Below are 119,433 nucleotides of genomic sequence, written 5' to 3'. Positions count from 1 at the left end.
TAGGGTTCATAGCCTAACAATTAGAGCCAGGACTTTCAGAGGTGAAGTTAGGAAACACTTCTATACGCAAAGGGTGATAGAAGTTTGGAAATCTCTTCTACAAACAGCAGTTGACGTTAGCTCAATTGTTAACTTTAAATCTGAGATTGATAGATTTTTGTTAACCAAAGGTATTAAGAGATATGGGGCTAAGGCAGGTACATGGACTTAGGTCAGAGATCAGCCATGATCTCACTGAATGGCAGAATAGGCTCGAGGGGCTAAATTGCCTACTCCTGTTCCTATGTTTCTAAATATAGAATCATTTCTAGTCTTGATTCTTTTAAATTTCATGCTGTAAGTGCTGTGATTGCACAAGCTGGACAAAGCCACCTAATCTTCTTTGTGACATGTCTGGATTATGTCGTCCTTCTCCCCTCCCCACAATTAGTCCTCACAACACAAGCACTTAAAATCCTTCTTCCAGACTTTGTTGTAAAGGTTGAAGCTTCAATTGTACTGAGCAACAAACGCAAAAGCACAATTCTGTGTGCCAAATCCTGCCTAAATATTTAGCACAGGGAAATTTATTTCAATTGACTTTATTTGGATGTTTAAAAGAAGCTTCCATCCAGAAGTACATTTCAAGCAATAAAACATTTTTGTGCCATTTGCTCAAAACAAAGACATCAATAAAGTAAAAATTGGTATTTTATTTATTGTTTTTAAAGTGTTTTTTTTAAAATCAGTTGACATTCCAAATCCTCCTCTCAGAGTAAATGGTCAACAGAAATTTCCCATCATTAGAATCATCTGGTTGCATATATAAATTTATACATTGTACTGATCAAAAGGTGAACTTCTCTTTACAGATTTTAACATTCATCTCTTAATGAAACTAGAAAATAAAATATAAATATACTACCAGCATTATCCAGTAGTCATACAAGAGGCTCAATGAACATATTCTGAGGTGCAGTTTGACAGAAGAAAATACAAAAAACAGAATTAAAAAAAGTACAGACTTTCCACATTGACATTTAGGTTTACAAAAGGCCAATGCAATACAACAACACTCAACTCCATAGTTGTGTGTTTTTAAAGCAATGAAAATACAAAAAACTCAAAGTTAGTTTACCAATGTCTTTTAATGTTGATTGAGAAAGCATACTCCTGCATTTATGAGAAATTTCCATGGAGCTTAAAGCAGTGTTATTTTTATCAACCCAATTTTATGTTAATTAACACAATGAAAATCATGTATATTATGTGAAGTGAGTTATCACATGTTCTTTCACCACAGGGACCGCAAATCCATTCCAACAAACGATAACCAATTTTATAAAAGGATCAAAAATTCTTAAAAGAGATGAAAGTAAATCAATGAAGTCAACCCTTTCCTTGAACTGCTCATTAATCTCAGCAATCTCCTGTTCTGATCTTTCAATCCATGTAGGCTGAACAAAGTGTTAAATGTATTGCACAATCATACTCATCAACCCAAGAGTTTGACATTCACTGCCATTATAAAATTTCACTAGAAATGTTTTTGTATAATGTTTTTGTGCAGTGCCTCCCCTCCGAAAAAGTATAGATGAATCCAATAGGTACTCAAGTCACAAACAGCAGTTCATAGTACAACTTCATCATAAGTCATGCTATGAACTTTAAAAGGCTGGATTTTACAGCATGTTAATGCTTCAGTTAATTGATTTGTTTTCTTCAATAGAATTTTGCCACACCCCTCCACTCCTCACAATTAGTCACTTTTTATGCATGAAACTCAAGTAAGTTTGGGCAGGTGAAATGTTGGGAGATGGTGATAAGGAGGGGAGCAAAGAAAAAGAGAAGCACATAGATCTTGATCCTGGCCTTACCAGATTGTCCCCCTCCCCACACACACACACACACACACAATTACAGCAGGAGCCACTGAGTAACAAGCAGCAATGGTGCAGTGTCTGCCAATACGCTTGAGGCCTTCTGTGACTGGTGGGACCGGAAGGACTGGAGTGCATAGTAGACACTGGGAATAATATCAAAAGTTAATTTGCTTTTGTAATTGATCTATAAAAATGACATGGCTAGCCCCAGTGTAATCAATAGAGGAACAAATTTATACCTACCCCCCACAATCCACTTTTTCAAGGGGCATAACTTTTTTTAAAAAAGCAATGACCAGATTCACCTTATCTCAGTGAGTACTAAGGCAAATTGTAGCACCCTTAGCTCCGCATGGCTGAGATTAACCATCCCAGCAATTCAACCAGGGGCTCTCCTGGTCTGTATGGCTCAGATACTCACTAGACAATTTTACTGAGGCATTAAGAAAGCTAATACCTACTTCAGTAAAGACTATGCATAACACAGCCGCCTTCTCTCAATTCTAATCTAAAACAAATCTTAATAAAAAAAAACTGCTGGGCTTTTACAATCTCCATATCAAAGAATTCTGAGAGCAAAGAATTTTAAATAGATTGCTTTTTTGGTGAATATTTATGCTATCAAGGGATATTGATCCTGGGAAATTAAATGCTTGCCTATCACAGGGATCCTGAGTCAACATCAGAAGAGTCTAGATCGAGTACAGTGCTTTAGGTGCACAGTAAAACTCCCTATACTCTGCCCAGACTCTTCTGCCCACCCCACTGCCATTTCCATTTCCACACCTGCCAACCCCTGTGGCCTGTTAGATTGCCAATTTAATGCCAAATTAGGAACAGAGTTCAGACTGCCCAAACTCATTTCATGCACAGTTGTAGGTAACTGTCTCCGTAATTTTTTCATGTCCAGGTTGTAGTGAGGTCTGAAGAAAAAGGTTGGATGTATGCACACAATAAAGAGAACACTGTAATAGTAAAATACCAAAACTGTGGGCAGTCATGTTTGCCTCAGTAAAAATGTGATCCTAGCTATGGCCCTGATTTAGGACTCTTTCAACTAGCAGGGAGAAGTGATTTTCACCCAATCAATCTGTGCTGGTTTTCAAATCAGGTCCCAGAGGTGAAAAGGCATTGCAGCATCCTTGGCCCCGCCCTATTTCTAATCTACTGCTGCCCCACGGCGACATCATCTGAAAACATGATGTCAGATGCCACATTTACGCTGACGTCACCCAGCTCTACCTCACAACCATCTCCCGCCACTGTCTCTCATTTGTCACATTACTCATCAGACAGGCAAAGATTTCCTCCAACTAAACATTGGGAAGACCGAAACCATTGTCTTTGGTCCCCGCCACAAACTCCGTTCCCTAGTCACCATCCCTCTCCCTGGCCACTGTCTGAGGCTGAACCAGACCATTTGCAACCTTGGCGTCCAATTTGACCCAGAAATGAACTTCTGATCACATATCTGCTCCATCACCAAGACCGCCTACTTCCACCTCGTAACATCGCCCGTCTCCGCCCCAGCCTCAGCTCATCTACTGCTGAAACCCTCATCCAGGCCTTTGTAACCTCCAGTCTGGACTATTCCAATGCTCTCCTGGCTGTCCTCCCATCTTCCACCCTCCATAAACTTAAGCTCATCCAAAACTCTGCTGCCCATGTCCTAACTCACACTAAGTCCCGTTCTCCTATCACCACTTTGCTCGCTGACCTACATTGGCTCCCAGTCCGGGAACGCCTCGATTTTAAAATTCTCATCCTTGTTTTCAAATCCTTCCATGGCCTCGCCCCTCCCTACCTCCATAACCTCCTCCAACCCTACAACCCTCCGAGTTCTCTGCGCTCCTCCAATTCTTGCCTCTTGTGCAACCCAATTTTAATTGCTCCACCATTGACAGCCGTGCCTTCAGCTGCCTGGGCCCTAGGCTCTGGAATTCCTCCCTAAACCTCTCTGCCTCTCTCTCTTCCATTAAGACGCTTCATAAAATTTTCTGAAATTTGGAGGATGAATGATGTGGAAAAACAAACTGATCATATAAAAATCAAGCAAATCTTCAGATGCAGAGACACAAGCCCAAAAGATATATTTACAACATGTTCACTACATAAGATACAATGCGCATAAATATTTCCATTCATATCTCAGAATGAGGGCAATAAAGCCCAACAATGAAAAATGTAAATTATCTAACTACAATTAAGATATTTGCATACAAAAATGTGACAGTTGCCAGTTTAGCACAAGTACTGTTTTAATCAAAAATACCCGAGGTTTCAGAAGGGGACACCACAATCAGAATGAATCAAAGAGGGATAAATTAATTAAGTGTGAAGTATAAATGAGTGGAGATTAGTGAATTATTCATAAAAACAGAATCAACCTTGCAATGAATTTATTTACATTGTGTTTCACTTACGCAACAGCTTTAGGGAATGAGAACCTCATTAGGTTAAAGTTAAATAAGAACATGCTTTTCACAATTAAAAGAAACACTATTTCAAATCCCATTGCCAGATCTACACCAGGGCACAACAAATGCCATTCCAATTCTACTCAACACTTGTGGTAAGGCAGTGGCATAGTAAGATGTGAATCAATTACAGGCAATAGCACAATGCATAAGAATATTAAAATAACTGAAAAACATCTATACAAAATTCTTTAATCTTTGTCCTCACCATCCTAATTACTACAATAAAAAAAAGTGGCCCAAGAGCAAAAGGTAGCTCAGTTGCAAATAACTGCCTCCCTCTCCCTTTTCTGACCCAAATTTGGTTTACACTATCCTTTATGAATCTAATCTTAGCCTTTGCACTAAACCTTTGCTCCAAACATATCATACACTGTGAAATTACTGGTTGATGAATGCTGGAGGAGAACAAAGGATTCCTATTAAACCTGACTAGTCCAATATGAAATCAGCAACTTCTAAGCAGGTAAACAAATTTGAATTGTTGACATGTGGCTCAAATCAAAAACAGCTAGTAATACATACCAATTTGCATTTACAGTTGTAGTGCAAATCTGCCAATCAATTCCTTGCACTTTATACCACACGTGCTGAGGCTGTAGCAGAAAAACAGAATGGGTCATGGATAAACATTGAAACCATTTTGATCCCACTAGTGAGTTAAGAAGTGACTCTCAAACATTATGTTAAAAAAGGGACAGGCAGCAATGCAGCAGCTTTTATGATATCAGAACAAGCGATATTCTTAGTGTTTGAAGAAAAACAATTCTTTCAGCACTGCATTATCTACACCGATAGATAGATAGATATATAATAAAAAAGGTTTATTCAGATACTTGCAAATTAAGAAACTTTGCATTTAATAAGAACATGTAGGAAATAAGTTTGGCAGAGCATCCTGGGATGTGGGTAGCTTGAAAAGCTTTCAGAACTCAAAGGTTTAATGTTCAACACAAACAAAAAAACACGATACACAATATACAATGGCCACTGAAATTTTCATTGATAAAATGCAGATATTATCTTGATAAATATGAGGGACCGGATTTTGCTCTGAAAATAACGGCGAGCCTAACAGTGCTCACGTTATTTCTGTGCAAATGGCGGAGTAATTCTGGCGACTGCACATGCGCAGTTAAACGCAGAAATCTGAAAGTTCCTCTACCAGATGCCCTGCTCCTCTGCAAGCTTTGTGGGAAGGACATCTCGTCGGCTGCCTCACTGTTCAGATAAATGGAACAGTGTGAAGTTCCTCTACTGCCCTGATGGATACAAAGTAATCTCACCAAAAAAAGGTACGTCAAGTTTTTTAAGTAAGCACCCTGTTAACGTCGTGGTAAGTCTAATGACTGCCAAACAACCTCTCTGGTGCTGAAAATTAACTTTTACAAGTGTGGAGTCTCATTCCTTCAGATTTTAATTGTTGTTGGACATTTTTTTTTACTTTTTCTTTGTCTTTTCGATCTCTAAATTCAATATTTTTTACCCTCTCTTTATTTCACTTTCGGTACCTGATCTGACATTGAATTCACTATTCTTATCTACATTTTCTGGTTCTGACTCCGAGTGGCTTATTAACATGCTTCAATCTGATTGATTATAAGGGGATAGACAGTTGCTTGCCCCGTTCACACAGGTCCCAGATGCCCGGGAGAGGGCGCCGCGCTGGATTGAGGAACTTGCCATGTAAAAGCCAATGAAAAGTCGATGGGCAAGTGCAATCTACCATACGGCGGGCGCCATTCATTCACCACTCAGAGCAAACTCCTGCCAGAGGTGTCGATCTCAGTCATTAATACTCTCAACAGATCACCTTCCTGCATCAACATGGAGTGTACTAATATTCGAGTCAGCGTTGACAGTCAATAATGTCTCCTCCCCCCAAAAGCTAAGATCCTAGATAAAATTACAACTATTATAAAGTATAACTGATTTCAAGGCTGTAATTTAATTGCCAGGTTCAGCTAACCATCATAAACTACTTGAGGCATCTTCTTGTAATTCATGATGTCATCTGAACCCTGTTGATTAGACTTATTGCCTTGTACCCTGTATAGTAATTAGTCCAAGGATTCAACAATTTTCTATGGATGTGTGAAATAGTTGTTTATAGTGCCTCACATTTTTAAAAAAAAAACATATCCTCCATGTATTACTTTATAAAACTGACCATAAATTATCTAAAATATTTTTACAGTACCCTGGAACAAATCAAGTGTAAAATATATATAATTATCAAAATAAAGATTTGCAGTTTAGTAGCGATAAACAACTAATTTTCCAAAAAGCTCTCTAAAGATCAGGATTTCTATACAACAGGAAGAATGAACTGGAACAATATAGTGCCATGGATCAGGATTTCTATGTAAAGGGACTAGATTGGAACAGTGTTTTACATATCAGGATTGCTATACAACTGGAGTGAAGTATTGGAAATCTATACTTGGATTAGGTATGAGTTTCTCTATACTCATTTTTAGTTTGAAAGGCTTTGGAGCACGTCCAGTTTCAAAGACAGCAGCAGTGGACATTGCAGATTTTGAAATCTAATCAGGACACAAAGAAACAAAAGGGCTCAGCTACATATGTAACATGAATTCACAAAAGGAAAAAAAGACAAACCTGATTAAAACAGAAAGGTAAACACACTAAATCCCACAGCTCCAACAGTCAGCCACACTGGATGGGAGTACAGTCAGATAGGGCTGCCACATATAGTCACAATTCACCTTTTACACATGGCTCCGGTTCCTTGCGAGATTAGTGTTTTTACCCTATACTGTGTCAACATGGATAATCTGGTATTTGCTACACAAGTACATTAAATATATTTCTAAAATTAATATACCGCGTAACAAAGTGACCTACAGCTCTGGAGAAGTTTTTCTGTGCACATCAAGGCACACTTTTTTTTTGCAAACAGATTTAAAGCTGCACATCAGCCATCAACCTTGGTTAGCAGGTGCTGACTCTGATTATCACCATAAACGTGCATACATTCAGTGAAAATACTAACAAATTGAATAGTTTGACTCAGTTTCTCATAGCTAGCATTGCATTAATATCCCAAATCAGGTTGCGTAGTTGATCCATTATTTGCTTCAGCTGCTGGTTTTTCTGTTTAAGTTTCTGTGAAGAAGAAAATGGAAAACATTTAGGGAAATATCAGCTCTCAACAACTGGCTTCATGTCTTTCACTTTATTTTTGTTCATTCACATAATGTTTCATAGGAAAGCCTCATTCCCCACAAGCAATCTCATTTGCTGCAGGACACACCCTGGGAAATAATCAACGGAAAATAATTCCACACGATTGTCCCCTTGGGAACTTTTTGATTTAAAGGACTGTAAATCTATGCATGTTCGATGTGTGTTCTGGATCAAAGGCAGCATTTTCCCTGAAGAGTACAACAGGTCCCCTTTCAGTATTTTGTGTGTGTGTATGTGAGCGGGGGAAAGAGAGGCAGGGGGAGGAAATGTGAAACAAAAATGTTAAAGACTAAAATGTTTGATAACATTATTAGATCTGTCTTACATCTGCAACTTCATTATATCAAGTGTTAGTTTATTTTTAATCGTTTTCAAATGCCCATACCAAAGAGACCAAATATATTACACTAATACAATTCTCCAAAAAGCATAATTACAAACCGTTACCCAACTTGTTTCCCCTCCCTTTTTTCCTGTGGAGATTCTAGAAGGGTATCCATGGAATGCAATGGATTCCAGTGACACTACTTTCACCTTCGGCTGTAAAGTGGTATTAGGCTGCAGATGGTAATAATGTGGTATAGCTATAGTGAGATAGACAAAGGTTCTCAGAGCACCCGAGATTCATCTGTACATAACAACCAAAAGAAATGTAGGGTAAATAAATTGGTAGTCATTCTCTTTGTGCAAAAATCCCAGGATGTGCTAGAATGTATTTGATGGAATGAAGGTCGAGCTTGGGTACAATTATATTTTTAAATAAACCAAATGTTGGAACTTTATACACTTGTGAAGGACTGAATCCTTTTTTAACTAATTTTAAAATCTATTTTACGAAACTCCTCAGGGTTCTATCCATCTCCTGCTGCAGCTCCGCTGGGAGGTTGATGGACCTGTTACGCTGGGTAAGTGCTGTTTCCGGGAGTTTCCGTAGATCCTTGTCAGGTAAGCCGAGAATTCTCCCTCCTGGACCCGGAAGGAAGCCTGGCATTGCAGTGGCGGCCAATATGTCCAGTGAGGTGGGGTGTACCATCCTCCACAAGGGCGAAAGCAGGTCTTACCAGTGTGGTCCAGGCCAGGCAAGTAGTCTCGACCTCCCAAAACAAGGAGCAAATTTTTTAAAATGTCATGGATTGGCCCTCTTGCCAGAATCATGTTGAGGATCACCTATTCTCACTCTCACCCAAACTCCGCTGGCCAGGAGTTGCTGGCCAAGTCGTCTTATTTATCCCAGGTTTCTGAAGCCAACTGCAGCATACTGACTATCATAGTGGCCGAGATTGGTTAACTCTGCACCGATCAGGGATTGCATCAGAGACCTTACAGCTTGTACGGCTCACCGACTCGCTCAGAGTAACCTGAGGCAGTATTTCTTAGGTACTGAGAGGGAAAAGCTCTTCTCATAGAAGGGAGAACACAATATGTAAGATGGTTCTGTGCATGCCCAGTTTTTAACCCTCCTCATTCAAAAATGGTGATGTTTGGGTGAATGTACTTGTGGTGTGGTACTAAGCCACCAAGTCCAAGGTTAAATCAGTCAGGCAAGACAAGAGAATGGGATACAGAAAATGGACCTAGTACGTTTGGCTGGTCAGGAGGGAAAAGAGGGAGAAAAAAATTTGCCCACTATCTGGGCTCACATAACAAGTATAGCTACTTGAGCAAGGTATCAAAGGATTTTTGGCACTTTTGGAACCCTACTTTGATATGAGACTGCTTTAAGGGGAGGGAAAGAAAAATCTGATGAAACATTGGGCCAGTAAACTGCTCATGAAATAACAGAGAGGTTAACAGGGCTCAGCAGTATTTCAGGGCAAATGGAAGAGCAAGTTCCAGAGCGCGCACATGCGGAGTCCAACGTGGAAATCCATAAATTGCTCTACCATTTGCCCTACTTGTTTGAAAGCTTCACGTTCGAGATCTCCCCGGTTGAATGGATGGACCAGCGTGAACCTGCTGCACTGCCCAGCTGGAAGCGAACTAATCTCTCCATAAAAAAGGTACGCTGGTTTTTTTAGATCTAAACTAACGTTTAACGGCGTGGTAAGTATTAATGATTGCCAAACAACCTCTCTGGCACTGAAAATTCAATTTTAAAAATGTGGAGTCTCATTCCTCCCGATATTAATTGTTGTTGGGACATTTAAAAAAACTTAAATTTAAAATTGTTATTTTTTAAAAACTTATTCTTTCTGTCTCTTATCTTAGTCTTTTAATTTTTCCCTCTTTATTTTGCTTTCCCTATCTGATTTTATAGTGAATTTACTAATCTATCTGACACTTCCTGGTTCTGACTGCGCAGCTCGACACGGATGCTACAAGCTGATTGGTTGAGGGGACAGCGAGCTCCTTTCCCCTGTCTCACTGCTCAGGGAAGACTGGGAAAGGACCACTGCACTTCTTGTAGGTCTTCATTGAAGCAAGCTGGTGCCCAGAAGCTCACAAAAAGTTTGTGGGTGAGTTAGTTACTTACGAGTGGCAGGCGATATTCGTTCGCCACTTAGTGCAATTCCCGGGCCAATAAATTGGTGTCCAGGATGGAAAGATTGAAATTCTTGAATGATAGTGGTACAACTTAAATCCTTCCTCTTTTTCTGGGATAATGGCATAACAAACAATACATTATTTCATAATTTATTGTAAAGCTGACAATTTAATTAATACCTCCTCACACACATATTTATCCATTTGATTAACTGAAGCCATCTGCCAACAAAAGGGATCCCCATTGTACACATTTTTACTACGATTTTAAAATATGCAATTGTAAGTCTTCAGACTTTCATTGCCACTTGACCCTTTACCAGCAATGGTAGATCTATTTGCACAGTAATTAGCTTGGTTTAAGTACAAAGCTCACAAGCCATAGAACAGTGGCACAACATAATGGACATTGTAAAGCATACTGACAAAAGTGCAGGAAGAGAGAGAGAAAAAAAGATTATATACTATGAATCACTTACGAAAATCATGATGTTTGGCGTGTGTCTGTGATTAGCATTATTGAGATTTGTGGTTAGACACACACAGCAGGACATTTCTTGGTTTCAATAAGTTAAAGTGAGACATTACACCACAATTAGCAAGCAATGCGTTTTTTTTAAAAATGGAAAACCAGCATTCAGGGCTCTCCCAGTGATCAAATACCCGATGTGGTGCACCAAAGAAGCCAGGAAGGTCTCAAATTCAATTCTTCGTCTACACTAAGCTAGCTGTTCTCAGCCAGGCCATTAATCGGGCACCACAACTGTCCTGAGTGCCTCCAGGCTAGGAAGAGGGAAAACTAAATAAAATGAAAAAGTCAGCAGGTTTCCATCCCTGACTGCGATTCAGAGAATGCCAGTAAATTTGATAAAGGCAAAAGGGATATGTGGAATTGTACTAAATCATCACCTTTAGGTGATGAGTTCTCATCATTACTTAGCCTGTCAGAATTTGAGATTTAAATATCAATTACCATTTATATTCAGTTAATTTGGTTTGGTAGGCATGGCAATTTATATATTGAATGAGATTTAAAGTCCAGTGCAGAAACCAGCCCTTCTGTTGCTCCCCCCCCCCCTCCCCAACAGTTTATTACTCTCTTGGTTCTAGCACACTTTGGTCACTTATTTAATTCTCCTCGATTGCTGGTAGGCTCTCCACTTACAACATAACATTTTTACATCCATTCTCCCTTTCCATTTATTTATTTTCTCCATTCCCAATGAAGTGACCTGACTTCCACCACTGCTTTTCTTCAGCTAGCTATCAGAGTGGCGCAAAAGAACCCTGGGGTGACCTGCCCTGTGATTTTATCTCCCTGCAGGAAAGTATCTGGCTTCAGGCTTGGTACCGCCTTCAGATAGTATATCCAAGATTAGGAATTCACTGAAGCTACCCTTTGAATAAAATAAGTACCTGGACAGAAACAATTATGAAGATAATAAATAGAACCGACACTCTCGCATAAATCAGGAGTGGGCTAATATAGCTAGAGAGTGTGCTCGAGAACTTGTGACACCCAATTAAAATGAAGTAGGAGGTCCTTTAAATTCATCTATCTTTTTACAAATGTTAAAAACCACCTCCAGAAAAAGAAAAACTATACACCTTATAATAGCTCACATTAGTCAAACTGCCACAACATCTGCTGTTATTTTCTGATGTTTTACCCCAAAATAAAAGCCAAGGGCATTTCTTCAGGTAGATTTGAATCACTGCATCCATCTTATAAAGATAACACTCTCAGCCATTGTGCTGTTATCAGAATGTTCCTCTTCAGAGTTGAAACTATTTACTACTGGAGTGCTTCAGTCTCATGCATTAGTAAGGAAAGGGACTCACTCATGTCAGCTTCAAAACTTTTACAAGGCAGCAATAAACACTCTCCAGATCTCTGCATAAACTACTCTTATCAAGCTCTGGAATGCTGAGGAACTTTAAATCTCTAGACATCAAAAGTCTTTGACAGGAATGTTGTTTAAACTTCCACCTCTTGTGATTTGCAGCTGCATTACAGCTGGGAGAGGAGGGATGAGGCCAACACCCCAGAAGACCTATACCTGAAATCTAGTAGATCCCAAGGAATCTGAGCAACAATGACAATGGAAAACTGTGCAGATATCTTCTGTTGAAGATTGATGTTTTAGTACTCCTGCTAACGCAAAGATTTTTTAAAAATCTTAGCAAGATCAGTGTGAAGTAAAAGAATGTGTTAAATTCAGTCAATACTGTCTTGCTGGGGTTGGACTGGACAGACAGGTTTCAGAGTGTCTGCTGTACATTTCAGATAAATTTCCAGACACCGATAGGTTTATATATATATTTTTTTTAAATGCTCCAGCCTCCACTTCTATATCTTATGATGTACAAGGATCAATTTTTAAGGTTTAATTAAATTTCATTACCACTGAGTACAGCAGTAAAGATGCTACAACAGGCCTTGGTGTCCCTGGGTTATGAGTTGTAAGGGGGAGGGGAGAAAGAGAAAAGGAAGAGAATAGTTAGCCATGGCTCCTGTCCTGATTGCATTTGAAAACCAAAAATGTGAGGACAAAAATGAGGCTCAGCAATGATAGTCAAATAGGTTGACAGAATTGTCTAGGCTCTCACATGAGGAATGGCCCTTGGGCAATATACCAGAAGGCACCCATAGAATCCTATCCTCATACAAGTTACTACCTTCACGAGAGAAGGTGAGCACTTTGAAGGGGAAAAAAAAACAATTTATCTAATTGAGATTTCTATGGATAATCCTGCTGCTTTACTATAGATGAAGCAACCACTAATACGTATCATTTTTAATATTAGTTAAGTTTCTGGGATCACAAGTCAAAATATAGTTTGAAAATCTCAAAGCATTTTGATTCGTATACATTTTGAAAGTTATTAAGCATTTGCTGGAAGGACATGGACTAATTTTTGACAATTCAGACACGGCTCAAGTTATAAACATCCAGCAATGAAAACTCAGGTCCACCACTAAAATCCTCCAGCAGTGATGAACGGAAAGGCAAGCTTTTCATAAGATGAAGAAGGGTTCCTTGCATACCCCTAGTGCTGCTCGATAGTTTGTTTTAGATCTGTGGTACACACAATTTTTGAAAATAAAAGCTCCACAGGCTGGTTTACAAGTGTTATCAGTAAACTGCTTGGATCTGGATTCAGGACAGAAAAATGTAATGACTGCTTCAGCACAATTTATCCTTTTGGAAACTTTTGGTCAATGCTTTGCAATTCCTGGAATGTCATTAACTGAGAATGATGGATTACAACCGCTCAGTGACATGAACAGAGGCTTAACCTTCACATGTATTTGAAACAATTTAATAGCTGAACAGACTGGACAACTTTTTACAAATATCACTTGCACAAAATAAGGGAGCTTCAATTCACACTAAATTATATTTCTTTTTTTTTCCCAAAAATAAGGCAAACTGATGTCACTGTCCTGCTGAACCAAGCAGGTCATATCAATTAGGACTGAATAAATGAAATCAATCAAAAAATACTGCTCTCTATTACTATCATACACGAGCAGCAATCAAATTACCTTTTTATAGAACAATGAAATCTGACGTATTGCATATTATTAGCACTGTGCTCATCTTCAGGTTATTGTGGACCATGCATGTAATTCCAAAACTTGTGGTCTCAATTATCCACAAATTTCAATTACCTACCAGGGTATCAGCACCATTATGATAGATGCTGGAGGTTCTGAAATCTTGGGAAGGGAAAAAATGTTTGTGCCAGTTTTAGCCAGCAGATGTTGCAACATCTGTACCTATGAATTACCACAGGTGGACAGAAGAGTTGCCCAATATCAGATCAGTTCAGACAAATATAAACAGATTCAAAGGAGCCCAGCTGGTGTACTGTTTTGGTCATCCTACCCCAAAGGATATAGATGCATTACAATGGTTGCAAAGAGTGACTAGGTCATTTCAGGCCTTAGGGGAGTAAGTTATGAAGAAAGGCACTAACAACTAAACTTTTTGCTGGAGAAAAGACTAAGGGTAAACCGAATACTATTTGCTCTTTTTTAAAAAATGGAACATATAGATAAGGTCAAAATAAACAAGCAATTTAGATTGGATAAGGAACATGGGACTAGAGGCCACAAGTACAAAACCCACAAGCAAGGTTGAGATTAGCATAAAAAGTATCTCCCCCCACCCCCCCAACCAAACTCTGCACAGGTAACGGACAGGAGGATGGTTGATTTGGAGTTAAATGGTATCTTTGAAAGGGGACTTGACTAGAAAAGGAACTTAACTGTAATGGAGGGGGCGGGGTGAAGAGAAGAGAGAATAATAGAATAAATTATATAAGGATTCTGGATGGAGCTGCTTGATGTGCTGAGTGGCCTTTTCTCACTCTGAAGTTTCTTATGTTCTTGCATCAGATCTGGATTTTTCAACTTTGGAGCCTCTCTTTGCTCATTAGAGTCTAATGGGAATACTTTTTGATTAGAGCACTCGCTCATTAAAAAACAAAGTTTCTTTGAAGGTTTGGTAAAAACGTCAGTTTTATTATCTGCATGAAAACACTTGAACGGGGTCTATAATGCTGCGCCAGAATGTGTAGGCATGCTCCCCGTCAGTAATGTCACTGGAACAACTGAAATGGTAGGAGACCCAATTTGAGGATCTCAGTGAGCAGAATATAAAACATATCAAAAGAACATTTTATTTTTTTTCCATAGAACATTCAGTACTTTGAACAAAGACCTACCTTCCACTTTAAGCACAGTAATAAACTTTAACAGAAGTTAATTAGAAGGGGGCAGGTGGCACTGTGGGTTGACTACACTTTCTTTTCACTTCTGGAATCCAGCCCAGACTAATGGGATGAAATCTTCTCTCTCTCTCTGCAGGCTACAAGAATCAGCTTGACAATCTCACTGAAAGACTACAGCGTGCCTCAGGTGAGAAATGGTGCAGCAGGTTGCTCTTCTAAGATTGGTGCTAAGGTATACTGTTAAGGCAAAGTGGAGGAAGCTTTACTTCTACCACACCTGGCCTAGGGATTGCACAATGCAGATACTGGATGCCCACAGTGGAGAAATGTTCCATTTCCCACCATTCACCCTATCTTGAGCACCAAACTTCACCAGAAATCATTTTCCATTGATTTGTTCATAACCGCTTCAGTGAACATTAAACCACAGCATAAAACAGGCAAAAGAACAAAACTTACACAAACATATTTTAAGTAAAATGGTCAAGAAAAAAATGTTTCTGTACCTTATTAACCTCTACAATTTCCCGCCTCTCTTCACTTGCTAAGCGGAGTTGATTTGCCAAGCTACGATCCTCGTGCTTTGTACCATCATCTTCCACATAAGGAACAAGTTGCTATGGGCATATAACAATACTTTAATAAAATCACACTTTTTTTTTTAAGTGGCATGCAGTGCCTTCTGCTTGGTGAGCACTGCTTCTACTCGTCTGAGTTGCATGTTCAAATGCCATCTGGAGGAACTTCAGCACAGTCCTTCCTAACATGTAGCCTATCGCCACAATATTGCTAAGGAAGCTCCATCTTTCAGGTGATGCATTAAATGGAGGTCCTGTTTGCCTGTCCTAGAGGGCACTAACTGCAGATTAGTCCTGGTAAATATTCTCCTACCCAACCCAACAGGAACAATATGTTCAATTTTCCTGTATCACCTTAAATAAAGGAACATTTCTTGGTCATTTAAAGACAGATGAGAGCAGGTTTTAAGTTGCTGTTTACCTACTTTAAGGCACTGTCAAAAACAGACGGACAAAACCTTGAAGATGGGGTTTCTCTTTATCTCAGTTTTTAAAAAAATTCTAATTAGCAATTAGGTAGAGCAAGATCTATTCAGGTTTCTGTAGCATTACTCAACAGTTGGGACTATCATTGCTTTTGAATACAATTTACATATTATCTGTGCTGCAGTGGCTTCCTAAAGGGGCCAAAGAGTACACTGACCACCAGACAGACGGCTCCAGTTTAACCTGGTCTGTGATACACGTCAACATACTGAGGTACGATAGAGGGCTATTGTTCTTAAATCATGTTATTAGTGATTTTAGTACAGAGCCCTTTCTTGAAATGAAGGGATTTGCAGATAGGCCCCTTTTAACTAATTCCTTAATTCCAAGCTTTTTATTTTAATTCCTATTTTACCACAACATTACAATGATAGCAATTCCACTTATTTGCACTTCTGGGGCCCAATTGCCAGCGGCGGGGGGGGGGGGGGGGGGTCGTCTGGGTGCGTGGGTAACCCGCCCAGTAAAATCGGCAGGTTCCCCACGCGATCGTAAGTAAATTGAAGCCACTTACCTTGGCTTCCAGGTTTTGCGCTGGAAAGCTGCGCAGCGGGCGGACTGCACACCCGCATCACAGGCTGTCAGCTGGAGGAGCTCTATTTAAAGGGGCAGTCCTCCACTGACTGATGCTGCAGAAAGGAGCCAAAATTACAGCATGGAGCAGCCCAAAGGGGAAGGCTGATCCCAGGTTTCATGATGCCTCACTCCAGGTCCTACTGGATGGGGTGAGGAAGAGGGGGAGGACAGAGATCTTCTCCCCAGCGGATGGGAGGAAGTGTCCTGCCTCTGCCACCACGAAGGCCTGGCTCGAGTGTCAGAGGAGGTCACCTGCACCACCAATATATCGCCCACCTGCATACAGTGCAGGAGGCACTTCAATGACCCAAGTACACTTACTCATTCCCCTACACACCGTCTGCCACATCTCCTTCTGCACTGCCAACACTACTCTATCACATCACTCCTCACACCCACTCAAAGTTCATCCTCATCTTACCTGCACTTACTCACCTCGCCAGTGCTCATCCCACCACTACCACTCAACCCAATCCTCATACAATCTCATGGCTCTGTCTCATACTCACCCTCTGATGCATCTCCTTCATAGTCAGCCTCACCCAACCTGCCGCTACCTGCACGGCAGCCACAGGGCATGCATCACATATGTGCAGTAGGAAGCGTAAGGCAAACGTGTCATGAGCGTGAAGGGGATACACATGGGTGTTAGAGGGTTTGTCATGGTTTTTACTTATATTTGATTTCTTATATTTACATTGTCACCACTACTGCCACGTCTTGGCCATTCTTGACTGGCAATAATGCCCTTTTATGAGGTTCTCCATAAACACCCTGGATGATGCCACCCATTGGGTCGCCCTACAGTGGGTGTATGTGTAGTTGCATGACTACTTTGTGCAGGTGCCTGTGGCGCAGCACTGTGTTGTGTAGCTCCACGTGGCGGAGGTGGACTGCATGCCTGGCAAGGCTGGTGATGTTGGTCGTCCTCCAATGGAGTGATGAATGCAGCAATGGAACATCCCCCACCATCCTGACGGTGAGAGTGTGAGGGGGTCCACAAAGTAGGTAAATGTATTTGGACAGCAGAGTTTAGGGTATGATTTAATAATTTTGAGTGTAGAGACAACAGTGTGGCAGGCAAAACTTTGTCTGAGGTGACAGAGTGCCCTGCTACAAAGAATGAGGGTTTACCCTGCACCTGTTAAAATGGTCCTTTGCCGCTGCCACTGGCTGCTGGCTGCAACACGTCTGTTTAAACAGGGAGTGTTTCCCCCAGCATGGGAAACACGCTCTGGGTAGTCCAAAATCCAAATCCTCCAACTAATGAGGTCTGTAAATGATCTCAAGTACCCAGATAATGATCTTAAGTGGGATCCCACTGGCTTTGATTGTCGGTGGGAGTCCTGCATGCAGGGGCTGTGCGCGCACCGATTCGCGTCATTGGGGAACCCGGAAGTGGGCAGGTTGGAGCCGGGCTCCGGACCCGCTCCGGGAATCCCCAATTTTAGGAGCTCCCCCGCCACGAACGCACCCGCTCGGCCATCCTAAAATTGACCCCCTGGTCTTTGTTGTTGAGGCAATACTTTCACCAATATGTGTTAAAAAAAAGGTTGCAAACATGAAGAGTACTTCTGCGGGAAGGGGAAGAGGAGGTAAACATTACAATACCATTAATTACATGTTAAGTTGGTTTATTAGAAAACAAATACCCCACTAATTCCAAAATGAAGTTATCCTGCCTTTATAAAAGTTGGAGAGTGTATGAAAGTTGGTTACATGGTTAGGGATTTATAGATAAATCAGTTCACTGTACTGTACATATGTAAAAGGATGTTACTTAATAGATCCTTATATTTAAAAGCTACTTACTCTGCTTTTAGCTTTCGCTCGGTAACAGAGTGCTAGGAAGTGGAATTTCCATTAGCGCAAGGTTGGCAAATTGGGGATTAAAACAAAAAGTTTAGAATCTGAATCCATTAAAAGAGGCTTGTCTGTAAATTCCTTAATAAAAAGGGATCTATGTACTAAAATCAGCATTACATTGATTTAAGAACGTTTTACTATAGAAACTGGAAAAGCCGTAGGAGTCCATCCTTACTGGAGGAAATCATGAACAGCACCTAGCAGAATCTTAGTGTGTCAAATATGGTAACTGCCATATTTGTTTAAAAGAAATAAAACATACCCAAAACTCCCTTCACTGGTAGCACTGTAGCACCTCAGTTTTACATCTCCCAGCTCTTCACCTGTATTGCAGAGAAACTCCTATACTCCAACCAACTCTACTACCCAAATTGCTGTATGCTTTTCTATAAAATATGGATAGAAAGTCTGACTTTAAAATGGGGACTGAATTACCTCTATGACTCTGGTCCAATTATCCCTCACCTCTAACCCTGCTTCATCTGTATAAATCATTGGTTAAGTCACAGCTTGAGTAATGCGTACAGTTCTGGTCACCACATTACAGGAAAGATGTGATTGCACTAGAAAGGGTGCAGAGGAGATTTACAAGGATGTTGCCAGGACTGGAGAATTTTAGCTATAAGAAAAGATTGGATAGGCTGGGGTTGTTTTCTTTGGAACAAAGGAGGCTGAGGGAAAATTTAATTGAGGTGTATAAAATTATGAGGGGCCGAGGTAGAGTGGGCAGGGAGGACCTATTTCCCTTAGCAGAGGGGTCAGTGACCCGGGGGCATAGATTTAAAGTAATTGGTAGAAGGATTAGAGGGGAGCTGAGGAGAATTTTTTTCACCTAGAGGGTGGTGGGGGTCTGGAACTCACTGCCTGAAAGGGTGGTAGAGGCAGAAACCCTCAACTCATTTAAAAAGTACTTGAATGTGCACTTGTAGTGCCGTAACCTACAGGGCTACAACCAAGTGCTAGAAAGTGGGATTAAGCTGGATAGCTCTTTATTGGCTGGCATGGACACGATGGGCCGAACGGCCTCCTTCTGTGCCGCAATTTTCTATGATTCTTTTCTAAGATTCACCTACTCTTGATCTTGACTCCCATGTACAATGCCACAGGAGATTGACTAGTTTACAAATATATTTCTACAAAAAAATTCACAATGGAATGCTGCTTCAACATATACCTCGTTATCCCTATTTCCCTATTTCATTCTATTTTGTAATTTATTCTCTCCTGAGACACGCACCATTTAGCAGCTAAGGGGGCAACAAGCTACCCCCTCCGAGGCTTCTGCTCGTTTCACTATAAGCTGAGTTGGTTCACTCGCCCTGCTTTACACAGTTGGTGAAAGTACTTGTGCATATCTGTGTTTACTCATTAGCACTGCACATTAATACTCCAGTGCACTGAACCACACACTGTCCTGAATGTAACTTTCAGAGTGATGGAACTCATGGAATATACTGATATTACTTCAAATGGAGCCAAAGTATAAAGTGAACACAAGCATTTTTATAAGAAAAAGCAATTTCTCTTCGGCAGTAATTACTTTAAGAAATGTCAACCCAACTTTTAAGTCTGAAGATTTACTTTTGTTACACACTTAACTCTAATTGGATCTCAGGTCAGATCAAACATGTCTTATTCTACTGGTGCAGCAGCACACACCCAGAGAAACACAACATTCAAACAAAATGTCATTAATAGAATTAAATACCTTTTAAAAACATATATGCTAAAATCAGTTATAATTGCTTATAGGTTTCTTGAAGAGTGTGGAGCAGAACATGGCATCATGTCTATAATCAAACCCAAGAGGAGGACCGGACAGAGGTTAGGGATAACTCTTACTCAGGTGTCAGCTTTGGCTCAGTGTTTGTACTCTCGCCAGTCAGATGATTACGGGTTCAAGCCCCACTCCAGAGACTTGAAACACATAATCAAGGCCGACACCTCAGCGCCGCACTGGGAGAGCGCAACATTATTAGAGGTGCTGTCTTTCGGATGAGACACTAAACGGGGGTCCCGTCTGCCCTCTCAGGTGGACGTTAAAGATCCCATGGCACTATTCGAAGAAGAGCAGGGGAGTTCTCCCAGTGACCTGGCCAATATTTATCATTCAACCAACATCACTATAACAGATTATGTGGTCGTCACCTCATTGCTGTTAGCGTGACCTTGCTGTACGCAAATTGGCTGATTGTTTCCCTATATTACAATTATGACTACACTTCAAAAGTATTTCATTGGCTGTAAAGTGCTTTGGAATGCCATGAGGTCCTGAAAGGCGCTATAAATGCAAGCTCTTTATGCACAACACCTTCTATTTCAATGCACAGTAACTATGCTGTAATTATTTTAAAGCCTTTTGTTAATCAATTAATTGGTCCATATCTTCTTGAATATTAATAATCTCACTTATACTTGTCACTTGGCTACATTGTTTGGTGCGATCAACCAAATAATTTGGTGGAATAGCTTCCTTCAATTCATTCATGGACAGAGTGAACAGCAGGGACCAAGGGCAGATTACGACAGAACTCCACTCACTGTCCTGCAGAGTTTTCCCCTCCATCATTTCTATTTCCTATTGCCAAGTTCGTTTTCAATCAAACTAGCTAATTTGGCATTCATTATACAAGCTTTAATAGACTCACGGGAGAACCTTTTCAAATAAATGATTTTCACTGGATAGCCTTTGTCAAATGGCTTTATTTCAGCTCCTCAAAGAAGTCCGGCAGATTAGTGAGACATAATTTACTGCTTTGAAATCCATACTGTCTACTACTTGGGGCCTCTGCTCACTTTAGAGGAATGTGGATAACATCCGTAAAATACGCTCCAGCTTTCACCATCATGGATGTTAAGTTAACTAGTCAATGGTCAATAATACCCAAGGTCGTCTCTCACTTGATATTTAAGTATCAGGATAACATTGTGTGGACTACTGCCCAGAAGGTATTGGCTGAAAAAGTAATACAGTAATGGTACCCTTTGTGCAACATTACAAGCCGGAATTCACAACACATCGTTCAAAGCAATAGGCCAAGAGGTTTGTGAATAAACTATTGAAATTTAATTTAGTTCAGATGCTACAGACACTATTTCAGGGGGTGGGAGCAAGGAAATATTGAATCAGGGGTTGTTCCCCCTCCCATATATATACATTTTTGGCATGGTTTATGTCTCCCTTGGCTCCAAATCCTGGAATTGCCCAGGATGTGCCCAACTTTTTATATGTGGTTGCTCCTCCGTCAGTTGCCCTCTAAATAAAGCACAAACCAGTTCGAGATGCTTCTTACCTCCATTGGGACAGGATCTAGGCCTGCGCAGTTTTCATTGCATTTGTCATAGACTAGGCGCAACTTCCTAAAGAGCACAGACAGCTGGCGGAGGTGTTCTTGCAGTTTCCCCTGCCGGTCCTGGTGGGTGGCAGTGTGATATGACACACCATTTGGCAACTGAAATGCAGATAGCATAACTAGGTTGAGACTTTTATCTTAAAGATAAATAATTATCACACCAGTGTGAAATAACTGCAGCTGTAGGCAATCCACAAACAAATCCTTGAGAGTATCCAAAACAACACTGTTTGGAGTTACTGAATAAAATGGTTTTATCACAGCAGTCGTCATTAGGTGCTATAAAAGTTATTTAATGACTAAGATTTCTCTTAAGTTTGCTACTGACATCTGGGTTTAGTTCAGTTTAAGCACAATACACTTTAGTCATTAGGTTCCCAAAGTCAACATACAAAAACACCTTTTTACAGCAACAACAGGATGCTTTACATGGCTAAGCTATAGGAAGCAGGAAAACTAATGATGATCCAAGCATGGTGACATAATTATACCTTTTCCTGACATGTTTGACCTGCCAGACTTGATTCAGTATTTCAAAAGCAAAAAACTGTCTTATTTGACCCAGGAAAAGTGGGAACCATGGAGAGGAGAGAGGATAGAGATAAACAGGAAAACAAGACTCGATAAAGAGACAAGAAACAGGTAGTTTGCAGACACAGATTAAAATGGTGATTTTTTAAAGTAATGTTTTTGCAATACTGAAGTGTCAGAAAAATCCTTCCCCATCTCCAAAAACCCTGTCAGTTACATGCCTGACTTGAATGGACACTGTTACAGTATGATTCCTTTTGCCTTTAGACAAACAAAATGCCTTCTCCCATAAACACAGGTAAACAGCTACAGTAGGTGCCGATAAAAAACAATTGTAATAACTGTATTACTCCTCATTTCCCCCCTGGATTTTTTTGCCAATTATCTTAAATCTGTGTCCTCTGGTTACTGACCCTCCTGCCGGTGGAAACAGTTACTCCCCATCTACTCTATCAAAACCCCTCATAATTTTGAAAAGCTCTATCATATCCCCCTTTAACCTTCTCTGCACTAAGAACAATACCAGCTTCTACAGTCTCTCCACACAACTGAAGTCCCTCATCCTTGGTACCTTTCTGATGAATATCCTCTACACCCTTTCCAAGGCCTTGACATCCTTCCTTCCTAAAGTCTCCTCATTTTTCCTTCCAAAATGCATCACTTTACACTTCTCTGCATTAAATCTCATCTGCCACGTCTGCCCATTTCACCAGTCTGTTGATGTCCTCCTCGATTCTTGTCCTTGCTACTATTCTCCTCACTGTTTACTACATTTCCAAGCTTTGTGTCATCTGCAAACTTTGAAATTATGCCCTCTATACCCAAGTCCAGATCATTAATATATATCAAAAATAGCAATGGTCCCAATATCGACCCTTGGGGGACAACAGCAGTTCCCTCCAGCCTGAAAAACAACCGTTCAGAACTATTCTCTGCTTTCTGTCTTTTAGTCAATTTTGCATCCATGCTGCCACTGCCCCTTTAATCCCATGGGCTTCAATCTTGCTAACAAGTTTAGTATGTAGCACTTTATCAAATGTCTTCTGAAAGTCCACATACACAACATCAACTGCACTACCTTCATCAGCCCTCTCCGTTATTTCATTGAAGGACTCAATCAAGTTTGTCGTCATACACAAGTTGCCTTTAACAAATCCATGTTGGCTATCATCTATTAACCCATGTTCTTCCAAGTGACAATTAATTTTGTCCCAGATTATGGTCTCTCGAATTTTTTCCAACACTGACGTTAGGCTGACTGGCCTACAGTTATCTGGTTTATCTCTCTCCACTTTTTTGAACAGGGGTGTAATATTTGCAACCATCCAGTCCTCCGGCACCACTCCTGTATCCAAGGAGGATTGAAAGATTGTGGCCAAAGTCTCTGCTATTTCCACCCTTACTTCCCTCAGCAACCTAGGATGCATCCCATCTGGACCAGGTGACTTTTCTACTTTGAACGCTGCCATCTGTTTACGTACCTCCTCTTTACCTATTTCTATCTTAACCAATTTCACTACTGCCTCTTCCTTTACTGTAACATTGGCAGCATCCTCTTCTTTAGTGAAGATAGATTAAAAAACTCATTTGGTACCTCAGCCATGCCTTCTGCCTCTACAAGATTTCCTTTTGGTGCCTAATCGGCCCCACCCTTTCTCCGACTATCCTTTCACTCTTTATATGTTTATAAAATACTTTTGTGTTCCCTTTTATGTTACCCGCTAATTTTTTCACATACATTCTCTTTGCTTCTTTTATTTCCTTTTTCAGTTCTTCTCTGCACTTTCTATATTCTGTTTGATTCTCTACTGTATTATGATCCTGACATTTATCATAAGCCTCCTTTTTCTGTTTCATTTTAATCCCAATTTCTTTATAAGCCAGGCAGCCCTAGCTTTGGATGCCCTTCCTTTCCCCCTCATAGGAATGTGTCTAGTCTGTACCCGAACTATCTCCTCCTTGAAAGCCTCCCATTGCTCATTTACTGTTTTACCCGATAATCTTTCTTTCCATTCCACCTGGGCCAGATCCCTTTTAGACTCCCTGAAATTAGCCATCTTTCAGTTGAATTGCTTCACCGTTGATTGTTCTTTGTCCTTTTCCATAACTATTCTAAACCTAATGATATTTTGATCACTGTTTTCCAAATGCTCCCCCACTGAAACATGCTCCACTTGCCCCAGAACAAGATCCAGCACCACCGTCCTTCCTTGTTGGGCTGGAAACATAATTACAGTACAGCTTTAAAGTTCAATTTTCCCTTGGGAGTGCACTTCCAAACAAACCTTAAATGACACTATCCAGCACAATGGTATGAATAAATATTAATTCATCTGTTTACTACATGATGCTATTTAGTGCATTACACAAAATACAATTCAGAATTCTAATTTGATGGGACCTGCACCAACTCACATTGCCCTGAAGGAAAACTAAATTTGATCTCTAACCCACAGAAAAATAAAAACGATTCCCCCTGCAGAGGCTATAGGATAGGCTATAAGCTTCTGTTGTGTGAAATAAACATATAGTTCAAAGAATGCATAAGACTCTATAAGATAGTTAATCTTGTCTGCATCCTCAATACAGCGTATCATAGACTCATAGAAAGGTTCCAGCATAGAAGGAGGCCATTTGGCCCATCGAGTCGGCGCCAGCTCTATGCAAGACAATCCAGCTAGTCCCACTCCCCCGCCCTATCCCCATAGCCCTGCAAATTTTTGCCTTTCAAGTACTTATCCAGTTCCCTTTTGAAGGCCATGATTGAATCTGCCTCTATCACCCCCTCGAGCAGTGCATTCTAGATCCTAGCCACTCGCTGTGTAAAAAGTTGTTCCTCATGTCACCTTTGGTTCTTTTGCCAATCACCTTAAACCTACGTCTTCCGGTTTTTGACCCTTCCACCAATGGGAACAGCTTCACTCTATCTACTCTGTCTAGACCCTTCATGATTTTGAACACCTCCATCAAATCTCCTCGCAACCTTCTCAGTTCTAAGGAGAAAAACCCCAGCTTCTCCAGTCTAGCCATGTAACTAAAGTCCCTCATCCCCGGAATCATTCTAGTAAATCTCTTCTGCACCCTCTTTAAGGCCATCACATCTTTCCTAAAGTGCGGTGCCCAGAACGGGACACAATACTCTAGTTGTGGCCGAACCAGTGTTTTAGAAAGGTTCACCTTAACTTCCTTACTTTTCTACTCTATGCCTCTATTTATAAAGCCCAGGATCCCGTATGCTTTTTTAACTGCTTTCTCAACCTGCCCTGCCACCTTGAACGATTTGTGTACATATACCCCCATATTGCTCTGTTCCTTTACACCTTTTAGAATTGTGCCCGTTAGTTTATATTGCCTCTCCTCATTTTTCCTACCGAAATGTATCACCTCGTATTTTTCTGCATTAAATTTCATCTGCCACGTGTCCACACATTTCACCAGCCTGTCTATATCCTCTTGAAGTCTATCACTATCGTCCTCACTGTTCACTACCCTTCCAAGGGGACATGTGCCAAAATTGGGAGAGCTGTCCCACAGACTAGTTAAGCAACAGCCTGACATAGCCATACTCACAAAATCATACCTTTCAGCCAACATCCCAGACTCTTCCATTACCATCCCTGGGTATGTCCTGTCCCACCGGCAGGACAGACCAACAAGAGGTGGCAATACGGTGATCTCATGGCATCAGGTCAAACATGGGCAAGGAAACCTCCCGCTGATTACCACCTACCGCCCTTCCTCAGCTGATGAATCAGTCCTCCTCTATGTTGAGCACCACTTGGAGGAAGCACTGAGGGTAGCAAGGGCACAGAATGTACTCACCAAGAGTACCTCGGTAGCACCGCTACTGACCGAGCTGGCAGAGTCTTGAAAGACATAGCTGCCAGACGGGGCCTGTGGCAGGTGGTGAGTGAACAAACGCGAGGGAAAAACCTACTTGACCTCGTCCTCACCAATCTACCTGTCGCAGAAGCATATGTCCATGACAGTATTGGTAGGAGTGACCACCGCACAGTCCTCGTGGAGATGAAGGCCAGTCTTTGCACTGAGGACACCATCCAACGTGTTGTGTGGCACTATCACCGTGCTAAATGGGATAGATTCAGAACAGATCTCGCAGCTCAAAACTGGGCATCCATGAGGCGCTGTGGGTCACCAGCAGCAGCAGAATTGTATTCCAGCTCAATCTGTAACCTCATGGCCCGGCATATTCCTCACTCTACCATTACCAATAAGCCAGGGGATCAACCCTGGTTCAATGAGGAGTGTAGAAGAGCATGCCAGGAGCAGCACCAGGCATACCTAAAATGAGGTGCCAACCTGGTAAAGCTACAACTCAGGACAAAATGCATGCTAAACAGCAGAAGCAACATGCCATAGACAGAGCTAAGCGATTCCACAACCAACGGATCAGATCAAAGCTCTGCAGTCCTGCCACATCCAGTCGTGAATGGTGGTGGACAATTAAACAACTAACGGGAGGAGGAGGCTCTGTAAACATCCCCATCCTTAATGATGGCGGAGTCCAGCACGTGAGTGCAAAAGACAAGGCTGAAGCATTTGCAACCATCTTCAGCCAGAAGTGCCGAGTGGATGATCCATCTCGGCCTCCTCCCGATATCCCCACCATCACAGAAGCCAGTCTTCAGCCAATTCGATTTACTCCACGTGATATCAAGAAACGGCTGAGTGCACTGGATACAGCAAAGGCTATGGGCCCTGACAACATCCCAGCTGTAGTGCTGAAGAGTTGTGCTCCAGAACTAGCTGCGCCTCCAGCCAAGCTGTTCCAGTACAGCTACAACACTGGCATCTACCCGACAATGTGGAAAATTGTCCAGGTATGTCCTGTCCACAAAAAGCAGGACAAATCCAATCCAGCCAATTGCCGCCCCATCAGTCTACTCTCAATCATCAGGAAAGTGATGGAAGGTGTCGTCGACAGTGCTATCAAGCGGCACTTACTCACTAATAACCTGCTCACCGATGCTCAGTTTGGGTTCCGCCAGGACCACTCGGCTCCAGACCTCATTACAGCCTTGGTCCAAACATGGACAAAAGAGCTGAATTCCAGAGGTGAGGTGAGAGTGACTTGATATTAAGGCAGCATTTGACCGAGTGTGGCATCAAGGAGCCCTAGTAAAATTGAAGTCAATGGGAATCAGGGGAAAATTCTCCAATGGCTGGAGTCATATCTAGCACAAAGGAAGATGGTAGTTGTTGTTGGAGGCCAATCATCTCAGCCTCAGGGCATTGCTGCAGGAGTTCCTCAGGGCAGTGTCCTAGGCCCAACCATCTTCAGCTGCTTCATCAATGACCTTCCCTCCATCATAAGGTCAGAAATGGGGATGTTCGCTGATGATTGCACAGTGTTCAGTTCCATTCGCAACCCCTCAGATAATGAAGCAGTCCGAGCCCGCATGCAGCAAGACCTGGACAACATCCAGGCTTGGGCTCATAAGTGGCAAGTAACATTCACGCCAGATAAGTGCCAAGCAATGACCATCTCCAACAAGAGAGAGTCTAACCACCTCCCGATGACATTCAACGGCATTACCATCGCCGAATCCCCCACCATCAACATCCTGGGGGTCACCATTGACCAGAAACTTAACTGGACCAGCCATATAAATACTGTGGCTACAAGAGCAGGTCAGAGGCTGGGTATTCTGCGGCGAGTGACTCACCTCCTGACTCCCCAAAGCCTTTCCACCATCTACAAGGCACAAGTCAGGAGTGTGATGGAATACTCTCCACTTGCTTGGATGAGTGCAGCTCCAATAACACTCAAAAAGCTCGACACCATCGAGGACAAAGCAGCCCGCTTGATTGACACCCCATCCACCACCCTAAACATTCACTCCCTTCACCACCGGCGCACAGTGGCTGCAGTGTGTACCATCCACAGGATGCACTGCAGCAACTCGCCAAGGCTTCTTCGACAGCACCTCCCAAGCCCGTGACCTCTACCACCTAGAAGGACAAGAGCAGCAGGCACGTGGGAACAACACCACCTGCACGTTCCCCTCCAAGTCACACACCATCCCGACTTGGAAATATATCGCCGTTCCTTCATCGATGCTGGGTCAAAATCCTGGAACTCCCTCCCTAACAGCACTGTGGGAGAACAGTCACCACACGGACTGTAGCGGTTCAAGAAGGTGGCTCACCACCACCTTCTCAAGGGCCATTAGGGATGGGCAATAAATGCTGGCCTCGCCAGCGACGCCCACATCCCATGAATGAATAACTTTATCAAACGCCTTTTGAAAGTCCATATACACCACATCAACTGCATTGCCCTCATCGACCCTCTCTGTTACCTCATCAAAAAACTCTATCAGGTTAGTTAAACACGATTTGCCTTTAACAAATCCGTGCTGGTTTTCCCTAATCAATCCACACTCGTCCAAGTGACTGTTAATTCTGTCCAGGATTATTGTTTCGAAAAGTTTCCCTACCACCGAGGTTAAACTGACTGGCCTATAGTTGCTGGATTTATCCTTACACCCTTTTTTGAACAAGAGTCTAACATTTGCAATTCTCCAGTCCTCTGGCATCACCCCCGTATCTAAAGGATGTTTGGAAGATTATGGCCAATACCCCCGCAATTTCCACCCTTACTTCTCTCAGCAACCTAGGATGCATCCCATCCAGACCGGGTGACTTATCTACTTTAAGTACAGCTGGACTTATTTCTAGAGTAGAGTACCTCTATCAATTTTTAGCCCATCCAGTACCTTAACTATATCCTCCTTTACTGAGACTCTGGCAGCATCTTCTTCCTTGGTAAAGAAGTACTCAGCCAACCCCACTGCCTCCATGAGTAGATCTCCTTTATGGTCCCTAATCGGCTGCACCCCTCCTCTTATTGCCCGTTTACTGTTTACATGTCTGTAGAAGACTTTTGGATTCCGTTTTATGTTGGCCGCCAGTCTATTCTCATACTCTCTCTTTGCCCCTCTTATTTCCTTTTTCACTTCCCCTCTGAACTTTCTATATTCTGCCTGATTCTCACTTATTTTATCAACCTGACACCTGTCATACACCCCTTTTTTTCGTTTCATCTCACTCACTATCTCTTTTGTCATCCAGGTAGCTCTGGCTTCAGTTGCCCTACCTTTCTCCCTCATGGGAATTTACCTAGACTGTAGCCATGCATCCATCACCTCGAGAGGCTGTCCATTGTTCAATTACAGTTTTGCCTGCCAATCTTTGATTCCAATTTACCCGGGCCAGATCTGTTCTCATCCCACTGAAATTGGCCCTCCTCCAATTGAGTATTTTTATTTTAGAGTGGTCCTTTTCCATAGCTATTCTAAACTTTTTGATACTATGCTCCCTAAATGCTCCCCCACTGACACTTGCTCCACTTGGTGCACCTCATTCCCTAGAACCAAGTCCAGCAATGCCTCCTTCCTCGTTGGACCGGAAATGTAGTGGGTCAAGAAAGTTATCCTGAACACATTTTAAAAATTCCTCCCCCTCTTTGCCCCTTATATTATTATCCCAGTCTATATTAGGATAGTTGAAGTCCCCAGTTATCACTACTCTACAGCTTTTGCACCTCTCTCTAATTTCTCTGCAAATTTGCTCCTCTATATCCTTCCCACTAGTTGGTGGCCTATAGAATACACCAAGTGCAATAGCACCTCCATTGCTTCTTAACTCTAACCAAATAGATTCTGTCCTTAACCCCTCCAGGACATCCTCTCTCTCCAGCACTGCAATATTCTCCTTAATCAATACTACCACCCCCACCCGCCCCCCTCCTTTCTTTCCTTCCCTATCTTTCCTGAACACCTTGTATCTAGGAATATTTAGTACCCAATCCTGCCCTTTTTTGAGCCAGGTCTCTCATCACCATGACATCATATTCCCATGTGGCTATTTGCGCTTGCAGCTCACCAACCTTGTTTACCATGCTTCGTGCGTTTACACACATGCACTGCAAACCAGTCTTAGACTTTCTTGTACTCTCTCTTAGTCTGATCCCACTTAATACTGTACTATTTCTTGCTCTAGTGCTATCTTTCTTTCCCGATCCTTTGTGCCCCTTGTTTCTCCTTTCCAATGCTACATCCTGGTGCTTCTCACTCTGCCAAATCAGTTTAAGCCCCCCCCACAGCACTAGCAAACTTCCCCACGAGGACATTGGTCCCAGCTCCGTTGAGGTGCAACCCATCCGGCCTGTACAGATCCCACCCTCCCCAGAACTGATCCCAATGCCCCAGGAATCTAAAGCCCTCCCTCCTGCACCATCTCTTCAGCCATGCATCCATCTGCTCTATCCTCCTATTTCTATACTCACGAGCGCGTGGCACCGGGAGTAATCCGGAGATTACTACCTTTGAGGTCCTGCTTGTTAATCTCTTTCCTAACTCCTGAAAATCTGCCTGCAGGACTTCATCCCTCTTTCTACCTATGTCGTTGGTACCGATTTGGACCACGACCTCTGGCTATTCACCCTCCCCCTCCAGAATGTTCTGCAGCCGCTCAGTGACATTCTTGACCCTGGCACCAGGGAGGCAACATACCATCTTGGAATCACGTCTGCAGCTACAGAAACGCCTGTCTGCTCTCCTAACTATAGAATCCCCTATCACTATTGCTCTCCTGATCTTTCTATTTCCCTCCGTACAGCTGAGCCACCCATGGTGCTATGGTCTTGGCTCTGGCTGCACTCCACAGAGGAACCCTCTCCCTCACCAGTATTCAGAACTGAGAACTACACGGGGGACTCCTGCACTACATGCCTGGTCCTCCTTGTCTGTCTGGCGGTCACCCAGTCCCTCTGCCTGCACTCAAGCTGCGGGTTGACCACCTCCTGAAACGTGTTATCCATGTAACACTCAGCCTCGCGGATACACTGCAGTAACACCAGCTGCTGCTCAAGATCCGAAACCCAGAGCTCGAGCTCCTCCAGCTGACGACACTTCCTGCACCTGTGGATGTCCAGGACATGGGAAGCGTCCTGGAATTCCCACTTGGCACAGGATATGCATTCCACGGGACTAAGCTGCCCTGCCATGCCTCGATTTATTAGATTAACTAAACTTAACTGAAAATAAACTAAAGACTTAAAAACAAAAGTGTAGGAGGGGCCCTGCAGAATGCTAGCTCTCAGCATTAGAAGTTCCTTATCTCACACAGTGCAGGACTGTGAGTACTCAGTCCAGCTACAGATACTTTCTTGGCTAATGTCCCTAATTACCCTCCTTTAGGGAGTGTCACAAATTTCAAGTCTGCCCTAGATACTTACTTAGGTTCAGTTTCACCGGTCAATCCCGTAAGCAGACGCCGTATCCTTTACTACGCAATATCTAGTTATACAATAGCATGATATCAAGGCTATAACGATAAAATGCTACGTTGAGTGTACTGGATTCTGTGCCCTATGCGTGTTTCGCCTGTATTCTGGAAGGTGGACTGATAAGCACGCTAGTGATAAGAGGCTAATTGTAAACCAACAAACTGGTTTACTTTATATGAAATGTATGAGTGAACAGAATACTGTTTTCACAGTGAGTTTTACCTATTTTTCTGTTGATCAAACATAATAAATTACACAAACTTTACCTTTCATATGGGCCTAATTCACTTTGCCAGTCAGTATTGCTAGCTGAATGGCACACACTTAGAAAAAGAGTTTTCTGACTCTCTCACTGACTATTCCAAACTGACGTTTTGAGAGAGAGAGAGAGAGAGAGAGAGAGAGAGAGAGAGAGAGAGAGAGATAGATAGAACATGCTACAGTGAGCGAGAGCCAAAGGTTAACTTCTGCCCCAAGGATTGGTTTGACAAGCTGCCAATCTAAACTGACACCTCACAATAGAAACCGCCCCTCCTTGGTGCTGGTGCTACAGCAACCATTGTCTGACCAGCTAGGCCCCTTGCCCACACCTCTGAAAGGAAACCAATCTAACATTAGCGATCCAAATGCCTCTAGGGGGTGTTGGACAAACCTCAGTCTCAAATTAATCTGGCCTGCAAGGAACACAATTCTGTTAGTTCCTGTGCCTGGTAACCCAAGGTAATTGATCAAATCAAAATCCCAGAAAGCTTGGAGTTTACCCCTTGTGGACTGAACTTAACTTCACAGCAACATCACGTAAATTAACCCAAATCCCTTCTAGGCCAAATAGGCAAAACTCCCAAAATGTAACAGTATGATATTTACATTTAGTTTTGCATTATGTTTGAACTATCTGTATGGCAACATAACCCAAAAGGTACTCAGTGCTAACTGGCCCTGGAAGCTTCAGTCATACCTTCTAGACTGACAGTTACCTTCTTGAAGGGATTGGATGTGATCATCATTTGATTTACATTACATTTATTGCTAACATTCTCTGCCAATCAATGCTTGCATGAGCCTGGCACTGTGTGCATTTGCAGATGCCCCCCTCCGCCCCGTTTCAGTTGCCAGTTGATATTGTTGTCACCAAGGGGGTAATTTTAAGCTCCAAGAATGGGTGGGTTGGGGGCGGTAGGGCAGTGAAAATACTAACTTTCGGGAGCGGGACCGCATCCTGGCTCCAACGTGCCCACTTCCGGGTTTGACCCAGACGCCTTAGGATACACGCGCACAACAGAAACCCGGAAGTTTCGCCAGCACTTAAAGCCGCCGGGCCTACATTTAAAGGGCAATTTAGGCACTTAAAGCACTTAAGGGGATTAACTTTTTATGGATTGGACAGCAAAATCGGATTTAACTCAAATTGAGCGTGTCTCCCGTGGCTTCTAAAACACGCCATAGAAACGGAGGAGACTTGCAGCCAAACCTCATTTAGCCCTTTAAACCAGTGACTGACACATCTCAATAAAAGCTGAAGTTATGAAGCTGGGCACTCTGTTCTTTCAGACCAATCTTTGGCTGCGAGTTCTTTGTGCTTAGACTGAGATTTCTTTGTTGAAAGAGAATTCTTGTGTTCAGACAAAGTTACCTGCATTTTGGAGCCTCTCAAACTGACAAGATCATGATGGGGGGCATGATGGATCTATTCCACAGCACATCCGAGGAGGAGACACGTCATGATCCGAGTCAGGCACGTCGTGCAGTTCTGGGATTTGCAAGTGCACATGACAGAGGTGCACAACAAGGACCTGGAGAAGAGCAGAGAGGGGACCAACAGAGGGGCAGAGGTCGCAGGAGGCACTACCCATGTGAGGGGGTCTACAGGCAGAGGCTGAGCTGCCTGGACCTCTCCGAGGAGCAGTGCCTACGCAGGCTCGGATTGAGTCAGCAGGTGGTTGCAGACACCTGCAACGTTCTTCCTGCAGAGTTGCTCCCGGCTGGGCCTGGTAGCCACGCATTGCCCGTCACAATTAAAGTCACCATTGCCCTCAATTTCTTCGGATCCATCGGATTCTCTGGATCCTTCCAGGGCGCCACTGGTGACGTCTCTATCGTCTCCGACAGGTCATGGATACTTTATTTGCCAGGACATTCAACTACATCAACTTCCCCCACAATGACATCAGCCAGTCAGAGAGCAGTGGGTTTCAAAACCAGAGTCACATCACCACCAGGTCTGTCATTGAACAAGCCATAGGAATGCTCAAGATGCGCTTCAGGTGCCTGGATAGATCTGGGGGAGCCCTTCAGTACTCACCAGCGAGGGTGTGCAAAAAATCGTCGTTTGCACAATATCGCTCAGCAGAGAGGGTTACAGGTGGAGGGGGTTGAATGTGCACGTGAAGCATCCTCACCTGCCGGCAACACTGAAGGGGGGGGGGGGGGGGGGAGGGGGAAGAGGAGGAGGAGGAGGAAGAGGAGAATGATGATGGGGACACAACGCCAGAGCAGTTTCGCACATTGCTGCTCGTAATGCTAGGGATTCCCTCATCTCTAACAGGTTCTCATAATTATATCTGCAAATTGAAAACTTTGAACTGCTCAGGACACCTGGAACAACCACCATCCCACCACCCCCCCTCCATTTGCACAAAATAGTCCTTCACTCATGCATACTCCCATTGCTCACGCGGCCAATGGGTGGCATCATTGTTTTGCCATTCATGATGAAGCACATGAAAGGGCAAATTCACAAAAGGGACTCAATAATGGGCAAGATGTGGCAGTGGTGGTGAGAATGGGGCAGAAATTGCTCAAAAAGAACGGTGAGCTCAACAGCGCTCAGTGTTGTTAGCGGCGAAGTAGGGGAGCAAATTCCAGCATTCATAAATGCTGTGAATCTCGGAAATCCGGAACTTGCTCCTACTGGTTCGCTGGCGATGTGACAAATTTGACTTAAACGGTATATTGCTGGCTGCAATCAGGAAAATCATTGAAAAAACGCCAACTTGCTCATCTGCCCAGCTGGAAAGTAACTAATTAAGCCACAAAACAGGTACGTTTAAAAATACAGGTCTAAACTAAGTTTTAACAACTAAAAATTAACTCATTATTCCATATTTTAATAGTTTTTGGTCATTAAAATTTTTTTAAAGTTTTCTTTTTAACTTTTCCCTTCTGTCTGTTCCTTACCCTCTTTTTTTTGCTACCTATAACTGTTTTTACAAAGATTTTAATGTTGTACCTTTCATTTCCTGGTTTTAAAGTTGGAAGCCTGCAGAGACGGTGAATGCAGTTCGTTAAAAAAAATGCTGCAATCAGATTGGTTGAGGGGCGAGATCAATCCTCTCGGTTCTCCCAGGGTCCTAGCTTCGCTTAAACTGACACTGGGCTCTTCTCCACTTCCTATTCGAGGAAGTGCCCGAAGAAAAGTTAGTGGGTTAGTATAAATCTACGGAGCGGTGAGCACTGTTGGTTCGCTGCTCCGATCAATTTCTGCCCCTTTACATTTAATGTGACATAAATAAAACAAAAAATATAAATTAACAACATGACACTTAGTCAGACACCGTTGGTGAATTACAATTGCTTAGCCTTCCTCTTCCTACCGCTTATACGTGGTGCATCCTCTGTGGTTTCAGCAGAGTAGTGGCAGGTTACTCAGGTCCCTGCCCTGACTGCTAAGATGCTTTCGGACTACGACCTCTGGGTTTTGGAACCTGTGAGTCCCCGCCAAAGACTGCTCCATGTGCACCTGTGCAGGGGCAGATTCAGCCATTCGGAGAGGAGGCAGCATTGCGGGTACTGGTTTGGAGGTGGGGGGGGGGGGGGCAACGGGTGAGATGTGGGAGCACTTTGAGTGGAGTCCCCACTTCCATGTCCCCTTTTGCCATCATCCCGCCCCGGGGACAGCGACACATCACTCCTACCACACTGCTGGACAGCAGGCTGGTGAGCAGATGTGCCGCGTTCTAAGGCCACGGCTAAAGTATCTGTCTGCCTGTTTACAGCGGCAGACATGTTGCCATTCAAAGTCCGCACGGCTGTTGTCATGGCCTGAATAGACTCATTAAAGACCCGTGTTTGAAGCTCAATGGAGGATAGCACTCTCTCCATTGCAGACATTCCCGTACTTACCTGCACCACCACTCCAACCAGCGATGGAGTTGGACTCCTCCATCCTCTCCGCTATTGTGGAGAGTGTACGTGGCACATTATCCATTACCTCACAAAGGTGCAGCTGTACCTCTATCATTATCCTTCTCAACGATGGCCCCCAGGGTTCAGCATCTGTGTCCAGCTGAGCAGAGCTTGGAGAGAGTGCACCCTCTGACGCAGACTCTCCACAGCTGTCCCTGCCACTATTGTCTGCTCGTGCTCACTTGTGAGTAGTGAATCACCAGCTAACAACCCAACTAACTGGCTAACAGGACCCACCAAAGTGCCAGTATCTGTGCTGGTGCAAGGCTGCATGACATGTGACGATGCGCCCTCAGAAGGAATGAGATCCTTTGAGGAATCAGTTTCTTCCATCGCTGCTCCTTCCTCTTGAAGGTGTGAAGGCCCTGGGTGACAACAGAAACTGATATTAATTAGTCATCAGAAAAGTGACAATCTTTCCACTGACCATACTGAGGCCCACAACAGTTCAATCATTGATAAAATCAATTCATCATGTGTGTGAAAGATGTTAAAAGTTCTGTCACCAGCCATCTGTGGGTTGCCAGTCTCTCCATCTCTGACTGATAATCATGCAATGGGGTGACTGATCTCTATGGCCTCCTCCTCTGCATCTGTCAACTGGACTATTTGTGATGGTTCACCTCCAGTTCTGCTCCTCTCCCTTGCATTTTGTGCTCTCTTCTCCTACAAGGGGAGAAAGAACAGGCATGTGAGTGACTGAAGGTGACGCATCCCAATGGATGCATTGCTTTCGGTGAGGCTGACAATGAAACAGATGCATCAGAGGGCGACTATCAGACAGATGCATCTCTGCATCAGGATTGGGGTGAGTGGCAGTGGTGGGTGCGCAAATGGGGAGATGAAGAAGTGCACAGAAAGTGAAGTTAAGTTGGTGATGAAACTTAAGTGGGTGTGAGGAGTGATGTGATGGAATAGTCTTGCCAAGACAGACTGAGGGGGAGGGGCGGTGCATTTCACAGGATGTGGGTGAATCACCAAATGTACTCAGTTTTCCTGACCTGGTTAGGTCATTAAACCACTTCCTGCATTAAACCCAAGACCTGGGCACAGTGCTCCTGCTGCTCAGCCCTTCTGCCACCTCCAGCCATGCCTTCTTGTGACAGAAACAGGCTTCTTCCTCCCAACACTAAGCTAAATGACCTCCCTTCTGCTTCTCACTGCAGCCAGCAGTAAATCCAGGGAGACATCAGTAAATCCAGCCACTGCCTTTGCTCTCCTGGACTCCATTTCTCCTTTCTCCTTCAAAATCCATTCTTGGACTGGCCCTTTAAACAGTGGGCTTTAAATCGCATAATTTGGGTGCGCAGTAGGCCTGCTGCGCAGCTTGGAGACGCAAAACCCCGAAGCAAAGATAATTTTTTAAAATTCGTTTATGGGATGTGGGCGTTGCTGGCGAGGCTGGCATTTATTGCCCATCCCTAATTGCCCTTGAGAAGGTGGTGGTGAGTTGCCTTCTTGAACCGCTGCAGTCCGTCTGGTGAAGGTTCTCCAACAGAGTTGTTAGGAAGGGAGTTCCAGGATTTTGACCCAGTGACGATGAAGGAACGGCGATATATTTCCAAGTCGGGATGGTGTGTGACTTGGAGGGGAACGTGCGGGTGGCGTTGTTCCCATGTGCCTGCTGCCCTTGTCCTTCTAGGTGGTAGAGGTCGTGGGTTTGGGAGATGCCGTCGAAGAAGCTTTGGCGAGTTGCTGCAGTGCATCCTGTGGATGGTACACACTGCAGCCACTGTGCGCCGGTGGTGAAGGGAGTGAATGTTTAGGGTGGTGGATGGGGTGTCAATCAAGCGGGCTGCTTTGCCCTAGATGGTGTTGAGCTTCGAGTGTTGTTGGAGCTGCACTCATCCAGGCAAGTGGAGAGTATTCCATCACACTCCTGACTTGTGCCTTGTAGATGGTGGAAAGGCTTTAGGGAGTCAGGTGGTGAGTCACTCGCTGCAGAATACCCAGCCTCTGACCTGCTCTTGTAGCCACATTATATATGGCTGGTCCAGTTAAGTTTCTGGTCAATGGTGACTCCCTATATGTTGATGGTGGGGGATTCGGTGATGGTAATGCTGTTGAATGTCAAGGGGAGGTGGTTAGACTCTCTCTTGTTGGAGATGGTCATTGCCTGGCGCGAATGTTACTTGCCACTTATGAGCCCAAGCCTGGATGTTGTCCAGGTCTTGCTGCATGCGGGCTCGGACTGCTTCATTATCTGAGGGGTTGCGAATGGAACTGAACACTGTGCAATCATCAGCGAACATCCCCATTTCTGACCTTATGATGAAGGGAAGGTCATTGATGAAGCAGCTGAAGATGTTTGGGCCTAGGACACTGCCTTCAGGAACTCCTGCAGCAATGTCCTGGGGCTGAGACGATTGGCCTCCAACAACCACTACCATCTTCCTTTGTGCTAGGTACGACTCCAGCCACTGGAGAGTTTTCCCCGATTCCCTGCAATCGAGTTGCGATTGCAGATTTAAACGTGCACACTTGACTTCCGGGTTCCCCGCAAATCCATCCACCCACTGAGTTCCAGGCTCCAAGTTAAAATCCAGGCCTAAGTTCCCAGTTCTGACTGACGCCATTAAGTCTGTGGCACTGTACCATGCCAATGTTTTCTTGGCACTAATCTATACAGGTGATTGCTTAATGGTGTCTGACTGGACATAATTGCATTTTTTTTTAAGACTTACTGTGCTTAACAATGTTGGTCTGAATGAGTTGGGAACGTGATTCAACCATTCTTTTAAGGCAAATGCAGCATGTCATAGTGTCACATTTTAGTGATGAATATTCTATGCAATGATACAAATGTGCTATCCCAACTTGTATAGGCCTAGTTTTTTTTGATGCAAGCAAGTCAGTGGTCAATGCATACCATATGAATACAGCCCAGCTGTGGCACATGATGATTGTAAAATTCCTATTTTTCGGACTCTGCTCCCTTTGTTTGCTCATTTGCTTGTGCCTGCTCTATTTGCTCTCTCAATAATTTAAGGAATGAATGCCAATGGTGTAAACTATGCACTATTGGTCAATGATGTAAACAGCAAAATTGATCTCAGCTAGGACAATTGTTCTCTCTCTCGTTCCTTCCCTAATCTGCAAATAATCAGCCAGGATGCCCACTACTGACTGTTATCAGTAACCTCTGCTAAAAAGTCTATTGTGTGAGGTACAGCCATCCTGTGGTTGAATAGTCTGCCAAGACCTGCTGTCCAGGCTGACTCATGGAGAAGCCACTTGATTGAGGTACTGCAGGGCAGCTGGCACCTATAGAACCGCATCCTCAACATCCTGTCTTTGAGATACTGAAAACTGTGGCATAAGTGTGCAAAGGCCAAGTATCTTAACTGCCTTAAAAAAATTAGAAAGAAAGGGTGAGAGAAGGCAAGGAGGACAGACAGACAGACACGAAAGAGAAAGAGTTAGAAAGATGGCTTCAAAAATCATTAAAAACATTGTGGAACAGATTCAGCAGTGGATTAAAGCAAATATTAACATGCTGATGATGTGGTTGATAACATTATTCTATTCAAGCATGAATAGTTTGTTTAATGAGGTTGTTACAAATTCAGGTCTTGTCTTAGCTATCTACTCTGGTTCAGTGGCATCAGTCACTCCTGTAAACTGATCCTATGGCCTTTGAAATTCCTAGGGCTGAAGAGGGCATAAGTAGTAGTTATGCCCAGGGAGGGTCCTGGAAAATGAGCCTTTCATGGGCACAAAGGGAGGAATTTCCCAGGGAAGCCCTGGAACTCTTCCTGATATGCCCCATGGTGAGGGGTAGGGGAGGGATGGGGAGAGGGGACGGATGGAAGGTTCACCCATGGCTTCCCCGACCGCAATTCCAAGGTCCCGTTGAAATGTAGTGGCATCCCAATGAAGCCAGGATGGAGCCCATTTTCCATTTAACTGATTTCAGTTTACTGCAAATTAGCAGCATCCTTATTAGTGAATACTTCATTAAGCATTTGGATTATTTTCTCTTCATCTACAATTTCACCACCATTTCTATCCTGCAGAATTCTGACTTTCTCCTCTCTATATTATGGTTATGATAGATAACAGCAGAGAATGTTCAGTACAATATTATCTTTGCAGTCTAATATCCCTTTTAAATCTGTTTTAGCATATTCTTATACTGCGCTCAGTTTTCTATGACCATTTTTCTCTTTAGCCTTTGCACAAGTTGTTTCTCTTTTTTTAATTTCCATTTTAATTATCCTATGAATCCATTTTAAAGACTATATATTTAGTTTTACCTTTTCTTTTCTTGGGTATGTACTAATTTTGCATGTTCAATATTATTTAACTATATGCGTGTTATCAAAAGTTGTGTGTCTGTAGTTGTGTTTGTCACGCAATGAATATCAGTCAATTTTCTTAGGACTTCCCTGGTCCAATCTCTTTCATTGACAGAACAGTCAAGCAATGAAGACTTGAGGTCAATAAATCAATCAGCTGAGAGAGATCACAGACTACACACCAACAAGGAATTTTCAGTGCCATTTTTCCAGGTAGCCGCCACTGGACTATATCTGGCCTGTATTTTCCCTGCCTTCTCCCAGGTGCTTTTGCCCCCTGGGCACCATACCAGAGCCTGGATCGACCCTGGGCTCCATAATTAGGCTCAGGCCATAACCCTGCCTCTGGTAAGCGGTGGAGGCAGGGTCATTGAATATTTTTAAGGCTGAGTTAGATAGATTCCTGATTAACAAGGGAGTCAAAGGTTATAGTAGGTAGATGGGAAAGTAGGGTTGAGGTCACAATCAGATCAGCCATAATCTTATCAAATGGCAGAGCAGTCTCGAGGGGCCGAATGGCCTACTCCTGCTCTTAATTCGTATGTTTTAATGAATGGGGAATCTACCCATAATCTTGTATCATAAAACAAAGAATGTAATTTACATACTAACAAATTAAATTGCATGTGAACAAAATTCCAAGTTTCTTAGCAGTTAAGAACTACACTAAATCCACAGCACTAGGAAAAGTCAGCTGCACATAGAATCTAATCACAACAGTGAACTCAATTGGTGGCTGGTTAATCTCCCTTTATATTGCAGAACACTAACACTAGCGCAATGAACACCAAATTAGACAACTAAATACACAAACTGAAAATGTGAAAATATCACATTGAAAATGGATAAAGAAAAAGGGGTGCTAATAAGCGTTAGACGGGCAAGTAGCTGATATCAGTGGGATGATAAAGACCTTACACAGATCAATTGGTTGGAAAAATTGACATACATTGAAACAGCAGATAATCTAATTTTATGAAAAAGTCCTCCGTGACTTGTAATCTAATTTTACTGATGCAAAAGTGATCACGTGTGGTATCTAGCACAATTGTTTGCTGAAGGACCAAACTGGCATCTGGAATACACTTACTGTACTTAGTGAAAATCCAAAAAGATAAATTTTAAGTTACCAAGCAGCAAACAAAACAAGAAGACTGCTTACTGATGCACAAGGGATGCTCTCTGGATTCCCAGCAACGTTGTTTTCAATAGAAATCCTGACAGCGTGGAGATGAATGTTTTTAACGTTATTGAGGTGACATGTTCAGTGTCTGCAAATGAAAGATTATATAGGCAATTCCCAGGGTGCCCATTTCCAAAGGAATCCAGTGTGCAATCAAAGGAAATTATATGAAGTTTTGTTAAAACTGCGTAAAGCATTAATAGTTATTATTGAAGAAATCAGCCACAGAAGACTGGTGACAGAGGGTTACACATTTAAGCATAAATTTAGCTATAGTTTTAAGCCTCATAAATATAACTGATGTCAACTACTAGGCTATAGAAACAGCAAGGCCCCTCCATCATAAGGCATGTAAATAGAGCAGTGCCCAGGACAAAGGAGCCAGATAACTGATAAGCAAACACCCGCAGAGCAATGTCATGGCACAAGTGTCTTTTTTGATATAAAAAAGTCTTGGGGTTTCAGAAGTTATTTCTTTTTTAATATGTGAAAAAGCTCAGGAACCAAAATGAGTGGCTGGATACCAATTCCAGTGCCATGCTGCTTGACTGTTTATATTACTGCAGCAAGACCCTGGAATATTAACTGTCTAAAGCCCATCGACCTTGAGGAGGTTTTTGTGCCAGTCTCACCCCAGTAGTTTTATAAACAGTAGTTCTATAAACAGTAGTTCCTAATTTTATTCAAGCTGGAACCAATACATAATAATTAATAAAATTGCAATCACTAAAAGGACTCGAGAGAAACATCCACAACGCAGGAAGTGCACCTTAACATAAATGGAACCATTTCTGCAAAGGACTACAGGAAATGTGAATCAAATATACTAAAAATTACAGTATTTGCAAAATTGTTTGCTGTAGTTTGACACACCCTGGTGTCCAAATCTAAAACTACATATAACACTTTTTATAGACTTCTATAGCACACATTACCAGACCTTGCTCAATCCTAGTTAGCTGTACACCATCCTGTCAGCTCTTGGACTTGCGTTCCAATTCTGTGTGCGTATGCGTATAAAGGGTCCACATAAAATGAATTTGGGCATAAAATGCTCTGTAGTTTGGCATTAAAGGATAGATTTTGTGGATTCTCACATAATTAAAATTAATGAGCATAAAATCCTGCAGGGCTCACTGAGCGCAGTGCCCAAATTCCCAATATGCAGTATCTGTGGTCAAAACTCTGTGCTAGGGGTACAAATTCGTAAAAAGTGCCCTTCACTGTCACAAAACTGTCTGGTAACTAGTTGGTGACATGGAGATATGGGGGGCAGTAGAGGATGTTCATCTAAGGTGGAGTTAAAAGTAAAGGGAGCACAATATTTCGATTAATACATACTGTACTAATACTCAGCCCTTTAACTTGCGTGCATAAAATTCATCCGGGGGGGGGGGGGGGGGGGGGGAAGTGACTAAAATGTATGGTTTCTTTTTAATCAAAGCACATAAGCAAATAATGAGAAAAATGCAAGTGTTAATTTTAGATTGCAGTTTGAATCCAGGTATCTGAAAATTGAAAGTTCCCTTGCAGCCATTGTGCAGCATCTCAAACACCAAACACAAGGCAAAAGCAGGATCTGCTGTTGCAGCAATTCTGCACCCAAGGACCAGGAAAGCAGACAAGCCCAGACAACATTTGATTTATTAACTTTCCAGTTTTGGTTTCAGCAATACCACAGTCTGTAATTAATTAGCAAGTGATTGACAGTCAATGAAAACATTAACTGCAAGAGGATAAAAAAAAGGCTGTTAACTTCTGAATAATGGAATCAAACAGTTTTATGAGTTGACAACAGCACTTTACAGAGCAAGGGGACTTTTCATTTTTAGAAAAATGCAAACGAGTTTCACCGAGAACAGAACAAATCTCAGGCCAGAAGGGGATTTTTGGTCTTAAATGCTCGGGCGTTCCATTTGGAAGCATTTGACAACTGAAGGCGTCTAAAAGAATACACAGCTAGTAAATCCAGAGACACTGGCACATAGGTTTGATTACTTCCTTACTTGCAAACTGGGAAACAGACACTAGAGGGAGTTAAAATCACTTATGTCAGATCAACTAACTGTGAAAGTAAGTGGTATTGATGGTGTCAAATCAGAATGGCCACTTTAATACATAGTTAGTTCCATCATAAAGCCCAAAATTCTGTCCTCCTCCATTGCTGTTGCCATTTTAATAAAATCTCTAAGTTAGATCTGTCTACATTTAAAGGATATACCATCAATGAAGGCAGTTTTTTTTTAAAAAAGTAACTGCATAGATCACTAACAAGTGAACAATCCACGTGTCAGAATATCCACAATACTGTAATTGTTTAGATATAATACTTTGCAGTGAATCAAAGCTAGAAACTGTGGATCACAGAGACATGGTAAACAACATGCCTGATTTTGATCTAGATGTTTATCCACACATTTTTTACAAATCATTTGAATTACACTATTGAATTATGGAATTTACAGCACAGAAGGAGGCCATTATGCTGATGCTAGTTCTTCAGCTGAAGCTATCTAATCCTTTTAGATTCTTCTTTTTCAAATATTTATCCAGTTCCTTTTTAAGTGGTTATGGCTTCTACCTCAAAATTATTCTGTGTACAAATAACCCTGTGTGAAAAGATGTCTTCTAATTTCTCCTTTTATTCTTCGAGTGATAATCCCAAGTCTATGCTCATAGTTACAGATTTGTCAACAAGTGAAAACAATCTTTTGCTTTCATAACCTTTTAAAACCTCTTCAGATCCCCTTAATTGCTAGTTACAATATGAACATGAAATCACGCACATTGTATTTATTCTAATTACAAAGTCTTTAAAAATCTATATTTTCACAGTCTAACTTATGGTTGTAAGTTTGTACGAGCATCATTGCTTCAGTATTGTCCGCATTGCTCTGTAATCCACCCTGCAATTTAAACTGAGTGTATTCAAGGAGCAGCAGAAACCAAGGCGCACTATGGAACTGTCACTGCAATACAAATGTGCCATTTAGTTAATAGATGCCTATAGGTTACCTAGATTGTTTGATGATCAGGCAAACAGACCTGTTATTCAATCATTCCAAACACATTCCATGTCTGTCACTCTACTGTACAATTTTAAACATGCACGTTCTACACAGCTTTTGAAAATTATTTCACATCAGTATAGTGTACTCCGCTTGAACCTTAACATATCACAGAATATACAGGGCCAGAAATCGCACAGAGCAGCGAGGCAATGCTCACTGCAGCTCCTGCAAATTTAATTAACGAAAATACTTGCTGCCGGGTCTGTGGCGTCAAATTGCTTGAATTCAAACTTTAAACAAAACATGTGCCATCAACCCAGCGTGAGTTGCTGAGCGTCTGGAAACGTCTGTGAGGAGAATACATGCCCACAAAATCTGTCAGGAAGAGAAGTCATGCCCACAGATTCAGGCTGCACTACTCAAGCCAGCCAGCAGACTTCATTCATTTAAAGTTAGTATTCTGGATGTCATTGTAAATAAAAAATTTTGTTTTTTTTAAATAAAAAAACAAAGAAATAATTGAATTAAATTGAAGAGTCAGAAGGGAAAAATAATTTAAAAATTTTTTTTTTTAATGACCAAAAACTATTAAAATGAGTAATATGAGTCTCCACATTATTAAAAGTTAATTTTTGGTTGTTTGGTAGTCATTAAGGCTAACTTTTAAAATTTAGTTTAGATCTAGTATTTTTAAGTGTACCTGTTTTGTGGTGTAATTAGTTACTTTCCAGCTGGGCAAATAAGCAAGTTTTGCACTTTTTCCATGATTTCTCTGATTGCAGCATGTGATGTCCCTTTAATTCCAAGCTGTCAGTTCGCCACTAGGAGCAAGTTTACGATTTTCGCATTTTACTGCACATGTGCAAACGCGGGAGCTTGCTCCTTCAATTCACCACTAAAAACTGAGACACTGTTGAGATCCTCTGTTATTTCTGGAACGATTTTAGTCCCACAATCCCATGCCATTTACTCATGCCAAAGCTTCTTATTGGGTTTGGAAGGTGATTTTATTACAGAATTTGTGCTTCAACAGTAATAAAACCAATTTGGGAGTAATAGCCTTTTGAAACAAAGGGCACATGAGATTTCTATTCTTGTATTTACCTATGATGTGGAGATGCCGGTGATGGACTGGGGTTGACAAATGTAAAGAATCTTACAACACCAGGTTATCGTCCAACAATTTTATTTGAAAAAAATGAAAAAAAATTGAAAAAGAAATTTTATTTTTTCAAATAAAATTGTTGGACTATAACCTGGTGTTGTAAGATTCTTTGTATTTACCTAATTTGATGACAGTTTCAACATAGATACATGAATCTGTAAGGTCATACTGTTTACTACTTAATCGTGTTATAATGGACACTCCAAGCTTTCTGTAGTGTTTCAGGTCTCTGGTTCCATTCACAGCACCTGCAGTATCAGATCAATGCTGCAACACAAATAAAAGGCAGTCACTGACCTGCATGTTCCTTAGAAGCTGGAAGATCTCCATCGTTCTCGAGACGATGTCTTGCACAGTCTCTTGGCCGATGCGACAGAGGGAAGCTGTATTAACTTCGCGTCCAGCCTGGCCCTGGGGTCCAGAAAATGCTCCAGGCATCCCTGCAGCAGGCACAGGGGGTGTTGCCATGACTCTCTTTCTTCTGACACGTCAATGTTGTGAAAATGCTAGCAGGAAGGATTTTGCACAAATAAGACGACATGAATGTTTCGAAGGATGACAACTTGGTAAAGAAATGAAGATGGTTACATGAATGCATTGCACAAAATTTTCATATCAATTTGTTTAGTGATTGTTAAAGCATAAAAACTTCTTGATCCTGACAGTGGGATTACACCAAGGTTGTCACACACACTGACGATGCCATTAACCAACATAGCAACACTTAGGCAGTTTATAATGTTACCAGAGCCCTGAGAGTGTGCTGTTGCAAAACCCTCCCTTATTATCTATATACACATCCTATTTCATTCCCATTTTTTAACCACACATGGAAGCCATCTGGCTTCTGCCCGAGTGATCAAGGTCTCCGTTATCTGCCTCAATGAACAGCAAATGCATGTGTTTAGTGACACAAATGTTTGTCTGTTGCTGTGCGGTTTATAATGCAAGGATTTAAATATTTCAGATGATGAAAGAAAAGGGAATTTTACTGGGAAACAACCCTCTTTCATACAGCAGTTGCACAATGGGGTTACTATTTTTTAAAATAGTTATTTTTCTTAAATCCTCAAGGTAAAGGTCGTCACTGTTGAGGGGGGGGGGGGTGTGTGTAGGGGAGGTGTTGGGGAGAATGATAGACCATTTTTGGCACCTAGTGTCAGTATAAGTCAGATCAAAGCTGCTTTAACTCTGCCCCAACAATGTGCCTTAACTCCAATCTCAGGTAAAACTTTAATGTAACCTAAATTTTGTGAGATCATTCCATATTCATTTTATTTACACACACACATGCACTCTTACTGTCAAAGAGAGGAGCTTGTACTGTCATTGTAGACAGGATTCAAATCCACTTTTTTTCCCTAAAGGTGAAGGATTTTGGTCTAATCCACCACGTCATGCAGATCCTGATATATTGTACTGATGTGGAGATGCCGGTGATGGACTGGGGTTGACAAATGTAAGGAATCTTACAACACCAGGTTATAGTATAAAACAGTTGGACTATAACCTGGTGTTGTAAGATTCCTTACATTTGATATATTGTTATATATTTGATATAGTAGTTACAGTTTGGTTTTTAAAAATACAGTTTTCCCTTCCAAATGTTACATAGCAATTTCCATAAGCAAACTTCATGATCTGATCATTGTACATTTTTACTTGATCTGCTCTTTCAGAGGCTAACAATTACCACAATTACAGTAAGTTGCCTACTGGAAGTTACACGGACTCGCTGAATGTTTGCAGTCATGTAAGTAGATTGAATACCACCACACAGACTAGAGGTATGAACAGGCTAACCAAACTACATTTAAAAAGCACAAAGCAGCACAGGGACCTAGATTAAGAAGCCAGGCAGTACAACAATCAACTATAAATATACTTTGGCAAGGGGTTAATTAGTCTTCTGAATGTTCTGATGCAGAGTGAAAATAAATTAACAGTTTCTTTTGCTCGGCAAAGTTTCTGCAAGTACTGCTGTAGGCCAAGCCTTTTCCCCCAATCCCTCCTGCAGAATGATTCACTGATGACCACTTCCTCCCTGCTTCGGAGATGAACTCCGTGCAGTAGCCAAGGAACAGCTTTTCAAAAATAAATACAACATATATTTTTTTCTAAGCGTTTCAGTCAAGCTTTGACGATATTAATCATTATAAATACAACCGACAATGAGTTGTGTGATCAGCTGAAAAGTTTTAAAGTTACATCCAGACAAGTAACATTTAATTACAATCTCTTACTAAATTAATATGAATTCCAGTCTACAATATCAACACCAATTTCAGAAAAACTCAGCCACATTTAAACACTTCATGCCTGCAGGCAAAGAAATAGCATCACTGTGATGCCATTCAACAAACACAGCTGCCAACACCTGGATTCATCTATTTGCTTTTCAAACCAATGTTCCACATCACAAATAAAATAAAAATCTAACTGGGCTGAAGTTGCAGACATCTTGAATTTAAAAAGCTAGACACATTTTAAAAATAAGCATTATTTTAAATTTTTGTCAACAGTTAAAACACAATTCTCGACAGCAATCTGTTTAATTCTGGAACACAACAAATTTACCAAGAACACTTATTTAAATATTAAGTGCTACAACAGTTTGCAGTCTGACATAACTGAGTGAGAACAGATGTCTCATGATGATCTTGACTCCAACGGTTGCCAGGAGCACAGAAAACTTGAGCTGACATGCTAATGTGCAAGTTAGAAACTTGTCACAGGCCAATACACGGGCACAGTCTACAAAGACAGGGCTACATGGTTATTCAGTAAAACTGGAATGTCAAAAAAGCACATCACTGCAACATTCAGTGCACAAATGGCACCTTCATATACAGCCTGCGAAGCTGATTCACTGCAAGCACTCTTTTCAGGTTCACTGGTGTTTCCTCACATTGGATTTTACACATAGAAGTTTGGAATTGGTTACTGCTGAAATTATTACAGTTGTAAAAAAAAACTACATTCTTCCAATGTCATGGAGTTCATTTGTCAATGAACAGTTGGACTCTGGGGGCTGCTAATATGTATGCTTGTTCGGCAGCCTCCTCTCTGGTTTGACGTGTAATAATGAGTCAAAAACTGGACTGGTTGTATTTATGACTGGTCAGGTTAATTTTCCAAACCCGACCTTCTGACCATCTGACAAACTGGTCTTTAAAGGCTGGGTTCGGGCAATGAACATTGGAGATTGCAGAACAAAAAAAAACATTTAAGTAGAAAAAGTTTTTTTTTATTAACAGACAGGAAAGTTTAGACAGCATAAAAGTAGTGAAAAAGCCAGGCAGTGGATGAATAGGAAAGAACCATCAGCTCTTTAAATAGGAAGCGCAGAGGGTAAGTTTTGGCCGGGCTCAGAAGTAGCATGTGGAAGAATAATTAGGAGGTTTTTTTTAAAGTCATGAGATAACCCATCGTGTGGGGCACTATAGCATCTTCATTATCTTGTTTTATTACAGGAATACAAATTGTACTCATTGGACTAAGTGAATCCAATCATAACCATTCTCTGTATATTCATGTACTGTGAAATAAAGCAGCTAACGATTTGTATCTGGCCTCCTCTTACCAAAGAGTTTTCTTGGTCCGCCTTCAGAGATTGAAGCACAAGTGCAAAAGAAACGAGTATCCAGTTCAGATCACAAGGGGATACTATTGTTTACACCCCTGGGTCATGCCATTTGTAGAATTAGATTTTGAGCAATATATGCACACCCTAAACAAGACGTTCCGACTGCCTACTAGAGTGGAGTACCGATGCACTCGAGATATAATAAAAGGGAAGACCCTAAACTTGCAACAGTCACGTTCCACACATATCCCAATCACTTATGCCTCTAGCTCACCCCTCTACCAGTGAAACCCTGATACATCTTCATTATCTCAGGGATTGACTCTTCAAATGTTTTCCTTGCCGGCCTTCCCACCTCCATCCTTCACAAACATCAAATGCAGAACTCTGCAAGCAAGTTCTCTGCTGCACATCCAGTGTCTTTCCTCAGGTCCACTGCCTCCCTGTTGCCCAGAAAATCAACTTCAAGATCAATTTCCTGGTTTTCAAATCTCAAATATAGCCTCAGCTCACCCGAATTGAGCTTTCTTCTCCAACCATACATGTCAGGCAGCACCTTCTGTTCCTCTAACTCCAGATTACCCCTCACACCACTCTATAAGGGGCCAAATCTTTTAATTATGTCCCTGTCCTCTGGGATTCTCTTCCAAAACTACCTTGCCCTTTTATCTCTCTCATTGCCTTCAAAAGCCTGCTAAAAACTATCCCCTATTCCTTTACTTCTTGCTTGATGTCCATCTCTCCCCCGTAAAGTCCTCCATGAAATATTCTTTTATGTAAAGAACATTATATCAAAGCCAAAAACTAATACCAATCTTTATCTGTGTTTTAATTATAGCTGTCTTTCCACTGAAACAAACGACAGTATCTCCTCTCAGGTAAAAGGTCTTTAAATGTCAAAAAAACACAAGATAATTGCCTTTCGGCTGTTCACGCACCTGCTTCTAGTAATTCAAAGTGGCACTGGCAGAGGCCTGGAAGCAAGTCATTGCTCCGTCAGCTATAATTAATGTGCAGACTGGGAAATGAAACAACAGAGGGATTTCAGACCCTCAAAAGAAAAGGTGGGAGATAGCAGATGCCAAGTGCATACTTGTTTTGGATGTGCTGTGTATAGAGGAGACACAACAGGCATTCCTCAAGGGGTTTACCATTGCCTGAGAAACCAGGTCAGAAACACACAGCTGCAATTCCTTCAGGCCACCTACACTTAAAATGGTGGCATTGGCAACATAGCTTAATGTTCGTATAAACTGGTAGGGATTATAAGACCATTTTAGCCCTGGTACACATGCCATTCCACTTAAGATTATGGGTTGGTTACCTAATCCTGGGCCTCTGCTAATGCTGCTCCTCAGCCAGTAACTAAAGAGGTAAGAGGTGTGAGCTACCCCCCAGGTGAATTATTAAAAGGGGGGGGGGTAAGGAGTAAAATTCATCTTTTAACAAAAGAATGTCTGTATTCCCTGTGTTTAACAACTCACAAAACTGTGGGAACTTACAGCTTTGAAACAATTTTTATTACAGGGCCGTTAATTATGGAATTTCAACCCCAACAATTCTTCTCATAAGCAAATACCTGACCTCAGCTGCGTACCTTCCACATAATAAGTCAAGACAGGAAACTCACCTGCATGGAGTTAAACCCTTTCACGAGTCTATAATAGTGCAAGAAAAATAATCTTTCGTTTTTAATGTAGCACCAATTTTTTTTTTAAATCCAAACCTTTGGCTGGTTGATAGCAACAGAAGCACAAAGCTAACAAATCCCACCTAACCACACAGCTCCGTTACTTCATAATACTCTCAGAACACAATGTAACTTTTTAAAATAATTAATGTTGGTATCTGTATATAAATGTCACTACTACAGCTCTGGGAAAACAAGCCTTGAGTGCGAAACCCCCAGCATGAAGAAGCAGAGATGCTTCGTTCAAAAGCACCGGCCCGATGTTTAAACGTCACTCGCTTTAATACTCACAACTTAACCTCATGCCAGATAGCGTGAAGGACCCCAAACTGCGACTCATTTAAACCCACTTTAAAAGTGCAAGGAGCCCGCAGCTTGTACACAGCCCGACGCTGCAAAGACCCGGGGCAGCAGCGGCAGCGGCCTCGCGAGAGCTGTTTGATTGACAGGCGCGGAGGAGCGGCTCAGTACAGCGCCGCCTGGAGCGGAGGAACGAGGGAACTCTCTCTCCTTCACACAGATACACACACATAGGCACAGACAGACAGCTCGGGGGGGGAGATGCAACTTAGTGTGTCTCACATTGCAGGCAAAATGGAGAGAGAGAGTTGCAGCTCATGCACATCTGCCACGTTTACCTTCCAAGATCCAATTCTAGGAAGTTTATGTCTGGAGGGATGTTGGGAGTTGCACAACGGAACTCTTGTACAGTACGGAAATAAAAACTGCTGGAAACATTCAGCATCAGTGGAGAGAGAAACAAAAGTCAACTTTTCAGGCCGATCACTTTTTTCGACAGATCTGCTCCCAACACCTACAGCCCTAGGACGAGAGGGGACACAGGCAGATTCCAATTCAGAGTCATGCCAAGACAAGGTCGGCCACTCTCTGTGCTGAGGGAGGAGTTTAAACTTTTTTTTGGAACTGTTGCTCGGTGATGATGAAGGAAACTCGTGAAATATTGGATGCTTTCAGAATTCCAAAAGAGTTCACCATTCTCCATATTACAGACTATCAACATCAGAGGAATGTTAGGAGTGACATGTGTGACTGCCAGGTTTGGGTATAGCAAAACCCATTCAACTGGGTTTCCCTGCACGAATACATACAAGTGTGTAAAACACAGAGAACAATGCTAAGTTTAAAGCCTTTCAAGAAAAGACTAACATAGGATTGTACTACAGACCCCCAAATAGTCAACGGGAAATTGAGGAGCAAATATGTAAGGAGATTACAGACAGCTGCAAGAAAAATAGGGTGGTAATAGTAGGGGACTTTAACTTTCCCAACATTGACTGGGACAGCCATAGCATTAGGGGCTTGGATGGAGAGAAATTTGTTGAGTGTATTCAGGAGGAATTTCTCATTCAGTATGTGGATGGCCCGACTAGAGAGGGGGCAAAACTTGACCTCCTCTTGAGAAATAAGGAAGGGCAGGTGACAGAAGTGTTAGTGAGGGATCACTTTGGGACCAGTGATCATAATTCCATTAGTTTTAGGATAGCTATGGAGAATGATAGGTCTGGCCCAGAAGTTAAAATTCTAAATTGGGGAAAGGCCAATTTTGATGGTATTAGACAGGAACTTTCAGAAGTTGATTGGGAGAGTCTGTTGGCAGGCAAAGGGACGCCTGGTAAGTGGGAGGCCTTCAAAAGTGTGTTAACCAGGGTTCAGGGTAAGCACATTCCTTATAAAGTGAAGGGCAAGGCTGGTAGAAGTAGGGAACCTTGGATGACTCGGGTGATTGAGGCCCTAGTCAGAAAGAAGAAGGAGGCATATGACATGCATAGGCAGCTGGGATCAAGTGGATCCCTTGAAGAGTATAGAGATTGCTGGAGTAGAGTTAAGAGAGAAATCAGGAGGGCAAAAAGGGGATATGAGATTGCTTTGGCAGATAAGGCAAAGGAGAATCCAAAGAGCTTCTACAAATACATAAAGGGCAAAAGAGTAACTAGGGAGAGAGTAGGGCCACTTAAGGATCAACAAGGTCATCTATGTGCGGAACCACAAGAGATGGGTGAGATCCTAAATGACTATTTCGCATCGGTATTTACGGTTGAGAAAGGCATGGATGTTAGGGAACTTGGGGAAATAAACAGTGATGTCTTGAGGAGTGTACATATTACAGAGAGGGAGGTGCTGGAAGTCTTAACGCGCATCAAGGTAGATAAATCTCCGGGACCTGATGAAATGTATCCCAGGACGTTATGGGAGGTTAGGGAGGAAATTGCGGGTCCCCTAGCAGAGATATTTGAATCATCGACAGCTACAGGTGAGGTGCCTGAAGATTGGAGGGTAGCAAATGTTGTGCCTTTGTTTAAGAAGGGCGGCAGGGAAAAGCCTGGGAACTACAGACCGGTGAGCCTGACATCTGTAAGTTGTGGGTAAGTTGTTAGAGGGTATTCTGAGAGACAGGAGCTACAGCATTTGGAGAGGCAGGGACTAATTAGGAACAGTCAGCATGGTTTTGTGAGAGGAAAATCATGTCTCACAAATTTGATTGAGTTTTTTGAAGGGGTAACCAAGAAGATAGATGAGGGCTGTGCAGTAGACGTGGTCTACATGGACTTTAGCAAAGCCTTTGACAAGGTACCGCATGGTAGGTTGTTACATAAGGTTAAATCTCACGGGATCCAAGGTGAGGTAGCCAATTGGATACAAAATTGGATTGACGGCAGAAGACAGAGGGTGGTTGTAGAGGGTTGTTTTTCAAACTGGAGGCCTGTGACCAGCGGTGTGCCTCAGGGATCGGTGCTGGATCTGCTGTTATTTGTTATTTATATTAATGATTTGGATGAGAATTTAGGAGGCATGGTTAGTAAGTTTGCAGATGACACCAAGATTGGTGGCATTGTGGACAGTGAAGAAGGTTATCTAGGATTGCGACGGGATCTTGATAAATTGGGCCAGTGGGCCGATGAATGGCAGATGGAGTTTAATTTAGATAAATGTGAGGTGATGCATTTTGGTAGATCAAATCGGGCCAGGACCTACTCCGTTAATGGTAGGGCGTTGGGGAGAGTTATAGAACAAAGAGATCTAGGAGTACAGGTTCATAGCTCCTTGAAAGTGGAGTCACAGGTGGATAGGGTGGTGAAGAAGGCATTCAGCATGCTTGGTTTCATTGGTCAGAACATTGAATACAGGAGTTGGGATGTCTTGTTGAAGTTGTACAAGACATTAGTTAGGCCACACTTGGAATACTGTGTCCAGTTCTGGTCACCTATTATAGAAAGGATATTATTAAACTAGAAAGAGTGCAGAAAAGATTTACTAGGATGCTACCGGGACTTGATGGTTTGACTTATAGGGAGAGGTTGGATAGGCTGAGACTTTTTTCCCTGGTGAGTAGGAGGTTTCGGGGTGATCTTATAGAAGTCTATAAAATAATGAGGGGCATAGATAAGGTCGACAGTCAAAATCTTTTCCCAAAGGTAGGGGAGTCTATAACGAGGGGGCATAGATTTAAGGTGAGAGGGGAGAGATACAAAAGGGTCCAGAGGGGCAATTTTTTCACTCAAAGGGTGGTGAGTGTCTGGAACGAGCTGCCAGAGGCAGTAGTAGAGGCGGGTACAATTTTGTCTTTTAAAAAGCATTTGGACAGTTACATGGGTAAGATGGGTATCGAGGGATATGGGCCAAGTGCAGGCAATTGGGACTAGCTTAGTGGTATAAACTGGGCGACATGGACATGTTGGGCCGAAGGGCCTGTTTCCATGTTGTAAACTTCTATGATTCTATAACAACATAGAAGCATTGAATGTTGCAAGAAATAGGCCATTTGGTCCATTAAGTCTGTACAATATTTTTCTCCAAATGCAACACCTAGCTACATTCTCATATAAAGTGATAGGGACTATAAGAAGACTGTTTCAGCCCATGCAGACTTGCCTAATCTGACCAATCTGTAATCAGGAACATTTGGATTGAAGCCTATTAAGGGGTTGTTTAAACACACACAGGCTGTGTGGAAAAACATTAGAACATTAGATACACAAAGCCAACACACCCGGACGTCCTATCGTATCAGGCAACGGAACCCTGTGTGAGAACCTCTCTGGATACATCGAGGGCATCCTGAAACCCATCGTACAGGGAACCCATAGCTTCTGTCGCGACACTACAGACTTCCTACAAAAACTCAGTACCCACGGACCAGTTGAACCAGGAACACTTCTCACCACGATGGACGTCTCGGCACTCTACACCAGTATCCCCCACGATGACGGCATCGCTGCGACAGCATCAATACTCAACACCAACAACAGCCAATCTCCAGACGCCATCCTACAACTCATCCGCTTCATCCTGGATCACAATGTCTTCACCTTCGATAACCAGTTCTTTACCCAAACACACGGAACAGCCATGGGGACCAAATTTGCACCCCAATAGGCCAACATTTTCATGCACAAGTTCGAGCAGGACTTCTTCACTGCACAGGACCTCCAACCAACACTATACACCAGATACATCGACGACATTTTCTTTCTATGGACCCACGGCGAGGAATCACTAAAGAGACTACACGATAACATCAACAAGATCCATCCCACCATCAAGCTCACCATGGACTACTCCTCAGAATCAGTTTCTTTCTTGGACACACGAATCTCCATCAAAGACGGGCACCTCAGCACCTCACTCTACCGCAAGCCCACGGACAACCTCACGATGCGCCACTTTTCCAGCTTCCACCCTAACCACGTCAAAGAGGCCATCCCCTATGGACAGGCCCTGCGAATACACAGGGTCTGCTCAGACGAGGAGGAACGCGATGGACACCTACAGACGCTGAAAGACGCTCTAGTAAGAACGGGATATGACGCTCGACTCATCGATCGACAGTTCCGACAGGCCAAAGCGAAAAATCGCATAGACCTCCTCAGGAGACTAACACGGCACGCAACCAACAGAGTACCCTTTGTCGTCCAGTACTTCCCCGGAGCGGAGAAACTACGCCATGTTCTCCACAGCCTTCAACATGTCATCAATGACGACGAACACCTCGCTATGGCCATCCCCACACCTCCACTACTCGCCTTTAAACAGCCACCCAACCTCAAACAGACCATCGTTCGCAGCAAATTACCCAGCTTTCAGGAGAACAGCGTCCACGACACCACACAACCCTGCCACGGTAACCTCTGCAAGACATGCCAGATCATCGACACAGATACTACCATCACACAAGAGGACACCACCCACCAGGTGCATCGTTCATACTCCTGTGACTCGGCCAACGTTGTCTACCTCATACGTTGCAGGAAAGGATGCCCCAGAGCATGGTACATTGGCGAGACCATGCAGACGCTGCGACAACGGATGAACGGACACCGCGCAACAATCACCAAACAGGAGGGTTCCCTCCCAGTCGGGGAACACTTCAGCAGTCAAGGACATTCAGCCACCGACCTTCGGGTAAGCATACTCCAAGGCGGCCTTCGAGACACACGACAACGCAAAATCGTCGAGCAGAAATTGATAGCCAAGTTCCGCACCCATGAGGACGGCCTCAACCGGGATCTTGGGTTCATGTCACGCTACACGTTACCCCACCAGCGAACAAATGTTATCTGTTTTTAATATAACGGGTCAGTTGCTGTCTTTTCTATGTTTCTACCTCTCTATCTCTGTGTTTTTTTTTTGGTGATTTGTATATTCGGAGACCTTGTAGGTAACACCTGTCTGTCTGCACACTGATTGCCTTGGCAACGGGCAGTTGAAAAGACTGTCTGTAATCACCAAGCATTGTTCTGTGATTTATAAATGTGATTTCATTTCAAGGATTTCATTTCCACAACATTCACCTGAGGAAGGAGGAAGCCTCCGAAAGCTTGTGAATTTAAAATAAAATTGCTGGACTATAACTTGGTGTTGTAAAATTGTTTACAATTGTCAACCCCAGTCCATCACCGGCATCTCCACATCATAAAAAATAGGAGCAGGAGTAGGCCATCCGGCCTCTCGAGCCTGCTCCACCATTCAACAAGATCATGGCTGATCTTCTACCTCAACACTATTTTCCTGCACCATCCCCATATCCCTTGATGCCTTTAATATCCAGAAATCTATCGATCTCTGTTTTGAATGTACTCAGTGACTGAGCCTCCACAGCCCTCTGGGGTAGAGAATTCCAAAGATTCACCACCTTCTGAGTGAAGAAATTTCTCCATATAGAACCATAGAACCATAGAAAAGATACAACACAGAAGGGGGCCATTTGGCCCATCGTGTCTGCGCCAGCTCGAAGAATAACCAGGTGCATCTCAGTCCTAAATGGCCTACCCCTTATTCTGAGACTGTGACCCCTGATTCTACACTCCACAGCCAGGGGAAACATCCTCCCTGCATCTACCCTGTCAAGCCCTATAAGAATTTTGTATGTTTCAATGAGATTACCTCTCATTCTTCAAAACTCTAGAGAATACAGGCCTAGTCTACTCAATCTCTCCTCATACGACAATCCCGTCATCCCAGGAATCAGTCTGGTGAACCTTCGTTGCACTCCCTCTATGGCAACTATATCCTTTCTTAGGCAAGGAGACCAAAACTGTACACACTACTCCAGGTGCGGTCTCACCAAGGCCATATATTATTGCAGTAAGACATCTTTACTCCTGTACTCAAATCCTCTTGTAACAAAAGGTCATCATACCATTTGCCTTCCTAGTTGCTTGCTGCACCTGCATGTTAGCTTTCAGTGACTCATGTACAAGGACTCCTAGGTCCCTTTGAACATCAACATTTCCCAATCTCTTACTATTTAAAAAATACCCTGCATTTCTGTTTTTCCGACCAAAGTGGATAACTTCACATTTTTCCACATTATATTCCATCTGCCATGTTCTTACCCACTCACTTAGCCTGTCTATAACCCCTTTGCATCCTCTTCACAACCCACCTAGTTTTGTGTCATCAGCAAACTTGGAAATATTACATTTGGTCCCCTCATCCAAATCATTGATATAGATTGTGAATAGCTGGGGCCCAAGCACCGATCCCTGCAGTACCCCACTAGTCACAGTCTGCCAACCTGAAAAAGACCCGTTTATTCCTACTCTCTGTTTTCTGTCTGTTAACCAATTCGCAATCCATGCCAGTGTATTACCCCCAATTCCATGTGCTATAACTTTGTTCACCAACATGTGTGGGACCTTATCGAAAGCCTTCTGAAAATCCAAATACACCACTTCCACTGGTTCACCCTTATCTATTGTACTAGTTACATCCTCAAAGAACTCCAATAGGTTTGTCAAACATGATTTCTCTTTCATAAATCCATGTTGACTCTACCAAATCCTATTATTATTTTCTAGGTGTCCTGTTATCACATCCTTTATAATAGATTCTAGCCCTTTCCCTACTACTGATGTCAGGCTAACATGTCTGTAGTTCCCTGCTTTCTCTCTCCCTCCTTTCTTAAATAGTGGGGCTACATTTGCTACCCTCCAATCTGCAGGAACCATTCCAGAACCTATAGAATTTTGGAAGATGACAACCAATGCATCCACTATAGCCACCTCTTTCAAAACCCTGGGATGTAGATCATCAGGTCCTTGGGATTTATCGACTTTCAGTCCCATTAATTTCTCGAGTACTATTTTTTTACTAATACTAAATTCTTTCAGTTCCTCATTCTCGCCAGACCCTTGGTTCTCTAATATTTCTGGGAGGTTTTTTGTGTCTTCTTCTGTGAAGACAGACACAAAGTATTTGTTTAATTTCTCTGCCATATCCTTATTCCCCATTATAAATTCTCCCATCTCAGTCTGTAAGGGACCCACAAAAGTAGGAGTTCATTGTCACAAATTTTGTTGCAACAGTATTGAATTAAACACATCTCTTTCAAGCACACCATTTAAAAAGCCTAGGATATTAATAGTAAGGAGGTGTAGGCAAATAGCCCTAGTGATTGTTTTAGGTGCTGCCTATGGGAAGATTCAATGTCTATAGCCCCAGTTAAGGTATGGCACCAAGTTCGTGAAGTGAGTGAGAACTTAACATTTGAAACTCAATCCAAACTGATAAGATAAACTCTTTCTTCTGAGCTGACATTTTCAACCTAGTCCTTTTTGCTGAAAGTCCAAAGAAAATTAATTGACCAAATATTGACAAACTGATGTCCTTGTGAATTGATGATGTATTGTGTTGATTAATGAGGAGGGAGAACAGCTGAAAATATCCCATGTCAGTCTTGTAATAAAGGTACCATGTGCAAGTAATGCAATATGATTGTTGTGACACAGTGAAGTATTTGGATATATTGCACAGGTGCAGTTAAACGGTCTGCATTTTCTTAATTAAGCTAAATTAACTTTTCATTCACCCAAAAACCTGATACATGAAGTTTAGTTAGAGTAAGTATGATACTTTTGAATTAGAAGAGCTGCATTGTGGAAGAGTGGTAACAGATCACAAAGATTGAGCTACAACAGAAAAGCACAGAACAAAATTAAAGAATTAAAGGTGGGGAGGGAAGCGCACCGATGTTACTTAGAAATTGGAATTTTCTTATCTCTGTTTATTCAGTAGCTTATATGTCAATTATAAGACAGTTAGCTTTATGGTGGAGTCTACAATAACATCTTGTATATCTGGAGACTGTATCATAGCAACACCTGGAAGGGTGTAACACACAACCGTGACCTAGACTGGAGTATTGAAATCACTTTGCTGTACAATAGTAACACCTGGATCAGATTAACAGCGGTTTGTTTGCTTGTTCTTCCCTGCAACTGATGTGATGAATATCAATAATTTAGAATAACCTTGTCAGGTGGTTGTAGGCCTGTAAAATGAAGTATGAGGACAAGGTTATTCTTTCAGATGGTGTATCAAAGATAGAGAGAAACCTGCATTTGGGATCTGGTCTACAATTGCTTAGTTCAACAAATTACTTTCGTTGTTATTTTCTGTTTGCCCAGCTAAAAAGAAGAATGACTGTGATATCGCAATAGGGTTAACCTTCAGCAGAACATATTTTTCCTTACAGAAATAGTAAAGGTGAAGAATTTTCCAATTATATCCCTGTAAACACAGGTCACTTTCTTTTCTTGACGTGGCACCTATTGTAGTTTTGTGGAAAATACGATTTGTAATTGTCTTGTTTTTATATATTTTTTTTAAAACTGCAACTTGTGGGGCAGCTACAAAACACACTGTAGAAAATAATATTTTCACCTTTATTCACCACAGGAAGTTTAAAGCAAAGCTGCAGGTCAGGATTTTCCAACGAAGACCATAGGCTAGAAATTTTGGCCCCCAGCGATGTGTAGAACTCAGGCAGAGTTGTGGCAGGGGTATCTCAATTTGGGGCAGAATCTGGCTCCGCCAGGTTTCCGTCCCATTTAACTTACCCTGAAAATTTTGATCCGGGGGAAGCACATCTGCTCCCAGCCATGTGGGGGGAGGGTGTCTGGGGACATTCCTGGGATGCCTCACGTGTTCCATCCAGCTCGACCTTTTTCTGCCCAGGAGTTCCCACGTGTGCTGAGAGCAGGCATGGGTTATGCTGTGGGCCTATAAAAGGTCCAGAGATGTGATTCATTAAACGTAATCTATCCCAGACAACATGCTGTCCTTCCAGTCCCTACGAGGTCTGAGAGAATTTTTTAATATTTCCTTTTCAGTCTGATAAGTTGGCCGTGTGGTTGATAATGAAGAACAAAGCTGCAGACTGCAGGAAGATATCAAGATATCAGGTGAGCAGAAAAGTAGCAAATGGAATTCATTCCGGAGAAGTGTGAGATAATGCATTTGGGGAGGGCAAACAAAGCAAGGGAATACACAATAAATGGGAGGATGCTGAGAATTGTAGAGGAACAGAGGGACCTTGGAGTGCATGTCCACAGATCCCTGAATGTGGCAGGACAGGTAGATAAGGTGGTTAAGAAGGCATACGGGATACTTTCCTTTATTAGCCGAGGCATAGAATATAAGAGCAGGGAGGTAATGCTAGAACTGTATAAAACAATAGTTAGGCCACAGTTAAGAGTACTGCGTACAGTTCTGGTCACCACATTACAGGAAAGATGTGATTGCACTAGAGAGGGTACAGGGGAGATTTACAAGGATGTTGCCAGGACTGGAGAATTTTAGCTATGAGGAAAGATTGAGTAGACTGGGGTTGTTTTCTTTGGACCAGAGGAGGCTGAGGGGAGATTTAATTGAGGTGTATGAAATTATGAGGGGCCTAGATAGAGTGGACAGGAAGGACCTATTTCCCTTAGCAGAGAGGTCAGCAGGGGGCATAGATTTAAAGTGATTGGTAGAAGGAATATAGGGGAGCTGAGAAGAAATTTTTTCACCCAGAGGATGGTGGGGGTCTGGAACTCAATGCCTGAAAGGGTGGTAGAGGTAGAGGCAGAAACCCTCATCGCATTTAAAAAGTGCTTGGACATGCACTTGAAGCGCCGTAACCTACAAGGCTATGGTCCAAGAGCTGGAAAGTGGGATTAGGCTAGATTGCTCTTTTTCGGCCAGCACACACACGATGGGCCGAATGGCCTCCTTCTGTGCCATAAATTTCTATGATTCAATAATTCTATTCTTTAAGAACCTAGGGCTCCCCCCTCAGAGTGGCTGCATATCACTCTTGCATTTCCAACAACACAGTGAGGTAGGTGCCTCTGTTGTACCTTTCCAGGCGTGAGGCACCCTCTCCAATTATTCAAATGAGCCCGAACCTGTGATTTGGGATGGGGTCCTGGGGAGGCCAAAGTGGCAAGTGGAAGTCCCGTTTCACCACATTTCTTCCACCCTGAACAGTTTTGCGGAAGTTCTATGTATATGTCTCTTTAGGTTAATTAACAACTTTTTATTTGCCAAAAGCTATTTACATGACATTTAAATTGGGGAAATGAATCCTAAAAAAGGAACAAAATGTAGTTTTGGTATAACATCTAAGTGGTGTAAAATAGGCTGCAACAGACCAGATAAAGTGAGAAAGCACAGAAATAATTAATGACTGGAGTTGGAGAAACACACACAAATTGCCATAGGAGCAGAGAAAGTTGAAAGCACCAGTCCTCTCTCATATTTCCTGTTTGGTGATTAGAGAACAGCAGAAACAGTGACTACAGAGAAATCCATGAGTCAGCCTGTCACACCATGTTGACAAAAAGAGGAAGTGTGGGCAGTCAGAGAGAACAACTCTTGCTTTTAGTCAGTTGGGTATCTGACATGCTGTGAAATCCATCACTATGTTCAGGAGTTTCCAAATCAACCTACTAAGAAATTTACAGTCACCTGTTGGATTTCTGCTTGCCGCAATAGAGTACCAACTCTCTCCCCATAGGGCCACCTCATACAGGCCCAAAGGCTTAGGAACCCCCAAGAGTACACAGGGGTACTGCTGGAGTTAACCAGCTAAAACTGCAGAGCTTGCCAGTAAAGAGCTGATAAGCTTCCTGCTGCTTGTATTGGTTTGCAAGGCTATCTAGAAAGGAATGGGAAGAATCCTGGCCCCCAGTGAGACATCTAAGTTTCCATATTTCACCAGTAAACCAAGCTGCCTGGACAATTATTAAGAGTGCTCTGGAGTACTATGGACCCGGCTGGTTGAGGTGTCTGATTACCAAGTCTATCACTGGAGGATTAACTTGGCTCTGAGCTTCCACTGTGGGCTATGTCATCTTGGACCCCAAAAAAAACCCATTTATTTCCTGCCAAGGTGAATAGTCACTGATTGGTCATCAGATAAATGACAAATGTGGGTTTTAGCCCTCACAGCAATTATCAAGAGCTTCTCGTAAGCAGCGTGGTGAGCAGCACAACTCATCCTAGGATCTGTGACTATATTGCCACCAACCTCCTAACCACAGTATGGATATACACAATATATTGAACAATGGTTGATCAGTTGGAGGTGCAGAGTTTCAACAGCAGTTACTTGCCTCTATAATCCAATAATAGTAGGCACTCATCCTTGGATATATGATCATCTGTTCTTAAACTCCCATGGCACTATTCAAAGAAGAGCAAGGGAGTTCTCCCAGTATATTGGCCAATATTTCTTCCATAACCTACATCACTAAAACCGATTATCTGGTAATTTATCTCATTGCTGTTTGTGGGACTTTATTGAGTGCGAATTGGCTGTCCCGTTTCCCTATATTAGAACAGTGACTACACTTCAAAAATACTTCATTGACTGTGAAGTGTATGGGACATCCTGATGTTGTGAAGTGCACAACATAAATGCAAATGCAAGATCTTTCTTTTCATTACTCAGCCTTCCAGGTAATGCCTTCCAACAAATGTCATCCCAAGTTTCAGAGTTTCCTCAATGGTTATATAATGGACACTTGCTTTCAGTGTGGTGGAAGGACCTATAAAAGCCAGCTTACTTCATGCCAAGTCCAATGCCATTTACTAGAAATATTTTCACCAATTCCTTAATCCAGGTCCTCATGTGAGGAGCTTTAGCAAAATGAAGTGCCTGCTGTGAGGCAGACTCCCCTCTAGAGTACTCAGTGACAGATCAAGGTAGGCGGGAGCTTTCCCTCCCTGCAGCTGCTCCTATTTTTTTAACAAAAATCCACTTCATAGCTTGGTCCTAGACCTTGCACATGAGCCATGTACACCATTAAGATATGGATAATTCTAAAGAGTGGCGTGTTATCTCCTGAAACATATCCCTGCTCAGCAGACCAACAATGTAAGCAATGGCCAAGACACTGTGGTCCAACAGTGAGGTGCTTAGACCATCTGGTAGCTCCTATCCTTGGTTTTGCAGAACTTGACAGCAAAAAAGATTACAGTTTGCAATCCAAGCACAATTACCTCCTGTTGCCTGAGAGTTCTGAACTGTGAAGGAGAACTGTTTGGACATGCATGATCTAGGCCACAAACATGTATTGAGGTTTTGCTGTTGTTGAAGAAAGATGAGAAAGACAAAAGCACCCTCTACTCAGTCTCGGTGCAATCCCAGAGGACTATGTACAAGCAGAAGTTGCATCCATCAAGACCCCCAAGTACTGATATGAATTAACAGTCGGCATAGGTGACCCTTGAATATCAAACATTATAAGGTCCCCTCTTCAGCCATAGGAAGGCCATTATACTGCATTTAGGGGCACCACCATCATATCCTACTGGTGAGCCCATTGTTCAAGATGGTGGTACTAGGGGGGTGAATTTCTGAAGAGGTTCTCCCACTTGTCTACAAAACGTCATCTTTCCAGGGTTTCTGTATCTCTTCTGCTGACATTATTGCCTGCAATTCCTGTGCAATGTGGGAACTCCAGGACGCTTTATGTGTCACCCCACAGCTACAGAGAGTTCAGGAGGATAGTAAGTGGGTGGCCATCTAGCGAGGTAGGAAGAGGCAGGCAGTGCAGGAAACCTCCGGGAGTCTGGCACTCTCAAACTGGTATTCAGCACTGAATACCGGTGAGGATGACAACACCTCGGTGGAGTGCAGTCTAGAGAACATCCATGACACTGTGGGGCGAATGACTGCACAGGGGGCACAGCAAAGTGTAGTAATGCAGTGGTCATAGGGGATGCGATAGGGGGATAGACAGGTGTTTCAACAACCGCTGACGTGAGTCCCACATGGTGTGTTGCCTCCCTGGAGCCAGGGTAAAGGCCATCACTAAACAGGTGCAGAACATTTTGTGGGGGGAAGGGGAACAGCCAGAAGTCATGGTCCATGTTGGAACCAATGACATAGGTGGGAAAAGGGTTGAGGCCCTGCAGTCAGAGTTTCAGGAGCCAGGGGGGATGTTAAAGAGTAGGACCTCAAAGGTAGTAATCTCTGGATTACTCTCAGTGCCACATGCTAGTGAGTATAGGAGCAGTAAGATAAGACAGGGTAACTTGTGGCTGGAGAAATGGTGCAGGAGGGAGGGCTTCAGATTCCTGGGGCATTGGGACCAGTTCTGGGGCAGGAGGGATCTGTTCAAGATGGACGGGTTGCACCTCAACAGAGCTGGGACCAATGTCCTCGCAGGGAGGTTGCCAGTGCATTGGGGGAGGGTTTAAACTAATTTGGCTGGGTGAGGGGCACCAGGATGAAGCATTAGAGAGGAGATACAAAGTGCACAGAGGACTGGGAAAAACAAACAGCGTTAGGATAAATGTTAATCTATTCTCATATACTTTCTTTGTCCCTCTTATTTCCTTTTTCAGTTCTCCCCTGTACTTTTTGTATTCAGCTTGGGTCTCTTCTGAATTATAAACCCGACAGTTGTCATAAGCCTCCTTTTTCTGTTTCATTTTAATCTCTATATCGTCAGTCATCCAGAGAGCTCTAGCTCGGTGATGTCTTTTACCTGGGCACTGAAATAGGAGGGATCAGACAGGGGGGAAATGCGAGGTAGACTAAGATTGGTTTAGAGTGCATGTGCGTAAATGCACGGAGCATGGTAAATAAGGTTGGTGAGTTGTAGGCGCAAGTAGCCACATGGGACTATGATATAGTGGCAATAATGGAGACCTGGCTCAGACAAGGGAGGAATGGACACTTAATATTCCTGGCTAAATGTATACAGGAAAGATAGGGAAGAAAAAAAAGGAAGGGGGTGGTGACAGTATTGATACTATTATAGCACTGGAAAGGGATGATGTAGTTGAGGGTTCAAAGACAGAATCTATTTGGTTAGAATTAAGGAACAATAGAGGAGCTATTACGCTGCTGGGTGTTTACTATAAGGCTGCCAAATAGTGGGAAGGAGATAGAGGAGAAAATTTGCAGGCAAATTGCAGAAAGATGCAAGAACTTTAGAGTAGTGATAATGGGGGACTTCCATTATCGAAATATAGACTGGGATAGTAACAGTGTAAAGGGCAAAGAGGGGGAGGAATTCATGAAATATGTACAAGAGAACGTTGTTGATCAATATGTTTCCAGCCCAATGAGGAAGGAAGCAGTGCTGAATCTAGTTCTGGGGAATGAAATAGAGCATGTTACAGGGGGAGAACATTTGGGAGATAATGATTACAATATCATTAGGTTTAGAGTAGTTATGGAGAAGGGCAAGGAAAAATCAAATGTGAAAATACTCAAGGAGAGCTAATTTCAGTGAGTTGAAAAGGGATCTGGCCCAGGTGGATTGGAATCAAAGATTGGCAGATAAAACAGTAAATGAGCAATGGGAGGCCTTCAAAGAGGAGATAGTTCGGGTAGACTAGACACATTCCCACAAGGGGGAAAGGAAGGGCATCCAAAGCTAGAGTTCCCTGGATGACTAAAGATATAGAGATTAAAATGAAACAGAAAAAGGAGGCTTATGATAAATGTCGGGCTCATAATTCAGTAGAAAACCAAGCTGAATACAAAAAGTACAGGGGAGAACTGAAAAAGGAAATAAGCGGGCTAAAGAGAGTGTATGAGAATAGATTAGCAGGTAACATAAAAGGCAACCCAAAAGTCTTTCATAAATATGTAAAAGGGTAACCAAAGGAAGGGTGTGGCCGATAAGAGACCAAAAAGGAGATCTTCTTGTGGACGCAGAAGGCATGGCTGAGGTACTAAGTGAATACTTTGCACCTGTCTTCACTAAAGAACAGGAGGCTGCCAATGTAACAGTAAAGGAGGAAGTAGTAGAGAAATTGGATAGAACAAAAATAGATAAAGAGGAGGTAATAAAAAATTTGGCAGCGCTCAAAGTAGAAAAGTCACCCTTTCCAGATAGGATGCATCCTAGGTTGCTGAGGGAAGTAAGGGTGCAGGTAGCGGAGGCTGTGGCCATAATCTTCCAATCCTCCTTGGATATGGGGATGGTGCCAAAGGCCTGGAGGATTGCAAATGTTACATCTCCTTTCAAAAAAGGGGAGAAGGATAAACCCGACAATTACAGGCTGGTCAGCCTAACATTGGTGGTGGAGAAACTTTTTGAGACATTAATCCGGGATAAAATTAATTGGCACTTGGAAAAATATGAGTTAATAAATGAAAGCATGCATGGGTTTGTTAAAGGCAAATCGTGTTTGATTAACTTGATTGAGTTCTTTGATGAAGTAACAGAGAGGGTTGATGAGGGTAGGGTAGTTGATGTTGTGTATGTGGACTTTCAAAAGGCATCTGATAAAGTACCACATAATAGACTTGTTAGCAAAATTGAAGCCCATCGGATTAAAGGGGCAGTTGCTGCATGGATACAAAACTGGCCAAGGGACAGAAAGCAGAGAGTAGTGGTGAACGGTTGTTTTTCAGACTGGAGGGAAGTGTGCAGTGGTATCCCCAGGGTCAGTATTAGGACCACTGCTCTTTTTGATACATATTAATGACCTGGACTTGGGTATACAGGGCATAATTTCAAAGTTTGCAGATGACGCGAAACTCGGAAATGTAGTAAACAGTTAGGAGGATAGTAACAGACTTCAGGAGGACATAGATAGACTGGTGAAATAGACAGTCACATGGCAGATGAAATTTAGCACAGAAAAGTATGAAGTAATTCATTTTGGTAGGAAGAATGAGGAGAGGCAATATAAACTAATTGGTACAATTTTAAAGGGGGGTGTAGGAACAGAGAGACCTGAGAGTGTATGTACACAAGTCTTTGAAGGTGGCAGGACAAGTTGAGAAGGCTGTGAAAAGGAGTGTCGCAATATTTTTAGATAAGCCTGGAAGAGATGCTCTGAGGCTGCCCCATGTGATGCCATCTGCCACATCATTGATGAAGTCGCCGAATAGGATGACAACCTTGTGTCACTCCTCTTTTAAGAGCAATAGGTTCATTGAATCTCTCGTGGACTCTAACATAAATCTTGGAGGTGGAGAACACATCCCAGTACTCCCAAAGTTTCCAGCTTCAATGTGAGGGCTGTGTGAGATGCTAGGTGAAAAGCTTTACAAATATCGGTGAAAGCAATGTAAGTGTGATTTTCCTGAGCCGCACGATGTTCTGCGATTTAATGTACAGCCACAACCTGTCCTACACATTCCTCAAGAGAGCAAAAAGCTGCCCGTTCCTTTCTGATTGCTCCACTGTTTTCCAGATCACATGATGTGCGTGATAGCGAAAAACTGCCTTTAGAGGCACTAATATAAGTGGGATTTCTCGGCAGTTTTCAGGTTTACTGGAAACTTCCTTATGGATGGACATCAGAACTGTGCTCTGGAACACTGAGGGTATGCATGCTTAAACAGAATCCTATTGCCAGCCTCTGAAGGGCAGTTTCAAGGTGAGTTAGTGGTTCTTGGCACCATTTTCCAAGATCATTGGTGTTGCCTGCACCACCCCCGCCCCCCCACCTAGAACAGCTTTCAAGAACTGGGCATGACTATCAATCTACGCTGGTAGCCACACAGTGCAGTGCAGAGACCACATCCTCCCACTGAAGCGGTTCATTAAGACCTTCGTTCTGTGCGGCACACTTCACCTGTTTAACCAACCTTCGTGCAGATGGATCCTTACTATGGCCTGCTGGGTCTAATTCAAAAATGTTTTCTCCAGTTCCCGAGAATGCCCTCATGGGGCCATTGGGGAGCGTCAGAGGAGAAGAAACATTTGACCATGATTATTGGCAGACTTTAGCCAACAGAAAAACAATTTGAGAACATTTTGTACAATTGTTTGCCTTGATAGATGGACATAATCTAATAATCTTGCTTCATCTCCCTAATAATCTTTCTGGCCTCATGACATGTTGCATCATGACCTTTGCTGCAGTTCTTGATTGCTCCGAAGAGTTTTCAAGTATCGTTTTAAAGGATTTCTGCTTTTGCAACTTTCCTTCTCTTTGTAGTTATATTAACAGGACCCTATTTAGTGGATGAGTGACAAGCAGGCTCTAGTTTCAGTTTGTTTATGACTTCAGCTGCTGAGGCAAGGAAATCATTGGCTACATTATCTGCTATCAAGTTCACCATGTCGACAGTCACACAGACCCAGTCCCAGGTTTTGTGGTCACCGGTATTCTCCTTGAGTGTGGCTAAATGCCTGGACAGATTGCTCACAGTACAGAAGCCGTCGACTGCTCTCTCTTGGCCATGATCTGCTATCTCAGGGCCAGCATCCTGCCCACAACAGCTAAAAGCTGGCCTCTTGACAAAGAAGGTTATCAATGGTCCAAGGTTTTGTGACATTGACCAATACAATTGGAAAGCAAAGGATATGACAAGCTACTAACAGCTACATAGCGAGTTGCTGTGCCTCTTCGGTGAGGGGGGAGCTTTGGGCGCTTTCTCTGGCTAAATGTTGGGGGAAACTCATAGATCCCATGAATTTTTCCTAAGCAATGGTTTTCTGTGCACTGGACATTGTCTGCAGTTTACAGGGGTTCTGCGAGCTGCTGAATACTGTGCAGTAAAAGAAAAAAGTGGAATTCTGAATGGAAAAGATGTGTTGAGACTGTTAAATCCTTACACTAAAATCTAGACCCCACAATGGGCAAGATGGGTACTTGTACTGCATGGTTTGTTGCTGAACCATACAGACCAGCAAGGTCCCAGGTTTGAACCTTGGCCTGTGCCAATTTAGCCAATCTTGGGCAGTTGAAGAGTGTTACAATTAGTCTTGCTGTCCCAGGATAGAGAAGGAAAAACTGATCAAGGTTCCTACTAGTGATCTCTTTTGAGTGGTCCCTGCTGCAGTGTTGGATGAAGCACATGATTGCTGTGATAGCCCACAGTTGGTACTCACTGTCAATATTCACAAGCAAACAAAGCCAGTTGGATAAGTATTAGAAGGCTGCCATTGCTCGTATAACTGTACATTAGCATGAGTTACTGCTTTCAGAAGAAAGATAAGGGAAGACAATCAGAGGGAAATTGGAAGAGGGGATAAAGAGGGTCTGTTTTTATCTGAGATCCACAGTCTGATACTGTTGGCTCAGCACATTGGTGCAGCAATATATTCAAACACTAGATGGCATGAGAGGACAGTAGATAAAGAAAAGATAACGAACATAATCTTATATTCTTTGCTATCAAACCAGGCTAGATACAGTATAACTGTTCTAATTGTAATATTTGAATGCAAGAACAGATTTATGGTATGTGCTCTTTTCCCCTGATAAGAGAGATGGACGAGAACATGCTTGATCCAGAGAGAGAGAATTGAATTTGCTTATTCTAACTGTGTAATGTAAGTTGTCAGTGTTAACATCTCATTATACCCATGATTGAAACAATTATTCTCACTATTGTATGGTAATTGACTTCAGCAGATCTCAATGAGTAAACACGGGCTGAAGACATGATTACACACTCAAAGTCACTTGTGCCCTGAAAGACTTAGCGCAAGGGTTTCTTCCTCTGTGCATCTCTGATCAACATCCCACAAAATATTTTTTCTTTCAGCCACAGCACTAGGTACCTTTAAAAGACATTACTTGGTCCGGTTTGTGGAGGGATGCACTCAATACATAGCACCCAGAAGGAGTGTTTAATTTTCTGCTAGTAAGAGTGACATGAGGTATAATGATGTGGAGATGCCGGTGATGGACTGGGGTTGACAATTGTAAACAATTTTACAACACCAAGTTATAGTCCAGCAATTTTATTTTAAATTCACAAGCTTTCGGAGGCTTCCCCCTTCGTCAGGTGAACGATGTGAAAATGGTATAATGGTAGTGGAGAAGGCTGTGTGATTTAAATCCCCAGACAATCTACTGGTATTCTGGACTAGTGGTATGACTACAATTCTCTGGTGTGTTGAGGGGATTCTCTGGTGTTCAGTTGCAGTTTAGAGATGTCGAATTCTGGTTATTTGGAGGAAAAGGAGAACTCTAAGAATGCTATTTCCCTGTCTTTAGCACCAGTAAATCTAATGGAGACTTCGAATTCTGGTTATTTGGAGGAAAAGGAGAACTCTAAGAATGCTATTTCCCTGTCTTTAGCACCAGTAAATCTAATGGAGACTTCTGAGCTTATGGTGCAGCGTATTTTCAGCCAGAGCTTTGGGTTCAGAAGATCAGAAAGTGCACATGCTAGGTTTGTCCATTCTGTGCGTGCAAACAATGTCACAGCAGGGTTTCGTTGGCAGCAGCTGAACATGAGTACTGACTGTTAACTTTTTTTATTTGTTCTTGGGGTGTGGATGATACTGGTAAAGCCCCATTTTTTCCCATCCCTAGATACCCTTAGACGATGGTAATCGGCCTTCTCCTTGAAATGCTGCAGTTTTTGTGGTGGTGGTGTCCCACAGTGGTGTTAAGTAGGGAATTCCAGGACCCAGCAACAATGAAGGAACAGCAATACATGTCCAAGTAAGGATGGTGTGTGACTTGATGGGGAACTTAGAGGTGTACATTGCTGCTTGTGTCCTTTTTGGTGGTACAGGTTACATGGGAGGGAGGTGCTGTCAAAGCAACCGTGGTGATTTGCTGCAGGATATCGTGTAGATTGTACATACTGCAGGCACAGTGCACTGGTGGTGGTTGGGTGGATATTGAGTTCAGTGGACACAAATTAAACGAACTGCTGGAGAGTGTTGAATTTCTTGAGTGTTGTTATGGCTGCACCCATCTAGGCAAGTGGTGAATATTCCATCACATTCCTGACTTGAGCCTTGTAGATGATGGCGAGGCTTTGAGGGGTTAGCAGATAAGCCCCTCATTACAGAATACCCAGCCACAATCCTGCACTTGTAGCCATTGTGTTGATATGGTTGGTCCAGTTCAGCTTCTGATCAATGGTGACGCAAGGGATGCTGATGGTGGGTAACTCAGCACTGGTGGTGCCATTGAAGGTCATGGGGAGACAGCTGGGCTTTCTCTTGTTGGAGATAGTCATTACCTAGCACTTATATGGTGTGAATGTTACCTGCCACTTGTCATCCCAAGTCTGGATGTTATCCCGGTCATGTTGCAGGTTGATACTCAATGATGGCGGAGTCCAGCACGTGAGTGCAAAAGACAAGGCTGAAGCGTTTGCAACCATCTTCAGCCAGAAGTGCCGAGTGATTGACCCATCTCGGCCTCTTCCTGATATCCCCACCATCACAGAAGCCAGTCTTCAGCCAATTCGATTTGCTCCACGTGATATCAAGAAACGGCTGAGTGCACTGGATACAGCAAAGGCTATGGGCCCCGACAACATCCCAGCTGTAGTGCTGAAGAGTTGTGCTCCAGAACTAGCTGCGCCTCCAGCCCAGCTGTTCCAGTACAGCTACAACACTGGCATCTAGCCGACAATGTGGAAAATTGCCCAGGTATGTCCTGTCCACAAAAAGCAGGACAAATCCAATCCGGCCAATTACCGCCCCGTCAGTCTACTCTCGATCATCAGCAAAGTGATGGAAGGTGTCGTCGACAGTGCTATCAAGCGGCACTTACTCACCAATAACCTGCTCACCGATGCTCAGTTTGGGTTCCGCCGGGACCACTCGGCTCCAGACCTCATTACAGCCTTGGTCCAAACATGGACAAAAGAGCTGAATTCCAGAGGTGAGGTGAGAGTGACTGCCCTTGACATCAAGGCAGCATTTGACCGAGTGTGGCACCAAGGAGCCCTAGTAAAATTGAAGTCAATGGGAATCAGGGGGAAAACTCTCCAGTGGCTGGAGTCATACCTAGCACAAAGGAAGATGGTAGTGGTTGTTGGAGGCCAATCATCTCAGCCTGAGGACATTGCTGCAGGAGTTCCTCAGGGCAGTGTCCTAGGCCCAACCATCTTCAGCTGCTTCATCAATGACCTTCCCTCCATCATAAGGTCTGAAATGGGAATGTTCGCTGATGATTGCACAGTGTTCAGTTCCATTCGCAACCCTTCAAATAATGAAGCAGTCCGAGCCCGCATGCAGCAAGACCTGGACAACATCCAGGCTTGGGCTCATAAGTGGCAAGTAACATTCACGCCAGATAAGTGCCAGGCAATGACCAACCCCAACAAGAGAGAGTCTAACCACCTCCCCTTGACATTAAACGGCATTACCATCGCCGAATCCCCCACCATCAACATCCTGGGGGGTCACCATTGACCAGAAACTTAACTGGACCAGCCATATAAATAGTGTGGCTACGAGAGTAGGTGAGAGGCTGGGTATTCTGCGGCAAGTGACTCACCTCCTGACTCCCCAAAGCCTTTCCACCATCTACACAAGTCAGGAGTGTGATGGAATACTCTCCACTTGCTTGGATGAGTGCAGCTCCAACAACACTCAAGAAGCTCGACACCATCCAAGATAAAGCAGCCCGCTTGATTGACACCCCATCCACTGCCCTAAACATTCACTCCCTTCACCACCGGCGCACAGTGGCTGCAGTGTGTACCATGCACAGGATGCACTGCAGCAACTCACCAAGGCTTCTTCGACAGCACCTCCCAAACCCGCGACCTCTACCTCCTAGAAGGACAAGAGCAGCAGGCACATGGGAACAACACCACCTGCACGTTCCCCTCCAAGTCATACACCATCCCGACTTGGAAATATATCGCCGTTCCTTCATCGTCGCTGGGTCAAAATTCTGGAACTCCTTTTCTAACAGCACTGTGGGAGAACCGTCACCACATGGACTGCAGCGGTTCAAGAAGGCGGCTCACCACCACCTTCTCAAGGGCAATTAGGGATGGCAATAAATGCTGGCCTCGCCAGCGACGCCCACATCCCATGAACGAATAAAAAAAAATATGGGCTGCTTCATTATCAAACAAGATGTGAATGGAGCTGAACACCGTGGAATCATCAGCAAACAGCGCCACTCCTGACCTTACAATGGAGGGAAGATCACTAATAAAGCAGCTGACGATGGTTGAGCCGAGGACACTTCCCTGAAGAACTCCTGTAGTAAAGTCCTGGGGTTGTGATGACTGGCATCTGACAATCATGTGTCAGGTATGATTTAGTTTATAATTTTTAAAACAAAAAAAATACTTTTGTGTTTTGTCCATAAAACTTTAGATGTGAACTATCAGCAGTCCAATTGAGGGATTTCTGGGGTGGTTTAATGGGTCCCTTCTCTGGGGCATCCAATTTCCTGATGTCCATTTCCTGATGGGATTGGGGATGGGGAAGAGAGGCGATTGTATCTATATGGCATACCTTCTTTCCTAGCCATCCTTGAAATGAAAGGATAATTGACAAGTCTGGCATATAAAATTACCCTATAACTTGGCTAAATGTTCTGTTAATTGCACAATGTACTGCTGAATAAACTTTTATTAGGTTGTAAGCTTAGTGAACAGGGACTTTGCAGAATTTAGTAATTGTATGGAATTTCAATGTACATGTAAACATTCCATGTTGACTTCTTGGTGAGACTTGCTCAAGTTTGGTTACTTGGAGTAACAGTTTGACGGTGACACGAGTAGCACATTAAATGCTGTTGTTACGGCACGTTCAGTCTATTTTTGTTAATTCTGGATGACTTGCTTCTGTTGCCACTCTGCAAAGTGACTTTGAGCAAGCTGTTGTGAATAGTTTTAACTGCTCATTGGAGATGCATCTATGTCAAAGGCCTTTAGTTCTGTCTTCAGAGGTTTCAAACCCCTGTTAGGAGAATGAGAATCCACATTAATATTTCTGTTTTCACAGAAAAACAAACTGAATTGTGAATGTGATCCCAAAACACTAATAAAATTTGTAAAACCCAAAGTAATATAAAGGTATTTAACTTACTAAATCACCTTGAAGCAGTGGTGTTGGTCATAGACATTTATTCAGGGCTGTTTTTCAGATGTACTTCCCTTTCTGAGTTTTGTAGGTTGCCATGTATAATATCGAGCTACCAGGGGAGTCCTAAAATCTGTGTTTAAGTAGAGTAGCACTCCTGTTACTGCACTAGGGGCACCACTTTTTAAATCTGAATTGGCTGAACAGATTGTCGCTGTGTCTTCTTACAGCTCCACTCCATTAAATGGGCAGGGGCAGTTCAATAGATTGTGAAAGATAAGATAACGTGTCTGTCATTCCAGCTAATTTGGGGGGAGGTGGAATCTGATGAGTAAATGGTGCCCTAAGGCAACTGCAACCGAAAATAATTTTTTAAAAGTGTGCTCTCCAGAAGGATGAGGTTCCATTTTAGTTTCATTTAAGTAATAACAAGTATGATATATTTAAGCATTCTTAAATAATTTATTCTGTTTAAATTCCCAACCGTCCTGAATCCTTGCAGTGAAGAATTGCAGGGGTATCATGTGACATCCTCTGATTGAGCCAGGGGTGGGGGTGGGTGAGAGATGATCCTGTTGAAAACCCCATTTGCTTTCATTTAAAGGATAAAACACTGAGCTCCCCAGAGAGCATGTCTCACAGTTTCCTTTCACACACACCATCAATTTAAAACTCATCCAGGCCAGCACCATAAAACGTCACATTGGAATTTTCTTCAATCTGTAAAGAAATGCCTGCGAATAGTGTTCCAGAGAGAAACTCTTGTGATTAGCTCTTAAACATTGCAGTGCCCATGGAAAATTACCATGCAAAGAAGGATATAAATGGACTCATTATCACTGGCAGTTGTGTTTGGAAAAAATAAACATATGGCTTTGTCCAGAACTCTGACCACAACCATTTCTCCTGTGTTTAATTTTGAGCATGTTAAAATAATTAAAAACTACAAAAATGCTATAATTTTTTATAGTGTCACATGATCACAAAATAATTACAGATGAGGAAGGCCATTCGGCCCATCAGAGTTCATCATTCCAGAGATCCTAACACTCCCCCCACCCCCTCCACCCTGTAGCATTCAATTGTTTCTTATGTGATTCCATGGTCTTTGTCTCCACTGCTCTACCTGGAAGTTTATTCCACACATTGATTACTCTTTGTGTAAAGAAGAATTTCCTGATATTTATCCTAAAATAATCTTTTACTAATTTGAACCTATGTTCCCTGGTTCTGCTTCTGCAATTTCAAGTAGCATTCCAGTTTAGCTTTTTCCTTTAATGACAGTTCATATTTCACATAAGAGTAGATTTTATGAACTAGGGCTCCTGGCATAGAACCTCAAGAGATGGGAGCTGCAGATTGGGAATTTGGGCGTGCAGGTCAGCACATCGCAGCCAATTTTCCATCCTGACTTCCAAATTTCTGCTATGTGCTCCTGTCGCACAAAGTTCTGTAGCAGGAGCACTAAACCTATCCCTATATTTTGATGCACATTTAAATAAGTGTTTATGCTGGTGGACTCAAAATACCATTTCAGCAAAATTATTGGGAAGAGGAGAAGAATAGTAGAAATCTGAATTTCTTTCTCCCAAAAGGCTGTGGATGCTGGGACCGTTGGAGCTTTCAAGACTGAGATTGATAGATTTTCGTTAGGTAAAGTTATCAAGGGATATGGAGCTAAGGCCGATAAATGGAGTTGAGGTACAGATCAGCCATAATCTAATTGAATGGCGAGCAGGCTCGAGGGGCTGAATGGCCTTCTCCTGTTCCTAGAAGAGGAAGGACAATTACAATTAAGTGAAACCATGCTAACAGTAAAATAATATACTCTACCAGTGCTAAAGCTCTATTTAAACTAGGCATTTCCACCAACAGACAAAGCTAATGCAATTCAGAGGATCTTTTTAATATCTGATAGGTTCCCTATATAAAATGAATGGCCCTAAATTTGTATGGGGGTCTCCCAATCTCCTGCTGCAACCTTGGTGGGAGATTGGCGGAATCTCGGGAGAAACTGGCCATTTACACCATCTCTCTGGGTGTTCCGCTGATCTCCCACCGAGGTTACGGCAGGAAGTCAGGAGGGCCCCTATGAAAATTCAGGGCAATATACTTACATATGAGTATATGGAAGCATCATGTATTAACAATGATGATTAGCTCCCCTGATGCCTCATTGCCTAATGCAGCTCAAACTTGAGCCATACAGATGAGAAGATTTCAAGTTTCATTCTTGGTGCGTCCTGAGTGGCTGATTTCAGCAGCAATGGTCTTGCAATTGACCTCAGCGCCCTAGGTTCCTGTTCACTATCCAATAACCCTTGCTGGAAGGTGCACATGTGTGATCAGGACAGGCTCAGCTGCAATGGAACATAGGAACACAGGAGCAGGAGTAGGCCATTTAGCCCCTCGAGCCTGTTCCGCTGTTCAATGAGATCATTGCTGATCTGTGACCTAACTCCATATATCCACCTTAGCCCATAATACATTTGATTAACAAAAATCTATCAATCTCAGATCTAAAATTAACAATTGAGCTAGCATCAATTGCTGTTTGCGGAAGAGAGTTCCAAACTTCTACCACCCTTTGCATGTAGAAGTGTTTCCTAACTTCACTCCTGAAAGTCTTGGCTTTAATTTTTAGGCTATGTCCCCTGGTTCTAGACTCCCCAACCGGTAGAAATAGTTTCTCTCTATCTACAGTTTCTCTCTATTAGTTCCCCTTAATATCTTGAAAACTTTGATCAAATCACCCCTTAATCTTCTAAATTCCAGGGAATACAAACCTAGTTTATGTAATCTCTCCTCGTAAGTTAGCCCTTGGAGTCCAGGTATCATTCTAGTAAATCTAAGCTGCACTCCCTCCAAGGCCAATATATCCTTCCTAAGGTGCGGTGCCCAGAACTGAACACAGTACTCCAGGTGTGGTCTAAACAGGGCTTTGTATAGCTGTAGCATAACTTCTACCCCCTTGTATTCTAGTCCTCTGGATACAAAGACCAGCATTCCATTAGCCTGTTTGATTATTTTCTGTACCTGTCCATGTCATTTTAATGATCTGTGTACATGGGCCCCTAAGTCTCTTTGGACCTCCACTGTCTCGAGCTTTTCACCATTTAGAAAGTACTCTGATCTATCCTTTTTAGGTCCAAAGTGGATGACCTCACACTTGCCTACAATGAAATCCATTTACCACAGTTTTGCCCATTCACTTAATCTATTAATATCTCTCTATAATTTTATGCTTCCATATACACGGCTTACAATGCTGCCTATTTTTGTGTCATCGGCAAACTTGGATATGTGGCTCTCTATCCCATCATCTAAGTTGTTAATAAATACAGTGAATAGTTGAAGCCCCAACACGGATCCCTGTGGGACATCACTAGTCACATCCTGCCAATTTGAGTACCTGGCCATTATCCCTACTGTCTGTCTCCTGCCGCTCAGCCAATTTCTTAACCAGGTCAATAATTTACCCTCAATTCCATGAGCTTCAACTTTAGCTAACAGTCCCTTATGAGGGATTTTATTGAATGCCTTCTGAAAGTTTATATAAACATCCATAGACATTCCCCTGTCCACTACTTTAATCACCTCTTCAAAAAAATCAATCAGGTTTGACAGGCATGACATACCCTTTACAAATCCATGCTGGCTCTCTCTGATCAGCTAAAAATTTTCAAGGTATTCAGTCATTCTATCCTTAGTTATAAACTCTAGTAATTTCCTGACAACAGATGTTAGGCTAACTGGTCTACAATTCCCTGGTTTCCCTCTCTCACCTTTCTTAAATAACGGAGTGACATGTGCAATTTTCCAATCTAAAGGAACGGTTCCTGAATTGAGAGAACTTTGGAAGATTATAGTTAGGGCATTCTGGGATGGAAACCATCTGGTCATGGGGATTACTCACGCTTTAGTGCCATTATTTTCTTCATTACTGTTAATTTGCTTATGTTATTTATGATGAGTCCCCGTCCCTGATTCAAAATTAGTTTCCTTGGGGTATCCGGCATGCTATCCTCTTCCTCTACTGTAAATACTGGAGCAAAGTAATTATTTAACATGTCCACCATTCCCTTATTTTCATTTACAATATCACCATTATCAGTTTTTAAGGGGCCCACATTGTTCTTGACCACCTTCTTTTTCCTAATATAATTGTAAAAATTTTTAGTATTGATTTTGATTTCCCATGCAAGTTTCTTTTCATACTTCCTTTTTGTAGCTCTTACTATCTGTTTTGTCACCCTTTGCTGTTCTTTTTGTCTCTCATGATTGAATAACCTCACATGAAAGTTCGCACATGAAGAATGGTCATTTGGACAAGGTACCAGATTGCCCTCAGCACATGTGAAAATGAATCCAGCATGAGTCAGCATCTTCAGAAGACATGGGAAGAAAGAAAAACATTTTTAAAAATGGTCATTTTTCCTACCTTGTTGAATAGTGCAACAGATTCAGTTTACATTCTGTTATATTAATAAATTATTCTGAACAAGCACGTTGGAAATTAATGCAAGTGCAATATTTACAGGGAGGCAATGATTTTTCTGTTTTAACTGACACAAATCAAGCAACCCTTTACATAAGTATATTAATGATAGCAAAACTCAAAGGAGGAGATACAATAAATGACTGAATGTTCCAGAAATTATTGCTTTTGTATCCGGAAGGGTATACAGGAAATTGCTAAGGGCTTCAAATTTACACGTGAAGGCTCACTTGATGATTCACTGGATAAATGTACTGCACTAGTACTGAACCATACAGACAAGGAAAGTCTATGGTTTGGTTCTTGGGCCCAAATTTTAACCCCTCCCCCCCCCGCCCTTCACCTTACCAGGCAGAAAAGGGGTAATCGACGAGTTAAAATGGGCCGAGTGTAATTACCGACCCATTACCCTTCCGGCGGCATTTTAATGGCATGAGGTTCTTCAGGGACGAGGCTTTCGTTGTAGACAGGTGGGAGCTTCATGAATAGTATGTAAACTGGGGACCTGTGATGCAATTAGGACCCTGATGTAATTTTAACTTGCAGGGCATGGGATTCCCACCCATGAGGAGCCTGACGGAATTGGCTCTCCATTTAACAGGCTGCAGGATTTAAAGGGCCACGATCTGCACCAAATCAGATTAGTTGCTGTAACTGGCATTTTAGGCTGAGCTTTTTGTTATTGTGTATTTTGTTGGTTTTCTGCACTTTTTTTCTGCATCCTTACCCAACTGTAGCCAGAAAAACTAAGAACGGGTGCTGCTTTAACTGCGCTGTACTGGATGGAGGAGGAGGATAAAAATGAAGAAGAGCAGCAACAAGTGCAGCAGCAGCAGAGGACTCAAGTAAAAGCAGGAGCTGCAACAGAGCCTCAGAGAAGACAGAGAATGAGAGGGCCTACTCACAGTAGGTCTTACCCACCTCACAGGGTATACAGGCCAAGGGTCACCTTCCTGGACCTGTCTGAGGAGCAGTGCCACAGGAGGCTGAGATTGTCCAGGCAGATAGTCACAGACCTCTGTAGCCTCTTGGAAGAATACCTGCTGCCTGCTGGACCGGGAGGCCATGCCATGCCAGCGACAGTGAAAGTAACCACCGCCCTCAACTTTTATGCCTCTGACACAGGGGACATCTCAAGGGTAGCTCAGTCAGCCACCCACAAATACATCAGGCAGATCACTGCTGCGAGTGCATGCTGTTTCACCTGTGACCAGATCCTGGAAGTAGGCGAGGAAGAAATTTGCTGGTCTTCAAAAGGCTGCCATGGTAATTCTGTGATATTTTGTGTAATTTTACAAAATTACCTTAGAATGCATTTTAACAGAGCTTCACTCCAAACTTGATGGAATGCCACAGAGGGAGAATGCAATGCACTCTGGCAACTGTTCACCTACTTTCCAATGCACACTAAAGCCCATGTTTTAGCAGTGCACACTGTATTTCTGTTATTACATAGAATGTACAGTACAGAAACAGGCCATTCGGCCCAACAGGTCCATGCTGGTGTTTGTGCTCCACACGAGCCTTTTCCCTTCCTACATCATCTAACCCTATCAGCATATCCTTCTATTTCTATCTTCCTCATGCGTTTATCTAGCTTAAATGCATCTATGCTATTCGCTCAACTACTTCTTGTGGTAGTGAGTTCCACATTCTAACCACTCTGGGTAAAGAAGGTTCTCCTAAATTCCCTATTGAATTTATTAGTGACTATCTTATATTTATGGCCCCTAGTTTTGGTCTCCCTCACAAGTGGAAACATCTTCTCTATGTTTACCCTACCAAACCCTTTCATAATCTTAAAGACCTCTATCAGGTCACTCCTCAGTCTTCTCTTTTCTAGAGAAAAGAGCTCCAGCCTGTTCAGTTTTGTCCTGATAGATATAACCTCTCAGTTCTGGTATCATCCTCGTCAATCTTTTTTGCACCTTCTCCAGTGCCTCTATATCCTTTTTATAATATGGAAACCAGAACTGTGCACTGTACTCCAAGTGTGGTCTAACCAAGGGACATACTATCATAGTGGGTACAGCACAGGAGGAGGCCATTCAGCCCATCATGCCTGTGCCGGCTCTTTGAAAGAGCTATCCGATTAGTCCCATTCCCCTGCTCTTCCCCCATTCCCCTGCAAATTTTTTACCCCTTCAAGTATTTATCCAATTTCCCTTTGAAAGTTACTATTAAATCTGCTTCCACCACCCTTTCAGGCAGTGCATTCCAGATCATTACAACTCGCTGTGTAAAAAAAACTGTTTCCTCATGTCGCCTCTGGCTCTTTTGCCGATCACCTTAAAACTATGTCCTCTGGTTACCGACACTTCTGCCACTGAAACAGTTTCTCATTATTTACGCTGTCAAAACCGTTAATGATTTTGAACACCTCTATCAAATCTCCCCTTAACCTCCTCTCTTCTAAGGAGAACAATCCCAGCTGCTCCAGTCTCTCCAAATAATTGAAGTCCCTCATCCCTGGCACCATTCTACTAAATCTCTTCTGCACCCTCTCTACGGCCTTGACATCCTTCCTAAAGTGTGGTGTCTAGAATTGAACACAATACTCCCGCTGAGGCCTAACCAGTGTTTTATAAAGGTTTAGCATAACTTCATTGTTTTTGTACTCCATGCCTCTAAATAAAGCCATATGCTTTTTAAACAGCCTTCTCAACTTGTCCTGCCACCTTCAAAGATTTGTGTATCTGCACCCCCAGATCTCTCTGCTCCTGCATCCGCTTTTAAAATTGTACCATTTAGTTTATATTGCCTCTCCTCATTCTTCCTACCAAAATGTATCACTTGACAATTCTCTGCATTAAATTTCATCTGCCATGTGACTGTCTATTTCACCAGTCTTTCTATGCCCTCCTGAAGTCTGTTACTATCCTCCACATTGTTTACTACATTTCTGAGCTTCGTGTCATCTGCAATCTTTGAAATTATACCCTCTATACCCAAATCCAGGACATTAATATATATCAAAAAGAGCAGTGGTCCTAATAATGACCCCTGAGGAACACCACTGCATATTTCCTTCCAATGTGAAAAACAATCATTCACCACTACTCTCTGCTTCCTGTCCCCTAGCCAATTTTGTATCCATGCTGCCACTGTCCCTTTAATTCCATGGGCTTTAATTTTGCTCACAAGTCTATTATGTAGTACTTTATCATATGCCTTTTGAAAGTCCATATATACAACATCAACTGCACTCATCAACCCTCTCCGTTACTTCGTCAAAGAACTCAATTACGTTAGTCAAACACGATTTTCCTTTAACAAATCCTTGCTGACTTTCATTTATTAGCCTATGCTTTTCCATGAGGCGCTGTGGGCCATCAGCAGCAGCAGAATTGTATTCCAGCACAATCTGTAACCTCAAGGCCCGGCATATTCCTCACTCTACCATTACCAATAAGCCAGGGGATCAACCCTGGTTCAATGTGGAGTGTAGAAGAGTATGCCAGGAGCAGCACCAGGCATACCTAAAAATGAGGTGCCAACCTGGTGAAGCTACAACTCAGGACGACATGCATGCTAAATAGCAGAAGCAACATGCTATAGACAGAGCTAAGTGATTCCACAACCAACGGATCAGATCAAAGCTCTGCGGTCCTGACACACCCAGTCGTGAATGGTGGTGGACAATTAAACAACTAACGGGAGGAGGAGGATCTGTAAACATCCCCATCCTCAATGATGGCGGAGTCCAGCACGTGAGTGCAAAAGACAAAGCTGAAGCGTTTGCAACCATCATCAGCCAGAAGTGCCGAGTGGATGATCCATCTCGGCCTCCTCCCGATATCCCCACCATCACAGAAGCCAGTCTTCAGCCAATTCGATTCACTCCACTTGATATCAAGAAACGGCTGAGTGCACTGGATAGAGCAAAGACTATGGGCCCCGATAACATCCCGGCTGTAGTGCTGAAGAATTGTGCTCCAGAACTAGCTCCGCCTCGAGCCAAGCTGTTCCAGTACAGCTACAACACTGGCATCTACCCGACAATGTGGAAAATTGCCCAGGTATGTCCTGTCCACAAAAAGCAGGACAAATCCAATCCGGCCAATTACCGCCCCATCAGTCTACTCTCAATCATCAGCAAAGTGATGGAAGGTGTCATTGACAGTGCTATCAAGTGGCACTTACTCACCAATAACCTGCTCACCGATGCTCAGTTTGGGTTCCGCCGGGACCACTGGGCTCCAGACCTCATTACAGCCTTGGTCCAAACATGGACAAAAGAGCTGAATTCCAGAGGTGAGGTGAGAGTGACTGCCCTTGACATCAAGGCAGCATTTGACCGAGTGTGGCACCAAGGAGCCCTAGTAAAATTGAAGTCCATGGGAATCAGGGGGAAAACTCTCCAGTGGCTGGAGTCATACCCAGCACAAAGGAAGATGGTAATGGTTGTTGGAGGCCAATCATCTCAGCCCCAGGACATTGCTGCAGGAGTTCCTCAGGGCAGTGTCCTAGGCCCAACCATCTTCAGCTGCTTCATCAATGACCTTCCCGCCATCATAAGGTCAGAAATGGGAATGTTCGCTGATGATTGCACTGTGTTCAGTTCCATTCGCAACCCTTCAAATAATGAAGCAGTCCGAGCTCGCATGCAGCAAGACATGGACAACATCCAGGCTTGGGCTCATAAGTGGCAAGTGACATTCACGCCAGACAAGTGCCAGGCAATGACCATCTCCAACAAGAGAGAGTCTAACCACCTCCCCTTGACATTCAACAGCATTACCATTGCCGAATCCCCCACCATCAACATCCTGGGGGGTCACCATTTACCAGAAACTGAACTGGACCAACCATATAAATACTGTGGCTACAAGAGTAGGTCAGAGGCTGGGTATTCTGCGGCGAGTGACTCACCACCTGACTTCCCAAAGCCTTTCCACCATCTACAAGGCACAAGTCAGGAGTGTGATGGAATAGTCTCCACTTGCCTGGATGAGTGCAGCTCCAACAACACTCAAGAAGCTCGACACCATCCAGGACAAAGCAGCCCGCTTGATTGGCACCCTATCCACCACCCTAAACATTCACTCCCTTCACCACCGGTGCACCGTGGCTGCAGTGTGTACCATGCACAGGGTGCACTGCAGCAACTCGCCAAGGCTTCTTCGACAGCACCTCCCAAACTCACGACCTCTACCACCTAGAAGGACAAGAGCAGCAGGTACATGGGAACACCACCACCTGCACATTCCCCTCCAAGTCACACACCATCCCGACTTGGAAATATATCGCCGTTCCTTCATCGTCGCTGTGTCAAAATCCTGGAACTCCCTTCCTAACAGCCCTGTGGGAGAACCTTTACCACACGGACTGCAGCGGTTCAAGAAGGCGGCTCACCACCACCTTCTCAAGAGCAATTAGGGATAGGCAATAAATGCCGGCCTCGCCAGCGATGCCCACATCCCATGAACGAATAAAAAAAACTGCCAATTTTGTCCCAGATTATCTCTAAAAGTTTCCCCACCATCGACGTTAGGCTGACTGGCCTGTAATTGCTAGGTTTTTTCCTCTCCCTTTTTTGAACAGGAGTGTAACATTTGCAATTCTCCAGTCCTCCGGCACCATCCCCATATCTAAGGAGTATTGGAAGATTGTGACCGAAGCCTCTGCAATTTCCTCCATTACTTCCCTCAGCAACCTAGGATGCATCCCATCTGGACCAGGTGACTTTTCTACTTTGAGTACTGCCAATCTTTTAAGTACCTCCTTTTTGTCCTATCCAATATCACTACTACCTCCTCCTTTACTGGTACAATGGCAGCATTCTCTTCTCTAGTGAAGACTGTATTCATTTAGAACCTCAGCCATGCCCTATGCCTCCACAAGAAGATTTCCTTTTTTGTCCCTAATTGGCCCCACCCTTCCTTTGAGTACCCTTTTACTATTTATATGTTTATAAAATACTTTTGTGTTCCCTTTTATCTTAGCCACACATGTATTCTCATTCTCTCTCTTTGCCCCTCTTATCCCCTTTTTTAGATCTCTGCACTTCCTGTATTCAGCCTGGTTCTCCACCATATTACTACATTCGTCATCAGTCTCCTTTTTCTGTTTAATTTTAATCCCTACATCTTTAGTCATCCAGGGAGTTCTAGCTTTGGATGCCCTTCCTTTCTCCCTCGTAGGGTGTGTCTACTCTGTATCTGAACCAACTCCTCTTTGAAGTCCCCCCATTGTTCAATTACTGTTTTGCCTCCCAATTTGATTCCAATCCACCTGGGTAAGATCCCTTTTTAACTCACTGAAATTAACCATCCTCCAGTTAAGCATTTTCACATTTAGTTTTTTCTTGTCCTTTTCCATAACTATTCTAAACCTAATGATATTATGATCACTGTTCTCCAAATACTCCCCTAATGAAACATGCTCCACCTGCCCCACTTCATTCCCCAGAACTAGATCCAGCATGGTTTCCTTCCTTGTTGGGCCGGAAACACACTGTTCCAGAAAGTTCTCTTGAACACATTTCAAGAATTCCTCTCCCTCATTGCCCTTTGCACTGTTACTGTCCCAGTCTATATTGGGATAATTGAAGTCCCCCATTATGACTGCTCTATAGTTCTTGAATCTTTCTGTAATTTGCCTGCAAATTTGCTCCTCTATCTCCTTCCCACTATTTGGTGGCCTATAGTATACACCTAGTAGTGTAATAGCTCCCCTATTGTTCCTTCATTCTAACCAAATAGATTCTGTCTTTGACCCCTCAACTACATCATCTCTTTCCAGTGCTATAATAGTTTCTTTGATCAATACTGCCACCCCACCCTCCTTTCTCTCCTTCCCTATCTTTCCTGAATACCTTGTAGCCAGGAATATTAATTACCAAATCCTCCCATTCTTTGAACCAGGTCTCTGTTATCGCCACCACATCATGGTCCCATGTGGCAACTTGAGCCTGCAGCTCACCAACCTTACATACCACGCTACATGCATTTACGAGCATGCACTCTAAACCCATCCTCGACTGCCTCACATTTGTCCCCTGTCTGATCCCTCCTATTTCTGAACTATTCTTCAGTGCTACTTGTCCCTCCCACTCCTCTGTGCACCTTGTTTCTCCTCTCTACTGTTTCATCCTGGTGCCCATCCCCCTGCCATATTAGTGTAAACTCTCCCCCACAGCACTAGTTAACCTCCCCATGCAGACATTGGTCACAGCTCTGTTGAGGTGCAACCCATCCATCTTGAACAGATGCCCCCACCCCAGAACTGGTCCAAATGCCCCAGGAATTGGAAGCCCTCCCTCCTGCACAATTGCTCCAGCCACACATTAACCTGTCTTATCCTATTACTCCTCTACTCATTAGCACGTGGCACTGGGAGTAGTCCAGACATTACCACCTTTGAGGTCCTGCTTTTTAACTTCCTCCCTAGCTCCGGAAACTCTGACTGCAGGACCTCAACCTTTTTCCTTCCTATGTCACTGGTTCCCACATGGACCATGACTTCTGGTTGTTCCCCCTAACCCGCCCCTCAAAATGTTCTGCACCCTCCCAGTGATGTCCTTTATCCTGGTACCAGGGAGGCAACGCACTATGTGGGACTCATGTCAGCAGTTGGAGAAACACCTGTCTATCCCCCTGACCATCGAATCCCCTGTAACAACTGCATTTCTTTTGCCACTGTGCAGCCGAGTCATCCACGATGCCATGGATTTGCTCCTGACTGCACTCCCCCGAGGTGTTAACACCCTCACTGGTATTCGACACTGAAGGCCGGTTTGTGAGTGCCACACTCCCAGGGGACTCCTGCACTGCCTGCCTGTTCCTCGTAGTCTGTCTGGTGGTCACCCACACCCTCTCCGCCTGAACTCTCCGTAGTTGTAGGGTGACCACCTCCTGAAACACACTATCCACAAAACTCTCAGCTTCCCGTATATACTGTAGTGATGCCAGCCGCCCCTCAAGCTCAGAAACTTTGAGCTCCAACACATGAAGCATTCTGGGGTTCCCACATGGCACAGGATGTACATGCAATGAGCCCCAGCTGTCCTGCAGTGTTAGCTAACAGTTACTTAAACCATTTATTTAGCTTTAAGGCACTTTACTGTTTATCTGACACTAAAAAACCAACCAATCACTAAAAACATTAAGCACTAAGAACAAGTTTAACATAACTTGTCTGCTTTTCAGTTCTACCCTGCTAGAAATGAACACCAATGCTCTCTTTTTTTTGGCCTTATTAACCTGCATCACTACTTTTAGTGATTTGTGTATGTGTACCCCTAGATCCCTTTGCTCCTCTACCGCATTTAGACTCTTATTTTCCAAGGAGTATGTGGCTTCCTTATTCTTCCTTCTAAAATGCACCACCTCACATTTATCTATATTGAAGTTCATTTGCCAATTATAATACAATTATGTCAATTAATTTGGCCTATGCCCCATGAATTATTACAAAGGAATAAACATCAAGCTTGCAGCCAAAAAAAAAAGCCTGCATGCCTCACTTTCACAGCCTCACATAATGCTGATGGCTGGGATCCTCTCAGTTTAACTGATAACTATCTGGAATTTGCAATGTGCTGAAATTTAATTGGATCCTCTGCCCCCCTCCCACGACCCAAATAATGAATCAATCAATGTTTCTACTCCACCAGCACATCAGATTTACAATGTGATAAACCTTTGATGGAATTTGTAAATTGGCATGCATTCTGCCCAAAGATGACTTAATGCTTGAGTACAATTTCCCACATAGCAGTAAGTCAGTGCAAAAATTAATCTCAGGTGGAAAGTCAGCCCCTTGTTATTGTAACATTTTGTTGGCAAAGTGATTTCAGAAAATGTCAAAAGGGAATACGAAGAGGTTAGGAAAGAAGTCAAAAAAACAATTAGGAAAACAAAGAGGAACTAATAGATTAAATTATCATGGAATATAAAAAGAAATAGTAAAATATTCTACATACACATAAATAACAAAAGAAAAATCAGGATAGGGATAGGGCCACTAAGGGATAAACTCACAGGTAATGACAGCAAAATGGCAGAAATATTGAATAGTTACTTTGCCTCTGTATTTACCAGGGAGACTAACAAGGTGGACAGGACATTAGAAGAAGAGATCGAAAAAGATATTAAAATATTTAAGATAGAAAGGGGGGGAGATCATTGATAAACTAATCAAACTTAGGGGGGATATGACCCCTGGTCCAGATGGATTCCATCTGCGAATATTAAAAGAAGTTAACGAGGAGATAGCAGAGGCACTATTACATATATATAAAAATTCACCAGTAAAAGGAATAGTGCCAGAGGACTGGCAGACAGCCAATGTTATTCCTATATTTAAAAAGGGAGCTAGAACAAGACCAGGGAATTATAGACCAGTTAGCTTAACATTGGTGGCAGGAAAGATGTTGGAATTTTTACTCAAAGATTTAATAGAAAGACATCTAGAGAATGAAAATATAATAAAGAATAGTCAGCACAGATTTCAGAAGGGAAAGTCATGCTTGACCAACCTTATTGAATTCTTTGAAGAAGTAACAGAAAGAGTAGACAAGGATAATGTAGTAGATGTAATATATTTGGATTTTCAAAAGACTTCGCATTGTAGACTTACGGCTAAGGTCAGAGCACGTGGAGTTAGGGGACGGGGAGCAGAATGGATAGCAGTTGGCTACAAAACAGAAAACAGACACTAGGGGTTAAGGATAGCCACTCAGATGGACAGAAGTTGGGAAGCGGTGTTCCATCTGGATCGGTGCTGGGACCACAGTTGTTCACAATTTACATAAACGATTTGGATTCGGGAATTGGAAATACAATTTCAAAGTTTGCGGACGACGCCAAATTGGGTGGGGTGTAGTTAATACAAAGGAAGAATGTGGCAAAATGCAAGAGGTCATTATAAACTTGCAGATTGGGCATGTAATTGGCAAATTAATTTCAATATAGATAAGTGTGAGGTGGCGCATTTTGGTAGGAAAAATAAAGAGGCCACATATTGCATGGATAATAAGAATCTAAATGAGATAGGGGAGCAAAGGGATCTAGGGGTACAGATACACAAAAGTAGCAATGTGGGTTAATAAGGCCATAAAAAGGTAAATCAAGCATTGGGGTTCATTTCTAGAGGGATAGAATTGAAAAGCAGAGAAGTTATGTTAAACTTGTAAAGAACCTTGGTTAGACCACACTTGGATATTGTGCACAGTTCTGGTCTCCATATTATAGAAAGGATATAGAGGCATTGGAGAGGGTGCAATAATGATTCACAGGGATGATACCAGAACTGAGACGATATCCTTATTAGGAGGCTGAACAGGCTGGGGCTTAGAAGGCTGAGGGGTGACCTGATAGAGGTCTTTAAGATAATGATAGGATTTGATAGGGTAGACGTAGAGAAAATGTTTCCACTTGTGGCAGAGTCCAAAACTAGAGGTCATAAATATAAAATAGAAGCTAATAAATCTAATAGGGAATTCAGCAGAAACTTCTTTACTCAAAAGGTGGTAAGAATGTGGAACGTGCTACCACAGGAGTAGTTGAGGCGATGAGCATAGATATATTTAAGGGGAAGCTCGATAAGCACATGAGGGAGAAAGGAATGGAAGGGTATCCTAACAGGGTTAGATGAAGTAGGGAGGGAGGAGGCTTGTGTGGAGTATAAACGCCGGCATAGACCAGTTGGGACGAATGGCCTGTTTCTGTGCTGTAGTTTCAATGTAACTCGATGCAAGAATGACAATAGCAGCTACTGAAGTTCAGTTCAGTCGGTCCAAACTCTTGATTATCACATGAGGTATCATATGATATCATTGGATTCTTGCCCTGCTAATCCACAGAATGGTTCAACGAAGTGAAACATTTACAGAAAAGAAACTAAAAGGAATCATTCAGAATTTTGGAGATTGCTGTTTTTTTCCCGATTTTTATGTTCTTTTAAACTTGCAATTATTATGATTGAAGAAACGAACCTAATACAACGGAACCTTTCACACCACTTGCTTCAGTTCACTTATGTGAAACTAAATCTCAAATTGAAACAAGTGACCTCCTTTATCATTTTGCAGTGGAAGATTCTTAATTACGCAGCTGATTTAATTACCAAACATGATTAATTTTTCATGAACTGCGATCAATAGACAACAGCAGTAAACAATATTCAATTAAAGCTTTTATTATCATGCTGAGTAAGGATGATAGGTATTCTGCGGAGCCATGTGCAAGTCAGAATGACAATGGTCTTCTTGTTTGATACTTTCAACACAGTCTTTGAAGATTTACGGTTCCAGGGTTTTGAGTAATAGCCTTTTTAAAAAAAAAATTTCCCCTCCATTAGAAAAGAATTTTGTTAAGCTTTAGTCTAGTCAAGCACAGTCAAGCTTCTGTTGCAGTTCCATTTTACGGCTCATACTTAAAGATCAGTGTGACTGTAACTGACTCTCACTGTTACTTAAAATGCTGTCCTTTCACCTCTGGAAATTGAGCTCAAATGCAGCCAGGTAGAATAAAAGTCTTCTCTTTCTGATACTGTTCAGAGTGAAATGTGGTCATGAGTGGACAGCATAAATTTCCATCTTTAGTGCTCCTGACACAGAGTTTCATGCACTGGGGGCGCATATTGGGAGTTTGGGTGTGCACCCTCTGTGATTTTCTGACCATTAAATTTACAGGGCTAAAATCATGGGTGATGTGTGCTCTTGACACATGACTCTTTCTGCTGGGAGTGCTAAAGACAGAAGTGTACTCACCAAACAACCCATAATTCAATCCCAATTGTAATTTGTCTTAATTGGCAATCTCAGTTATAAGGATGTCCAATGTGGGAATTGAAAATGTGAGTCTGGGTTAAGAGTTGATGCTCTTTCCAAGACATACACGACAGAGGGAACTTTGCTCTGCATCTTTTCTGTAGACCTTGGAATGCATTCTACTGGCATTTCCCCAAAAAAGGATTTTACATGGTGCTGACTGTCAGATCAGTCCTGGGGAATGGAACTCACTTTTCGCTGCCAGTGCCAACAAGTGTTCATAAATCAGGAATATCATGGGTTGGATGTAAGGTAAAACTCCCAATGCACTGACCCAAAAATGTACCTTAACCTCAAAAGAACTACGGTGGCTCTGAGTAAGGCGACCAATTTTAGTATTGATTTACTGCCAAATTATGGGTAGTTTTTATGTGGAAACAAATCACTTGGATCATGGATTGATACTTGACATATGAGGGCCAATTTTGTGAAGTTGCATTCCCAGCATGCAGCCGTACTCACTTGGAGTGCAAATTCAGGCATGTGCTCCTCATGATACTTCTGTATTCATCACACATATAATGTTAACAATATTTGTTGCAGAGGCTTAAGGTTTTATCACCAGCAATCCTGTTCCATAACATTTTTTGTTGCTGCAGAATCTGCAGACAGCTTCCTGGGTAGCGGGCCTTAGTGGTAAGGTGATTGGCATCGCACACTAGCTGCACATTAATCGTGAAAGCCTTTCTCGTTCATGAAATTACGAGGTTCTCATATGTGACTTTGAATGCAATATGCTTGTACCTATGGGAACCCTACCAGTCTGTAGAATTGAATAACCGAGTGCAGCAAAGCATGTCGGGAGAGGCGGAGCATTTAAAAGCAGCACGTGAACCAGGCAGTAGCGGCAATACAGCAAAGCACTTCAGTAGAGCGGAGCATTTAAAAGCAGCGTGGGGGAGGAGGAGCAGAATAGAAACATAGTAGTTATAGGGGATTCAATAATTAGAGGGATAGATAGCATCCTCTGCAGCCACAAACTAGAGTCCCAAAGGGTGTCTAACCCACCTGGTGCTAGGGTAAGCTAGGTGTCTCAATGCGGCTGGAAAGGAATTTGGAAAAGGAGGGGGCAGATCCAGTTATCATGGTCCATGTTGGGACCAATGATATAGGGAAGAAAAGGAAGGAGGTCCTGCTGAGTGAGTACCAGGAGATAGGTGCTAAATTAAAAGGCAGATCCTCGAGGGTAATAATCTCAGGATTATTACCCGAGCCATGTGCAAATTGGCATAATGACAAACAGATTAGGAAAGTTAACACGTGGCTAAAGGATTGGTGTGGGAAAGAGAAGTCCCATTTGATGGGACACTGGCACCAGTACTGGGACAGGAAGGAGCTGTACCGCTGGGACGGGCTTCAGCTGAACTGGGCTGGGACCACGATCCTAGCTGAAAGGATAAATAGGGCTGTAGAAAGGATTTTCAATCAATAAAGTGGGGAGGGGGAAGGACAGAAACAAAAATTAAAATAGCCTAAAGACTAAAGAAAGGAATGAAAGCGAAGTCCAGGATTTTAATTATGAAAAACAGGTGGGGGGGGAGGGGCATCGAAAATTGCAACATTTTCAGACCCGCCCCCAACCCGCTCATTTCCAGTTTTCACCAGGACAGGACGAGGGGCAGGCAACCAACCCACTCCCAGGAGACGGGTTGGTCACTAAAACCTTTCAAGAAGGCTGCGAGCCTCCATTTTTTCAGGTTTTGCGATTGCAACCCCTGGGAGCCGGGATTCCTGGGTCTTCTCCTTCACGCCGCGTGAGAGAAGGTGAGAAGGGCTGAAACTGCAGGTGAGGGCCTTTATAGCACAGCCTGTGGGCCCGGTGGAGCAGGAGTGCTTCCTCCAGGCCCAACAAGCCTACCTGCAGCAACCGCCCCCCCCCACCAACAATCACAGACCCCTCCAATAATCGCGGACCACCGTGATGACCCCCGATCCCTCCCCCACCCAGTGACTAACACACGATTGCCCCCCCCATGACTCCCGATTTTCTCCCCCCTCCCCATGACTGACTCCCCCGGTGACTGACCTCCAATGTCTGACCTCCCCCTTCCCCCCCCACTGATGACTGACTCTCCCATGTCCCCCGGTGCCCACCCATCCATACAATCTAAGACTTGACTGAAGACTTAACTTTTCATGTCCCCTTCCTTGCTCTGCTCCTGTCAATCAGGCCGGCCTGTCGGACGGCAAACCGACAAAAAAAATAAAAGACGTCCTTACAGCAAAATCGTAAGGGCGGCCGGAAAACCCATACTTCCGGGTTTCCTGTCAGCGATTCGACCACCCTCCTGTCCCCTTCCCGACTCCGAGTCAAAATCCTGGCCCAGGTCATCAATAGAGTTAAAGGTAACATAAATACTTAAAGTTCAGAAAAAAATATAGGGAATAATAACAAAATAACTGGACTGATAAAAAACAAGGAATGTGATAAGTTAAAAACAACATCAGGGCATAAGAGCAGGACAGAGTCTATTGCCAGATTAAAAGTTCGATACACTATTGCTCGTAGCATTAGAAATAAAACAAGTGCAAATTCAGCTAAAAGGATTTGATGTAGTGGTCATCACTGAGATCTGGCTAAATGCTGAGCATGACTGGGAAATAAATATTCCTGGTTATAAGGTCTTTAGAAAGGACAGGGAAACTGGAAAAAGTGCTCATATCAGCACTTATATAGTGCGTCAGATTTGGGTGGAAGTCGTGGAAAATGGAATGGGAAAATTAGCTAGCCTCAGTGCACTGGGAGGTGAGCATTCCAGGTGAGCATTAAAGTGGAATAGTGGGGTTTTGTTTTGGTGCAGCTCTTTTGGGGTGGATTTAAAGCAGTAGGCCTTATTATTAAAATAAGGCCCGAGACCCAATTTTGGGTGAGCCTCTAGCCTCCAGCTTCTGGCGCGCGCTTGCAGCACATCGCCTATTTTTTTGCCCAAAAGTAGATTTAAACCAATCTCTATCCCATAGTTTTTAATCATTGTCTTTAGGAACACTAAATTCAGCTACCCTGCTGCCATCACTTTTTAGTTTTTAGTTTCATCAATCAAGTGTACGCACTGTCATTGTGGATTAATAAACCCAAAGAATGTGGGGATTTCTCTGCATTTGCAACCTGGGAACTTTATCTGAGCCCTGTTATTGCCTACTGCAAAAAGAGAGACTTACCAAAAGCAAAAAAAGGACAAGGTTTCCATTCATCCAAAAATGGACAGTACTCATGTGACCTTACTTTGGAGATATCATTATATTCATCCAACTGCTGTAACTCTAGAAAATGGGGATGAATGATATGTTGATAGCTGAACTAAAATCATACATTAACATAAGTGATCTACAACACCTGAAGCGATTTTTTTTAGTTCAATATAGTGATTCTACTCTTGTGACATTGTTACCTTCACTGACATGTTGCATTTGACAATTATATCCCTTCTGAGAATAACGTACAGGTAAAATATTAAAGACCACATAAGTTAAAGGAGCAGCACCAGGCGTACCTAAAAATGAGGTGCCAACCTGGTGAAGCTACAACTGAGGACTACATGCATGCTAAACAGCAGAAGCAACATGCTATAGACAGAGCTAAGCGATTCCACAACCAACGGATCAGATCAAAGCTCTACACTCCTGCCACATCCAGTCGTGAATGGTGGTGGACAATTAAACAACTAACGGGAGGAGGAGGATCTGCAAACATCCCCATTCTCAATGATGGCGGAGTCCAGCACGTGAGTGCAAAAGACAAGGCTGAAGCGTTTGCAACCATCTTCAGCCAGAAGTGCCGAGTGGATGATCCATCTCAGCCTCCTCCCGATATCCCCACCATCACGGAAGCCAGTCTTCGGCCAATTCGATTCACTCCACGTGATATCAAGAAACGGCTGAGTGCACTGGATACAGCAAAGGCTATGGGCCCTGACAACATCCCGGCTGTATTGCTGAAGACTTGTGCTCCAGAACTAGCTGCGCCTCTAGCCAAGCTGTTCCAGTACAGCTACAACACTGGCATCTACCCGACAATGTGGAAAATTGCCCAGGTATGTCCTGTCCACAAAAAGCAGGACAAATCCAATCCGGCCAATTACCGCCCCATCAGTCCACTCTCAATCATCAGCAAAGTGATGGAAGGTGTCGTTGACAGTGCTATCAAGCGGCACTTACTCACCAATAACCTGCTCACTGATGCTCAGTTTGGGTTCTGCCAGGACCACTCGGCTCCAGACCTCATTACAGCCTTGGTCCAAACATGGACAAAAGAGCTGAATTCCAGAGGTGAGGTGAGAGTGACTGCCCTTGACATCAAGGCAGCATTTGACCGAGTGTGGCACCAAGGAGCCCTAGTAAAATTGAAGTCAATGGGAATCAGGGGGAAAACTCTCCAGTGGCTGGAGTCATACCTAGCACAAAGGAAGATGGTAGTGGTTGTTGGAGGCCAATCATCTCAGCCCTAGGGCATTGCTGCAGGAGTTCCTCAGGGCAGTGTCCTAGGCCCAACCATCTTCAGCTGCTTCATCAATGACCTTCCCTCCATCATAAGGTCAGAAATGGGGATGTTCGCTGATGACTGCACAGTGTTCGGTTCCATTCGCAACCCCTCAGATAATGAAGCAGTCCGAGCTCGCATGCAGCAAGACCTGGACAACATCCAGGCTTGGGCTCATAAGTGGCAAGTAACATTCGCGCCAGATAAGTGCCAGGCAATGACCATCTCCAACAAGAGAGAGTCTAACCACCTCCCCTTGACATTCAACTGCATTACCATCGCCGAATCCCCCACCATCAACATCCTGGGGGTCACTATTGACCAGAAACTGAACTGGACCAGCCATATAAATACTGTGGCTACGAGAGCAGGTCAGAGGCTGGGTATTCTGCGGCGAGTGACTCACCACCTGACTTCCCAAAGCCTTTCCACCATCTACAAGGCACAAGTCAGGAGTGTGATGGAATAGTCTCCACTTGCCTGGATGAGTGCAGCTCCAACAACACTCAAGAAGCTCGACACCATCCAAGATAAAGCAGCCCGCTTGATTGGCACCCCATCCACCACCCTAAACATTCACTCCCTTCACCACCGGCGCACTGTGGCTGCAGTGTGTACCATCCACAGGATGCACTGCAGCAACTCGCCAAGGCTTCTTCGACAGCACCTCCCAAACCCGCGACCTCTACCACCTAGAAGGACAAGAGCAGCAGGCACATGGGAACAACACCACCTGCACGTTCCCCTCCAAGTCACACACCATCCCGACTTGGAAATATATCGCCGTTCCTTCATTGTCGCTGTGTCAAAATCCTGGAACTCCCTTCCGAACAGCACTGTGGGAGAACCGTCACCACACGGAATGCAGCGGTTCAAGAAGGCGGCTCACCACCACCTTCTCGAGGGCAATTAGGGATGGGCAATAAATGCCGGCCTCGCCAGCGACGCCCACATCCCGTGAACGAATAAAAAAAAAAAAAAAATTGAACAATTTAGAACAAGAGTCTAACTGCAGTAACTAATCTCTGTGTGGAGGGACTGTAACATTGCAGCAAGGTCTCTGAATCACTCCTTGATGGTTGTTGTTAGTGTGTTTGATTTTAAATGGGAAAATGGATGGGTTAGGGGTTGGGGGGGGGGCAGTAAAAATATTAAAAATCTGAAACCCACCCCCAACCCGGCCACTCTCACTGAGTGAGAGGAGGCGAGGAGGCTCAAAACTGCAGTTAAGTGCCTTTATCGCACAGTTTGTGGGCCCAGAGGAGCAGGAGTGCTTCCCCTCAGGCCCAACAAGCCTAGCTGCAGCAACCCTACAAAAGCGATCAACTGACCCCCTCCCCCCACCCCCCATGATCTCCAGCCCCACCACCACGGCCTCCAACCCCGCACCACGATCTCCGACCCCCCCACCCTCCCCAAACCCCCCACCATCTCCGACTCCCCCCCCCATGATCTGTGACTCCCAAGCACCTATGACTGAGGACACCAATGACTAACCCCCTCCTCGATGACTCGATGACTGACCCCCTTCCCCCCACCGGAGACTGAGCCCCCCTCAATGACTGACACCCCCCTCCCGATAACTGAACCCCCACCCCAACACACAATCTAACACTTATCTATTCACGTCCTCTTTCTTCCTCTTCTTCTGTCCGACTGAGACCAGCCTGTCAATCAGGCCAGCCTGTCTGGCGGGAAACCATCAAAAAAAACCTGAAAGTTGCCCTTATGCCAAAATTGTAAGGATGTCCAGGAAACCCATACTTCTGGGTTTCCCATTAGGAATTCCACCCACCCCTCGATAAAATTCTGCCCATTGAGTCCAGACTTTATCATGTCCTCTAAGCCCTGCACAGCCTCCAAGCCTACAATCTCCATAATAGTCTTCTTGAAGCAGATAAGGGGTTTTAATTGTTGGGTACCACCACCAGGCCCAGCTCAATGGTTTCTCCTGAAGACCAACTTTTTCTGCAAAGAAAAGAACAATATGCATTGTTTGAGGTGGAATTTTGCACAGACAAGCAAAGCCTACCTAATAAATAGAAATCATAGGCTAGGAGGCTGCACAGGGCCTGGGGATATGAACTTTGTGAGAGGACAACATATTGCTGTGGCTAATAGAATGAAATTGTGAAATACTGTTAACTAAAAATGGAAAAGCAGAGTGAATACTTTCACATAGCTATTCTATCATTGTATAAGGATAGTTATCAAACAATCTTTCTCAGTAAGTAGATCTGCCTTTTGTACTCTACTGCCAGTATTGGCTACATCTGAATTAACAGTACTCTCTAGTACTCTCTGGCTGATACCTGAACCCTTCTCATATAAGCATTTTTGACAATGTTAGGATAATTGCACAAAAAACCCATATATGGCAATTTAAAGTAGCTGACAGTCACAGCTGTACATTAGCACCTGCACTTACTCTATGATCACCATGTATGAAATATTGGATGCTGGTTTTGAAGGCAATTTAGATAGGCCACATGTTGATCTACCCAGACAGCAGCATGGCTAGCCTCTTAGAGGAAGCAGGAGACAACAATATCAGTGCCATTCCACAGGCTTTCTATTGCTGCAAAACATTTGGAAGGCATCAGCTGCAGTGGTGAACTTTGGCTTTCCTGCAAGCTACAAGGCACCATCAGGCAAGCAGAAGTGACCATCATTATTGCCCCTGATGTTTCAACCACGGCAGTGGTGTTGCTGTGGCAATGATCTGCTTGGTCGTAAAGCCTTGTCTGCCACATCCTTACTTCAGTCTTTATCTTGCTCATTCCTTGAATGCTGCAGCTCCTTGTCCTCCTGCATACTGGTACCTTCCTCAACTGTGATATTAAGAAGCAAAGAACACTATTTTGTGCACCTTCTCTGGGCCAAATTGCAAGGAGCTCCCAAGTGATCCAGGCAACAGAATCATTGCAAACTCCTAAACACCTTTGTGTGCCCTAGTTTGGGCATAGACCTCTTTGTAGCTTTCCTCAACCTTAATATTGGTCTTCATGACTGGTATCATCAGCCAAGGTGGGCGAGGCTGACCAGAATCTCCCAATAACTATTTATCCAACTTGCTGTCTCCCTTGAACAGATCTTGAATATTGGAATGTCGCAGGATGTAAGAGTCACGGCAACTCCCAGAATAGCTGCCTTTAGCATGGAAGAAGCTTATGTTGACATCACACACTGAAATTGCAAGACTTCACTCTTCACACGAAGCCTGACTGGACAGACGTACAGATCAGAGAATCGGATGCAGAAGCCAGCACTTCTAATTTGGAACACTTCCGATTATCCAGTTATTTAAAATTAATGACGAGAAAGTCATAAATGCCACAAATATGGCATACTATACGTCACACTGATTTTCCAATTTGCTCTCCCATCAAACAAGATTTTGCATTAGGAGGGGAGTCTCACAACTTCGGGACTGCTATCAGGATACACATTGACTTATTGACATCCTTTTCTATTTTTACATGGCATGACATAACCTGATGGAGCCTGAATCCACACACATGTGGAATTGATGATGTCCTACACCCTTGGGAAAATATCAATATCAAAGAAGCCTTTCTTCATGGACCTCTGCTGCTGCTTAGTGCCAATGTGCATGTAGTTCCTTAGTAGGGACTCAGTGATATTTTGAATGGATTGGTCCCTCAGGGCTCAAATTTAAAATTTTCGTCCTTGTGTTTCAATCTCTTTATGGCCTCGCTGCTCCCTATCTCTGTAACCTCCTCCAGCCCTACAACCCTCCTCCCCACACTGCACTATTCATGCCTCTGACTCTGGCCTCTTTTGCATTCCCCCTTTCCCTTCACCTCTTTAACCAACCTTTGGTCATCCCTCCTAATCTTTCCTTTGTTGGTTCAGTGCATTTTTCCTTACACCTCAGTGAAATGTCTTGGACGTTTTACTGCATTAAAGGCACTATATAAATACTAATTGTTGGTGTTGATGAACCTGGTAGCAGAATGGACCTCATTGCAGCGCTGGGAAAGCTAACACTTGTCATCAATTAAGGCTATATAGGGTAGCCTTGATCTTCCAGGATTCACCCAGGCACTTGCCTTTTTGCCTGAAAGAATGGTAGCACTGTGAACTGCCTTAATATAAAGGCATCATGGCAACTGCCAGGAAAAGTGATTTGCATGGTATGGTATTTGTGATTACAGGGGAAGTGGACATTTGAGGGAATGGTAGTCTTTCCTGTTGATGTGACCAGATTGATAAAGGGAGCATATATGGCAAAGGGGTGCAATCTGTGACCACTTGTACTCTGGAGAATTCTGCTGTTCAATAAAAGTGCATGGCCCTCTCATGCCGATGCTGGGCTCTCTTGCCGATGCTGGACTCTCATGCTGATGAAGTGGTTTGGCGTCCAAATGGATTGGGCCTCCTGACGCTATCTTCAGGTGGGCAGCATGGCGACTCCATCAACTTCACGCACCTTTTGGAAGTTGAAAATCGACCCCCCCCAACCCCATTACCTTTACTGTCCATCTATTTAGGATATGGTTTATTAAAGCATGAGCCAAGAGATATATAAAACTTAAGATCCGATTAATTTGCATTTTTTCTTCTTTACCAAATATGTCTGGTACAGTACTTAGAGTTACAGAAAGATTCTGCTTAAATTAAACATGTTTTAATTCAGGACTTTAACTCAGAACTTCCTCCAAACTTAAATCATAGAATCATAGAAATTTACAGCATAGGAGGCCATTCGGTCCATCGTGTCTGTGCCAGCCGAAAAAGAGCTATCCAGCCTAATCCCACTTTCCAGCTCTTGGTGCGTAGCCCTGTAGGTCACGGCACTTCAAGTGCATATCCAAGTACTTTTTAAACGAGTTGAGGGTTTCTGCCTCTACCACCCTTTCAGGCAGTGAGTTCCAGACCCCCACCACCCTCTGGGTGAAAAAAATTCTCCTCAGCTCCTCTCTAACCCTTCTACCAATTATTTAAAATCTATGCTCCCTGGTTATTGATCTCTCTGCTAAAGGAAATAGGTCCTTCCTATCCACTCTATCTAGGCCCCTCATAATTTTATACACCTCAATTAAATTTCCCCTCAGCCTCCTCTGTTCCAAAGAAAACATCCCCCAGCCTATCCAATCTTTCCTCATAGCTAAAATTCTCCAGTCCTGGCAACATCCTTGTAAATCTCCTCTGTGCAATCATATCTTTCCTGTAATATGGTGATCAGAACTGTATGCAGTACTCAAGCTGTGGCCCAACTAGTGTTTTGTACAATTCTACCATAACCTCCCTGCTCCTTTATTCTATGTCTCAGCTAATAAAGGAAAGTATCCTGTATGCCTTCTACAATTTCTGCTGCTTATGTATTGTGTTTGTTTTTTAGGTTTTTTTAAAATTATGACATAAATAACAGGAATATAGCTGAGGAAATATATTGTCGTTCCTTCATCGTCACTGGGTCAAAATCCTGGAACTCCCTTCCTAACAGCACTGTGGGAGAACCTTCACCACACGGACTGCAGCGGTTCAAGAAGGCAGCTCACCACCACCTTCTCAAGGGCAATTAGGGATGGGAAATAAATGCTGGCCTTGCCAGCGACGCCCACATCCCGTGAACGAATAAAAAAAAAATTGAACAATTTAGGACAAGAGTCCTAACTGCAGTAATTAATATCTGTGGCCCAACTAGTGTTTTGTACAATTCTACCATAACCTCCCTGCTCCTTTATTCTATGTCTCAGCTAATAAAGGAAAGTATCCTGTATGCCTTCTACAATTTCTGCTGCTTATGTATTGTGTTTGTTTTTTAGGTTTTTTTAAAATTATGACATAAATAACAGGAATATAGCTGAGGAAATATATTGTCGTTCCTTCATCGTCGCTGGGTCAAAATCCTGGAACTCCCTTCCTAACAGCACTGTGGGAGAACCTTCACCACACGGACTGCAGCGGTTCAAGAAGGCGGCTCACCACCACCTTCTCAAGGGCAATTAGGGATGGGAAATAAATGCTGGCCTTGCCAGCGATGCTCACATCCCATGAACGAATAAAAAAAAAATCAATTGGCATACATTACAAATTACAAAGATTAAACAATGTCAAATTTTAAAGTCAAATGTTTCATTTATCACACGTAACATACTGTAAACAACCTCTTGAATTGTTGTTTTAAGAAAATTACCTCAGAAAAAGTTGAAGAACTCGTTCTTTACATTGTTCTGACATTTTATACGAGAAAAACAAATTCTGGTTATTTGTATTGTTCCTAAAAATGTTTTTCTTAATCCTCTCAATCTTTCTTCATCACTGGACAGAAGACCGGGGGAGGGTGGGGTCGGGGTGAGGGGGGGTGCAAGTGGCAAGTCTTCAAAATAGTAAGTCTTGGCACATTGTGTGAGTGGCCAGTCTTGCTGTCAATCAAAGATATTGTGGGAGCTGCAGACACTGAGGCCTGCTGGGAAATAAACCAGCTCATAGGATGATGGTCCAGGAAACCGCCCCAAACTCAAAACTGGGCTTCCGAGAGGAAGCTTCTGATGGAAAATATTGTTAAAATGTTTTATACATACAAAATTTCTGTTCAGATAAGCCTAATAATTTTCTTGTGAATTTTTTTAAAGTTTTCTTGTGTTACAAGCCCTATTTTAACTACTATATTTCTCAGCTAGTGGAAGTTCTGGATGGCAACTGAAAGGAAATTCAAAAAATATTTGAAACAATTTCATTAGTTCACCCTCTGCTTGCTGCTATTGGTAGTTGTTTTCTGACTGCTGATTTTGATTGGAAGTTTGTCAAAGTTACTGATCCCCACTTACTACGTGTTATAGCTTTGTGCATATTCCTTCACAATATGATACTAAATTAAACTGTGGGAGTAGAACTATTGACACGGGAAGTATGATAGGCAAAAAGTGCACTTGACACAATGGGGTCGAAATTCTGTGCCCACTCTGGTGTACTCCCACTGTAACTTTTGGAAACTTGGCCAGGGCCCAGATACACCAGGTCCCAGCCTTGCTTTCCATTTTTTGGATAGCTTTGTTGGGGCAGAGCCTCCATCCACCCCAAACAAAGTAATCATCATGAGTTGAGGCAGGGCCAGGGCAGCGAGTCCCTACGGGGGGAGATCCTGTGACCTTGGCCTTCGAAGGAACACAATGTGACCTTGGCCTATGCCTGATGAATGCAGCTACATTGGCTGAAGAATGACCTGCCAGGAAGCAGGGTTAAATCCTCCCTCACCTCCCAAAACATCTTTCAGCTGCCCCGGCTGTACTTTCCAGCCTTTTGGTTGGGGGTGGTGCCCCAGATGTACCCTGAAACCGTGCAAATCATGAGACCTCTCCCTGACCCTGTGAACTTTGTGACATCAGTGGGAGTACACCAGAATGGGCACAGAATTTCGACCCCATTGTGTCAACTGCACTTTGGATTTTCATTTTTCTAGCAACCTGCTGTTGCATTGCTCACAATGAGTCAGGATACGGTGTTTTATGCCATCTAACGTATATATTCTCAGAGCCACTGATTTATGATGATTGGATAACTGAAATTGCATTTTTATTACAAAGTATTGTGGGATTATTAGTTGTATTTTCAGTTTAAAATAATGTGATGACATCCATACTTTTTTGGATATTACAAATGAGTAACCTTATTATTATGGCTGTTAATTGTTAAGGGTATCAAAAAAATTCACTCAGAATATTGCATTAAATTAAATTGTGGGAGTAGAACAGTAAATATTTATCACATCTTTTTAACTTTCCAAGTCAAATTTAGCCTAATCTTCACCACCTTCCGTGCATGTGCACTCATGTTCTTTTTTTAAAAAACTGCCACTGTTTCAAAATAGCAAAAGGTCATGTTTGAACTGATAGCAGGAAATTCTTCTTCACATAGTGAGGAATAAACTTCTAGAGTAGTGGTGAGAATCCCAACGTGGTCAGTTTTCAGTAAAATATTAAGATGCCTACGTGGCAAAGAAGCAGAATGCAAAATGGTTAGAAAGGGTTAATTAGTTAGTAACTGAGATTGATACAAGTGGCCTGGCCCTCCTGCTGGGCCATATGTTTGCTTAGTCAGCAGGCCTGCATTGTCTTATCAATGATAGGTCTTTGATGTGAGTCAAGGACTGGTCTGAATGTCTCCATGTTTATGGCAGATCAATATAGGTAACGAGCTTAGCCAAAGTTGAAAGACATTCCAGGTTGGGAGATAAGAACATAAGAACATAAGAAATTGGAGCAGGAGTAGGCCAATCGGCCCCTCGAGCCTGCTCCGCCATTCAATAAGATCATGGCTGATCTGATCCCAACCACAAATCTAAAGAACACAAGAAGTCGGAGCAGGACCCGGCCACATAGCCCCTGGGCCCTCTCCGCCACCCACAGGGCATTGACCGATCCGAACTCAGCTTCATGTCCAATTTCCTGCCCGCTCCCCATAACCCCTAATTCCCTTTACTTCTAGGAAACTGTCTATTTCTGTTTTAAATTTATCTAATGATGTAGCTTCCACAGCTTCCTGGGGCAGCAAATTCCACAGACCTACCACCCTCTGAGTGAAGAAGTTTCTCCTCATCTCAGTTTTGAAAGAGCAGCCCCTTATTCTAAGATTATGCCCCCTAGTTCTAGTTTCACCCATCTTTGGGAACATCCTTACTGCATCCACCCGATCAAGACCCTTCACAATCTTATATGTTTCAATAAGATCGCCTCTCATTCTTCTGAACTCCAATGAGTAGAGTCCCAATCTACTCAACCTCTCCTCATATGTCCGCCCCCTCATCCCCGGGATTAACCGAGTGAACCTTCTTTGTACTGCCTCGAGAGCAAGTATGTCTTTTCTTAAGTATGGAGACCAAAACTGTATGCAGTATTCCAGGTGCGGTCTCACCAATACCTTATATAACTGCAGCAATACCTCCTTGTTTTTATATTCTATCCCCCTAGCAATAAAAGCCAACATTCCGTTGGCTTTCTTGATCACCTGCTGCACCTGCATACCAACTTTTTGATTTTCTTGCACTAGGACCCCCAGATCCCTTTGTACTGCAGTACTTTCCAGTCTCTCGCCATTAAGAAAATAACTTGCTCTCTGATTTTTCCTGCCAAAGTGCATAACCTCACATTTTCCAATATTATATTGCATCTGCCAAATCTCCGCCCACTCACCCAGCCTGTCTATATCCCCTTGCAGGTTTTTTATGTCCTCCTCACTCTCTACTTTCCCTCCCATCTTTGTATCATCTGCAAATTTTGATATGTTGCACTCGGTCCCCTCCTCCAAATCGTTAATATAGATTGTAAAGAGTTGGGGACCCAGCACCGACCCCTGTGGAACACCACTGGTTACTGGTTGCCAGTCCGAAAATGAACCATTTATCCCAACTCTCTGCTTCCTGTTCGATAACCAATCCTCCACCCATGCCAGAATATTACCCCCAATCCCGTGATTTTTTATCTTAAGTAATAATCTTTTATGTGGCACCTTGTCGAATGCCTTCTGGAAGTCTAAATACACTACGTCCACTGGTTCCCCTTTATCCACCCTATACGTTATATCCTCGAAGAACTCAAGCAAATTTGTCAGACATGACTTCCCCTTCATAAAGCCATGCTGACTTTGTCCTATTAAATTATGCTTATCTAAATGTTCCGTTACTGTCTCCTTAATAATAGACTCCAAAATTTTACCCACCACAGATGTTAAGCTAACTGGCCTATAATTTCCAGCCTTCTGCCTACTACCCTTTTTAAATAACGGTGTTACATTAGCAGTTTTCCAATCTGCCGGGACCTCTCCTGAGTCCAGGGAATTTTGGAAAACTATCACCAAAGCATCCACAATCCCTACTGCCACTTCCCTCAAGACCCTAGGATGGAAGCCATCAGGTCCAGGGGATTTATCCGCCTTGAGTCCCATTATTTTACCGAGTACCATCTCTTGAGTGATTTTAATCGTATTTAGCTCCTCCCCCCCGAGAGTCCCCTGTTTGTCCAGTGTTGGGATATTCTTAGTGTCCTCTACTGTAAAGACTGAAACAAAATATTTGTTCAGCATTTTTGCCATCTCCATGTTTCCCACCATTAATTTCCCAGTCTCATCCTCTAAGGGACCTATGTTTGCCTTAGCCACCCTTTTTCTTTTTATATAACTATAGAAACTCTTGCTATCTGTTTTTATATTTTTTGCTAATTTCTTTTCATAATCTAACTTCCCTTTCTTAATCAATCCTTTAGTTACTTTTTGCTGTCTTTTGAAGAATTCCCAATCTTCTATCCTCCCACTAAGTTTGGCTACCTTATATGTCCTTGTTTTTAGTCGGATACTATCCTTGATTTCTTTACTTAGCCACGGGTGGCTGTCATTTCTTTTACACCCTTTTTTCCTCAGTGGAATATATTTATTTTGAAAGTTGTAAAATAACTCCCTAAATGAACACCACTGCTCATGTACCGTCTTACCCTTTAATCTATTTTCCCAGTCCACTTTAATCAATTCCGCTCTCATACCATCATAGTCTCCTTTATTCAAGCTCAGTACGCTTGTTTGAGAATCAACCTTCTCACCCTCTAATTGGATATGGAATTCAACCATGTTGTGGTCGCTCGTTCCAAGGGGATCCTTAACTAGGACATTATTAATTAATCCTGACTCATTACACAGGACCAGGTCCAAGGTTGCCTGCCCCCTTGTAGGATCAGTTACATACTGCTCAAGAAATCCATCCCTGATGCACTCAATGAACTCGTCCTCAAGGCTGCTCTGCCCAATTTGATTTGTCCAGTTAATATGATAATTAAAATCCCCCATAATTATGGCTGTTCCCTTATTACATGCCCCGACTATCTCCTGATTAATACTTCTTCCAGCAGAGTTGCAACTATTAGGAGGCCTATATACTACGCCCACTAATGTTTTTTTTCCCTTATTATTCCTTATCTCCACCCAAACTGTTTCATTATCTTGATGCTTTGTCCCAATATCATTTCTCTGTATTACAGTGATTCCTTCCTTTATTAACATAGCCACCCCACCTCCCCTTCCTTCCTGCCTGTCCTTCCTGATTGTTAAATACCCTGGCATATTTAATTCCCAGTCGTTGTCACCCTGCAGCCATGTTTCTGTAATGGCCACAAGATCATACCCATACGTAGTTATTTGTGCCGTTAACTCGTCCATTTTATTACGAATGCTACGTGCATTCAGATAAAGAACTTTCAAATCTGTTTTGTGACGCTTAGTTCCTGCTTTTTCCTTTTTTAACACTTTACCTATTACTCCATACCTTCTGTCCCTTCCTGTTACGCTTTCCTCTCTCTCCCTGCTCAGGTTCCCAACCCCCTGCCACTTTAGTTTAAACCCTCCCCAACAGCACTAGCAAACACTCCTCCTAGGACAGCGGTCCCGGCCCTGCCCAGGTGCAGACCGTCCGGTTTGTACTGGTCCCACCTCCCCCAGAACCGTTTCCAGTGTCCCAGGAATTTGAATCCCTCCCCCTTGCACCATTCCTCTAGCCACGTATTCATTTGAAATATCCTCCTATTTCTACTCTGACTAGCACGTGGCACTGGCAGCAATCCTGAGATTACTACCTTTGAGGTCCTATTTTTTAATTTACCTCCTAACTCCCTATATTCTGCTTTTAGGACCTCATCCCCTTTTTTACCTATATCGTTGGTACCTATGTGCACCACGACAGCTGGCTGTTCGCCCTCCCCCTCCAAAATGTTCTGTAGCCGCTCCGAGACATCCTTGATCCTTGCACCAGGGAGGCAACACACCATCCTGGAGTCTCGGTTGCGGCCGCAGAAACGCCTGTCTATTCCCCTTACAATTGAGTCCCCTATCACTCTTTTTCCTCCCAGCCTGTGCAGCAGAGCTACCCGTGGTGCCAGGAAGTTGGCTGCTGCTGCCTTCCCCTGATAAGTCATCCCCCCCAACAGCATCCAAAGTGGCATATCTGTTTGAGAGGGGGATGGACACAGGGGACCCCTGCACTACCTGCCTGCATCTCTTACTCTTCCTGGTGGTCACCCATTCACTTCCTGCCTGTATACCCTTTACCTGCGGTGTGACCATAAGGAACAGAAGGAACAGGGAAGAACATTCCAAGTTGGAAAGTGAGGAAGTATCCCCTTTGATGTCTAACAGCAACATGGTCAGCACATGATTATTTATGATTGGCCGGAAATAATGTAACCTCGCATGGCAACCTGTGCCCGGCTTATGATTGGTGTTGACCCTCGTTAAGTATGTTCCAACCCTATTCATCTGTATAAAAAAGTGTGGATTTCTGTATGTTTTTGTTCTTGCTCTGCCAGCATAGAGGGACTCTATCAGGAGTCCAAATCAATGCTGCAGACTAAGAACCCTGCTATTAAAGGTGTGCTGAACTTTAAAATGTATTCGACTTCAGTTTTTACTGAACCAGACTGAGGGGAAAGAATCCGGATCGTCATTGGCAGCAAGAACACTGGGACCATTTAAGAAACAATTTGGGGTGGGGGGTGGGGGGGGATGTTAGTATCTCTCTGAATCAAGATGGGCTGAATAGCCTTCTTCGTACATAATTATCTAATGAATGCTGTTCCTTACTCTCCTTTGGATCAGCTGGACCTGTCAAAGGAATGCCTGTTTTATGCAGGCATTCAATACATTAGGTGTATTTGTGGCGGGAATGACAGGAAATCTGACAGGGCCCGTCATTTCTTCATTAAATGCTCGTTTACATGCTCCTGGCAACTAAAGGATGGGCACTTCAGCCACATGCCCCTACATCTGGCAGATACTCTGGCATACTCTGGCTGGGACCTGCTGTAATATGATCCTACTCCAAAACCCATCCCTGCCTGTCTTGAATCCGCTGAGAAAGGTGCAGATTTTCAGGGTCATTATCTCTTACTGTTTGTGTGTCTCTTTCTCAGTCTCTTTCATCAGTCGTTGGCAGTTTTTTTTTAATTGTAAACAATTTTACAACACCAAGTTATAGTCCAGCAATTTTATTTTAAATTCACAAGCTTTCGGAGGCTTCCTCCTTCGTCAGGTGAACGATTTAAAAAGAGGAGTGCATGTGCATAGAAGGTGGTGAAGATTGGGCTGAATTTCACACAGGGAAGATAAAAAGGTATGATAAACATTAATAATTTTTATGAAATAACACAAACAGATCAAAAAATCAGAGATGTGAGAAAAATAGAAAGCACCGTAAAAGATTGCACCTGCATGGTGAATGAAGCTAGAGGGTTTGATTGGACCTAACTTTAAGACAGAGAAATGGGTACCACAGCACAGGTGAAGTAGCAAAGCTGCAGACAAAGAGAAAAAGTGATTCCTCAGCCCTCAAGACATAAGTACGCCTCTGGAAATAAACTGTGGTGTAGGAATGTGAAAACCAAACCAGGAATTATTTGTTTAATGGGCTGCAAACTCCGTGGGGTCACCCACTGTAACTCTGGCTGAAAATGGCCATTTATGCTGTTTCTTTGAAGTCTCCGTCGATCTCCTACTGAAGTTACCACTGGTGACCATGGAAGCCCCATAGAATTTCAGGATCAATGATTAAGAAGAAATTAATTCATTTTTATATGTTTGCTGGGTCAGAAATAAAAATGCAGCAGGAAGCACTTTGAAAACATAAACATACAGTGATGTGATTGGTTGAAATTGCAGCTTTTTCAAGTGGTTGCTTTTTTGATGGTTTGTGTGGCATCTTTGCTGGTACAAATTTCAGCAAATCGGTATACATAAGTGGCTTATGGAAAACCATGACACTTGATTTTTCTGCAAACAGGCAGATTTAATGTGCAACACATTATTTGCAAGACTTTTAATTATATAGATAGATGATCATCCCATACATTTTCTTGGATTTTGCTGAGGTTTGTAAAATGACAATGGATGCAGTAGAGGCCAATATATCTGGCTTTACTGGTTTTGCCAAATATAGTGCAGGCTAACAAAAAAGGGTACTGTCTCTTAATGCAGCCTTAATCTTTGGGGTCCTGGCAAAACACGCACTCTGGTTCTTGATCCGAATGCTGTTCCAGTTGAATTGTGATAGAGTGAACACAAAAGGTGTCAAAAATCATTTGTGTAATTTCCTTGAGCGCTTGTTGAGGATCCACTGTGTCACCTGTGAACAACAGGAAAAGCAATTGTTTTTACGCAGGTGATTAAACATATGCAAATATATGGTTCACTGCATGCTGGCTGAAAGAATAAACAGGATGCAGCACAGTGGCTTGATTGTACTTTTTATGAATTGAGAGCTCCAATATTCCATTTCCAATAATTCTCTGTGAATTTCAGACTTATTTCATATATTGTTTAGGACAAAAAATATTGTGTAAGCTGTACATGTGATTCTTATGCATAAGGCACTAAGGAAGACCAGGAGCTCTGAGGAGACCCAGAGTCACATGCAGAGTGGAAAGAAGAAAGTCCAAGATACTTGGACCAAAGTGAAGATTCAGGACTTACTTAGGCAAAACGGGATTAGGAAATGAGACGTAGGAGTAAGGGAGAGCAGAAGGGAGGGCACTAGTAGAGAGGCCAAGAGAATCAGGCAGCATGGCTGAGAACAGCAGCCCACCAGGTACCACCCTCCCCAACGTGCGAATAGGCTGCACCGGTTGTCCGAGGAGCTGTGCATCCAACAGCCATGCCTCTCCGAGGATGTCACTGGGCATCTCTGCCAACTTCATCATGAAGATTTGTAGACTTGCTCCACTGCCACAACTGCCTTGTCTGTGGCAATTAAAGTGGCAACATCCTTCAACTTTCATGGCTCTGGATCATGCAGGTGACAGATGCCCTCTTTCATAGAGCAGTTGAATTCAGCCACATCGGCATTATCCCCAGGCAGCAGAGGCACAGAGCCAGGGACTTCTACAGGATAACTGGATTTCCCGGGGTTCAGGCTACCACAACAGCACGCACATGGCATTGAAGGCGCCAACCAAGAAGCTATTGACGTATGTGAATAGGAAAGGGTTCCTTTCCCAGGACATCCATCTTGTCTGTGATGCAAAGCAGGGGGTGACCTCACTCACCGGTGTAGGGGCATCAGAGGGCTGGTTCTGCAGGACGTCTTCATCAACTGATTGACTGCTTTGGCAGCACCTAAGCCTTCCCTTCTTCAACGCATCCTACCAGATGACACCAAAACAGATCTCTTTGGTCCAGCAGGACCTTGCCAGGAATCCTCACCTATATGGAGAAGTCTGAATCTACTGAATAGTCTATTTCCTGATTTACTGTAATATTCATAAATAAGAAATCATAGGATAAGTGCCCAGTGTATCTCAAGGCAAACATTGTTTTATTGCAAGCTGAGGGATTGGAAGGTTGTGTGTGTGAGGATAAAGCTGTCAGTTATGACATGTGGCAATTATGATGGGAGAGGAGAAATGTGGGTGTGAGGATGTTAAAGTGGAGGAAAGTGTGTTACTCAAGGTATTTGGTGTTTGTTAGAAAGAAAGACTTGCCTTTATATAGCGCCTTTCGCAATCTCAGGACATCTCAAAGTGCTTTACAGCCAATGAAGTACTTTTTGAAGTGCAGTCACTGTTGTAATGTAGGAAACGCGGGCGCCAATTTGCGCACAGCAAGCTCCCACAAACAATAATGTGAGAATAACCAGATAATCTGTTTTTAGTGATGTTGGTTAAGGGATAAATATTGGCCAGGACACTGGGGAGAACGCCCCTGCTCTTTGAAATTGTGCCATGGGATCTTTTACGGGGCCTTGGTTAAACATCTCATTCGAAAGACAGCACCTCCAACGGTGCAGCACTCCCTCAGTACTGCACTCGGAGTGTCAGCCTGGATTATGTACTCCAGTCTCTGAAGGGACTTGAACCCACAACCTTCTGACTCAGAGGCGAGAGTGCTGCCGAGAGTTAGGAGAGTAATCGGTGCCTTTACCCAGAGTGCAGTGTGAAGGGTTAGTAGTGTGAGTATTGCTTTGAGAGGGTGAAGTGTGCAGCGGTGATCAGGATGGGCAGGGAGGAAAAGGAGAAAGTGATGACATGTTACCCTTGCTCGCCCTCAAAAAGTGTTTTCTCTTTTTTTCTGCACTGTTATCAGTCCTGGGTTTGAGAGAGTTGGGAGTCAGTGCCAGCTCCCTACAGGCTTGATAAAAGGAAAGCCATGAGTGTGAGGCCCTGTCTTGAACTCCTTGGAAGAGGGCTTGGAGGTCTTCATCAGAGAAGTGGGTTGTGTTTCTTTTGCCTGCTGTGCTGACATGATACCCAGTGGTCACAGCTGAAAACAAAGTGGGCATGATGGTGCCAATTTGGACTGATGCTGTGGGTGAGAGATGACATCAAGTGATTTGCTGGAAATTGCCATTGAAACAACTTGTCGGCTGCTTACCTTGCTGTTGGACAGTATGGAGCTGCTGCCGGGCGTCTGTAGAGTGCCTTTAAAGAATTGCACCCTTTTACAACGAAAGTTTCCTGGGGGAGGTGAGTGGGGGAGGGGCGTGTCAGCAACTTACACAGTTTCTACATTCAGGTTACATCAGAGCTGCAGCAAAAATATCTCAACTAACTTACCCCAGGAAACTTATGTGTAACTCCCTATGTTGATGAATGGTGTAACTTTGTGGGGCAAAAACACCATAACTTACATTGAGGCAATTCAGAGCCCATATTTACTACTAACTTGTATGCAAGAAAGCGGGTATAACTAATGGAGAGAAAGTACTACTGACTGAATGAAGCCAAGAAATTACATTTAAGATGTTTCTTTACTGACCTATGGCAACATGAGCTGAAAGAATAACCTGGTTCGTGGTAAGAGCCCAGAGATGAAGGCTGTGCATTGTTTTCACTCCATTAACAGCCAGAATCTTTTCCTTCACAGCATTGTAATTCAGTCCAACTGGTGCACCTTGATAAGCACAGAAGATTTCCGAGATAAATAAAATGAAATAAAACACTATTCTTTAAAGTTCATATATTGATCATATATTTTCCATTATATATTTTCCCAAACATATAGATATATTTTCCAGGCATTTTTGTGGGGTTTTGTAAGAGGTGAAGCATCCAACTGCCCCAGACAACAAAAATGCTTAACACCTTGCATACCCTCACAGCTATTTACCTCTTGATGCTATTATCATGTTCTTTGACTTGTTCACATAGCTTCAGATGGTTTGGAGTGTATGATTTTGATTATGAGAAAAAATACTGAAATTTTAAAAGCAATAATAGAATCATAGAATGATACACCACAGAAGGAGGCCATTTGGCCCACCGTGCCTGTGCTGACTCTTTGAAAGATCTATCCAATTAGTCCCATTGTCCTGCTCTTTCCCCATAACCCTGCAAATTTTTCTTCTTCAAGTATTTATCTACTTCCCTTTTGAAAGTTATTATTGAATTTTCTTTCACCACCCTTTCAGGCAGTGCATTCTAGATCATAACAACTCTCTGCATAAAAAAATGTTTCCTCATCTTGCCTCTGGTTCTTTTGCCAATTATCTTAAATCTGTGTCCTCTGGTTACCGACCCTTCTGCCACTGGAAACAGTTTCTCCTTATTTACTCTAACAAAACCCTTCATGATTTTGAACACCTCTATTAAATCTCCCCTTAATCTACTTTGCTCTAAGGAGAACAACCCCAGATTCTCTCGTCTTTTCACGTAACTAAAGTCCCGCATTCCTGGTACCATTCTAGTAAATCTCTTCTGCACCCTCTGTAAGGCCTTGACATCCTTCCTAAAGTGTGGTGCCTAGAATTGGACACAATAATCCAGCTGGGGCCAAACCAGTGTTTTATAAAGGTTTAGCATAACTTCCTTGCTTTTGTACTCTATGCCTCTATTAATAAAGTCCAGGATCCCATATGCTTTTTAACAGCCTTCTTAACTTGTCCTGCCACCTTCAAAGATTTGTGTACGTACACCCCCAGGTCTCTCTGTTCCTGTACCGCCTTTAAAATTGTACCATTTAGTTTATATTGCCTCTCCTCATTCTTTCTACCAAAATGTATCACTTCACACTTCTCTGCATTAAATTTCACCTGCCATGTGTCTGCCCATTTCACCAGTCTGTTAATGTCCTCCTGAAGTCTGTTACTATCCTCCGCATTGTTTACTACATTCCCAAGTTTCGTGTCATCTACAAACTTTGAAATTATACCCTGTATACCCAAGTCCAGGTCATTAATATATATTAACGCTGGGGAACATCACTGTACACTTCCCTCCAGTCTTAAAAACAAATGTTCAGCACTACTCTCTGCTTTCTGATTGGCGACCTATTATACACCCCACCCATTCTCAATAAAGGATCGGCTGCCTGTTATAAACCCCACCCTTTGTCAGTAAAGGATCGACTGCCTGTTATAAACCCCACCCTTTGTCAGTAAAGGATCGACTGCCTGTTATAAACCCCACCCATTGTCAGTAAAGGATCAACTGCCTGTTATACAACCCGCCCAATTGAAGTTAATGAAAAGGAAGACCAGGCAGGGTGTGTAACGGGCGTCCGATCTGATATCATCAGTTTTTTGCCCACGCTGAAGTTCAAAGTTACCCCCATCCTTCTAATATGAAAAAGGTTCCAACTGTTTGTAAAGCATAAACACATGAAGCACAAATTAGAAACAGGAAAAGACCATTAGGCTCAAATGGTTAGTGCCATTTGATTGATCTCACCTGTTGATCTATGTGCCACGTTCTCTAATTGCTTCTCTCTCCAGATACACATCGACTTGCCTTTTGAGCCTATTTATATTATTTGTTTGAATGACCTCCTCTGGTATTTACTCCACGTGGGGGGGAATTTTAACCTCCCAGAATGGGTGGGTTGAGGCCGGGTGGAAATAAAAATAGTTGTTTTTTGGGTCGTGGCCGCAAAATTTTCTGACTTTGCATTCCCAGTGGGGAGCTTGTGCTTTTACGTGCCCACTTTAAACCCAGATGTGGAGCTGGGTTGCGGTTGCAACTCAAGAAACAACTATTTTCAACTCCCACCCAACTCCAACCCACCTGTTCTTGGGGGTTAAAATTACAAGTCTACTTTTTTCTCTGTGTAAAAATAATTGCCTTCTTACTCCTTATGAAAGGTGCTATGAGGGCATCATGAAGCCAATAGTTGCAAACTTGACAACATCTCAAACTGTCTCTGATCTGAACCTGTTCTCATGTCACTAGAACTAAAATGTCACTAGAACTAAAATGAGAATAGTAGAGATAAGAATTACCTTCCATCAGCACCAACAAAATATCTCGCAGAACAGTGATAGTTGTTCCCAACACAAACACAGAGAAAATAAATGTGCAGATAGGATCAGCTACTTTGTGTTCAGGCTGGAAGAGAATATTAGTACCAGTTCAAAACGTTTATCAGATGTCTCCGTGAAGCATATCATTAGTCACTGCTTACTCCATTTTAAATATTGCGCATTGTATTTTCTTTCCCTCTTAAGGGGCCCGATATTACCAGGGCAGCGGGTTCACGGCGGTGGGGCGCACGCGCCCGGTGAAATCAGTCTGCCCCGCGCGCAATCGCAGGCTGATTGGATCCACTTACCTGGTCTTCCGGGTTCCCCGCTGCTGAGCTGCACGTCGGGTGGACTGCGCATGCGCAGTAAGGTCTGTCAGCTCGAGGAGCTCTATTTAAAGGGGCAGTCCTCCACTGACTGATGCTGCATGGAGCAGCCCAGGGGAAAGGCTGCTCCCAGGTTTAATGATGCCTCACTCCAGGTAATAAATAGAAATCATAGGCTAGGAGGCTGCACAGGGCCTGGGGATATGAACTTTGTGAGAGGACAACATATTGCTGTGGCTAATAGAATGAAATTGTGAAATACTGTTAACTAAAAATGGAAAAGCAGAGTGAATACTTTCACATAGCTATTCTATCATTGTATAAGGATAGTTATCAAACAATCTTTCTCAGTAAGTAGATCTGCCTTTTGTACTCTACTGCCAGTATTGGCTACATCTGAATTAACAGTACTCTCTAGTACTCTCTGGCTGATACCTGAACCCTTCTCATATAAGCATTTTTGACAATGTTAGGATAATTGCACAAAAAACCCATATATGGCAATTTAAAGTAGCTGACAGTCACAGCTGTACATTAGCACCTGCACTTACTCTATGATCATCATGTATGAAATATTGGATGCTGGTTTTGAAGGCAATTTAGATAGGCCACATGTTGATCTACCCAGACAGCAGCATGGCTAGCCTCTTAGAGGAAGCAGGAGACAACAATATCAGTGCCATTCCACAGGCTTTCTATTGCTGCAAAACATTTGGAAGGCATCAGCTGCAGTGGTGAACTTTGGCTTTCCTGCAAGCTACAAGGCACCATCAGGCAAGCAGAAGTGACCATCATTATTGCCCCTGATGTTTCAACCACGGCAGTGGTGTTGCTGTGGCAATGATCTGCTTGGTGGTAAAGCCTTGTCTGCCACATCCTTACTTCAGTCTTTATCTTGCTCATTCCTTGAATGCTGCAGCTCCTTGTCCTCCTGCATACTGGTACCTTCCTCAACTGTGATATTAAGAAGCAAAGAACACTATTTTGTGCACCTTCTCTGGGCCAAATTGCAAGGAGCTCCCAAGTGATCCAGGCAACAGAATCATTGCAAACTCCTAAACACCTTTGTGTGCCCTAGTTTGGGCATAGACCTCTTTGTAGCTTTCCTCAACCTTAATATTGGTCTTCATGACTGGTATCATCAGCCAAGGTGGGCGAGGCTGACCAGAATCTCCCAATAACTATTTATCCAACTTGCTGTCTCCCTTGAACAGATCTTGAATATTGGAATGTCGCAGGTTGTAAGAGTCACGGCAACTCCCAGAATAGCTGCCTTTAGCATGGAAGAAGCTTATGTTGACATCACACACTGAAATTGCAAGACTTCACTCTTCACACGAAGCCTGACTGGACAGACGTACAGATCAGAGAATCGGATGCAGAAGCCAGCACTTCTAATTTGGAACACTTCCGATTATCCAGTTATTTAAAATTAATGACGAGAAAGTCATAAATGCCACAAATATGGCATACTATACGTCACACTGATTTTCCAATTTGCTCTCCCATCAAACAAGATTTTGCATTAGGAGGGGAGTCTCACAACTTCGGGACTGCTATCAGGATACACATTGACTTATTGACATCCTTTTCTATTTTTACATGGCATGACATAACCTGATGGAGCCTGAATCCACACACATGTGGAATTGATGATGTCCTACACTCTTGGGAAAATATCAATATCAAAGAAGCCTTTCTTCATGGACCTCTGCTGCTGCTTAGTGCCAATGTGCATGTAGTTCCTTAGTAGGGACTCAGTGATATTTTGAATGGATTGGTCCCTCAGGGCTCAAATTTAAAATTTTCGTCCTTGTGTTTCAATCTCTTTATGGCCTCGCTGCTCCCTATCTCTGTAACCTCCTCCAGCCCTACAACCCTCCTCCCCACACTGCACTATTCATGCCTCTGACTCTGGCCTCTTTTGCATTCCCCCTTTCCCTTCACCTCTTTAACCAACCTTTGGTCATCCCTCCTAATCTTTCCTTTGTTGGTTCAGTGCATTTTTCCTTACACCTCAGTGAAATGTCTTGGACGTTTTACTGCATTAAAGGCACTATATAAATACTAATTGTTGGTGATGATGAACCTGGTAGCAGAATGGACCTCATTGCAGCGCTGGGAAAGCTAACACTTGTCATCAATTAAGGCTATATAGGGTAGCCTTGATCTTCCAGGATTCACCCAGGCACTTGCCTTTTTGCCTGAAAGAATGGTAGCACTGTGAACTGCCTTAATATAAAGGCATCATGGCAACTGCCAGGAAAAGTGATTTGCATGGTATGGTATTTGTGATTACAGGGGAAGTGGACATTTGAGGGAATGGTAGTCTTTCCTGTTGATGTGACCAGATTGATAAAGGGAGCATATATGGCAAAGGGGTGCAATCTGTGACCACTTGTACTCTGGAGAATTCTGCTGTTCAATAAAAGTGCATGGCCCTCTCATGCCGATGCTGGGCTCTCTTGCCGATGCTGGACTCTCATGCTGATGAAGTGGTTTGGCGTCCAAATGGATTGGGCCTCCTGACGCTATCTTCAGGTGGGCAGCATGGCTACTCCATCAACTTCACGCACCTTTTGGAAGTTGAAAATCGACCCCCCCCAACCCCATTACCTTTACTGTCCATCTATTTAGGATATGGTTTATTAAAGCATGAGCCAAGAGATATATAAAACTTAAGATCCGATTAATTTGCATTTTTTCTTCTTTACCAAATATGTCTGGTACAGTACTTAGAGTTACAGAAAGATTCTGCTTAAATTAAACATGTTTTAATTCAGGACTTTAACTCAGAACTTCCTCCAAACTTAAATCATAGAATCATAGAAATTTACAGCATAGGAGGCCATTCGGTCCATCGTGTCTGTGCCAGCCGAAAAAGAGCTAACCAGCCTAATCCCACTTTCCAGCTCTTGGTGCGTAGCCCTGTAGGTCACGGCACTTCAAGTGCATATCCAAGTACTTTTTAAACGAGTTGAGGATTTCTGCCTCTACCACCCTTTCAGGCAGTGAGTTCCAGACCCCCACCACCCTCTGGGTGAAAAAAATTCTCCTCAGCTCCTCTCTAACCCTTCTACCAATTATTTAAAATCTATGCCCCCTGGTTATTGATCTCTCTGCTAAAGGAAATAGGTCCTTCCTATCCACTCTATCTAGGCCCCTCATAATTTTATACACCTCAATTAAATTTCCCCTCAGCCTCCTCTGTTCCAAAGAAAACATCCCCCAGCCTATCCAATCTTTCCTCATAGCTAAAATTCTCCAGTCCTGGCAACATCCTTGTAAATCTCCTCTGTGCAATCATATCTTTCCTGTAATATGGTGATCAGAACTGTATGCAGTACTCAAGCTGTGGCCCAACTAGTGTTTTGTACAATTCTACCATAACCTCCCTGCTCCTTTATTCTATGTCTCAGCTAATAAAGGAAAGTATCCTGTATGCCTTCTACAATTTCTGCTGCTTATGTATTGTGTTTGTTTTTTAGGTTTTTTTAAAATTATGACATAAATAACAGGAATATAGCTGAGGAAATATATTGTCGTTCCTTCATCGTCACTGGGTCAAAATCCTGGAACTCCCTTCCTAACAGCACTGTGGGAGAACCTTCACCACACGGACTGCAGCGGTTCAAGAAGGCAGCTCACCACCACCTTCTCAAGGGCAATTAGGGATGGGAAATAAATGCTGGCCTTGCCAGCGACGCCCACATCCCGTGAACGAATAAAAAAAAATTGAACAATTTAGGACAAGAGTCCTAACTGCAGTAACTAATCTCTGTGGCCCAACTAGTGTTTTGTACAATTCTACCATAACCTCCCTGCTCCTTTATTCTATGTCTCAGCTAATAAAGGAAAGTATCCTGTATGCCTTCTACAATTTCTGCTGCTTATGTATTGTGTTTGTTTTTTAGGTTTTTTTAAAATTATGACATAAATAACAGGAATATAGCTGAGGAAATATATTGTCATTCCTTCATCGTCACTGGGTCAAAATCCTGGAACTCCCTTCCTAACAGCACTGTGGGAGAACCTTCACCACACGGACTGCAGCGGTTCAAGAAGGCAGCTCACCACCACCTTCTCAAGGGCAATTAGGGATGGGAAATAAATGCTGGCCTTGCCAGCGATGCTCACATCCCATGAACGAATAAAAAAAAAATCAATTGGCATACATTACAAATTACAAAGATTAAACAATGTCAAATTTTAAAGTCAAATGTTTCATTTATCACACGTAACATATTGTAAACAACCTCTTGAATTGTTGTTTTAAGAAAATTACCTCAGAAAAAGTTGAAGAACTCGTTCTTTACATTGTTCTGACATTTTATACGAGAAAAACAAATTCTGGTTATTTGTATTGTTCCTAAAAATGTTTTTCTTAATCCTCTCAATCTTTCTTCATCACTGGACAGAAGACCGGGGGAGGGTGGGGTCGGGGTGAGGGGGGGTGCAAGTGGCAAGTCTTCAAAATAGTAAGTCTTGGCACATTGTGTGAGTGGCCAGTCTTGCTGTCAATCAAAGATATTGTGGGAGCTGCAGACACTGAGGCCTGCTGGGAAATAAACCAGCTCATAGGATGATGGTCCAGGAAACTGCCCCAAACTCAAAACTGGGCTTCCGAGAGGAAGCTTCTGATGGAAAATATTGTTAAAATGTTTTATACATACAAAATTTCTGTTCAGATAAGCCTAATAATTTTCTTGTGAATTTTTAAAAAGTTTTCTTGTGTTACAAGCCCTATTTTAACTACTATATTTCTCAGCTAGTGGAAGTTCTGGATGGCAACTGAAAGGAAATTCAAAAAATATTTGAAACAATTTCATTAGTTCACCCTCTGCTTGCTGCTATTGGTAGTTGTTTTCTGACTGCTGATTTTGATTGGAAGTTTGTCAAAGTTACTGATCCCCACTTACTACGTGTTATAGCTTTGTGCATATTCCTTCACAATATGATACTAAATTAAACTGTGGGAGTAGAACTATTGACACGGGAAGTATGATAGGCAAAAAGTGCACTTGACA

General features: G+C 43.0%; 2 protein-coding genes across 2 annotated transcripts; both read right to left on the bottom strand.

The window, feature by feature from the left end:
• Window positions 1-672: 672 nt before the first annotated feature.
• On the bottom strand, window positions 673-50,992 carry LOC137317559 (mediator of RNA polymerase II transcription subunit 30-like). Its single transcript, XM_067980815.1, has 5 exons — window positions 50,886-50,992; window positions 45,616-45,824; window positions 21,573-21,731; window positions 15,280-15,390; window positions 673-7,468 (listed from the first exon to the last, which is right to left on the bottom strand). Exons 2-5 carry the CDS (start codon window positions 45,784-45,786, stop codon window positions 7,373-7,375), a joined length of 537 nt encoding a protein of 178 aa, XP_067836916.1. The 5' UTR covers window positions 45,787-45,824; window positions 50,886-50,992; the 3' UTR covers window positions 673-7,372.
• Window positions 50,993-107,825: 56,833 nt separating this feature from the next.
• LOC137306888 (proton-coupled zinc antiporter SLC30A8-like) lies at window positions 107,826-114,167 on the bottom strand. The gene is made up of 3 exons (XM_067976280.1): window positions 114,060-114,167; window positions 111,602-111,736; window positions 107,826-108,974 (listed from the first exon to the last, which is right to left on the bottom strand). The coding sequence occupies exons 1-3, from the start codon at window positions 114,064-114,066 to the stop codon at window positions 108,829-108,831; spliced, it is 288 nt and encodes a 95-aa protein (XP_067832381.1). The 5' UTR covers window positions 114,067-114,167; the 3' UTR covers window positions 107,826-108,828.
• Window positions 114,168-119,433: the final 5,266 nt, after the last annotated feature.

The sequence above is a fragment of the Heptranchias perlo genome, chromosome 3 (assembly GCF_035084215.1).
Source record: "Heptranchias perlo isolate sHepPer1 chromosome 3, sHepPer1.hap1, whole genome shotgun sequence".
NCBI classification, from domain to species: Eukaryota; Metazoa; Chordata; class Chondrichthyes; order Hexanchiformes; family Hexanchidae; genus Heptranchias; species Heptranchias perlo.
The sequence above is the reverse complement of the archived record's forward strand: the minus strand, read 5'-3'. Positions and strand labels throughout refer to the sequence as shown.

What these genes read in the sequence shown, in the direction of transcription:
- LOC137317559 (XM_067980815.1), bottom strand. Translation starts at nt 45,786, where the DNA reads ATGGCAACACCCCCTGTGCCTGCTGCAGGGATGCCTGGAGCATTTTCT. An exon ending in AGCTTCTAAGGAACATGCAG is followed by an intron (nt 21,732 to 45,615) that starts GTCAGTGACTGC and finishes TCTGCATTTCAG; the next exon opens with TTGCCAAATGGTGTGTCATA. An exon ending in AAATTGTAGAGGTTAATAAG is followed by an intron (nt 7,469 to 15,279) that starts GTACAGAAACAT and finishes TCTTCTTCACAG; the next exon opens with AAACTTAAACAGAAAAACCA.
- LOC137306888 (XM_067976280.1), bottom strand. An exon ending in TTCAGCTCATGTTGCCATAG is followed by an intron (nt 108,975 to 111,601) that starts GTCAGTAAAGAA and finishes TGTTGTTCACAG; the next exon opens with GTGACACAGTGGATCCTCAA.